Below are 108329 nucleotides of genomic sequence, written 5' to 3' on the forward strand. Positions count from 1 at the left end.
AATAATAATTTTTATTATAATTTTTTTAATCAGAATTCATAATTGTGACAATAACAATTTAAATCAATACAATTAAATAAAATGCTTACAAAGCAATATATTATTCAAAAAATTTATTATCTTATAACATAAAAAGGAATATTTATTAAATAAAACTACAGAATTCTCATTTACCAATACATTTATTTATTATTAAATTGTTTATTATTAAATCATTTATTACTGAATAATGTCAATTCTAAAATAATAATAATCATCAATCATAATGTATTCAATTTGTGGCAATTACATCAATTAAATTAATATAAATTATATAAATAAAAAAATGCATACAAGGCAATAATACATTGTTCATTAAACAGATTATGCTATAACATTAAGTAAGATAATTATTAAATATAATTACATAATTAGCATTAAATAAAAAATTCTTTTATTAATGATTTATGTCAGGGGACGCAGTGGCGCATTAGGTAGTACTGTCGCCTCACAGCAAGAAGGTCGCTGGTTCGAGCCTCGGCTGGGTCAGTTGGCGTTTCTGTGTGGAGTTTGCATGTTCTCCCTGCATTCGCCTGGGTATCCTCCGGGTGCTCAGGTTTCCCCCACAGTCTAAAAACATGTTGTACAGGTGAATTGGGTAAGCTAAATTGTCCGGAGTGTACGAGTGTGAATGAGTGTGTGTGGATGTTTTCCAGAGATGGGTTGCGGCTGGAAGGGTATCCTCTGCGTAAAAACGTGCTAAATAAGTTGGCGGTTCATTCCGCTGTGGCGACCCTGGATTAATAAAGGGACTAAGCCGAAAAGAAAATGTATGAATGATTTATGTTAATAACAAGAAGTAATAATAATATGACAAAAACAATACAACAATTTCCTCTAATTTTGATAAAAATATTTTTGCTTTCAGGCTATAGCAATTTACTCATGTAAATCAGCTGTTTGTGTACGTGTCATTTCAATATTTACCTCGTGGACTGCATTTGCCTCGTGGTCTCTGGGTCCTCAAACACCTTCACAATTGGCTCCGTTTCAGATTGGAGTTGTTTGAGTTGAGCCACTACTGTAGTTCTCTTCTCTCGAAGAGCTGCAAAGAAGACATATAAATAAGTAATAATACTAACAATCTCATAGTCATATCACATTAAGCTTCAATTAAAAGTAAAAACACTTACAGTTGGGTATTTCTTTGTCAGGAAATAAATTCCTGTATACATCCATGGCAAAGTCCACCATGTTGGTGTCACTGAGGAGATCCAGCTTTCCATGGAGGAGCTCGTGCTCATTGTAGATCTAGAAAATGATAATAGAAACAAGATAAGCACATTCACGAAGAATATGAGAATACTTTAATAAGTTTATCAAAAATATTTGACTTTTTCTACTTGTAGGTTTTGACTGGCAGGAAAAATTGATCAACACCTGTTTGTCTACTCATATGTGTGTGTGTGTGTGTGTGTGTGTGTGTGTGTGTGTGTGTGTGTGTGTGTGTGTGTGTCAGTGTGAGAGAAAATTAAACGCATTGCGGGACCTAAAAATGAAAATTCTGTCATCATTAACATAATTTTACTTGTCACAAACCTGTTTTAGCTTCTTCTGAATAAATGTTGGAAACTAGTAACTATTGACATCTATGGTATTTTTTCCTAAAATATAATTATTATTATTTTATATATTATATAGTTTGTGTTCAACAGAAAAAAAAATAACTCAGAGGTTTGGAACCATGTGGTTGTGAGTAAATTTGTATTTTTTGGTGGACTATCTTTTTAATCTGACCTGTACTTTTAAAAATACATATACAATTACGGTCAGAACTATTAGCCCCCCTTTGTTTGATTTCAGCTAGAATAAAAGCAGTTTTTATTTTTAAAAAAACATTTTAAGGTCAAAATTACTAGCCCCTTTAAGCTATATCTTTTTCTAACTACAGAACAATTATTACAGAACTCTTTTTTCTACAGAACAAACCACCATTAAACAATAACCTGCCTAACTATCCTAACATGCCTAGGTAACCTAATTAACCTAGTTAAGCCTTTAAATGTCACTTTAAGCTGTATAGAAGTCTCTTGAAAAATATCTGGTAAAATATTATTTACTGTCATCATGGCAAAGTTAAAATAAATGAGTTATTAAAACTATTATGTTTAGAAATGTTGAAAAAAAAATCTGCTCTTCGTTAAACAAAAATTGGGGAAAAATAAACAGGGGGGGCTAATAATTCTGACTTCAACTGTACATGCAGGCCCGTGCTGGTTCTTTTTTTCTCAAAAAGTGGACATTTTTGCAGTTATTTACCTCATTTTCTATTTAATTATGAGGTTTAAATACTGCATTTAGTGAGATTTTAAGCATATTTTTTGCTGAATGAGCTTGTCGGATGGTCTCACTTTTTTATGTACCAAAAAAAATTTCTAAAGATTTAAAATAAAGAAGTATAAAGAGGCTACTTTATGATATATCACTGGGGGAAATTGTAATAGCCCATTGTAATTTATTAGGCAAATAACAAACTGGCCAACACATTAAACTTTCCTCAGTCACAGAATTTGCCCTTTTGAATAATAAAAATAAATAAACAAACATAATAATAGTAATAACAACAATGCCGGGCAGTCACATTTTTTTAGCTTCTCCTGTAAAAAAAATACTTTGAAAATTTATGGATAACAACAACAGCCTAATTAGTATTAATATGTGCCGCTTTTGGTGCTTTTTATTGGTCATTTTTCCTTTCAAGAATAAGATCCAAGATTTGGAAAATGTTTTCTCTATAACAACACAGTAAAAGTTAAATGATAGAGATCATAAAAAATCTTGGTTTACATATGCATTTTACGCAAATAGCTCTTTGGTGAATGTCTTTTGTAAATGATCGATCTTTTCGGTTAAGCAGAACACATATTATTGTAGTGAAAAGTCTTTTTTGTCTTTTATCCGTTTGTGTGTATAAAAGTTCACTTTATTTCGTTTCATTAAATGCAATAATGTTTTAGGCTGCAACTTATATGTTATTTTGGTCAATATAACATTTAAGGAACTGTGATAGCTTTAAAGTAACACTGTATCTTCACAAACGTACATTTTTCTGAAACAATAGCTTCGAATGTTAGAGTGCTTTCATTTTCAACAAAACATCATCAGTGCTAGCTGGAGTTAGCTGTCAACACTCGATGAACAAAATACCACAAAATCAAACTTACGACGTTCAATTACGTACAACAGACAGCATGCGAGAGTAGTAAACAACCGCAGAGCATGCTAAAGAGTGACAAGCCAAGCCAAAGTGGCATTACAGTCGGTTAGGTGCCCTTAAACAGTCTCTCTCGAAGCTTGCAGTGCTAGGTAGGCAGCTTGCTAGCTTTTTAGCCCACAACTCACAAATAACTAACGTTAACCAACAACTGAAATACGAGTTTGTTATAATCTATTCGTGATGAATGTGACTCGTATTCAGTTTGTTGTGTCTGTAAGCACTTGTTTGTTATTTTAACTGCTTAAATCGTGATTATACCATTTAAACACTGAAGTTACCGGTGCGGCATCACCATTGCGACTCCCGTACCGCGCGCACGTGGTCATAAATGAGTCTCTTTGAACAAACAAAAAGCGCTATAGCACAGTTTCAAACAGCAACGTAAATTACACACGTACCTCTTTAACTGAAAGGAATTCCAGCAGTGGGAAAACGAGATGCCTGTCCAGAAAGTGGGCGATTTTGGTGGTCAGATCGTACTCCGCCATGATGGCAACGGAAAAGGACGCGCTTCAAAACCGGAAAACTTTATTTACAATGCAGCGCTCAACGCGAACGCGCCATCGGCTGGATCTGTGCCTGTGCCAAAAAGCTATACATCATAGTTTTTAAAATTGAAATATATTTACTCTGTGCGAATATGAATGTAATCGAAAATACATAAATAAATGAAAAATATTAATTAAAAAAAAACACAATTTTTCAATTACAATTATTAAATTATTAATTCTAATATATATATATATATATATATATATATATATATATATATATATATATATATATATATATATATATATATATATATATATGTGTGTGTGTGTGTGTGTGTGTGTGTGTGTGTGTGTGTGTGTGTAAGAATAAAAATAAACTTTAAATTAAATTGACTTAACTTTTAAAAAAGTTATCTAAAATAATTAAAATGTTATAAAAACTAATGAAATAAAATAAACACATAAAAGCAATTCAGTTAATCAGTATTGCAAAACAAAGCATTATAAATAAATGTAATGTATAAATGTAAATATTTTTACTTAATTTTGAAAAAAGCATTGAGGTGTTTTTAATTTTAAGTAATATTTCATACTGTTCTACCTCAATACAGCATTAAGTTTACTTTGAATTTTACATATATTATTATCAAATAAAACGTGATTTAAAAATGATTTAAAGATTACATTTAATTTAATTTGAAACTCACTAGAATAGAATAGAATAGAATAGAATAGAATAGAATAGAATAGAATAGAATAGAACAGAAACAGAACAGAATATAATAGAACAGGATATAACATAATAGAATAAAACAGAATAGAATAGATCAGAACACAACAGAATAGAATAGAATAGAACAGAATTTAACAGAACAGGATAGAGTAGAATAGAATAGAACAGAATAGAACAGTACAGAACAGAATAGAAAAAACAAAATAAAATAGAAAATGACATTATAGAATAGATTAGAACAGAATAAAATAGACTAGAACAGAATATAATACAACAGAATAGAATAGAACAAAACAGAATAGAATGGAATAGAATAGAACAAAATAGAACACAACAGAACACAATAGAACACAACAGAATGGAACAAAACAGAACAGGATAGAATAGAATGGAAAAAAATAGAAAGAATAGAATAGAACAGAGTAGAACAGTAAAGAACAGAATAGAATAAAATAGAATAAAACAGAACAGGATAGAATAGAATTGAACAAATTAGAATAGAACAGAGAAGAACAGTACAGAACAGAATAGAATAAACCAGAATATAATAGAACAGAGCAGAGTAGAATGGAACAGAACCCAATAGAACAAAACAGAATATAATAGAATAGAACAGAACAGAACAGGGGGCGAGGCAGTGGTGCAGTAGGTAGTGCTGTCGCCTTACAGCAAGAAGGTCGCTGGGTGGCTGGTTTGAACCTTGGCTAAGTTGGCGTTTCTGTGTGGAGTTTGCATGTTCTCCCTGCCTTTGCATGGGTTTCCTCCGGGTTCGGGTTTCCCCCACAGTGCGTAAAAACTTGCTGGATAATTTGGTGGTTCATTCCGCTGTGGCGACCCCGAATTAATAAAGGGACTAAGCTGACAAGAAGATGAATGAATGAATGAGAACAGAACAGGATATAATATAATATAATATAATATAATATAATATAATATAATATAATATAATATAATATAATATAATATAATATAATATAATATAATATAATATAATATAATATAATATAACATAATAGAACAGAACACAACAGAATAGAATAGAATAGAACGGAACAAACAAAATAGAACAGAATAGATTAGAACAGAACGGTACAGAATAAAATATAACAGAACAGAACAGAATAGAAAAAATAGAACAGATGAGATTAGAATAGAACAGAATAGATCAGTACTGAACAGAATAGAATAGATCAGAATATAATAAAACAGAACAGGATATAAAATAATAGAATAGAAAAGAACACAACAGAACAGAATATAATAGAATAGAAGAGAACATATTAGAATAGAGCAAAATAGAACAGATTAGAATAAAATAGAATAGAATGGATTAGAATAGAACATAATAGAATAGAACAGAGCAGAATAGAATAGAACAGAACATAATAGAACAGAACATAATAGAACAGGATATAATAGAATAGAACAGATAATAATAGAACAGATTAGATTAGAATAGAACAGCACTGAACGGAATATAATAGAACAAAATAGAATAGAACAGAGCGGAATAGAATAAAACAGAACAGAAGAGGATATAAAACAATAGATCAAAACACAACAGAACAGGATATAATAGAATAGAAAAGAACAGATTAGAGTCGAACAGAATAGAACACAATAGAATGTGTTCTGTCTCGCTTAAGGCTTTGTAAAACTCTCTGATATTTATTTGAAAAGTTAATAAGGAGCACAGTTACGCTATAAACCTTTCAAGACTCCACAATTTGACTGCAGAATTGATAAAGTCAAACGTTTTATTAATAAGGATTATATTCTGCCAAGAGAACTTGCTGAATTCTGAAAATCCTGCCGAAATAGTGGAACTGTTCCAGAACCCACTGACATTCCTCCAGCAGACGAGTATCAGCGCGAGTTCAGCGGGCCCAGAGAAAGTGACCTCTCCTTCTGGAACACACAACTACCTTCGCTTTAAGATCAAAACAAACGGGAGGTCCAGCAGGGGGAAAAAAAGCTTACTCAACGACATTACTGTCAAAATAATCCTGCAATATGGGCCTACCTCATATGAGAAATTGAAGACAGGAGCAGAAGAGCATCCAGCGGCTTTTACTCCTCACTTCAGCAGCTGCCTCATAAAGATGCCCATGTGTTGGCCATACACCGCAGAGAAGAGCCAATATCAGCTTCTAAATGGTGCATCTCTAATGGGTTCCACCGGCACTGTGTTTACTTGACAACCACACGGCACTGTCCCAGAGCCCAAAACAATCTCGCTCTTGTAATGTCGAAGACTCGTCTTTTCTAAATGAGTCACAAATGTAAAGTTGTCACTTTTGCCAAATCTGGTACCTCAGGAGTTCTTATATTCTGAAAGCTGGAAGGAAAACAACCTGCGTATAGTTAAAGAGAGCTGTGTTTGAGTATTTATATATCTGTATAAAAGGAACATAGTTTGGCGATATTCCAAGTGTTCAGGGCTGTTTTCTACTCATTACAGATTAGCGGTATATGTGTTGGTTTTGGGTTTAAAAGATGAAAAAGGATCTCTGGAGGCTTTATGAATGTACATTTAAGAATATTTAGGACTATTTGTCAAGACCAAGTGAAAAAAAATGTAGGAAACAAAATATTTCAATATACTACACTGCAAATTAAAGGAACACTCCACATTTTAGGGTGGAAATAGGCTCGTTCTTTTTAAATTGCAAATTAAAATAAAGATAAATAGTAATAATGGTTAAATAGTATAAAGTTAAATAATGGTTCAACTGCAAAACTAATTTAAACAGAAGAAATTCAGAGAATAAAAGAGAATTGTATTACTTAAGTGTTTAGTTAAATAATATATTACATAAGAATGAAGTACTTAGTTTATTGTACTGTTATTACACTCTCTGATATTGGCAAAGTTAATAAGGAGCACAGTTACACTATAAACATTTCAAGTCTCATTAATTTGACTACAGAATTGATAAAGAGAACTCAAACATTTTATTTAAAAGGATTATATTTTGCCAAGTGAACTTTCAAGTGAATATCCTGAATATTCTTAAAGTTGGAAAGTAAACAAAATGTAAAAGAGGGGTTTGTTTGTCTGAAATAAAAGAAACTTAATAGTTTGGCAGTATTTCATGTTTTCAGGATTTTTTATATTTTATTTTTTTTTTACAGATTTCACAGTGCTATGAGTGTTATGTTGCGTTTGAAATGTGAACTGGGGTTTTTGCAGGTTTATCAAAGTACATTTAAAATTTTAAAATCGTTTTTAAAACCAAGTCAATAATAATAATTTGAAGGGAACAAATAAAGCAAAAAAGGCTAATTTTACATCTCCGATAGAGGGTAACTGGTGAGTTTTACCATTTTCAAATTAATTCAGCCAATCTCTGGGTCTAAAAGGGGCTATTTTAGCTTAGTTTAGCTTAGCTTAGCAGAGATCATTGAATTAGTTATTATAATCTCATTAAAACAATTTTGAATTTTATTACAACTTGTGCTAAAACATATGGAAATTGAAAAGTTGCTATTTTCTAGCTTGATATATAACCTAGAACTACGCTCATTCTGGCATAATAATCACTAGACTTTGCTGTTGTACTATGGATGCAGCAGGTGCAATGACATTACGCATTACTGTTAACCAGTAACCTAGCTGGTGACTATTTTAAGGTGCTGCATAATTTCATTACAATGCCTAAAGATGATTCAAGCTCTAAATCGTTTTCCATTTAAAACTTTTTTTAATTGTTTGAGCAAGATGCTAATGGTCTAATCCAATTCAATTTTTCATGACATTCTTGTTATTTTCTTCTTTTTTTCTTTCTTTTTTTTTTTTGAGTTTACAAGGTTAACCAAGATTTCTGCATGTTTTATAAAAGTAAACTTTAAAGCTCTTAAAAACATTTAATTAATGATTTAAAGGGAATATGTTTCTATGTTCTGTAAAGTTCATGTTCTAAATGTAAGCAGAATTAGTTGTAGTAGCGTTACAATACTTCCTACCAATTTCAATCACATTCTGCTTAATTTAGCTAAATAATTAACCACAGTTGTGAATAACTCTACTCCTAAATACTAAAAAATGAAAATAACATTTAACTGTATCCTCTGCTCAAAATTGAGGAAGAATTGACATTTTTTAATCAGTATTTTGGTCTTGTACGTTTGAAACATAATTACAAGAGGTAATTTTAGTTGATTGTATTTTTATTTTGGTACTTTATTTTGGTATGCTTTTTGGCAGATTTTGAATGGCATTCAGTTGCATGACATCTTGTTAGTTTGAGGATAAAGGGTAAATAATGATTTTTATGACATTTTAAAACTAAGTAAAGACAGTGTAATGATTAGTTTGAAGGGAGCACACTGTGTCAATATGTTCTTTTAATATAAACACACAATGAGTTGTATTATAGCATTACAGTATACTTAAAAGTTTGAAAATACATCTTCATGCTGATCTCAGATTTTACATTTAATGAATGTAGCAAAACAGCTTATGGTTTGAGTAACTCCTCTCCTAAACCCTTGAATGTTAAAATAACCAATTCTGTTCACAATCTTCTGTTCACAATGCCAACAACATTAAAAATGTGTTGTTTGCCAGTTGCAAATGTCTAAAAACTCTTTGAAATCATCAAAACGAATCAAGTTTATGACTAAAACAGGGACACATATTTGTCAGTAAGTTCAGAAAACTCAAAGTGATAGTACACCCCAAAATAAACATTTATGTTAACTTGCTTACCTTCACCTTAATGTTCTACTAAAAAAGGGTCAGGAGGATACCCATTGGGTTGCCTATCTAATGTTTAGGCAACCTTCTTCTTCAGTAGAAAATTAAAGAAGATTTTTAAATGAAACGGTGCTCATTGATGATTCAATGATGATTTTTATTGATGAATAAAAAAGAATGTTGTATATAGATATATAAGTTCTGTTTATTTCACAAACAAGTCATCAGTGCATCATCAGGAGCCATATGTAATAAATGGTTTATACTAAAATTATTGTATTAAAAGTAATTAAATAGCTGATTACTTTGAATATGAATAATTTTGGACCACCGTTTTGGCACAAAACAACTAAAAATACTTTATTTCACTGATAAAAAATAACCCTACATGTACCTTTGGGTGGCCTCGTGGTAACTTGACACCAAATTTTGTTTCTGGGTGAACTAAACATCCATTTAACTCAAAATAAATTTTCTTCATTAAGTATATGAAGTAAATTAATCTGAAGATATCTATAGACAGCACAATCGCCTCACAGCAAGAAGGTCGCTGGTTCGAGCCCTTCCTGGGTCAGATGGCATTTCTGTGTGGAGTTTGCATGTTCTCCCTGTGTTCGTGTGGGTTTCCTCCGGGTGCTCCGGTTTCCCTTACAAGTCCAAAGACCTGTGGTATAGGCGAACTGGGTAAGGTAAATTATCCGCAATGTATGTGTGTGAATGAGTGTGTATGGATGTTTCCCAATCAAGAGTTGCATCTTGAAGGACATCCGCTGCGTAAAACATGTACTGGATAAGTTGGTAGTTCATTCCACTGTGGAGACCCCAGATTAATGAAGGGACTAAGCCGATAAGAAAATGAATGAATATCTATAGACATCTGCACTGAAAACCCCAAATAAAATAAAATCATGACCATCTTTTTAAGTACATGCCACATTTAATATGTCTTTATGAATTTAGGACTTTCTGGTACCTTTTTAATACATTAAATGATGGATTTTTAAGACGTTTTAAGACCCACAGAAACCCTGGTTAACATGATTTTCGACTTCTCCCTTTGAAACATGGAAAATCACATCAAAATGTCACACTTGCTTTAGCTACGAGCCAGTTTTCACAGTCTTTATGTGTATGAGGTTTTCTTTGCAAACCAATCGTGTTTTTTTGGCATTTTTTATTTTTTTGCAGACTCACCCAGCATACATTCCAAGAGTTCATGTGAAACTCCTTTTGTCCAAATAATTTAACGTCAATAATGCGTTTCTTGCATGCAAGCATATGCTCTGTGACAGCCTTGGATTTGTTACAAAGGTAAAGTGAGGAGCTCATTTACTTAATACTCTTATTTGGCTTATTTGTTTTAGAATTTTCAATGAGAAAATTTATTTTCCCCATTTCAGCAATTTGGCACGTCAAACCTATCGCTGGCGCGCAGGCTCGGGAAGACATCCATGAAAATTCTTGCGAAATTATTATCCATGGCTTAACATAAGGAAATTACCGACTATTACTAAGTGGTTTGGTTTAACTGTGCAAATAGGCACCATGTCGGGGACTGTAAATGCTTCGGCACTTAAGGTAGAATTATTTTTTCCTCACTGTGCCTATTTATAAAGCACATACTGTATACGTTCCACTGTCTCTTTCATGAATCGGTGCATTTATTTAAAAATTGAGAGCACCATTATGACTAGTTTTTTCTTATGTAAATTTCCATCTCTTTAAATTCCTATTTTAATTAATATGAGAAATGCAGAAATGTGGTTTATTACATATTTCAGAGCAAATGCATACAACATGCTGAAATCAGCAAACAGAATAATCTTGTTTTTTTCTGCTCGTAAACTTGATAAGGCAATGACTTCCAGAAAGAGTCCAATGTTGGCAAAGGTTGTTGGAAAAGGAAGGAGCAATAGGTTAAACGCCGCAACAGAATACTAATTGACATTAGGACTGCTTTTGAAAAATTAATTCTGAGGCCAAATTGCTTTGGTTTCTCCTATTTCAACCAGCCAATCATTTTAATGAAGGAGGCCCTGGAGCACAGCATTGGAAAATCCACGTTTACCCTCTTTACCAAAAAAGACTGCAAGAAAAGTCAGAGATGAGCGAACACGGTGAAAATGTACTTTTTAGTGCTCTTGTTTAATTTGAGCTAACTTTAGGAGAGGAAACAAATTCGTTTAAACTAAATTCACTTAACATATCTACATTTCTACTACCCAATTGTTGGTCAAATATGAACAAATCCAACTGTTTGGTAAAAAAATTGTCATTCAGATTTAACTAAAAAACTTAACTCACTTAATTTGTTCATACTTGACCCAACATTGATTCTGATTATAGCTGATGAATGAAGTTTGCAATTATTTTCAGATAAATGCACAGCTACATTTGTTCCAGGCAGGTCTTAACCACATTACTATGTCAAATAATCTTAGTCATTTTAGTTATAAATCAATTCAATTCAATTCATGTTTATTTCTTTTCCTGTGTAAATTGTGTAAAAGAAGCTTAACATAGAAGATTATAGTGAATCGAAACTGCTTCAGTGTAGTTTTCAGAGTTGAAGTTCAATTTGGTCCAGTTCAGTGTGGTTTAATATTCACTGCTGAAAGTTGAAACACTGAAGAGCAAATCCATTGATGCGCAGCTCCACAATCCCAAACCATGCAAGCCTGTGGCGACACTGGCGAGGAACAAAGCTTTTACCAATTGACAAAAGGGAAGGACAAAAAAAACCTTGAGAGAAACCAGGGTCAGTTGGGCACGACCATTTCTCTTCTGGCCAAACTTCCTGTGCAGAGTTGCAGTCTAGGCACCAGAGGCTGGATAACGCTGGACATCCATCGTGGAGAAGCTGCAGGTGTGAGCAGACAAAACAAAACCAAAAATCAAAGGCACTCTCTCTATAACCACATACATGCATTTGTGTATTGCAAATGGCTCAAATGTTTGTATTTGTCTGTGTTTGCTTCCAATAGTGTTATCTCAGTTACATTCCACACAAAAAAATCTAACTACATTAGTGAAAAGGGGATAAAAGGGGACTGTTTTCACCCAAAACTTAAGATTTACTCACTATATACCAACTCTTCATGAGTTTTAAAACAAACACTATGAAAGTCAATGGCAATCGTTCTCCAGCTGAAACGTGAAGTAAACATTTTTACTTTTGGGTGAACTATGCTTTTAAGAAGACAATGCTTTATTTTTAATACTTTAAACCAGTGACCAATAAAAGTAGATTACATTCTCATACAAAGACCAGGTTAATTTTTACCTGATTTCTGTTTGATTGTTTTTCCAAATTCTTCAGATTCATTTTTAATAATGAATCATGAAACCTTAATATGACTGAATTGGCAATTCTGTTTGAATTTTTGCCATCACAGAAATCTTAGGTCTCTATTAATCCATCTAAACCAGGAATAGCCACACTTTTTCTTATGAAGGGCCAAAAACCAAACTTAATTGAGGGCCGTGGGCCAAAGGTAAATATACCTGCATTACAACGTTACAAAGTAACTGTATTACAAAGTTTCCATGAATGTTTTTCTTGCTTATTTAAAAAATAAATGATAACATTACTTTTATCAGATTAATTAATCCATTATGTATTTTTTTACATTGTATAATGAACATATTATAATGAAAACATAAGAATTCTATTTAGAACACTATGGAGTTTAATGCCGAATACACTAGTCAGGCTGCACCTGCCTTTGCCTTGATTTGTTCATTGAGGACTTCTAAATTGTGCTCTATCTCCTGACCAAAAGCATGTTCATAAAAAAAAACAAAAAACAATGGATTCATTTACAACATTTATTTGAAACATTCAAATCAAGTTAGTTTTTTGTAGCTTAAAATAAAACTAACAAATGAAAGATTACATTAAATTAGAAATGACAATGTGTATAAAAACATCAACCTTCTTCCTTTCTTCTCAGATGGGATGGCACTCCAAATCAAAGGTTACAATAAGCCAACTTTGGCACCTAGTTTGGACATCTCTGATCTAAACTAAACCATTTTCTTTATTTACTGTCTTTTTTATTTACTGTCTTTTAAATGAGTTAAATCTGTCTGTCAAATGTCAACTCACCCCTTATAACCGACAGCCCTGCAATTGCCTTTATATAAATGCGAGTGCATTATCCTTTCAAATGACATATTATATGACCTATAAGTCAAAGTTGGCGTAATAATTCCAGAAGATTGACACATTAACTAACACTCCTGAACATGTAAATCCATTGCTTATTAATATTTGCTTTTACAGCAGTCACCAAAACACATTTAAACAGCAGGCTACAGATTTGTGACGCTGGTGACAATAATTTAGGCAGTGCTAATGCAATGGCACATGCACAAAAAAAGCTAGTCTTGGCTTTGGTACCTCCTTAACAGGTCATTTCAACACAAACAGAGCCATTTATAAAGAGGAACTGTGTTTTACAGTGAATCATACCAAATTGTGGCTTTGTTAATGCACGGGAAACTGTGAGCGCTAAGGTGATTAAACCACTGATGTTCCTTTGAGGGAAACGTACCCAGTGCTCCGGAAAAAACACAGACCTTTCTGCTTTTGCAATTGGACCAAGTTAGCAAACCCAAATCCCTGCGGATCTTTAAAGTCAGTTTCTAACCTAAATTTTTATAACCTCATTTGACTGACGAAGTGTTGAATGAGCTCATAGTTGAAAGAATTTCCCTGCAAAATGCTGCAAATAAATTTGTTGTAAAAACAGACTGGGTTAACATGTTTGCAGTAGTATTTGGACATCAACTGTTTATGTAGATGGAAATGCATGGTTTAGATGTCTGTGGTAGACAGTAAAATGTTTGCAGGAAAAGTTCAGATTGCCCCAGATGTTGTTGCTGTTTTTTTTTTTTTTTTTTTTTACAGCTCTTCTGTCTGGAAAGTACACTATGCAGATGCTCCACAACACGTCGGAGTGAATACTGGACGCCCACGCTCCATCTCCACCCATCCCAACTGAGAAAAGTGGTTGGTATGACCACAAAAATAATAACTTGTACAATTAAGTATTCCAGTCTGAGTGCACACGCATAAATGTACATCTTTCTTCCTTTCACTATCACAAACCTCAAGCCTCAAAATAAAAAAACAGCACTTTACATAAGACTCCCAAGTAAATACCACGCCTGCATTTTGTTTTAAATCTATCACACTTTTACTGTTACTCACAGAGGCTCATAGCTGACCTTGTATGGTCATGTATAAAACCTCTGGTGCTGTGTTCAACCCTGTGAACCTTGAGTGCTGCGTTACATACTGGATTACAAATAAACGTAATAAATGCAATATATAATATGCATCATTCATTCATTCATTCATTCATTCATTCATTCATTCATTCATTCATTCATTCATTCATTCATTCATTTATTAATCATTCAATTTGACAAGTATTGAATAAGTGAGTGAGATTGATTTGACTTGAGTGAGTGACTGACTGAGTGAATAAATTAACAGCATCAATCAATTAATCAATCAATCGATCCATCCATCCATCCATCAACCATTAATTAATTAATTAATTCAATCATTAATTCAATAATTTAATTATTTATTTATTTATTTATTTATTTATTTAACTAATCATTGTGATATGCCAATTCACAATAAACTAATGCATGAATAAATAAAGTAAAATATTGTTTTCACAATTAATGAATAAGTGTATAAGCAACAACTGAGTGAATGAATGAATGAATGAATGAATGAAAAATAAAATAAATTAATTTAGAAATAAATATACAAAATCAATCAACCAACCAATCAATTAATCATGTCATACCACTTCACACTAAATTAATGCATGCATAAATAAAGTAAAATATTGTTTTTACAATGAATTAATTAATGTATAAGCAACAACTGAGTAAGTGAATGAATGAATGAATGAATGAATGAATGAATGAATGAATGAATGAATGAATGAATGAATGAAATGAATTATTGAGTGAGTGAGTGAGTGAGTGAGTGAATAAATGAACAGAATTAAACAATCAATCAAGCATAAATTAAATCAATCACTGTGTTGTACCACTTCACAATCAATGAATTAATGAATTAATAAATAAAGTAAAACCTTGTGTTCACAATGAATGAATGAACAAATCAATCAATCAATCAGCCATTCATTTATCATGTTATACCACTTTACAATGAAGTACTGCATGAATGAATAAAATAGAATATTGTGTTCACAATGAATGAACTACTGAGTGAGTGAGTGAGTGAGTGAGTGAGTGAATGAGTGAGTGAGTGAGTGAGTGAGTGAGTGAGTGAGTGAGTGAGTTAGTGAACCAGTGAGTGAATGAGCAAGTGAGTGAAGTCAATGAATCAAGCAATCAAGCATTAATAAATTAATTAAATTAATCATTGCTATACCACTTCACAATAAATAGATGAATAAACAAACTAATTGATTAATAAAAGGTAAAACTTGTGTACAAATGAAACAAATGAATGAATATTTATTGGGTGAGTGAGTGAATCAATTAAGCAATCAGTGAAGCATTAATAAATTAATTTAATCTATCATTGTTGTGCCCCTTGAAAGTGAATGAATACATGATTGAATACAATTTCAAACGTGTTCAAAGTGAATGACTGAAAGAATAATTATTGAGTGAGTGAGTGAGTGAGTGAATCAGTCAGTCAGACAATTAATCAATAAATTTATTAATTTATTCATTTTCTTTTCGGCTAGGTCCATGTATTAATCAGAAGTCGCCACAGCAGAATGAACTGCCAACTTATCCAGCATGTTTTAAGCAGCAGATGCTCTTCCAGCTGCAACCCATCACTGGGAAACACCCATACACTCTTATTCTCACACATACACTATGGACAATTTAGCTTACCTAATTCACCTATATTGCTTGTCTTTGGACTGCGGGGGGAAACCAGAGCACCCAGAGGAAACCCACGCAAACACGGGGAGAACAAGCAAACTCCACACAGAAATGCCAACTGACCAGGCTGAGGCTTGAACCAGTGACCTTCTTGCTATAAGGCGACAGCGCTAGTACCCACTGTGCCGCCTATCAATAATTAAATTTTAAAAAATGTAAAAGCATTAATAAATTCCTTCAATCAATCACTGTGTTTTACCACTTCACAATAAATAAATATAGAAACGAAATAAATGAACTAAAATCTTTTATGAGAAAAAGAGGGGATAATTGCATAAAGGAAGTGATATAAATATCCCACAAACAAGCCGGGCATCATATCCCCTTCACATGGATCACAAGGCCCCGTAGGAACCTCATTAACCACGGGGAGCTTTTGTTAAAGGCAGTGTTGAGGTGACCCCCTGTTGTTACTTATCTGACTCCATCAGGGGGTGGAGGATTGAAGGTGGTCCCGAGGGCAGCCTCGTCAGGCCAGTTTCTCTGCACCTTTGTGTGGGCTGCAGCTGCCAGGAGCTCTCCAGTCTACCCAACCTGAAAGAGACCAAAGCAATGTTAATGAGGAGCATTGGCTCACACTGCGAATAAGAATGAAGACTGCCAGGACATAGCTTGACTGGATGCCTGCATAAAAATCGACTGTAAACATGCCATTTTTGATTCTCTAAATAGTTAGATGATGGTTAATTAGACCCTCATTGCACTACATTCTATATGTCTGTATATAAATGCAAATTGATTCTATCCGCATATGTATTTCTGCCAAGAAACATTATTCTCCTTTTCTTGCAAGCAAGGATGCATTAACCTCATCAAATGTTATCAGTAAACCATTAAAATATTTTAATTAGAGGCTTTTATTAAGCAGTACTCTTACTAAAAGGGATAGTTTACCCCTACAAAAAGGAATTTCCTTACCATTTACTCACCCTAATGTGGTTTCAAACTTTGAAGAGCCTCTTTCTTTTGTTGTACAAAAATGAAGACATTTTGAAGAATGTTGGAATGTTGGTAGACTTTCAGAATAGCAAAATAACATGGAAGTTGGGCGACATGGTGGCTCAGTGGTTAGAACTGTCGCCTCACAGCAAGAAGGTCGCTGGTTTGAGTCCCGGATGGGCAAGTTGACATTTCTGTGTGGAGTTTGCTTGTTCTCCCCATGTTCATGTTGGTTTGCTCCAATGCCCTGACAATTTATCCTACCCATCAGATTATGCTACCAACACTGTATTTGAATGGTTCTGAAGTTGGGGTTAGGAATTAGGTAGGTTAGGGAGCTTCATATCACACTACTCCATGTTAAAATTTTACACTGGTAGCAAAATCTGATGGGTAGCATATTGCGTCATCAAAATGTGCTACCTACTTTTTGAATGGGAAGTAGGACAATCTGACAAGGTTGAACAAATCGACCGAATCCCACTTAAGTCCAAAGACATGCGGTACAAGTGGACTGAATAAAAACTAAATTGAAAGGCCCTCTGCAAGGGCATCTGTTATGTAAAACATGCTGAATAAGTTGGTGGTTCATTCTGCTGTGGCAACCCCTAATGAACAAAGGGACTAAGCCAAAGAAAAATGAATGAATGAATGAATACTATAGAAGTCAACAGTTACCGATTTCTGGTATTTTTCAATGTTCAACAGAAAAAAAAAGCCTTTACAGATTTGAAACAACGATAGGGTGAGCAAATTAACTATTTTGGGGTCCCTTTAAGGCCTATTTTAAAGAAATGTAAATGAAATAATTTGATAGCATACACATATCTCACATTATATATATATATATATATATATATATATATATATATATATATATATATATATATATATATATATATATATATATATATATAACTATTTAGTATATTATAATGTAATATATTAATGACTTTGGATATTAATAATATATTATATGATATCATGATATTAATATATTACATAAGTAATATATTGTAATATATTATATTATATTATAATATGTAGTATATTAATTTTACGATGGTTTTGTGCAATAAGTCTGCAATCAGTCTTTTGCCCTGAAAGACATCTTCAAGATTTATTTTCATGCTTTAAGGAATTGTGCTCATAACAACGAAAAATTGCTGGTACTTAAGCACATGATAATTCTGCATAATTTATCAACAAATTACTTTAACTTCCTTTCAATTCTCCCAAAAATTCCAACATTAAACAGCACCGGAAGTGTCAGCAATCACTGTTCATTGACGCCCTCACTATAGTATTTGTATACTTGTAAAAATATCATAATGTTTCTTTAAGTAGGCTATTATAGCATAAAATAGTAGCAAGTGATTAAATAAAGATCCACAAAATACCTGAAGTAGCAACTCAACACAAACTGCTTCCCAGTTTGTTTTCAATCGCACACAACCGGAACTATGTGAGTTTGAATCTTATTTGCGGACTTTTAGAAGGACGTGTTCATAAGAGTCGTTTGGCCGCGAACTACGAATCAGACCGCTTATGCGCTTATATGAGAAAGAAAGAAAATGTTTATTTAAAATAGCAATGGTTTACCGCATTCACCTACATCAGGTCTTTTTATAAGGTGCAAGTTATAGATGATCATCGTAAGTGTTTGCAAACACGATGGTTTTGTGGTTAGCACTGTGCCAGTAGGCATTTCCATGTAGAGTTTGCATGTTCTCCCCGTGTTTGCGTGGATTTCCCCCGAGTGCTCTGGTTTCCCCCACAGTCCAAAGACATGCGGTACAGGTGAATTGAATAAACTAAATTGGCCATAGTGAGTGTGTGCAAGAGTGTGTCAGTGTTTCCCAGTGTTGGGTTGCAGCTGGAAGGGCATACTGCGTAAAACGTGCTGAATAAGTTGGCTGTTCATTCCACTGTGGCGAACCCTGATTAATAAAGGGGCTAAGCCAAAAAGAAAATTAATAAAGTTAGTCGTAGTGTATGAGTGTGAATGAGTGTGTGTGTTTCCCAGTACTGGGTTGCAGCTGGAAGGGCATCCACTGTGTAAATCATATGCTGGATAACTTTTCGGTTCATTCCGCCGTGGCAACCCTGCATGAATAGAGACTAAGCCGAAGGAAAATGAATGAATGAATAAGTCCAAATAAACTCCTATCAAGAAGGCAACATCTCAATAAAGTTCATGATGTGCAATGTATGAACTATCTAACAAAATAAGATGACAGTAACACACGGCCAAACATTCCATCAAAAAAAAAAAAAAAAAGATAGATGTCTTTAAGTGGAAGACACTGCCAGACAAGTCATCCAGCTGCTTTTCATTGCAATATCAAATGTATCCAAATCAATTGCTTCTGAAGATAAATGCCTCCATGCGTGATATCACAAAGTCAAAACTTTGCTTTAGGCCTCAGTGCCAGTGATATGAATTCAAATTATTATTCTCCCCCTACTTTTTAGATATGCATCACCTCGGTTTTTGGACATGTCTCTTGATAAATGACCATCCCAGACTCCTTTTCCCGTGCCCGACGCTGATCTCAGAGCTGTTGGATTTGATGCCATTGGACTTGGGTTATCTCTGGAGCCAAGGCTGTGAGCAAACGATGCAAACTCACACAAAACCTCCCAATGCATTGAGCGCAGTGAGACAACATCTGCAGCGCACATGTTAGCCAGAACTGCTCGCTCTGGGAATTCAAGGCAAGACTACGTTTTAAATGTTTTTAATGGTTTAATGGAAATGCTGAATGTCCAATAATGTTTTTCTGGACGTGTGAATGCATTTGAGTGATTGCGAGTAGTTGTAAAAACGTGACTGAAATAATCCTCCACCAATAAATAGTTTACAAAATGATGTGCTAATCTAAAAATAAAGCCTATTTTTTGTTGTTGTTGATTAATTTAAAAAGAAAATTTGCAGTTCTACCTTTGCTGACGGTCTACCATGGTTATTTTCCTCTGTTCACAAAGACGTCCATTAATGGGGGTTGTTCGTATAGTTTGGTTTTGTTTGGCTTGAACATCTTGATAATCAAATGATCTTCCAAACAATATTTGAGCCTGAAATTAGTCAACAAATAATGGAGGGAGGAATTTTTATAGAAAGCATTGTTGACTGATTCAGTGAGGAAAATTGAGTGTTACATACCAGAATAGAGCCAGCCTGAGTGTGTTTGCTGAAACAATGAATATCAGTTATAAAAAGATGTTTGCAAAAACTGTCAATTTAGATTTCATGCCGGTCAAAAATATTGAGTTAGAAGGATTTTTAAGATACTCTCTATATATAAAAGAAGCAATGATGCATCATATTGATCAAAATTGACAGTAAACCATTCAAATGTTACATTCATTCATTTTCCTTCGGCTTAATCCCTTATTCATCAGGGCTCGCCACAGCGGAATGAACCGCCAAGGCGACAACTATTCTGGGATATGTTTTATAGAGTAGATGCCCTTCCAGCCACAACCCAGTACTGGAAAACAGTCATACACTTCTGCTGGACTCAAACCAGTGACCTTCTTGCTGTGAGGTGACAGTGCTAACCACTGAGCCACCATGCCGTCCTCAAATGTAACAAAATATTTTAAATAAAAACAGTTTTTCTGGGCATTTATTAATCCAAAATGTATTATTTCTACAAAAATGTATGAAGCTGCAAACAATATAATAATAAGAAATATTTGTTGAGCACCAAATCAGCATATTATAATTATTATAATTATAATTCCAGAAGGCACTGATATGACACTGAGGACAGGAGTAATAATGCTTGCGTTAGAATATATCATCAGTTCCATGCATGCTCAATAAAAAGGGTCAGGAGATGGTTTTCTTTAAAGTCAAAAATCTTAGTAATTTATTGGATACAAATAAATAATTTGATTCACAGAATTTTGTTATCCTTAATGCAATGCAGGAGTTACATCCAGGAAGTACTTAATAATTTTCATTCCCAGATTCGAGCGGTTATATGCAGCTGATAATAACAGGTGGAGTTTAGTGGAATTTATCACTTGTCAATCATTCTCCAGTCCTCCATTGGCCGCACCCACATACGTCCTCTTTTTCTACGAATTCTCTGCACAACATTAAAAGCATAAAAGTTCTCAGGAGCACACTTTCTGTGTTCAGTTTAAACACATTTCTGCTCACAGGAAGTTTACCTGCAAAGCTCAAATTATTTAGCTTCATCTACTTCTGCAAAAATGCTTCATTAGTATGCAAGGCATTTATTACAAGGCATTGTAATATTTGTTTAATATTTCACCTTAAGCAATACAAATACAACTGTTTAATGAAAAGAAAAAGAGACAAAAATAATAAACATTAATTCCTTTTTCACAACACTTGTATATTTAAAACTTGATTATATTAGGTTTTAAATTTATATCGAAATATAAAACATGAATTTAAAATTGCAATAATTTTTCACAATTTCACAGTTTACTTTACATTTGATTAAATAAATGCAATATTGGTTGAGCAAAAGAGCACAAAAATTGTTTTACAAAGGATAAAAAAAATCTTTTTCTAACTTTTATTAAATGTTTAATGAGTAAGAACTGATATATCAAGGCGGTACTTACACAGTGAAAAAATTGCATTTTGAAAAACTTTCATGACATGACCTCTCACTTGGTACAATTGTCTTGAACCATGCCCAAATGCAGTTGTCACCCCCCCCCCCCCCACACACCCCCCATCCTCCGACAGCCTGCACTCACACTGCATCTTTACCTTTCGAGCCCGAGCACACTTCCGTCAGATGATGCGACTATTCAGTTTAGCAGAAGAGAAGCGCTCTCGCTTCATACAATGGAGATTGCTTTAGTTATTCTGTTTTGTATTATTTTTAGTCTTTGAGATGCAGTGACACGCAGTCAAATATCTTGCTGAACAGATCCACAATTTTTGATGCTCATAAATTATCATAAAGTTCCCATGCTGCACATAATAAGAGGATTGCTGAAGGTGCAGCTGACTTACAGCTGACAGAAACCATGACAGTACGTGTTCATTGAAAAGAATGATTAATAAATCCATATAAAATAGTCCCTCAAAAATAATATCACATCTTCAGTTTCGAGTTCAACAGGACACTCTTCCAACTGGGCCAGTGCCCACCAATTGAACCATGACGGGGCCCGATTCTGAGCACTCACACTTGTCAAACGAAACAGGAAACGCGCCTAGGCACAGTTCGGATAGCCTAGTGTGAGTAAGCTCTAAAAATGCGTGGTTAGCACTGTCGCCTCACAGCAAGAAGGTCACTTGTTCGAGTCCCAGCTGGGTCATTTGGCATTTCTGTGTGGAGTTTGTATGTTCTCCCTGTGTTTGCGTGAGTTTCCTGGCTGCTCAGATTTCGCCCAGTCCAAAGACATGCAGTACAGGGGAAATGAATAAACTAAATTGGCCGTAGTGTATGTGTGTGAATGTGAGAGTGTATGGGTGTTTCCCAGTACTGGGTTGCAGCTGGAAGAGCATCTGCTGTGTAAAAAAATGCTGGATAAGTTGGCGGTACATTCCGCGGTGGCGACCCCTGATGAATAAAGGGACCAAGCAAAAGGAAAATGAATGAAGGATGACATGACTAAAACTGGTTGCATTATGCATGCCCGACCAGTGTGATGTGACTTTTTATGCAGCTATTTTATGAAATCATTTTTTATTCCCCGAGGTTGTGGAATTATTTGCCTTGTACTATTAGGAATGCTCGGTCTTTTGAACATTTTAAGAAATCTCTCAAATATTATTAGTGAAGCATTTAAGTTATAATATTATGCTGTGACCCAATTCACATAGCCTACTTATACTGCACCCCAAAAGTATACTTTTTTTTTAAAGGAAAATAAATAGCCTTCTTTTGAGTGTGTAACAGAAGAGTAGTGGTGATTGCAATTATGGAATAGCAAAGTCTTATTATGTTTCAACCACTGTAGCACCTTGTGTAAGGCGCATTACAAATACAAGTTATTATTATTATTATTATTATTATTATTATTATTATTACTTTATTTATTTATTTATTTATTTATTTATTTATTTATTTATTTATTTATTTTGATTTTATTATTATCATCTTCAAAAAGCTTGAAAATTATTTTTAAAAAATTGCCCCAAAACATGATTGTTATCTAAAATTATCCACCAAAATGCTGTTTACTTGTTTTATTTATTTTTTTAACTTTAGTTGTACATTGTGTGAAAAAAAACTGTTAGGAAATATCATGGCCTACAGAGCAATCCTAATACGGAGAAGAAGACAAGATGAATTTGATTATAAACTCATATGTCCCTGCCTGTGTAAATATCAAAGAAGGGGCAAAATTGAAGTAGCTAAAAATGAAAATGAAATATCGCTCGCTTTGCATTTTTTAATGCACCCAAACCTCAAATGATTGCCGACCCCCTGAGGATGTAGACGTCTTCAATTGCAACAATAGCACCGAAGGGCCAGACCACTTTGGATAGTGCAACTTCGGGAAGAGCCTATTTCGGTGGAGAATCGAGCTACGGTCTTGTGAAATCATTGTGCTTCAGCTGCTCCTCACCGCCAGAGTAAAGTTGAGGAAATTACAGACGTGCTATAAAAACAAGCTGTATTTCCAGCGGTTTCTCGTAATGGTGCTTACTGTTTACAGAACTGGTGACAACAGTCATTCCTTTGTATTGGCGTCGCTACAGTAGGTGTCCTGTATCGTTTCTGATGTGGTTGTGATTTGTAAGCCTCAGATGAGGCATGGAAAGACTCTAAAACATCTTTATAGATGTTAGGGATCAAATCTATGGAGTGACAGTGGGCAAGGGCGAGCTGTGGGTCATGCTCTATTGCCCTCACATATTTGGGGCAACCGAGGCGTGACCCATTCGGCTTCAGGAAGTGTTTTTGTCGAATGAAATGAGTTCCAATTGAGGACAGGGAATGGAATAATGTGCAGTGTCGTGAGCTTAAAAAGTATTTCACAACAGGAAAAAGGTTTCCAGGCTGTCAGCTTAAATGAGGTGCTCTTTGGTTGTGGTTTTACAGCTTTAGAGCACATGTTGGGAGTGTAGAGAGACAATGCAAGGGCTTTTCAGTAAGGCTTTTGTTTTCCGAAATCACATCTCCAGTAAATGTCTCAGTAAGTTTTAGGGGGATGTCATATGAAGCAGGACTACAGAAACATGTTGTCAGATTTCATAGTCACAGTAATTACTTTAAATGTGTTTTAAGAGTTCATCTTACTCACTAATAAAGTGCACATATAATTTTAATTAATCAATTAATTAAATATATTGAATGACTCATTTTTAAGTCTGTGTTTATACTGTATACAATTCTTACATATATATAACAAGAAATTTTTTTGACAATACCATTTGGTCAAATTTTATCTGATCACTTATTCTTTTACATATTTTATGTATGTTTAAAATTGGCATACATATTTTTGATTCATGATGGAGTGAGGGGTGTCACAGCAAATATCTTGCTGAACAGATCCACAATTTTTGATGCTCATAAATTATCATAAAGTTCTCATGCTGCACATATTAGGAGGATTGCTGAAGGTGCAGCTGACGTGCAGCGAGGGGTTTACATCTTTAATAAACCATGACAGTACGTGTTCATTAAAAAGAATGATTAATAAATCCATATAAAATAGTCCCTCAAAAATAATGTCACGTCTTTAGTTTCGGGTTCAACTGGACACTTTTCCAACTGGGCCAATGCCCACCAATTGAACCATGACTGGGCCCGATTGTGAGCACTCACACTTGTCAAACGAAACAGGAAACAGGCCTAGGCACAGTTCGGATAGCCTAGTGTGAGTAAGCCCTAAAAATGCGTCACGGTGGCTCAGTGGTTAGCACTTGTTCGAGTCCCAGCTGGGTCATTTGGCATTATTGTGTGGAGTTTGTATGTTCTCCCTGTGTTTGCATGAGTTTCCTGGCTGCTCAGATTTCCGCCAGTCCAAAGACATGCAGTACAGGGGAAATGAATAAACTAAATTTGCCGTTGTGTATGTGTGTGAAAGTGCACATATAATTTTAATTAATCAATTAATTAAATATATTGAATGACTCATTTTTAAGTCTGTGTTTATACTGTATACAATTCTTACATATATATAACAAGAATTTTTTTTGACAATACCATTTGCTCAAATTTTATCTGATCACTTATTCTTTTACATATTTTGTATAGTATGTATGTTTAAAATTGGCTTAAATATTTTTGAGTCATGATGGAGTGAGGGGTGTCACAGTGGCGCAGTGGGTAGCACAATCGCCTCACAGCAAGAAGGTCGCTTGTTCGGGCCCCGCCTGGGTGAGTTGGCATTTCTGTGTGGAGTTTGCATGAGTGTATATGGGTGTTTCCTAGTGATGGGTTGCAGCTGGAAGGGCATCCGCTGCATAAAACATATGCTGGATAAGTTGGCGGTTCATTCCTCTGTGGCGATCCCTGATTACTAAAGGGACTAAGCCAAAAAGAAAATGAATGAATGATGAAGCGTTATTTCACCCATATTTTGGTGCAAGTTATTTGAAACATTAAATGGAGATGCTTACTCCCATTGCCATTTATATCGAAGTTGTTGTTTAGCTGCAGCATATTGGTGTTTTGTGACATCTAGTTTTTATGAGATGAGTTGTTAGTCCAATGCTCAACCCCCAATCTGGAGGAACAGGACATACACACATACACTATGGACAATTTAGCTTAACCAATTCACCTAAAGCACATGTTTTTAATCTGTCTGGGAAACCAGAGCACCTGGAAGAAACCAACACAAACACGGGGAGAACATGCAAACTCCACACAGAAATGCCAGCTGACCTAGCCGGGTCTCGAACCAGTGATCTTCTTGCTGTGAGGCGGCAGCGATACCCACTGTGCCACCGTATTGCCAAATGGAAATACTCGGTTTTATTTTGATTGATTTTTTATTTTTATTTGTTTTTTTGACAAATACAATATAAAACTACAAACACAACATGAAATGCCTGACACATAACAAAAATGCACACACAGGAATATACATATGGCAATAGCCATAGAGCATTGTGCTGCAAGTAATACAATACGACAGGACCAGTAGAACGTTTGGTGAATACAAATAAATATCTGAAATCTGAAAAAATCACAAATTGAGATCTTTATACTGTCCTGATTGATACTTGCATTTATAATGCTTTCTGTGCATATATAATAATTTCATAAAAAATTGTAAACTGTTAAGCACGTTTTTACGCAGCGGATGCCCTTCCAGTCGCAACCCATCTCTGGGGGAGATCCACACACACTCATTCATAAACTCATACACTACGGACATTTTAGCTTACCCAATTCACTTATACTGCATGTCTTTGGACTGTGAGGGAAAACCGGAGCACCAGGAGGAAACCCACGCGAACGCAGGGACAACATGCAAACTCCACACATAAATACCAACTGACCAGGCGAGGCTCGAATCAGCGACCTTCTTGCTGTGAGGCGACAGTACTACCTACTGCAATATGTCGCCTTGTAAAATTTAATTCATTAATTTTCCTTTAGCTTAGTTTCTATTTCAGGCGTCACCACAGCGGAAATTACCGTCAACTGTTCCAGCATATGTTTTTAGCAGCGGATGCCCTTCCAGCCCCAACCCGATACTGGGAAACACTCGTAAACACTCATTCTCACAAACACCCATACACTACGGCCAATTTTGTTTACCTAATTCACCTATAGTGCTATAGTTGGACTGTGGGAGAAACAGGAGCACCCGGAGGAAACCCACGCTAACACGGGGAGAACCTGCAAACTCTGCATAAAAAATGCCAACTGATCCAGTCAGGACTTGAGCCAGCAACCTTCTTGCCATGAGGCGACAGTGCTAACCACTGAGCAACTGTGCCGCTCATTACTAATGATTTGTTATTTTTAAATCTATGATTATTCTGGACAAAATTCTTATTATATTGATAACAAGAACAATTTTGACAATACTCCGCTTGCTTAAATTTTGTCTATTTTTAGTATATTAAGTACTGTGTGTTTAATTTTGGCATAAATATTTGTAAATAATGATGTAACATTTATTTAAATTTCGTGAACATTTTACTTTGTTTTATTTGTTTTGCTTTTCTTTTTAATTGTTCACAGGTTCTATCGAACTACAGTAGTCTAACGAACAACAACATTTTAAAAGTTTTTTAAAGTTATTATTCCAAAATCTTATTATTTAAAATAGTCACTTTGATCAATATAAAAGTGTTTGTGCTTTAGTCACATGCTTTTGTATGTTCAACAGTTTTATTTACAATGTTGTTAATTTAGTGTCATTTCTGTAAATTTGGTTAGCATTTTTATACTTGTATCCATTCATTTATTCATTTTCCTTCGGCTTAGTCCCTTATTTATCAGAGGTCGCCACAGCAAAATGAACCAGCAACTATTCTGGCATATGCTCCTCCAGCCACAACTCAGTACTGGGAAACTCCCATACACTTTCACATTCACATGCACTCATACTCTACGGCCAATTTAGTTTTATCCATGTCTTTGGACTGTGAGGGAAACTGGAGCACCAGGAGGAACCCTACACATGGGGAGAACATACAAACCCCACACAGAAATGCCAACTGACCCTGCTGGGACTCGAACCAGCGACCTTCTTGCTGTGAGGCATCCACTGGGCCACCTTGTCATCTCTTATATTTGTACCACTTTCTGTAAATTTCTCATTCCTCCTCCATTAAAAACATGAGATGAAGAATTAAACTGCATAAAGGAAAAACATTCAAATAACTTCACAAGTAAATTACACTGAACACCAAGTTTCATGACTGAGTCACACCAGGAAGAAATAACTCCTCAAGGTAACATTTTCACAACGTTGTGTCATTTGAGACCCAGTTTAAATTGACTTTAATGGAAAAAATGACATGCATAAACCCAATCCAGCACCATGCTATGCCGTGCAAGTGTTGACAGACCTTCCACCACAAGCAATTACACTTTTAGACCTGGTTTTATGTCACAGGATCAATGGATAGTTGAATATTATTCTTGGCGCTGGAGCAGGAGGTGTGAAACACGATTGTTAGTGTCTATGTAAATGCACATGCTGAAGCCCTGTGGGGAAATACTTTGATTTGCCACAACGTCCAGGTCTAAAGGTTAAAGGTGCCACGGAAGAAGCTTTATTACAGTCAACCAGGCGCACAGCTGAAGTCATGTATATAACTGAAAGCGATCCTGTCAGCCTAGGGTCCAGATTTGCTTTCAAAGCAAATACTGTTGCAAATTGCATCTGCCTTCATTTTCTGTAATTGGAAGATATTGGTCGAAAAAAAGAAACGCCTGGAAAAGCACGGCGGTTGTTTAAAGCCGCAGAACACCTCAGCCATTGCACCAAATTGCGTCTTCGTAACTGCTTGTGTCAGAGATCAGTAGCCTTGACTACTTTTGTCAGAAATCAAAATAAAATGTCTGAACGGAGTATTTCAGTGAATGCCGTCTTTCTGTGGAAGCAGGGATATGAGGGGAAACACAGGTCTACCTCATGTCACATGCGGTGCTCCAAAGGCACGGAAAACATACGCACACAGTAGTTAAGCAGCACAATTTCGTTTTTCAAATGGCTGCTATTGATCTCTCCTTATGGTGACACTTCTGGCAAGAAGCGGAGCTGCTAAATCAACACAAAACATATGCTACCTTTTTTCTCACTTTTATTTTAAACACATTTGTAGGAACAGTGAACATGAAGTGTCTTCTATATTAACTGCTATGGCAGTAATATTATATTAATATTTAAAACTGTTTAAAATAATTTGTTTTGTATGTTGAATGCTTTAAATTATATTTTATTCCTGTGGTGTCAAAGCTGAATTTGCATTACTAATATTATTCCAGTTTTTAGTATCACGCGATTTAAAAAAAAAATGTTATATGGTGGTTTGGTACTCAAGAAATCTTAATTATTAATGTTGAAAACAACTGTTCTGCTTAATATTCTTCTGGATTATACGATAAATAGAATGTTAAAAAGAAAATAGAGGACCCGTTTAATCAATGTAATACATACTGGCTGAATGAAAACGATTTATTTGTTTGTTTTATTGTTTGTTTGTTTGTTTATGCATTTTTAAAAATTAATTAATTTGTTCATTTATTTATTTATTTGTTTATTTATGTATTAAAATATAAGTAATTCATTAATTAATTGATTGATTTATTTATGCATTTATGTATGTATTTGTGCATGCATTTATTTTTGTATTTTTGTATTTGTTTTTTTTGTTTTTTTACAAATGTAGGCATTTATTTATTGCTTATTTTATGAGAAATTGTTTATTTTATAATGAACTGTTTGTTTATTTATGCATTTATGTGTGTATGTATTTTTGTATTTATGTATTAGTTTATTTATTTATTTACAAATGTAAGCATTTATTTATTGCTCATTTTAGAATGAATTGTTTATTTATTTATGCATCTATGTATGCATTTATTATATTTATTTGTTTGTTTATTTATATATTTATATATGCATTTATTTATGTATTTATTAATTAATTAAATTGTTTATGTATGTATGTATGTATATATGTATGTATGTATGTATATATGTATGTATGTATGTATGTATGTATGTATGTATGTATGTATGTATGTATGTATGTATGTATGTATGCGTTTGTTTATTAGTTCATTAATTAGTTCATTTATTTGTGCATTTACGTATATATGTATGTATTTATTTGTTTATTTATTTATGTATTTGAATATTTATGCATTTGTTAATGTATTAGGTGATTAATGTGTTTATTTATGCATTTATGTGTTTATTTAGTTATGTATGTATTTAATTTTTATTTACGTATTTCTGTATCAATTAATTAATCAATTTATTTATTTTTAATTAATTAATTTATTAATTTTTAATTAATTAATTAATTAATTTATTTATTAATTTATTTGCATTACATTACATTACATTACATTACATTACCTTATTGCCTAAACTTTTGAAATTAGTGTTTTGGTAACCTCCCAACTCCACCAAACAGCATCTCTTGTTTAAAAAATATTTATAATAATGTATGTTGTTAAAGTTTTCCAGCAAAGAGCCTTTGATATCAACTTACAGTATCAAGTGACTGCCATTCAGGAGGACCTGGAAATAACAAAGGCAAAATCCACCCAAATCCACAAGGCTCAAGGAACCGCACAAGAAAGTACAACATTTTCTGGGTTCCCCTTATACACCATTACGCCAGCAGTGTCCTTTAAGAAACAAAACTCTCGGTAAAGCTTCAACAATGCACAAGAGCCACAGAGGGGATGACATCAAGTTTAGGTTGCGCTGCTATAAACAAGCATGTGCTGAGTCCAGTTGGTGAATGCACTGTGTGGTAGAAACAGCAGAGTAAATGCACACGCTGAGCCAGATCCACAGCTCCTCCGAGACCAATTGAGCACATAGAGAGAGAAAATAGACACAGCATATAAAACCACAGTAACCTTTAGAAATGCTACAAACACTCTCTGTGGTCATACAACCAACTTAAGCTCATGAATTTAATCCAAAGATAGAAAAACCGTATCTTTATTTTCAAATTCACTTCATTAAACATTTAATTTGAAGTATTCAATTTTTATTTGACTGACAGATTTTAGTTTTAAAAATGAAATGCTGAATATTATTGTTAATAAAAGTGAAATTCACCCACCCACCCACCCACCCACACACACACACACACACACACACACACACACACACACACAGAGAGAGACGCACACAGCATTGTTGTAGCATATACTGTATGATTAATGTATTATTATAGTATAATTGACTGATATAATATATTTCAATAATTAAGGAGAACAAAAATACAAATTAATTAACCTGTATCTATGTTTAAACAGGGTGGCACGGTGGCTCAGTGGTTAACACTGTCGCCTCACAGCTAGAAGGTTGCTGGTTCGAGTTCCGAGTGGGTCACTTGGGATTTGTTTATGGAGTTTGCATGTTTTCCACGTGTTCTTATACAGTGCATCTGGAAAGTATTCATACAGCTTCACTTTTTCCACATTTTTTTATGTTACAGCCATATTGCAAAATGGATTAAATTAATTTATTTCCTCACAATTCTACACACAATACCCCATAATGACAATGTGAAAAAAGACTTTTTAGAAATTTGTTGCAAATATATTAAAAATAAAAAACCTGAAAAATCCCATGTACATAAATATTCACAGCCTTTGCCGTGAAGCTCTAAATTGAGGTCAGGTACATTCTGTTTCCACTGATCATTCTTGAGATGTTTCAGCAGCTTAATTGGAGTTCACCTGTGGTAAATTCAGTTGATTAGACATGATTTGAAAAGGCATACACCTGTCCATATGAGGTCCCAGGGTTGACAGTGCATGTCAAATCACAAACCAAGCATGAAGACAAGAGAATTGTTTGTAGACCTCCCAGACAAGATTTTATCGAGGCACAAGGCTAGGGAAGGTTACAGAACATTGTTTCTGCTCTGAAAGTTCCAATGAGCACAGTGGCCTCCATCATCCATAAGTGGAAGAAGTTTGGAGACACCAGGACTCTTCCTAGAGCTGGCCGGCCATCTAAGCTGAGTGATCCGGGAAGAACGGTCTGAGCCAGGAAGGTGATGAATAACCTAATGGTCACTCTGTCTGAGCTCCAGCACTCACCTGTGGAGAGAGAAAAATCCTATAGAAGGACAACCAACTGTGCAGCAATCCATCAATCAGGCCTGTATGGTAGAGTGGCCAGACGAAAGCCACTCCTCGTCTGGAATTTTTAAATTCTCTGGTCTGATGAGACAAAAATTTAACTCTTTGGAGTTAATGCCAGGTGTTACGTTTGGAGAAAACCAGGGACAGCTCATCACCAGGCTAATACCATCCTTACAGTGAAGCATGGTGGTGGCAGCATCATGGTGGGGGGATGTTTTTCAGCAGCAGGAACTGGAAGACTAGTCAGGATAGAGGGAAAGATGAATGCAGCAATGTAGAGAGACATTCTGAAAGAAAACCTGCTTCAGAGTGCTCTTGAACAATATCAATGGAGTGGTTTTACAACAACTATGTGAATGTCCTTGAGTGGCTCAGCCAGATCCCAGACCTAAATCCATATGACCATCTCTGAAGAGATCTGAAAATGGCCGTACACCGTCGGTTCTCATCCAACCTGATAGAGTTTGAGAGGTACTGCAAAGAGGAATGGGCAAAAATTCCCAAAGACAGGTGTGCCAAGCTTGTGGCATCAAATTCAAAAAGACTTGAGGCTGTAATTGCTGCCAAAGGTGCATCAACAAAGTTTTGAGCAAAGGCTGTGAATACTTATGTACATGTGATGCTTCAGTTTTTTATTTGTAATAAATGTGCAACAATTGTTTTCCCCTTAAAAATCTCATTTAAATTTCATTTAAACTAGTTTATAGTAATTTATGCAGATGCACTAAATTACTGAATCTGCATACATTTTTATTCTTCTCAAATAAAGTTATTTCATCCATCTGGTGAAATATATTTAATAAAGCAACATTTTTTTTTCCAATTCCTTTTTATTATATTTTAAGTAACATGTACATACACATTTCCATGTGTCAATTCCAACACAAACCAACAAACAAACAAATGAACAACAAACCAAAAACAAAACAAAAGGCTTCTCAGTATTTTACATCAAAATACAATATCACCTCTATTACTAATCTTCTAGTAAAACATTTACAAATCCACCACCTTTTAAAAACAGAGTAAAAGGTCCCCAAACTCTATCAAAAATTATATATCTATTTCTTATCATATAAGTTATTTTTTTTCCATTTTCATGTTTGTCACCATCTCTTTCAGCCAACAACCTATAGTTGGTGCACATGTACTTTTCCGATTTAAAGAAATAAGCCGTTTCGCTTGTAGAATGCATATATTCAAAAACATTTGCCCCATCTTTTTTAACTTGATCTCCTTGGGATATAAATGAAATAAAAAAATTAAAGGAGACATTGGTATAGAAACCTCAAGAATATTTTCTATAATTTCTTTCATACATTTCCAAAAGTTCTGTATTCCTTTACATTCCCATATACAGTGATACAACGTTCATTTTTGGTCCCTACATCTCAAGCAATTATCTGGAATATTTTCATTATATTTATGCAATAAAACTGGAGTTATATAAATCCTCATCAACCATTTATATTGTAACAGTTTTAGACGAGTGTTCATTGTTAGTGATTGAGCATCCAGTCCTCTGTAGAAATATCCTCCTCAAGATCTAATCTCCAAGCTACCAATTTACAATTTGAAGATTCCTTTGATGCTGACACCAGCATCTTGTATAATGCAGAAATTAAACCTTCACTAAAACAGTCTTTTGTTATTACGTTTTCCAAAATAAAGAATGATGGCATATCTAGAGAATTATTTTGTAATTTAAAGATAAAATCTCTCTATCTATTTGTAAATATTTAAAGAAATGTTTTGCAGGAATATTATATTTACTCACAATTTCCTAAAGCAACATTTATTGATGAAACCTGCAAAACAACAAATAAATAAATAATAAAAATATATATAAATTCACAAATTTAGTTATGTCATATTTATTTATTTGCATATTTATTTACTTATTGTTTTATTTATGCAAAAATGTATGGATTTACTTACTCATTTAAATATTTATCTGTGTGTTTATGTATTTATTTATTGTTTTTGCAGTTTTCGTCCTTCATAGGCTCTAGTATACTAATACACATTATAAATGGCTATGTTTTACATAAGCTTTCTTTTAATAATAATGTCCATATTAAAGCTCTTCTTTCTTTCTTTCTTTCTTTCTTTCTTTCTTTCTTTCTTTCTTTCTTTCTTTCTTTCTTTCTTTCTTTCTTTCTTTCTTTCTTTCTTTCTTTCTTTCTTTCTTTCTTTCTTTCTTTATTTCTCAATATAATATACCTGCATGAATAAATAAAAACCTCATTGGGTTTGGCTTTTGCCCTTCAATGACCCTTCTCACAGCGTTGACTGTCAACGTCACTGCCCTCCACCAATCCGTTCACAAGGGGCGGAGCTCAAAAAACATGTCGTCCATATCGGAGCTGTACGATGTCACTTGGGAAGGTAAATGACTTTATTTTCGTTAACAGCGCTTATTACGTGATTTACTTACAATATGTAGTGATTCAATAGTCACCAGAGTTCTAGATTTTGTAAAGGTTATCGCCTAAAGTTTCTTATTTGTTGTGCTTTTCATTAAAGACAAAATGCTAGCCAGTTAGCATATGTAGGCAGAGCTTAGTAACAGAACCTGTGTTTTTACGACTGTCGTTTACAAATATTACAATGTGTTTTGTATTTGAATGTCATGTTGTACATGTATAATGCTAAAAATGATTAATCTGTTGATGTCTGGTCTGTTTTCGGTAAAATGAGGATTTGCAAAGACCAGATATGCAATACTAATGTATCCCAAGTAATATTTGTATGTACAATCAATAAGAATGAGTCAGTTTACTTGATAAGATCCCCATCAGCATCATCATCTCCTGTTGTTTTTGTGATTAACCTGACAAAATCTAATATTTTAATTCAGTTCAATAATCTTCAGATTTAGATAATTTATCTTATTACACATTATCTTATTATACTGATATGATATTATCTATAAAACATGAACCTCTAGATGTGTGATAAAACTTTTGACAATAAGGCATATATAGGTTGATTGTCGTGAAAATAATATATTATCAAAATAAATAATAAATATTAATAAATATTATTAAAAATCAGATATTAGCTTTTCATTCTTACATTTTCCGGTCATGGAAAACTTTAACAAGTAGAAGTATACATTACAATTATTAATAATCAGTAAGTACACAAGATTTTTATGCCACATTTTGTTTGCTTGTTATTTTTTATTTACATGCGTATTTACATTAATTATAATTTATGCTGTTGAGGTAAAGTTGGTTTTATGTTCGCACATTCGTTCCGTGACAACTTCTGACACGCTCCCTATAGTGTTTACTAGGCTTGGATGATAACTGATTTCAAAGTTTACTGCAGTTTGGAAAAGTCAAGGTATTAAAACCGCAAAAATGTTTTGTTAAACTGTTTCTAATGTATACAAAGAGGGGTTTTAAGTGTTTTTAATCTGTTGTAAGGAAATCTGTGTTTTTGCTTATGAAGATAGTACAAATCAATGGTTTAATTGAATTTTGTAGCCTGACATGTTCACTGTTCCAAAATATAAATATTTCCTAAAATGTAATGTATTGTCTTAAATAGGGAAATTTTTTATTTTTTACTAAGACATTTAAAAAAATTATTTTAGAGCAGTAAACACAATACCCCAATACTGTGTGATAGATCCAAACTTACATTGGCCCATGCCTAGTGTTTACTGTTGTACTTTGTATATCCGGTCTGAAATTGCATGTAAGTATGACTTGAAAACAACATTAGCACTATTTATCTGCTTGTGAACAATGTTGTGCTTTGATAGTCATTGGCTGCTAATATGAGAAAGAAAACTTTTCTGAAATTATAATATTATTGAATCAGAATTGTCGTTGACCAGCAGCCAAAGACACATGCAATTTGTAGAATCACTGCAAAGTTTAACCATAATAGAGTGAAAGTTTATTATTTGCATGTGTTTTGAGGAGAGTTTAAAACATTTGGGCACCAGAAATGTATTATGTTTGGAGGTATAACAAAAAAAATACTGTATTTAATTATATGATTTATGCACAAAAGCTTAAAAAATCATTGTTGTCTTGTTTCTATTCAAAATTGCATGTAAGTATGACTTAAAAAAAACACCACTAGCACTAATAATAATTCCTAAAGTTATATCAGGGCTCAACAATAAAGACTGCCCAATGAGAGACTCTCAGGACAAGGTGCTACAATATTGTTCTAAGCAGACAATAAAACAAACAAAACAATTAGGAACATACTGTACATTGTTTACAAAATAATATTTTATAATAGGATGTTTGGGATGTTTGGAATCAGCACTAATATGTATTGCTCTCCTCATGACCGCCTTTTCCCATAGAGTCTGTATGGGCTCGTATTGTTTTATTCCTACGATTTTCATGGCTGTTTTTCAGTAGACAGAATTGTTGTTACCTGCCTGATTAGGCCAGTGCTGCGTTGTCACAAAATTTTAACTTGCCTGTGATTACGAAAATCAAGAACCAATAAACAGGTTGTGCTTTTAAGCCTTTGAATTATACCTTTACTGTGAAGTCATAAACACCATATTGCTTTTCGGTTTCTTTTATCTGATAGGATATTTTGAGCATGTTTATTTTTCCGTAACCTGGTAAAAACCACTAAAGACATAGACGTGTATTTTACAAGCTAAACGTATTATTGCTCTTAATTGGAAAAATATAAATGAACCTTGAATAGGAAAGTGGATTAAAGAAATAGCATCGCATATGTCAATGCAAAAGATCACATACATTTTCAAAAAGAAAGAAAATGTGTTTGTAGATATCTGGAGACCTTTTAATAACCTCCTGAAGTACAATTTAAATGTTGGCGCTTGGCAGTCTGCTACAACAAGAACAAGCTTAGGAATATAGGGAGTAACACGGTCTAAACATAGACACAGGAAACAATCTTTACCTCATTTAAACCTATCCCTTTTTTTTTGCTCTTGTTTATTTATTTATTTATTTTTTTAAAGGGGAATGGGTCAATGGGAGGGAGAATAGGGAGTAACAAGTTTGTTGTATCTTCATGATTGTTATTCTGTAATTGTAAAATCTGTTGTGATATGCAAATTGAAAAAAATAATAAATATATTGTACAAAAAAATAAATAAAATAAAACACTACAGTGAAGAGATGCCAACATCAAATTATCAGGCTAAAAGAAAAAGTTTGTTCCTAACGTCTTGGAAACAGACATTTTAGTGGGTAAAGCACGACAAAAAACAAAAAAAAAACAAATGAAGTGATGTTTTGCACAGCTTGCCGTAAGTTTGGGAAGTCAACCACCTTTTGTTTTGCAATCAAATACCTGTACATTTTCTATACTGTCATTTTTTACTGCTAAATATTTTTACATTTTTTAAATATTTAAATTCTAGATTCACAGACACTATTTTTGACTCATTGTCTAAAATATAAGGCAAAGAAATAGCTAATAATTATTGCTTTTTTTTTTGGTGGGGCCAGTGAAAATTTTGGCAGGGCGCGTAAAAATCAGAACCACTGGTCCAATCAGGCCAGTAGAAAAAATCCTTAGCGTTGAACTCTGTATGTTATTGAGGAGAAAGTCTGAATGTGTGACTATAACACCAACTTTACGTTAATATTTATGCTTTCATATTTTTTTGACACCATTATCAGAATTACTCTGATCATCAAGGTGCTTTATAGATCATATATCACAAGTTTTTTTATGTTGTTTTATTGATTAAGCATGTCAATCTAATACAGCATTATATATATGTTTAAAACAAAGCAGGAAAGTGAATAAAGCACCAGTTAAAATAACAAGTTATTATTGATAAAGAAAATAAATTGCTGCTAATAAATTTCCGCCAATTGCTAATGCATTTCTTTATTGCATTTCAGAGATGCGTGACAAACTCCGTAAGTGGAGGGAAGAGAATTACAGGAACAGTGAGCAGATTGTGGATGTCGGTGAAGAGCTGATTAATGAGCATGCGTCTAAACTGGGAGATGACAGTAAGTACAATTACAGTAAACAAAAGCGTTATATCAAAACAAAGAACATTCTGCCTCTGTAACACTAGAGTGCTTTATATTAATGCATTTCGTAATTGAAGCAGTTCAAGATGATGCCCACCTGACAATTATCGGATGTGTTTTTATGCACACATGGACACTAAGTAGTAGGATAACTGACAGATATTTAATATATAAATAGGCTGTATGGCTATAACTTTTTATTGCATGGAACCATCATAGTGCTCGCAAAACAGCGAGCCCATATTCCCATTACACAAATAATAGGAACATTTCCCACAGCAGTCCAACTGAAGCTTGACAGTAATTGTCCTGAAATTTATTAAAGGTGGTTATTTTGTTATGAAAGCCATGTTTTGATGGCAGCAGCACTAGTGATTTAAAGAGGATGAATTTAGAGTGCTGCTTCTTGGAAAGGGTTTGCTTTGAAAATGAGAGATAAAACATGCTGCGAAGCTGTGTGCCATTAAAAACTTTATTATTATTATTTTTTAAGTAAAAAAATATATCGATAAGCTTCTCCGAGTGACTAGTTTGGGTTTTGTGGGCTTTAAACAGGCTGAGCAATAAAAGTTCAGTGGTGGACGCCATTAACCTTGATTTTCCTTTAGACATTTCTTTTGAAACATTTTAAGGCGAATTTCAACATTTAATTGCCAGATTAATTTTTTGGATTTACTGTGTTCCAATAATTTGTAGATGAATTTACACTCACTGGCCACTTCATTAGGTACACCTGTCCAACTGCTCATTAACACAAATCTCTAATCAGCCAATCACATGTCACCAACTCAATGCATTGCGGCATGTAGACATGGTCAAGATGATCTGTTGCAGTTTAAACCAAGCATCAGAATGGGGAAGAAAGGTAGTTTTAAGTGACTTTGAACGTGGCATGGTTGTTGGTGCCAGACGGACTGGTCTGAGCATTTCAGAAACTGCTGATCTACTGGGATTTTCATACACAACATCTCTAGGGTTTACAGAAAATGGTCAGAAAAAGAGAAAATATCCAGTGAGTGGCAGTTCTGCGGGTGCAAAAGGTAACAGTAGCCGCATTTCCACTATCGGGCCAGTGCGAGCCAGGGCTTTAATTGGGCCGGGCTAGTAGCTCACAGCCCGTCACGCAGACACCGCCCCCAGAACGTCCCCGAATCAAACGTCACACAACCCGCCCACTTCAGCGGGAATGAGGACAGGAAGATAAAGCAGACCATAGAATCATCACGAAACGAAACCATTAAAATGAAGACAACCGAAACAAACAAACGACACGTTACTGTACAGCAGTACATAAAATGTCTATACGCACAGACCTGTGTATTTCCATTCATTACATTTGTTTACTCGCCGACCGACTGTTTATTGTGCATCGAGTGCTCTCGCCACTAACGCAGGGACCCATCACAGTGAGCGCACACATCCATAATATAAAGCCACAGAAATTCTCCTTTATAACTCGATATGGCATGTATTTTATAACATCCTCGTTTTGATAGAAGTCGTGTTTAGTTTTCAGCACAAGAGCGAGTAGCCTAATAAAATATAGCCATATTTGTTGCGCTCGGCAGCTATTCACTAAAGCTCTTCATTGAAAGTTTCATTTATAAATTTAACCACGTCATATAAAAACATAAACAGTTGTTTGAGGATATAGAACACATTTTGTGTTTGGATTTCCCCTCGATGCGTTTAAAGCAGCGAGCGCTGCGCATAGGACTGAGTGACAGAAAAAAAGGTATAGGCTAGATTCTGCTTTCACTCACCCAAATAATGCTCTGTTTGCGCGATTTGATTAATATCATCGTATCCAAATACTTTATAAATATTTACTTATATAAATATTTACTTTATATAAATATTTCAAACCTTCTCCGGTGTTTAGTTTTTAGAAAATATCGAAAATCGTTTTTTTTCAGCCAGGTCTTTGTAAAATGACTGTTAGGCTATATGTGGCTTTAAAACGGTTTGATTTATGTATTGTACATAGGCTACCTAAATTGTTATAGCTAGCTTTTGTTTATTTTATATTGGTTAATTTATTTAATGTGATTTTATATATATCCGATATTTGTAATTCTTTAAATTATATTTCAATATAGCTTAGGCTATTTTATCAAGATATGACAATATATTGTTTAAAGTCTACGAAAGTGGGCACGTAATTTGTTAAGTTTTATGTCTTTCTGTTGTATTTATATTGTGTATTATCTTCAAAATAAATAAAGAAAAAAGCCGCTCGCGGCATCAACAGAGCTGTGAAGGAGCGCTTTTGCCCGGTCTCACACACACATACAGGCATCTAAACGCGCAAAAACAAACAAACTCTCGAAAACCTTTACTGTCTGCTGTGTCTTTAATATGGTGTAAAGATTATTAAGCGGTATTGAAACATAAAGGAGGACGCAGCAAAAAACATCACTATAAATTATAACTACTTTATTATTTTATGCAGCAGCCTTACATTTAAAAGGGAAACATAAGGGTGATCATACGCAAAAAGACCCCAGACTATAAGGCTAGATGTTTTCTTTCCCTTATTTCTTTATTTGTTTGGCGCATGTACTCATGTGCGATCAGAAAACTGCCCGCCTCTCCTTTCACTCCGCCCAAAGCCACAGCTGGCCCTCCTTGGCCCAAGGTATTCGGCGGGCCGAAAAAGGCCGGCCGCTGGCTCCAAGAAAGCCCCGCTTTGGCCCGATTAGGCCCCGGAAGTGACAGTGGAAACCCCACTGGCCTTGGCTCGCCCTGGCTCGCTCGCTTTAGGCGCGATAGTGGAAACGCGGCTAGTAACTCAAATAACCACTTGTTACAACCAACTGCGTGATGCTATCATATCAATGTATAGACCAAAATCTCCAATTATTTCCAGTACTTTGTTGAATCTATGCCACGAAGGATTAAGGCAGTTCTGAAGGCAAAAGGGGGTCCAACCCATTAATAGTAGGGTGTACCTTATAAAGTCGCCAATAAGTGCATATTCAATTGTTTCAAAAGAAAATGTGTATGTATGCATATATAATTACTGTAATTTACATATTGAAATAGGCTTTCATTGTTTGTTTAACTGTGAACTTGCAATGAAAAAACCTTTATGTGATTTTTTTTTTTTTGGTTTAGGTCTTTAAACGTAATGTCCAATGCTTATTCAGTTTATTAACATTCAGTTCGTTACATGAATCCTTTTTAATGTTGTCAAAGTATGCAGTGAAATTGTTCATGTTAGTTAATTCATCTATATTTAACAAATTAGACCTATAATGTTTCGCCTGTAAAAGCATATGGGTAAATCTGTAATTGCTTTTACTTTTTGTGCCCAGTCATTATTTTTTTTTGTGCTTTTCTTTTCTCAGATGGTTCTGTTTTACATTCACAGCATTACAGGCCAAAACATTGTAATATTTTCTGCAAAAAGTGCCTTAGCTGGAAATCAGGATTTCGTTTTGACTGAAATCAAAATGAGTGTATTTATTCATCATTGTGAAATCAAAATGTTTATATTTTTACTTTTATTTGATTTGATTTATATTATTTATAAAAGCTCTTCGTAATTTTTAAAATCTCATTAAATTGTTTGAATATAACTTTTAACTTCTTTAAATGTGTATCAGACCATAAAATTTGTATTACCTCAATTCAGTTCAACTTATTACTTTATTATTTACTTTTGTTTCTTTTCTTTTAATGTAAAATAAAGGAAATGACGTCACTTACACTCACTGATAATATCTGAAGCATGTCTGAAGCGATACACTCACCAGCCACTTTATTTGCTACACCGGTCCTACTGCTCGTTAACACAAATTTCTAATCAGCTAATCACATGGCTGCATCTCAATGCATTTAGGCATGTAGACATGGTCAAGACAATCTGCTGCAGTTCAAACTGAGTATCAGAATAGAGGAAGAAAGGTGATTTAAGTGACTTTGAGGCAGTACTCACACTAGGTACAGTTGCCTCGAACCGGGAATGAGGAGGTCTGCTGAAGGCGCGCAGCTGACGTGCAGTATGGAGTTTGCGCCTTTAATAAACGACGGCAGTTTGCGATCACTGAACAGTAAGAATGATTAATAAATCCATATGAAACAGCCCCTTAAAAGTCATGTATCGATTTCAGTTTCGGGCTTTGGCGCGTTTTGCACTCACACACAAGCGTACCGCGCCAAAGCCCAAGTGATCCGCGCTCAGGTACACCTCTTCCAACCGGGCCAGGGCCGGCCAAGTGAACCGTGCTTGAGCCCGATTCAGCGCACTCACACTTCTCAAACGATCCGGGAAACGGGCCTGGGCACGGTATGGATGGCATAATGTGAGTAAGCCCTGAATGTAACATGGTTTTTGGTGCCAGACGGGCTGGTTTGAATATTTCAGAAACTGCTAATCTACTGGCATTTTCATGCACAACCTCTCTAGTGTTTACAGAGAATGGTCAGAAAAAGAGAAAATATGCATTGAGCAGCAGTTCTGTGGGCGCAAATGCCATGTTGATGCCAGAAGAGAATGGCCAGACTGGTTTGAGCTGATAGAAAGGCAACGGTAACTCAAATAACCACTCATCACAACTGTGGGATACAGAAGGGCATCTCTGAATGCACAACACCTCAAACCTTAAGGCAGATGGGCTACAGCAGCAGAAGACCACACCGGGTGCCACTCCTGTCAGCTAAGTACAGGAAACTGATGCTGCAATTCGCACAGGCTCACCAAATTTGGGCAATAGAAGATCGGAAAAACGTTGCTCTGATGAGTCAGCCACAGTTTGGGCCCATTAGCATCGTTTTAACACCACAGCCTACCTGAGTATTCTTGTTGACCATGTTCATCCCTTTATGACCACAGTGTACTTCTCTTCTTATGGTGACTTCCAGCAGGACAACGCGCCATGTCATAAAGCACAAATCATCTCAGACTGGTTTGTTGAACATGACAATGAGTTCACTGTACTCCAAAGGCCTCACAGTTACCAGAGCTCAATCTAATAGAGCACCTATGGGATCTGGTGGAATGGGAGGTTCGCATCATGGATATGCAGCTGACAAATCTGCCGCAACTGCGTGATGCTAGCATGTAAATATGGACCAAAATCTCTGAGGAATATTTCCAGTAATTTGTTGAATCTATGCCACGAAGGATTAAGGCAGTTCTAAGGGCAAAAGGGGGTCCAAACCAGCACAAGAACAGTGTACCTAATAAAGTGGCCGGTGAGTATATGTGTGCATTCATATACACATATATATATGAGGAAAAAATTTAAATCTAAAAAGTTCTTAAACCAAGACTTATTTTAAACAAATAAACTTCAAAGCTGTTATCATAAGAAACATGAAAATTATAGCTGATCGCACAGCGGGTTGTTTAAAAGTTTTTTGTTATCTTTATTTTATTAGTAACATGGTGCAATTTAAAATGTTAAATTGCCGCAACTCTATTAACAAGGTAGAGAACTATTGATTGTATGTGATAAAACTGGCAACATAGTATAATGTCGCAGTTTACAAATACTACAAGGAAATGTATATAATTTTTTCATTAAAAGTTGAAAAAAAGGCATGTTTTCAATAAGATAATGAAAAGAATTTCTGCTAGTGAGTGAACAGTTTATTTCCTTAACTTTTTTGAATTGCAAAATATCTCCACTTGTATAGTATGAATTTGAATGAACACTGTATTGTTTTTTTTTTTCTCATAAAAATATTGCATGTCGAGTCTGACCTCTTTAATATGACTATAGCAGAAGTTTCTTTTTTCTTTCCCTGTTGCTTGATTTTTCCTCAAGTGTCTGATAGCAACATTCTCTCCACATCAAAATGAGGTTATAGCGGAAACAGCAGAAACATTTCAGATGGCTTGATATTTATTTGCTTTGGTCAGTTCTGGGTTTTTAAGCCAGACAAGCAGATGAAGTCCTGCAATCGTGTTGTCAAACAAGAGCCCGCTAAAGCCAAGACTCTCTTCAGCTAAAATCATTATCTCAGAGGTGATCCAATCCTTCATTCTCGCTCTAAAACTCACTCCTATAGTTGACAATTTTGGTTTACCGATTGGCCAAATTGGGCTCTTTTCTACTCAAATTGAATTTAAACCTTTCTTTCTCTTCATCCATATTGTTATTTTAAAACCACATGTAATCTCAAATAACTATTATTAAAAGCCTTTTGGCTGTTCGTCAGAGAACAACACCACTGTTTTAGGAATCTTAGCAAACAACAATGACACAGCCAAGGATTAAGTCGCCAAACAGCCCTCAAAAACACTTTTTCTGCGATACAAGCAAAAAGAAATGTCATGGCTTTAGAACGTTTTACATCTAATTATGGAAAAATGAAGCAAAGACACAAATAAATAGTACTTGCTGTGCGATAAGCTGCAATTTATTAATGTACAGTGTAAACATTTTTGTTATTGTGATTTATAATTCATTCATAGTCTTTAAAGAGTGGGGTAAATACTTCACACAGCTTGTTTTTATTGAAACCAGCTCTTAAATTGGCTGTGAAACAAGATGGTAATTATCAAAGCAAGACTTGGAATCATAAAAACAGCTTAAAAAAAACTTTGTTTGTTTTGGCATATCAGTTTTTTTTCTTGTTCAGTGGGATTTAACAGTTCTTTCTCAATTAGCACATTTGAAATCATTCAACCGGCAGACTAGGGCATGTTTGTCTGTCATGGAGCATTACTTTCATTAATTGGATCCATTAGCCAAGTCCACTAATCAGTTTCCTTTATTGTAAGTAGAGTAAAGCCCCCGCTTTGTTATGGTTGCCAGTTGAACGTTAAATGTGGCCATCTTGAGAACGACTTAAGCATTTAATTGTTGGAATTTCAAATTCCAGCAATTTGTCAAGGTAACGACGCACTTATTCGGGACAAGACGCCAATTGCTGCACGATTTCAGCACGTAACGCATGTCATGACGAATAGAGGGTGAAATTCGCTCACCCTTTGCGGTCTTTGACTCAACTGATACATAAAACTGATGAATTCGCCAAGGTTTTCTTGTCAAAATTCAGCGTCTTAGTTTTTTTTGGCGGTGCGGCGTGATTTCCTGAGCATTTCCATGAGACCTGCCAGCTCGCCCACACCCGTAGACAAACTGCGTCGCTGACAGATGCTAAAGATGGTCTTTTCTAATGACACAGAAAAAAAAAACGTCTCCATTTGCTCGAACGGAGTTCACATGGGCCGGATGTTCATTTATCATTTTATTTGCTGCTATGTTGATAAAATGGACTTATTAATATGGTGTCATGTTATGTTTGTCTCCTGTGCTCAGTTTGGATAATTTACGAGCAGGTGATGATCGCCGCGCTGGACTGCAGTCGTGATGATCTGGCCTGGGTGAGTTCACTTTAAGTAACACTCCCAAAAATCAGTTTTGACCATTGAAAAATCATCATTTTATAAAGTGGAGCAAATTACAGCATTTGTGATTCAGAAAATGGAACATTTTATTTTATTTCACATTTTACATTTAACATTTTACATAACATTTTATTTCACAATGAACCAATTTAGACTTCTGATAGACATCTTTAGACATCTGATTTTGATGTAATAGGGCACTTCCTATATCTACATAGTTTTTCACTCAACCTAATTTGTTTTGTAGCTGATGTTCATTCTCTCCGTTTGTCATTATTGCTTTATTTTTCTTTCTTTCTTATTTATACAACATATGTCTGCATGCACATATACAGTTGTAATCTGAATTATTAATAATTATTATAATTTCTATTCAATGGAAAAAAAAATTTTTTCAACACATTTTTATACATAAACAATAACTGATTTCTTTTGCCATCTTTGCCATAATGACAGTACATAATATTTTACTAGATATTTTATAAGATACAGGTATTCAGCTTAAAGTAGGGTTGTCACGATACTGGAATTCCGTAATAATTGGTACTCAAATTTTTTAAACGTCCATTTCCTGCAAACATTTGTGTGCTGTTAAGCATATTGTTAAACAGCGCTGATTTGCCATTGTGTTCACATGCTCAACAGAAATGACATTGATCAGCTGATTTGTCTTTAAGAGGACATACAAACCATATGCTGATGAATTGCGGCTTTAAAATGCTCCTGTGTCCCTGTATCTGTAGTTGGACTCCGTAAACAGCGGTGAGTTTGGTGAACTGATGACCTTCATGGCCAATCACAGTCATTTCTGTTAAGCGCTCAAAAGATGTGGGAACGTTTTTAACATTTTTGAATGTTTTAAAAATATCTGTATCGATTGGTACTGGAATCCAGCATTGCAACAACCCTAGCTTAAAGTGCAATTTTTTAGGTTTATTAAGATATTGATAGGTTAATTAGGTTAACCAGGCTAGTTAGGGTAATTAGGCAAATCATATAAAAACGATTTGTTCTGTTGACAATTGAAAAAATATATAGCTTAAAGGGGGTAATAATATTAACCTTAAAATGGTTTTAAAAAATAATAAAAACTGCTTTTATTCTAGCATATATAAAACAAATAAAACTTTCCTTAGAAGAAACAATATAATAGGGTCTGTTAAACATTTCTGCTCTATGTAACTGTGAACGTGATGCTTGGCGTAGACGTATCGTTTGACAATCAGAGGAAGTGTTGTACGGGTGTTCACTCAAGCACACACGGGGTCAGTGGCACACACCAACAACCAGAAGTCAAAAGATGGCAAATTCAACAAGTTCAAAGCGTTTGCTAACTGGAAATGTAAGCACTACTTTCCCCTAAATATCTAAACCATCTGTTTTGTTTTATTTTGCAACTGTAGTAATGATAATATTTATATTCATATTTACACTAAAAATTTTTTTGAAATTGACAATACATTTAAATTCAAGCAAAATATTGCTAAAAAATTTACAAAATGTAATATTTTTCTTTAACATATGCATTTGGATGTACCAGTTTTTGGACCGTTATCATAAGCTATTTTGTTAAATAAGCTCCAGATTTGGCTTTAGTACTGACTAATGTATAATCACATATATAATATTATAGTGTCCTATTAAAATATGAATTTAAAGGATAGATTCATGAGGGGTGTACTTGTATATGCTGGGTGGGCACTGTAACTCAGTTACTAACTCAGTTAATATTTGTGAGAAGTAACTAGTAACTAATTACTCTTTTAAAGGAACTTAAACAACACTAGTGCTTATACGTTTGTATTAAGCTCTGTGATCTCTGACATGTATCTGATGAACACTAATTGAGAAGTAAAAAATTATTTTAAATAAAAGATAAAATATTATTTAGCAATTTACTTTTGGGGAAATAATTGACTTGAGATTGAAATAAAGCATAGTTTCATCAGTTAGGATTTTCCTTGTTGACTTGAGACACCTACAGTAGTAGCAGCAGCTAGGAAAACAGCGGGACAAACCGTCTGTGAGCATGATGGGTCACCCAGGCTAAGCCACAGAGCAAACTTTCCATTCTAACCAGGAAAACATTGGATTTGACACTAACCATTCCATACCAAGTCACTGTGTGAAAAAAAAACACAGGCCTGTTCATTTCAGTGGGAAAGAACTGGTAAAAGTAGCATCCTGCTTCTGCTTTTTATAGTAGCCAGTGTGGAATTGTGGGATTCCGCTGTGCAGTGTTCTGAATTCTCACCCACGTCACTTGCAATTTTTCACGTCTTCCCTCACAGCTGTATGGCCGACCTGTTTATTATGGCACCCATGGACAGGAAAGTTACTGTTTCATTTTATGGTCGGCAGAAACCTTCGCTGGGATATTGTCTTGTCAAACTAGTCACATCACACTTTTTTAGAGTAGATCTATAAAGTTTTTAAATGCTGTGGAGGAAAAAAAATTTAAAGCCCACATTTCATCACCCTTGAGAGTTGTAGAATAGTTTTCAAGTACTCCGTAATCCAGTTGGCTTTGCATAGTCACTAAAATGGGGCAGAAAATAAATGAATTTGTTTTATGTGCAAATAACTCGCTGTAAAAAAAAAAAAGGCTGGGTTCCACACAATTCCTTCGTGTTGTCCCGACACAAATCGATTAAGCTAACTATTTAAGTGGATTGAATATAAAACAATTAAGTTGTTCCCCACAAAATAAAAAGAATTATGTTTTTTTTTTTTTTTTAAACTCATTTTTAGTTAGTTTGAATGAGCAGCAAAATCTTTTTTGGAGTGCTGATTTTTAAGATAATGTCTGGATTTGTTTATGTTGATGCTTTTAAATAAGACATACAGTTGGAGTCAGAATTATTAGAATTATTATTATTATTATTATTTTTAAATATTTCCAAAATAATGTTTTACAGAGCAAGCAAAAACAGTGTAAACTTAAATGTGTGTGTGTGTGTGTGTGTGTGTGTGTGTGTGTGTGTGTGTGTGTGTGTGTGTGTGCGTGTGTGTGTGCGTGTGTGTGTGTGTGCGTGCGTGCGTGCGTGCGTGCGTGCGTGCGTGCGTGCGTGCGTGCTTGCGTGTGTGAGAACTTTATAATGACATAGTTTGACTCATCATTGCAGAAAGGCTTGAATAGGGTATATGGTGAGCTAGTGTTTCTTCCCATACTGATAAACTTCCGCTGATCGGTTATTGTGACTTTTTTACCATTTTGTATGGTTCTTTTTACAGCATCGATGTTGTAAAGTAATTAAAATACAATCAGTTAAATAGACTTTGGCGTTCATTTAGTTTGTCAAGCGTAAAACGAGACAAAAAGCCGTTTACTCACACTCTTTCATAAGGATTTGCAGGCTAGCGCAGAAGCTCTATTGAATATACTGGGGTAAAATAAATGCTCCAATTGTGAAGACATGGCGGAGAAAAATGTAAATGAATGCAGTGCTTCTTGTACAATCTGAGACCCTCTTTATATCACCCAGTCAGTGGTGATCGCTGATTTTTTTAAAAGAAAACAGACCTTAAACATACTAATTTTGCAATGCCATACAGTTTACCGGAAGCGATTAACCCAGGCTACCGGCCAATTAAATGTCCTTTAGGATACTTCTGCATATACCCTATTAACTCCACAACAAATACATCAAATAATCATTAGTAAAGTTCTTACTGTAGTATTTTTTACAAACGTTACATGAGATCTGCTTCCTTCATGTCTGTCACTGTGCTGTTTATCTGATGCAACCGGAGATCGAGGCACACTCTGACAGGCACTTGTAATGGTGGGCGGGAGAACCAGCTCATTTGCATTAAAGCACGGGCAGCAAAAACAGCTACATTGTGTTCAGAGCTGAAAATTCCAATATTCTGAAACGTATAATAAATAATCTGATGGGCGTTTGAGCTGAAACCTTCCAGACACAATCTGGAGATACAAAAGACTTATCTTATATCTTGAAAAACGGGTAAAATAGGGGCCCTATTAAAATAAAACTGGTTATTGATTTGCACTGGTTTTTAATTGCAATAATTTTACTATATTATAGCTTTTATTGTATTTTTGATCAAATACATTCAGCTGGGTTGAGCATGAGACCCCTGTCAAAGAGATTTAAAAATGATTTAGAAAAATGATTTTGAACAGTAGTGTTGAAAGTACATTATCTTTTATATTATATCTAAATATGCAGAGAAAAAAACCTTTTTCGTCTTATTTTATTCACACCAGCAGCTTGAGCTTGAAACAGCACTTTCTTTATGACAAACCAACAGCAGACATGGGAAACGTTTGGAAAACCAGTTTGCGGAGAGCGTTCGGAAAACTTGCATGTTCACATGGTTAACCCCACTGTTGTTGTTGTTTTTGTTTGCGTAGAGTTGCCTACAGGAGCTGAAGAGGCAGTTTCCAGACAGTCACAGAGTGAAGCGATTAGCAGGGATGCGGCTGGAGGCTCTGGAGAGGTAAGACACACACCGCAGCACCGTCTTAACACCACGTCCTTGGATTGGGTGGAGGAGGAGGAGGGCTGTTCTGGGATGGAAGTGGCAGGATACGTGGGAAGGGAGGCTGTTTATTTTGCAAGCCACCGTTCCTTCTGCTAAGTGGAAAAGCAAGAGAGAACGACTCAACCCTCGGTAGTCCTGTGGCTCTTTTGCCTGAGCGAGGAATTTGGAAGGCGGAAGTGGTCTCTCCCGCTATTATTCTGGGGGTCCCTCTAAGCTTTTTTCACCTCTGTCTTTTTATTTGTCTCTCTGGTGTGGAAAACAAGGTCAGCCATACCAGCAAACATAGTACCTATGGTCAGCGTTTCCTCTTTCAAAGGATTTTGTCCTATCTCAATCTTTTTATGGTTGGTCTTAAAGTGTGTGTAAATTTGGTGTACAAATTTTTTGAGCTTGACCACCTCCAAAGTTGGGTTGTGTATCAATTAAATTTTCTACAATAACGATTTATTATATGGTATTGGAGCCAATACATATTATAATAGAACTACAAATTGATCTTGGATGACGTTAAAGAATGTTTTTATTTTTTCATTTTTTCATTCATTCATTTTCTTGTCGGCATAGTCCCTTTATTAATCCAGGGTCGCCACAGCGGAATCAACCGCCAACTCATCCAGCAAGTTTTTATGCAACAGCCGCAACCCATCTCTGGGAAACATCCATACACACATTCACACACACTCATACACTACAGACAATTTAGCCTACCCAATTCACCTGTACCGCATGTCTTTGGACTGTGGGGGAAACCGGAGCACCCGGAGGAAACCCACGCGAAGGCAGGGAGAACATGCAAACTCCACACAGAAGCGCCAACTGAGCTGGAGTTCAAACCAGCGACCTTCTTGCTGTGAGGCGACAGCACTACCTACTGCGCCACTGCCTCGCCCTTTTTTTTATTTTTATTCATAGTTTATATATATATATAGTATATATATATATATATATATATATATATATATATATATATATATATATATATATATATATATATATATATATATATATATATATATATAGTAGTGTTTCGTTATAGTATATTAGTTATAAAATCTTAGTCTGAAGGGCTATATGGATTTACCCCTTCATCTCCAAGCTAAAGAGATTTGGAACACAAGGGGGTTGAGCCTAATTAGTGGGATTAGAAATGATTGTGAGCTGCTCATACATCGGAAAAAAATCAGGCTATGCACGTACAGTTAGCAGGTTTAAAAATAATATTATTCCTAACACTTATATTACTCACTGTTAGACTTTGTCGCAATTTTACAGATATTTACTGCACAAATGCCCAGTAAAATACCAAATACATTTTTTACAGTTCACTACTGTATTATGCACTGCATTTCATTTTAAGATTTTTACAGTAACTTACTGCGTATTAAGAATTTACAGTGTTCTACTGTAATCAAAGTAATCAAGTACTGCTACTGTAGTCAAATACGTTTAATGGAAAAAAAAATTGGCACTTGTTTGGAATTTATTCGATTCAATAGTAAATACTAAAAATAAAGATTTTGTGCTGCTAGCGTAACTACATTACAGTAAAAGTACTGTAAAAATTTTCATACTGTAAAAAAATATATGTGGCATTTTACCATTAAAAAAAAGTTGTGCTAAGTAATAAGTAATAAAGTTTTACTGTAAAATTAAATTGCAAAAGGTTTTGCATTTAAATATTGAGTTACTCGCCAAAAAAGTAACTAGTTGCATTACTGGTAATGGAAAGTAGTGTGTTGCGTTACTTTTGCGTTACTTTTTTTGACCTGGCCGAGGCTTGATCTCTTTGAGAACTTGCAGGTTTTTTTTTTCATCTTTTTCTTTTAATAGACAAGCTCTGCAATTAACAACACACTACCTTCATAATTAATGTAGGATAATGTTATCTTTGCAAAACTTCCGATCCCAAAGCTATACATGCCATATGTACAGATTAATGAAAGTTTAAAGCAATGCGTTTGATACTTTTTTAAAATTTTTATCATATTAAAAATTAAAGTCACTGTCCATTCAGATAATCCTCTTTTCCTTTTCTTCCATGTGTTCAAAATGAAGAGAATGTTTCTGTTGCAGAAACGTAAGGCTCTGTCATCTTTCTTTCTGCCTGTTCCTGCATTATCTCATTGCTTGCAGGTTTCAACGTGACTAAGATCAATTTAATACAGCAATTTATTTTTTAAAAGGGAATTAACTAAACTAAAAAGTAACTCACGTTAAATCTTTGTAAAAAGTGACTCAATTATTATTACTTAATTTTGAAAAGTGATGCGTTACTTTACTCGTTACTTAGAAAAATAATTTTATCACCTAACTCGTCTTACTTGTAATGCCTTACCCTCAACACTGGTGGTTACAGTACAGCCAGTAAGTCTAACAGTGTAGGATACTGTTTTGAATTGTAGCCTCTAGAATTCATTTGAATCCTGTAGTCTACAAAACCCCCAGTGGCCTGATTTGGTTTATTACATACAGGTCATATAGGATTTCTGTACTCCACCCAATTCTAGAGGTTTTCAAAAATGCATGTGGTCAGATTAGTTTCGTACTATAAATGCTCATGCATTAAAACAGCCATAAAAGATCTGAACGTATGTTAATAGCAGGTGAGCAAATAATTAAGAAGGTCGTAAAATTAAGTGAATGTATAGAATTTCAGCAGGATTTCAGCTCTGGTCTGGCCACCATATCTTTGTTGTGTTTATCAGTTATGCCAGGAGTTGCTCGGTAATTGTGAGTGATTGCGCCAGCACGGTCAGATTAAATAAACTGCAAATTTGCGTCTAATTGCCATCAGACGCTCAACTTAAATAAAACTCTCCCCTACTCTGCCACATGGTTCAATCCTACATAAATAGAGTAAGTCAACGCGTCTGGTGCCATGTGAGATGTGCCAGAGAGTGATTGAGCTATAATGTGGATGTGAGAAGAGGAGTGGCATTGGAGCTCTGTGATAATAAGAACCAGAGCTGCTTCTGTTGTTTGTAACAGGTTTGGATCATAAAACCGGCTGTGTTTGCGTTAGCTGTGCAGGTTGTCTCTCATAAAAAACAAAACGCAAGCAGAGAAATTCCAGCATTACCGATGTGACATTTGAAGAAAAATCTCAAAACATAAATTCACGTAGAAAGTATTGCTTCGTGTCAATTCTCATACTTGTAGTACGCCCTAAAAGTATGTACTTTTTTTGTGAAGGAGAAGTATATACTTTTTGAGCGTGTTACAGAAGAGTATGCAAGCTTTGGGACACGCTACTTCCTCGTTAACAGATTGTTATGTTGGTTGCTTAGTCAATCATCCATATTTCTTTCATATTTAATTACCTACCTTATTGGAGAAACAGCAGCAGGATAATCTGTCATCCACGGGTCTTTCATGCAGAGAAATCTCCTCAGGTGTTTGGATAGTTTTTCATACAGAAGAAGACGGAAAATGCGATTTAAAAAAATTCCAGCGGGCTAGATATTAATTAATAGTCATACAAACATTTTTACAGAAGCCTCTATGGTTGGTGGTTGATGGTTGGTGTTATTCGTTTACCTTGTTTGTAGTTTATTTACATTTTTTACCTGCGATTGTAGTTCTAATCAGATTCATGTACAATGCGCAATGTATTATGTGCAATAATTTTTATCGGAAATAGTAAACCATCTGGGAACCTTTGGCATACTCATTTCAACATACTATGATTTGGGACATGCTAATTCTTTTTTCAAATACTATTTAGGGCGGATAGTATGCGAATTAGGACCTAGCATATATGTTAACATTATATTGAAACATTTGTTTGTATTTTCCACAACAACTAACCACAGAATTGTGGGATCATAAAAATATCAATCTGTAAACATTTTTATATTATGAATGAGGAAAATAAACATGCGTTATGGATGTGACAAAAAAAAAATGGCGAGTTTACAATATACAACATACTGTGTAGAAATTGTGTGAATTAATTCCTTACAACCCAAAAGAAAAGATGCTAATCAAAAGGATAAGAGTTGGCTCACTATAGAATAAAAAATGATTGATGTTCTTTTGTTTGAGGAAAAGGTTTCGTTATGGATGTGACACCTTTCTGTTATGGATGTGACAGTTGTGAAATTGCCACATGTGACTTTGATAAATCAAATATAATTGTTTGAAAACATTGACAGAGACATTTTTGAGTATTTTACTGTACTTAAAAAAACAAACCTACACAAAAACTTAGGGTGCTTTCACACTAGCCATTTTGGTCTGCTCCCGGGTTCGTTTGGCATCAGAGTTTGGTACTTTTATCTAGTGTCAATGTGTCTTATTAGGGTGTCCACGGGGTCTTAAAAAGTATTAAAAGTTGATCAATCAATTATGAGAAAATTAAGGCACTTAAAAAGGTATGTAAAAGTCTTAATCACGTTTTTACGAGGTCTTAATTTTTGTTAAAGCGCTGTCAAAAGTGTTTGACTCCAAAAAAGCATAAATATTTTTATTTTCCTCCTAATATTAACAACAGCGTGCTTAATCCACGCGATTGGTTCGGCCAAGCTTCTCCGTCCGGGTAATGTCACGTAATTTGCAACAAACGCAGGAAGGTGATGTGTCCACATATAGCGAAATCATAGAGCAAAACAGACGGCAAAATGGGAAAATGTAAGTTTGCATACTCTTGGTTGTAGAAAGCTGAGTTTAAACAGTGGCTGAAAACAGCCCTGTAATTTATTCTTTCAAGCTTTCTTCCAAGTTTATCTGAGTTCTCTTGCATGGTTGTGCTTCATTGATTTATTTAACTACAACTGTTTATCAACAACTGTTTATTAAGTTAAAGGTTTAATGCTGATTAGAAATTGAAGTTAAAATATTATGAGAAGGTTTTAAAAAGTCTTAAAAAGGTATTAAAATTACCTTTAGGATTCCTGCATATACCCTGCTTCTGAACTCGAGTGCACACTCGTGGTGGTTTGGAGTACGGTTCACGTAAACTCTGGTCTGCTTCACTTCTGGTATAAATGCAGTTATACCAAATAACGGATGTGAATCTCCGACTAACAAACTACCATTTTCATAACGTTCATTCGTGTGTGTTCGTGTGTCTGTGCATCACATACTGTACCTTGGTAACAAGCGGCGCTGAGCCAGGGTAATCACAGTGATAATGTCTGCTTGTCTCCTCCAAAAAAAAAAGCTTCTGTAGACATTCAATCAAACTCGGGTACGGTCCAGACAATTGAACTAAGTGTGAAAGCACCCTTGGAAATGGTTTCGCTATTTTTGTGAGAACTTTTTGATGGAAGGGTTGAAATTTGAAAGGAATTGCTCAGCATTCATTTTTCATTCGACATGAAAAGTAAAGTGCTTGTGTCCTCCCTTTCTTTAGAAAACATTTTATTAAGATTTTATTATACACGTCGTAATTTGTAACACCTTAAAATTTTTTATTTTTGCTGCTTGTTCAAACTACTTATTTTAAATAAGCTGATCCACACAATTCTTGTTTTTTTTTTGTTGTTTTTTTTGTGGACAACCTAATTGTTTTGGGTTCAATCTACTTAAATTTGTGATAACAATTAAGTTAACTTAATCAATTTGAGTCAGTACAACATGAAGGAATTATGTGGAACCCAGGATTTGTAACGGTGTTGGTTCAGGTTAAAGGGCCTGTCTATTTATTTATTTTATTTTGCATCTGTAACTCGTATAAGTCTTGCCTCGGAAGAATGCCTTTAAAGCAAAATGTGTTTCGAAACAATGCCTGATTTGTGGTGGAAGTGCAGGCTGATTTGTTTAGAGGTAAATCAAAGTGCAGGCAATCATGTTTGCGGATTGCGCTCTTTGTGGAGCTAGTAAACCTCGACGCAGCACCGGCTATTTGAGCAGCTACAGTAATGACTGTTTATTTCTGCCACTTGGATACGAAGCCTCTGTCACTATAGAAACAAGCCACTTTATATACAAAAAGTTGGTCACTGTGAACTTCATTTGATAGCTCTTACCGGCTCATTTCACATGACCGGTGTTCCTGTTGATTATCCTAAAACATGATCTCTCTGTTTAAAGGTATGACGATGCCAATAAGCTGTACGACTCAATACTACAGGACGACCCAACTAATACGGTAAGGAAAAATGTGGTTGGAACTTGTTGTTGGTGTCTAGATGTTAGCCGTATATGTGAAACTCTTTCTGTCCTCGCTGACCTCAGCTACTAAAATCACATACAGGCATATGCAGCACGCACAAGTGTGTGAGCTAACAAAGACCATTGATTTATGGACTTCGGTTGCATTAAACATGGCCGGGGCAACCTCAGCAGAAATAAATGCCTTGTCTTCTGAGGATGGGGATTTATCGCTTTTCCTGAGACCGTAGAGAAATCCCAGGGGTGCAAAAAATTATTTATTTTCTATTTGGCTTTGTTTTTTTATCCCTAACCTTTATATAACCTAAAGCAATAGGTCATCTGGAAATTAAAATTCAATCTTTATTTAATCACTCTCATGTCAATTTCTTAAGTGTTGGAGAAATATTTTTTTTATAATTTTTTTATTTTTTTGCTTGGTCTTGTTTTTGTAATGATTCATCCACTTATAGACTGAGTCATTTCTGGAGTTTAAATTTCAGCATGATTCTCCATTATTAAGTGTCACATCACCAATAAGAAATGTTTCAGATGTGCTGAATTTATTGCTTAAGAAAGATGCCCTAGCAGTGCTTAATATTTCTATGAAAAACATTTTTATTAGGATTTTTAAATAACAAAAGGTTTAAATGTGTATAATTTGGCTCATTATTTAAATTGCTCATTTTCAGTAATTAAAAAACATGAAAAAGTAATAGATGTGCTGAATTTGTTGCTTAAGAAGCATTTCATACCAGTGTTTATATATTTAAAGTATTTCTGTGAAAAACAATTGTAAGAAAACTGCAACTTTTGCAGTAAATAGTAACTTTTCGCAGTAAACAGTAACTTTTGCAACAGTAAATGTTTGTACTTTGCCTAACATTTTAACCTATTGCTTTGTTGCTCAATAAACATTTTTGATTTAGTATTAAAAACTTTATAATGAACATTTTAAATTTATTATTAAAATATTAATAAACATTCTTAATTTAGTATTAAAAACTTTATAATGAACATTTTTAATTTATTATTAAAATATTAATAAACATTCATTTATAATTAAAGACTTTATAATAAACATTCTTAATTTATTGTTAAAAATATGAATAAACATTCTTAATTATTATTAACTTTATAATGAACATTTTTAATTTATTATTAAAATATTAATAAACATTCTTAATTTAGTATTAAATACTTTATAATAAACATTCTTAATTTTTTGTTAAAAAATGTATAAACATTCTTAATTTATTATAAAAATTTTATAATAAACATTCTTAATTTATTATTAAAAGCTTTATAATAAACATTCTTATTTTATTATAAAAAATTATAAACATTCCTAATTTATTATAAAAAAAATTATAATAACCATTATTAATTTATTATTAAAAACTTTATAATAAACATTCTTATTTTATTATAAAAATTATAAACATTCTTAATTTATTATTAAAATCTTTATAATAAGCATTCTTAATTTATTGTTAAAATATTAATAAACATTCTATATTTATTATTAAAATATTTATAAACATTCCTTATTTATTATTCAAATCTTTATAATAAACATCCCTTTAAAGTTTAAAATGGATCAGACTTAAGTTTATCATTTAAGAATCTCGTTGGTATTAAAAGCTGAAATGTACAGTTTGCTATTGATTTGTATTGTCCTGACATAACGCATGAAGCCTATTTTCCATTCACTGAATATTAATTGAGTTTCAGTGGAGTTGTTTGGAGTGTCTAAATAGTATCCATCTCCATGTTTTTCAATATTTTTCCACTATTACTTTAAACATATTGTACCTGCACTTCATTCTTACGTAAGGACTGTGTGGCCATGCACAAAAATAAATGTTTTACAGTGTTTTTACAACCTTATTTGTTTTGGCCCTTCCTGGTAGACGCAAAAACTATTTTTTTGCACTGTCTTTCATTGCACATGGTCTTGATCAGATGTTTTAAACATTCTCTCTGGACTGGCAAAGTGTGTGTGCGATAAAGCGGATACTCTTGTTCCTTGGACTTGGTGCGCATATTCCACACCTCACCGTCTGTCTGTTTTGAACACATGGAGGCTTTCCTGGCAAAGTCAATAAACTCTCGTCTCATGTGGACCCCCTCTCCCCTGTTGATCTCTCTCACTCTCTCTCTCTCTCTCTCTCTCTCTCTCTCTCTCTCTCTCTCTCTTCCTCTCTCTATCTCTTCCTCTCTCTCTCTCACTACTTGTTTTCCCACATAAATGGATTTACAGCTAATTGCTTTAATACTCAATTTAATTAGTTGATCAGATCAAATTTTCGGGGCTGTTTACATTATTTAAAAAATGTGGCCAACTGTAAACTGGTTGCACTGAAGTACTGCATGCAGTGCACTGTCATACAGACATGAATAAAAAGGAGACTTTACTAAATTCACCGTTCAGAAACTACAGAAAATCTTTATCTATCTATCTATCTATCTATCTATCTATCTATCTATCTATCTATCTATCTATCTATCTATCTATCTATCTATCTATCTATCTATCATCTATCTATCTATCTATCTATCTATCTATCTATCTATCTATCTATCTATCTATCTATCTATCTATCTATCTATCTATCTATCTATCTATCTATCTATCTATCTATCTATCATCTATCTATCTATCTATCTATCTATCTATCTATCTATCTATCTATCTATCTATCTATCTATCTATCTATCGATCGTCTGTCTGTCTGTCTGTCTGTCTGTCGTTCGATCGTTCTATCCATCTATCGTTCTATCCATCAATCTATCATCTGTCTATGTATCCATCCATCCATCCATCCATCCATCCATCCATCCATCCATCCATCCATCCATCCATCCATCCATCCATCCATCCATCGTTCCATCCATCCATCCATCCATCGTTCCATCCATCCATCCATCCATCCATCCATCCATCCATCCATCCATCGTTCCATCCATCGTTCCATCCATCCATCCATCCATCCATCCATCCATCCATCCATCCATCCATCCATCCATCCATCCATCCATCCATCCATCCATCCATCCATCCATCCATCCATCCATCCTATTACATAGAAAATTTAGTAAAATCCCCCTTTTATTTACATCTGTGTTTTGAAACTACGTGGAAAGGAGCCAGATAGTGAGCTTATTGTTTTATTATAAGCTAACCAATATGACAATCTTTTTCTGTGTTAAGCATTCATAAGCATTTTCATTGTTGAGAAGTCTTGAAACAGGCGCTTTAAACATTTTTACAGTATTGCATTAATGTGAAGCTGAGCTGTGAACCCCACAATTAAAAAAAAAAGTTTGCATACTTATTATGCTGACTACAATAATCTGCAGGCATCAGAAAAATATGACTATTGTAGGGTTTTTCATTGAATTCATGACAAGTCCTTAGCAAGAATTGCCATTTATTCAATCACACAACTCCGCAGACTGTCATTTTTGATTTAAGAAAAATATGTTTTGAAGCATAGATTTTAAGAATTGCATGTAAGAAAAGTCTTGCAGAGTTCCTGGGATTTATCTTGTCTTAACTTGTTTCTTATGATGAGTTTTTGGCACTTGGCCTGTAGTGGATTTAGAAGTATATGCAAGTGGCCTAAATCAGAATCAAAAAGAACCTGATTGCAAGGGGTTTGTGCCGTTCTCCTGGGCAAAGCAAAAATCTGTTTTGTATGACTTTAGCCTTACATTTTTCCAGGGTTACATTTTAATATTTATATGGTCACTCCTTTTATAAAATGATAGAAAAAAAAAACAAATAAACAAAAGTTCTGATTTTGCTTTACTGAAATCTTACTGATATGTCACTTCCATCATAATTTGAAACATGGTGTAAACCTTCCAAGGAGAGCAAGACCTGTGGGCCACTTTTATGACTATAGGGCCACTTTATTGGGCTCTTTATCATCTTGGAGCTTGACAGCTCCAGTTCTGTTTTGTAACTTTAAAAAAAAAAAAAAAAGGAGGCCAGGATATTCTTTAAAAATGCACTTTTTATGTTCCACCGAACAGACAAGCGGTTTTGGAGCGAGTGCATAATTAATGACAGAATTTTCATTTTTTGGTTTTTCATTTTTAAACTATTGCTTTAAGCTATCACCATCTTCATCTTGTGGCCAAAAACACCCTGTCCTCTGTCCTCTCGTCCCTGCATTTGTTATATCATTACCATTTGATATTTATTTAACTATCTGTTACTGTTGGACCGAACTGCTCCCATTCGTCTTTCTCCCTCTGAAAGCGAGAGGGCTGTTCTGTTTGTTTTTTTGTGCATTTCAACCGAGGCACTCTTTCCTATTCCCATGATCAAGGTTAAATTGCAAGCACATTTAACGGCGTGTAAATGGGAAGTTGAGAAGATCGGCATAAAATGGATATCTTCAAACTGGTGCGGTTACATTATTCTTCGCAATCTAGTAATCATATCGCTTTGCCCCTCTGTTAACATCCAAAAGATATGAAACAAATTTCCCCTTGGGGAAATTTGTTTCCCAGTGTCCTACTGTTATCCAAGCCAAACACACTTTGTGAAGGAATGTGGCATTAGCGTGACTTTTGCGAATGTCCCCATCAAACTAGTACATTTTACTTTATCTAGATATATGATAGCATGTTATTAAACAGGGTAGACATCTTTTGAGAAATATAGTATCTACATGGAGTCTAATGCACATACCTTTTTTTTTTAAATCTCATGATAGTAGAAATGTTCATTTTATTTATGTTGTTATTTATAACTGTTATTTAACCCAATTTTAAATACCCTTTTTACGCACAGTTCAGCAGAAAAATCTGTAAGTCAAGTTGTCCATCATTCTGTGTATTTGTCATTCTATCATTCTCTCTTTATTTGATCATTATTTGTTCCAATATTATTATTTTGTTAGATGGTTCTATCTAGTATTCTGTTGTTCTATGTCTGTATATCTATATATCTATTTATCTGTCACAACAATGTGATATCTATCTACCTATTGTACAAGTTACATGTTATTCTTTTTTGTGTCTTTTTCACAAGTCTACTTAGTATCTGTCATTCTATCAATTGTGTTTATTTATTTGTTCGTTTATATGTTCGTTTATTTGGTTTGTCTTTTGTTTGATTTATTATTTCTATCATTCTGTTTTTTAGTACTAATGTCATTGTTTTGTTTTATGGTTCTGTCTATTTTTCTGCTCATTTATCCATCCATTGTTGTATCTGCAGTGTCTATGCATTGTTCCACCAATCCTCAATTTCATCTCTAATAGTATCTAACTGTCCACCCATCTGTCCATCCATTCGTCCATCCATCCGTTCTATCCATTCATCCATCCGTTCTATCCATTTGCCCGCCCTTCCATCCATTCTATCTGTTCGTCCATCTATTTATTTATCCATCCATCCTTTGTTCTATTGATTCATTGTTGTATCTACAGTGTCTAAGAATTGTTTCACCAATCATCAACAGTAGTATCTAATTGTCAATCCTTCCAAGTTGTACATCATTCTTATTTCTATTCATTCATCCAAATTATACATCATTCTTATTTTCATCCGTCCATTCATCCAAGTTGTGCATCATTCTTTTTTTCATTTATTCATTCATCCATCCATCTAAATTGTACATCATTCTTATTTTCATCCATCCTTCCATCCATCCAAGTTGTACATCATCCATCCATCCACCCATCCATCCATCCAAGTTGTAGATCATTCTTATTCCATCCGTCCATCCATCCATGTTGTACATCATTCTAATTTCCATCCATCCATTTAAGTTGGACATCATTCTAATTTCCATCCATCCATTCAGGTTATACACCATTCTTATTTTTATCCATCCATCAGTCCATCCATCCATCCATACATCCATCCAAGTTGTACATCATTCTTATTTCCATTCATCCATCCGTCCATCCATACTTTGCTCTATCGATTCATTGTTGTCTAAGCATTGTTCCACCAACCTTTCATTTAATCTACAGTAATATCTAACTGTCCATCCATCCATCTGTCAGTCTGTCCATCCGTCTGAAGGAATGTGGCATTAGCGTGACTTTTGCGAATGTTCCATTAAACTAATACATATTACTTTATCTAGAAATATGATAGCATATTATTAAAAAGGGTAGACATCATTTGAGAAATATAGTATCTACAGTCTAATGCACATACCTTTTGTTTTTTAATCCCATAATAGTAGAAATGTGCATTGTATTTATGAACTGTTGTTTAACCCAATATTAAATGGCCTATTCACGCACAGTTCAGCAGAAAAATCACTGGAAAATACTGTCCAACCACGTCTCATTACCTCATCAGTCTCTCGTAGAAACCGTCTGCAACCATCATCTCCTAAAAGGAAATGTGCATTTGCGAATGATCACTCAGACAGCCGTCATTTTTGTGTGTGTGTGCACCAGGAAGTCTGGGAAATGAAGTGAAATGGGCTGACAGACTCTAAAAGCTCTGCTTGATAGCTTTGTGAAATGTCATGCTGTGGGATTTTGCGCTCTCAGGACTTATCAGCTTGATTAGGTGGCTCTAGATGTTAAAACAGGCCATCGGTGTAGCCATCAAGGGCATGTTTTTGATGTACAAAAGACTTCCCATGTCTTATCTTTATTCTGAATGGATACTGACAGGACGTGGTAGGCTGGGTAGGAAGCACCCACTTGTGGAAATGTTGAACCACCCTAACACAAGTAGGTTCAGCCCAGATTTTTCTGATGGCCTAGAAGGGGATTTACCCGCTTCTTGATCTACAAACGCAAGTCGCCTCCTGTCAAATCTGGGAAGAAAATGGAGCTGTTGTGCAGTGGCAACCAGACTTGCATTTTCCCACAATTCAATCCCTTTTGGCTGGGTGCAGCAAGGCGGGGGGAACGAGAGGTTGTGGTATGGGAGGGATGACATCATTTAGGTCACCTGTCTATAAACGCGAGGCTTATCTAAACGCTGTGCTTTTTAACATGTTCAGTGGAATGGGATGAGGGCATGATCCAAGAAAATGGCGGAAAATTGGCGACTACTGTGAGGACTTGTGAGGCATCCCAGCATGCGGAGCTGAGATTGGAAACTGAACTGTTGTAATTATAGGCTGTGGAATAGATGTGGTACCCATTAACCAAAATTGTTGAATCAACAAAAATTGCTCAAGGTTTCTCTGCCATGGTGGTGTCCAAAAAATGCTCGAACTCCTAGCCCTTCCATTGCTCATTATGGTCCAATACCTACAGCAATGATTTGGAGAAATTCTTCTTGGCTCTTATCAATCTGTGTGCTTTATCAGTCTGTCTCTACATCTGTCTATCTTTCAATCGATCTTCAGTACATTCAATGGTAGGTCAAATACAGCTAGATCCCAAGCTCAGTCTATGTGTCTTTTTTATCTATCGTTGTATTGTTTTATTTTTCTACTGTTCTATCTATAGTTCTGCTGTTCTCTGTTTTTGTGTCTGGCTGAATGCCAATTTGTTCATCATTCTTTGTATGCATCATTCTGTCATTCTATCATTCTATTATTCTCTCCTTATCATTGTTTCTTCTAATATTATTGTTTTGTTAGTTGTTCTATCTAGTATTTTGCTGTTCTATGTTTATTTATATCATATCAATATAATGGTATCTACCAGTTGTCGTACATTTTACCTGTAATTCTTTTGTGTTTGTCATTCTGTCTATCTACTTAGTAGCTGTCATTCGATCAATTGTGTTTATTAATTTGTTTGTTTGTTCGTTTGTTTGGTCTGTGTTTTGTTCTGTTTATTCTATCATTCTGTTTTTTTTTTTTTAGATCTAATATCATTGTTTTGTTATATGGTTCTGTCCATTTTCTTCTGCTGTTCTATCTGTCTGTCTCTGTTGTTCTGTCATTGTATTTGTCATTCCATCTGTCATTCTATCTCGTTCTGTCTGTAGTTCTATCTCGTTTTGTCGTTCTGTCATTCTATCTGTCATTTTTTCTGTCGATCTGTCGTTCTATCTGTTGTTCTGTCTGCCGTTCTGTCATTCTGTCTGTCATTCATCTGTCGTTTCATCTTGTTCTGTCGTTTCATCTTGTTCTGTTGTTCCATCTCGTTTTGTCATTCTGGCGTTCAATCTCGATTTTGTCATTTTGCCGTTCTATCTCGTTTTGTCGTTCTGTCATTCTATCCCGTTTTGTCATTCTATCTGTTGTTCCATCTTGTTTTGTCGTTCTATCTGTAGTTCTGTCATTCTATCTTGTTTTGTCGTTCTGTCATTCTATCTCGTTTTTTTTTTTCGTTTTATCTGTCTATCTACTGTTGTTCTGTCGTTCTATTTGTCTGTCTGTCTGTCTGTCTGTCTGTCTGTCGTTCTATGTATTGTTCTATGTTCTATTTATTATTCATTTAGTCTTTTTATAATTATATTGATTAGATTTATGTCTAACTGTTGTACCTGTGTCGATCTACATGTTATTATTTTTGTGTGTCTTTGTCTACTGCTTCTGTCATTCTATCATTTCGTGTGTTTGTTCATTCTTTCATTCGTTCGTTCAGTCTCTCTGTTCTATTTTTTTCTTTCTGTAGTTTGTTTTATCTATCTGTCTGTGCCTCTATCTATCATCAGTTTATTCATCTTTGAAGTGGTCTTCCTTTGCTAACACACTGCCTATTTTTTGAACACTTAAAGGTAATGCTAACAAGCTGTTTATTTTAACACAGATTGACACAGCAGGCTTACACAATTCACTGACTTTCAGCACTTTCACCCAGCCTGTAATTCAGCAGGATAAACATGGTTGTGCTTGTGAAAGCAATTGAGGTCAATGAGAATCCTCCTGAGGTTGACCCTTAGAATTACACGCAATTATAGTGCAGAACAAGATGGAGTTTTCAAAGGTCAAACAGATTTGGATGAAGGATGTTTCTTTTTTTATGGAATATAAAAACAAAGATATTATATATTTCTTTTTTTTTTTTTTTTTTTTTGGTTTTCGCGTTTTTTTATTTTAATTGCACAAACAACCACAGTTAAAACCTTCCTTGAAATAATGACACAAGGATAAGTAAATAATGATTGCATGATTATTTTTATCTGAACTTCCTTTTTATACTGTGTCAGAAAATTTGGATGATTTAACATTTTTAGAAAAAAAAAACTTTTTAACTTTTTAGAAAAAGTTTTTTGCAAATGCAGGGTTCAATGCTAAGGATGTTTTCTACTGGCATAATTTTTACTTGCCCTGCTGAAATTGTCACTCACCCCACCAAAAAAAGAATTTAATAGCTATTTCTTAGCTACATATTTTAAATTTTTTTTAAAAGCCTAATGTAATTGTATACAAACAGTGTCAGTGCAGATATGCACAAAACAGTAGGCCTAATACAAAATAATATAAGATTAAAATGTAGAATAAATATCAGATGATAATTTCTGTCAATTTTTTTAACGGACAGCACTGTAATATTTCAGCATGCATTTACTTTTGAATTGAACATGAAATGCACATTTACTGGTAGGTATGACATCCCGCCCTATTATAATCTCTCATATATATATGGCTAATACTTAACCATAATACGCTGTGATATAGCCTGGTTCGTTGGATCATTTTGCTTTTTCACTACAATCAAACCCCTCTAAAGTTTGTTTCAACTGAGCCTAGACCACCTCATTCAGGCGATCTCGGACCGGTTCATTTGGCACGGATCCAAGCACGATTGTGGGATTCACATATGCCAAACAAACCGCGCTAACTGGGCAAACGAGACGGGAGAAAGCACCCTAAGACTTTGTAATTAACAAGCAGTCACAGCCAAATTAAAATTTAGTGACAAGATGGGGCAGTAACGATCCTGTCTACTGTCCCAAGCATCTCACATGCTGACCTCGGCCATCAGGCAGTCCTTATTGTCGAGCCCTGAAATAGCTGTTATTCTTAGCATTTTAACGGATGTTAGAACTGATTGATGAACTATTGATATTTTTGTCTCGTGCTATTCCTGAAACTGCAGATTGGGTCTGCGTATGTTGAAAGCAATAGCTGGTTATACTTATTTAAGGATGAATTTGAAGCCAGGACGTGTCAGTACACCGCAGCACTCAGAGTCAACCCCTCTTCACCCTGTGGGAACGACGGTTGCCTTTGAAATCCCTGGGGGTGGGCTCTCAACGGCAGTCTGAAAGCGGAGCCAGGGGTTGATGGAGGCAGCCAGGTCCTTCACGGTGAGAGCCACTCAGAAATGCTCAAGAAGAAAGAATCACGAAGAGAATGAAAATGAGATGCTGGCCTTTCCTGGATCTCGTCGAAAGAGAGATGGCAGAGGGAGGGAAAGAAATAAAGCATCTGAAATGGTTTGGAATAGCTCATTGTTTAATAAAGTTTCGTAAGACTCTCTGGTCTACCAGCCTCTGTATGTTCGAATCTTTGCCAAGTGCGCAAAGAGGAAACAAAAGACAGATATGGGGGTCGAGTAAATAACCTGCGGTTACATACAGTCTTCCGTCTCGTTCAGTATGGAGTACAAAGAAATTGGCTGGTTGGCAGAAAGCGAACATTAACAATAAAATTTGATAGCCCAAACTATTTGGAATTGCTGTCTGATTCCATTTCATCATTTCTTTAAATACTTTTGGTTGATGAAGTTATATAGCGATACGGAACTGGCGTAGTAATCCAAACAGCTTGAGGTTGTAGCTATAGCCTTATTTCACCTGTCATCTGCAGCCCGGTAATGTGAAACCATGTCTTCCGCTGATCCAGTAAGTACTATCAGACTTGCGTACAGTAGGGGTTTGGCAGTTCATCAACTCCTCCGCTCGAGCAGCCAGTGAAGCAGGTTCGTCTGGCCGCCTGCTTGATGGATAAGTGGATTTGGAGTGGCGGTGGTATCATAGCCGTTCCAGATTTATGGCCTTTCAGACGTGACTCATGCCCGGCTTGATGGAGTTTGGTCCATGCTGTGGTAATAGGGAAGACCCACTCTGTCAAGTGCCAGTTCATAAATAATATCTGGGGCACTTCGAACGGCAAAGCTGCTGCTCTTTGCTCTCCTTTCACCAGCAAATTGGAAAAAAAGAGCCGCTCCTGGAAAAGTCGTCGAACCTGGCGTAATACTTTCTGATTCAGATTGATGGGATTCTAATCCGCCTGAAGGTCACTTTTACATCGGAACAAGGCGGACGTTATTTGTGGCTGATGCAAGTCAGGCTCCGTAAGTTTCTACGAATGCTTATGGCCCACGGCTCTTTGGCAGTGTGTTATTTTCACCACTTGGAATGGCTCTTTGCTTGCTCTTCCTTATGCGAGCGGCATCCTCGCTGAAGCTCGTCTGCCAGAATCCACAAGCCTTATAATCTGATAAAGACATTACTTTTTGCTATCTGCTGCTATTTTACTTACGACTTGTACGCAGTAATAATATGCTTTCAAGGAAACGTCGCATTGGACAATCTGATGGTGCAAAACTGTTTATTATTACACTGCCTCAGGGGAGGAAAGAAAGAATCAGCTGCCACTTCTGCCCAGTAACTGACAGTATTTGATTCACCTCTATGATGATGTATTTCGGAATATTCCAATAAGGTTTCATTAGTTAATGTTAGTTAATGTATTTACTAACATGAACAAATTATGAACAATACTTGTAGAGCATTTATTAATCAAAGTTCAACATTTACTAATACATTATTAACATTCAAATTCATGCTCGCCAACATTAGTAATTGCACTGAGAGTTGAGTGAGTTTTTAATGAACAACTATATTTTCACTAACTAACATAAATACTGTAATAAATGTGGATAATTGTTTTAAGTGTGGCATTGTGGATCTGTTTTAAAAAAAGACATCCGTTTAAAAAAAGGAAGCATCCATATAAAAATGTTCCTTAGTATGTAGACACTTGTGTGTTTAACCTTTTTTCTGGTTGGCTTAATTTTTTGAGTTGTCCGTCTATTCTAAACGTCTAAATTAAAACTGCTTAATTCTACTAAAAGGAAAGTGAAAGTAAAGCCTGGTTTATACTTCTGTGTCGAGTGATTGGCATGACCACTACACATACCTTGCATGTAGCTGTGCAATTATACTTCTGCGTGCTGTTTGTGTTGCTCTGCAATAACACTTCTGAAACTCCAGCTGGCAATAGATTTTTATGTTCCTCCGTGTCGAGTTTCTTTGCTGGTGTTTTTTTTTTTTTTCTGAATACTCTCGTAATGTACAAGTGGCTCAAACTCGCTCATGTTGAGCCAGGAATCGGCGGACATGCAACAACTTTAATAATATGGTAAACACTAAACAAAACTTTTCATCTGGAGCTCATTCACAGGACTCGACACTTGTAAACACTCGCTTCAACAGTTTCGCACGGCAGCGCTAACTATCGACCAATCACAGAGCTTGCACTACAAATCGTTGCCCAGCATATATGAGTACACCCACCACAAATGTCTCATTCAAATTAATATTTTCTATAGGATGCTTTACAATATTATATTTGTGCATATACATTAGTTTAGTCTGTACTGAAGCCAAATCTGGAGCTTATCTAACAAAATAACTGGAGATGATGGTTACAAAATTAGTAGCCCAAATTTATATGTTAGGGAAATATATTGAATAAAGTTTTGAAAAATAACAAAAATCAGTAGAAACAAAAATTTGTACAATTTTGTTGAAATGTGGTAGATTTTTTTTCTTTTGTTTTTTTTTTTGTTTTTGTTTTTTGCAATATTTTGCATGAATTTAAATGTATTATCTTTCCATTTCCAGTTATGTTCTGTTCCTAAAATACTATTTGAATAAATATATCTGTTTATTAAATCTGTTTTTTTCAAATGCACCAATAAATATTACCCATATTCTCTGAGAAATGGACACAAATATTCGTTTTAAAAATGGGGTGTACTCGTATGCTGACCACTGTATGTATTTCATTCACATAGATGATTCTCTGTTAAACCATTAGGTTAGATGCGGGTGCTACCCTCTGTTTGTTTTCTCTAGCGAGCTTAGTTTTAGTGAGGGGTGTGTGATGCCAAAGATGTTTTTTCTTCTATTTTCAGCTTTCTCTTAAGTTATTTAGAGATGGGGGGGGTTTAGTTGTTTAATCTGTTATTTTCTTTGATTTGGCACCGCTTAATTTCCTTTCCTAAGACTTGTTTCTATTTGCTTATTTGTTTCTTTTGCATTTATTTTACGCATTTTTAAATATACTTTGGGTGATTAAAAATTCTTTTTTTTCTTATCTTTGTCATTGTAAATACAGCAAAACACTTTTTGCCACTTCTGTGATCTGTGTCAATTATTAGCAGCTAAAGTCTCAGGGGAATTTAAAAGATATTGGGTTGTTGTCATATATATATATATATATATATATATATATATATATATATATATATATATATATATATATATATATATATATATATATATATATATAATTTAACATTATTATTAATTTATTTAGCATTTTTCATGAATAAATATCCATCCAAGTTGTGTTATGCAAGGCTCAAATGACTGAAAATGACAATAAGTAGTCTCTTTGTGTTACTTGTATGGAATAAAGCAATTCAGTTAATTATGACTAACTATAAGCATTGGCTAAAATCAAACATTTAACAGTTCAATTAAATTATGGTAACGCTTTAGTTTAAGAACCAATTCCCACTATTAACTGCTGGTTTAGTACCTCCCTTTTAAAAAGATGGGTTCACTAGTACTTAGTACCTACTTAGTACTTATTCTACATCCCTAGTTCTGCCCACCCAACTACTGCCTTATTAACTATTAATAAACAAGTTAGTTTGTTGAGCTAAACGTCTTAGTTAATGAAGTGTAAATAGCAATAATTGCACCTTTAAAATAAAGTGTGACTTAAATTACAGTTGTAGTACTGTAAAATAAAAACTGTAGACTCGGGTCTCTTTAGCTTTGGCTGTAGTTCTTCTTCCATCCCGTAGTCTCCAAAGTCCCAGGGGATTGTGGAGATTCCTTCAGCTCTTACAATACTGCGATCATTTACACATCCCTCTTTCTTTTACTCTTTGCTCTTTTCTGTTGCTAACAAACACTTGAAACACTAAAGCCCTAATCCTCTGTTGATGTCCCAACAGGCAGCGAGGAAGCGCAAGATCTGCATCCTCCGAGCGCAGGGCAAAAGCAGCGAGGCCATCCGCGAACTCAACGAATATCTGGAGCAGTGAGTGTTTTACTAGAGGATTTAGACCCCCCTTACTGTTCCCTTCCTCTCCACTTTTTAATTAAAAGGGGTTTTGCATTTGATTGCATTGGCCCCCAAGCCTTTCCCTAACCCCCCTTTTGTCCACAGTGGCCTTTCTGATGAACTAACTACCACTGCTGTGTGTTGCAGGTTTGTGGGAGACCAGGAAGCCTGGCATGAGCTGTCCGAACTCTACATCAATGAGCATGAGTAATTCTTACCCTTTTTCTTTTTCTTTCTTTCTAAACATGCAATTTGATAGAACGGGGGTTAATAAAACTGTCTGGGGTCAGTCTGACCCAATACAAAAGCCACAGATCATAAACCAGTCACTTTTTGAATTTTTTAAAAACTTTTTTATGGCAGAAATGGGAACAGATTTCAGTAAAATCCAGTGTGGTGGCTTTTAGTGAGCTCTGAAGGATTTATTTAAAGAATTAGTATGAAGATGCTATATTCTTTGACAGCCAATGATTGAACTAGGTAATGCACTTCTGGATCAAAACAAATGCAAGTGTAGGTTGTTAGATTGAGGACCAACAGGATCAAGTTTGACGATCGAGTCTAAAGGATGATTTACGACGTGTTGTATATAAAAGCAACTGCATGCGATAGAAGAAATGTTTTCCACATTAAAAGGAATTTCTGTTCCAACCAACGCCTCGAATTGATATATCAAATCAAATCACTTTTATTGTCACATCATCAGCAGCACATGTACTATTCTGAATGCCTGTTTTTAAAGTTCCGCGGTGTTTCATCTGGTCAGCCAAATTGCTTATAATTGCAAATTTCGTCAAGTAGCGTGTTGTTAGGACATGGGGTTACAATGTAACCTGCTCACCTAATGTTTACAGTCATAATATTTATATTACTTGCTACTTAATAACCTGAATATTTTTCAGATAAACAAGAATTTTCACTTGACATGTTTCTTAAATACCTGCAAACATATGATGGTATTTTTATGCTTTAGAAGAGTCAGAAACTTATATACAGCACCTTTAACTAACGCAAACTAAAGCATATAACTACAATGAACAATTTATAGTGACAGTTTATAGAAACTGTTGATAGTTTTAATGTTGTCAAATGCAGCTTTTGGTCTTAAAAAGGAATCAATTTTTGGATTAACATTAAGATGTTTTAATTGTATGTTAACTCATTTAGCTAATTAAATGTTAATTAATGAAACCTTGTTGTTAAGTGTAACAGAAACATTTTTATATTTGTCATGATCAGTTATAAAATAGTAATCTCGCTGAAGAAAACACTTGAATATCTCTGTATTAATGATTTATAATGGTATTGTTCAGTAAAAATATTTAGGGCATAAAATGTCAAAAACAGGGTGTTCACGGGGTCTTAAAGTATTAAAAGTCTATAAATTAATTATGAGATAATTAATGCCCTAAAATATATTAAATAGTCTTAATCATGTTTTTACGAGGTCTTAAATTTAGTTCAAGCATTGTGAAAGTGTTTGACTCCAAAAAAGCATGAATATATATTGTTTCCTTCTAATATTAACAACGACATGCTCGATCCATTAAATTAGTTTGGGCCGGGGTGCATCTGGCCAAGCTCCTCCATCCGGGTGATGTCACAAAATTTTCGAAAAACTCGGGAAAGAGATGTGGTGCTCTCCACATGTAGCAAAACCATAGAGCGAAATTGTAAGTTTGCGTACTCCTGGTTGGAGGAATAAGAGTCTAAAAGTTGCTAAAGCCTGGCGCTGAAAATATACACGTAATTTATTCTTTCAAGCTTTCTTTTTTCTGAGCTTATCTGAGTTGGATAGTTGTGCTCCATTGATCTATTTAACTACAACTGTTTATTAAGTTAAATAAGTTAAGTTATAACTGTGTATTAAGCTAAAGGTTTGATACTGATTAGAACTTGAAGTGGCGACGAGGTCTTAAAATATTCTGAGAAGATCTTTAAAAAGTCTTAAAAGGGTATTCAAATTATCCTTAGGATTCATGCATATACCTTGTAAAAGGTGCCATGTTTTCATCATTTATATTTTTTAGACATTAAAGTATCCCTGTTTCAACTTCAGAAGAGTTAGGAGGTCAGTTCATTCATCTTTAATGTAAAAAAATCATCAGATGCAAAAATCATGCATCTTTCACATAGGACAAATAGGAAAAGCTGTCTATAGTGAAGCTCATCCTTTAAGCTATTATTTTTTCTCATCAGGAAAAAAAGCCCTCTTAAATCGATTTATCAGTCACCAGGGTGTCAGTGAAATTTCCAGAAGTTGTCTGCGCAGAATGCGATGTTTACGAGGGTTATGAGGTCACATTTGCCACCGTCTCACAGGTCATTCTCAGGACCTTCGGTGGGATGTGCGGCGATCACTGCAGAGCTGTGAGACCCTCTGGAGTAAAAGACAGTGAAATGCCAGTCTCAGCCAGGGGCCCTGCTTAAAGCTCAGTGTCTGTTTGTCCCATGGAGTAGGGCCATAATAGGATTTGTTCCTTAAACCCCCTTCTCCAACTCGTGGGATAAGACTGCGCTCCCCTGCTGATATCTCTTTTGCCAGGGGTTACTTTCTGCCAGGCATCAGGATTGTAGGAAACTTACTTTATGTCTCTTCTCCTCCATCCTCCTTTAATTGTTTTTGGTCTTATTGTTCGCGACGGGGTGTTAGTGTGCGTCTGTTTGTGTGTGTGAGAGAGAAAGAAGATGGTTGTCCCGGTCGGAGGAATGCAGGCGCTCGGTGAGAGCACCACTTATTAGATACCTCACGGTTTTTGTGTAAAGGGCTTTATTGCTGTAGCAGACAGAGGAAATCCAGGGGTGAGAGGATTATCTGTCCGCTTAGCCCAACTTTTCTAATATCACGCCATTCTCTGACAACCTCCTATCTATAGGCGTGTCAGTGTCTCTCTATTTCTTTCTTCCCCTTTTTCTTTCTCTTCTTTATTTCTGGTCACAGACTTGCTTTTTCCTTCCCCTCCTCTTCCGGCAAAGCCTGCATTATCACATTTTTCTTCCACACTGTGAAACAATGAGAGAAATGGGGGAAAAAGAAAATTCCCAAGAGAATGAGGTGGCACCCATGCTCCCAACCAACCAAAATAAGATGAAGAGAAACAAACACCACCCAAACAGATGATTGCACAGCCATGACGAGTGACTATCTACATTTAAAGGGAGAGTTTGCCTAATAATTAATATTCTGTCATACTTTACCCACCGCTTTGAGTTCCTTCGTTCTGTTGAACACAATGTGAAATATTTTGAAAACTTCCATAGTATTTGTTATCTTCACGATATCTCATTTGTGTTCAACAGAAAAAAGAAAGTCATAAGGGTTTGGAACCACTTGAGGGTGAGTAAATAGTGAGTACATTTTAATTTCTGACTGAACTACCTCTTTAAGGACCAGATTGACAAAAAGGGGCAAATTAGTGCGAAAGTGCAATCCCATTAAAGAGAGTGAAAAGTTCTGTGAGTGATCAACTGCTCATATGAAAGAACTCGGAGAGAGCAGATTGTTTTCTCAATGACGACACAAAGCTTACACCAGCTCAAATTAGGTAGTATGCTAAATGTAATGTTATATCTACAGCGATCTCATGCAGTGTTAATTTTGTTAATAAATTTTCATGAGGGACAAGTTTCTACTGCTGAAAAACCAAAAAAAAAACTATATAAAAATTAAGTGATGATGATGACAAATATAATAAAAATATACTGACATTTTTGTAACTAATAGTAACAAGACAAGAATGTGATTGAGGGGTGTTTTTTGTAAAATATCCAATCAGAATTAATTTTGGTGTTTGTTCATGACACACACACACACACACACACACACACTTGAAAAGTAACTGGTCCACTGGTTGATTTGGTCGACACAAAATTTTACTTATTACTTATGATCAGGGCTTGACATTAACACCCGCCAACCTGCCAAATGCAGGTAGCTTTTAGCGGTGGCAGGTAAGACAGACACTTCCACTAGCCACGTTGGCTGGTTGAAAATAATTTTTCTGGACAATAATTCTTAAAAGCAAGGTTCGACAATAAGGATGGTCCAATATGCATGCAAAGTCGATCTTAGAATTGAGAAGCATGACTGACAAAAATAATTGTTTGCGCGAGCAATGGAAAGCAGATATACAGAATGAGAGGATGATCACTCGCGAGACTGTTTAAAATGCACGCGCGCTCCCATTTCCTTGCGTGAAGCAACTGTGTCTAGAAACACAATTGATGTGATTGGTTCACTTTCAAATAGACTAGACAAAAAGATGAACATGCACCCACAGTCTTTCAAGATTTCCAGACACTAAGGGTGTCACGATTCTCCAAATTCTCGATTCGATTACATTTTCGATTCTAAAGGCACGATTCGATTTTTGATTATGAATAATTAATTAATTAATGACCAATTCATTATTTGTAGCCTACCGTTTAAACTACCTGACCTGCGTGGTCTTTGTTTTACCCATAAACAAATCATACAGTAAATGAATAAAGGCAAGATACACACATAATTACCACCTGTCAATCACTTTTTCTGCGGGACTCGTGAATAGGCAGTGATCTGTGTCGTTATAATGGCGTTGGTAAAAAAGAGGCACAACCAACAGGAACCAGCCAACAGTATCTGAGGTGTTCGCTAAAATGACTAAGTACAAGTGAGTGAAAGATTGAAGCAGTCTACTGATCCTCTGACTGCCTGGACCTGCTGTCTCGAGCCCATGGCTGTGTGTGCGTCTGTGTGGTCACGTGATGTGCATTTTCAGAGGTAGAGAGGAAGGAGGGCTGCTCAGAAATGCTACACGCCACTGTGTATGTCAAATCGTTGTCGTTCTAAAATGCCATTTAAAAACAAAGACGGTGTAAACAGGGCCTGAGTGTGTACTTTTCGCGAGCGGATTTGCAACGGGGGCGGGCGGAGGATCGCGATGCCGGTGTTGTCTATTGGACGAACCGAACGTAATACGTACATAGCAGAGCTTGCAAAACTGTGTTTTTTTTGTCGACAACACGAACGTTGTCAACATAACTCACTGGAAATCCAAAACGCTTACACACCGGCGACTTCATTGAAAGAGGAGAGTGTTTAATTTCTGTCGACGGGTCTCCTGCTTCTGCAGTTAAACAAACACTTCAACAAGCCTGTTTTTTTCCCGCTTGGCAAGCCAAGCTGACGTGACATGGGGGCGTGGCAGCATCGACGATTCTATTTTTTGATTCGATAATCGAAATTGAGCATAAATTTCGATCGATTTCGATTAAAAATCGAAATCGTGACACCCCTATATCACACGGTATGTTTTTTTTTTACCTGCTTTCTTTTGGGTTAATATGGTTTAATTATCTTTTTTTTTTTTTTACAATAACATTGCTTTAATGGGAGATTAACTGATTAGCTTCCCATTTATGTGTAGTTAACTGGTGATCTGGGACCTTTAGCTAGGACAGATCACTGTGCATATGTTTTGTTAAATAAAAAGTATATACAGCTATATTTAGCTTTTTTTGACACATTTAAAATTTGTGACTAAGAAATAATTAATTGTTTATTAGGTGTGGTCAGTTATATGCATAATTATTGGACATAATTAGTAATTTCATACCAATATTCAGAGGCGATTCATTCAAAACCAGCTGGTTGAAGCTCGATAGAAGAAAGAGGTATCAAACAACATCATTAGTTGACTAGATAGTCGTTGGATGACTAGATGGTCATTCAAACTTATCCCTAGTTTTAGGTTTATAAGTTCATCAGGGGATGAATGTGAAATATTTATTTGAGAATAAACTATTTGTCAGAATTGTAAATTTTCTAAAAAAAATTTATAAAAAAGTGACCGTATTTCACATTGTGCCTTAAACTTACATTCAACTGACATTCTCAAAATGTGACAAGACACAATCTGACTTTATATTTAATGTTTTTTCTGTCTGAAAATGTCACTGTCTCACTTTGTCTCATAATTTGAATATATATTTCACAATTTGCCTTAATATCTCAAAAGATATCTCTCTCTCAATTTGACTTAACCTCAAAATTGGAATTTATATAACTGAATCAACTTTCTCTACTCAAACGTTACAGTTTGACTTTATCTACTCAGTAATTCCCTTTTTTGAACTTTTACTTCACAATTAACCCTAATTGGGAATATAACTTTTTGCACAATTACCATTTAATGTCTTACATGCTTTATAAGTGGAGGACTGATTGAGTTGGCCATGTATGCTGAACGCTCAGGTATTGGGTGTTGAGATCAGCAGTGATGTGGGTTGATGCCTGCCTTTCTTTCCCTATGTGTCTCCATCTGTCTATCGCTCTCTCTCTCTCTCACTCGTTGCATTGCTCTGCTGCAGTTTACGCCATGGCTGAAACACATCTGAAAGTCTTTACAGTGAGGAAATGGTAATTGCAAGCAGCCTTCAACCTTCTGAGTGGCCTGATCTCACTGGCTCACTCCTGCAACCTCTTTGACAGTCTGTGTTGTTCTCTTGCTCTCATTCTCCTTGCTTTGTATTCAAATCCGATCCAACATTTCCTAAACAGCTCGATAGGCTCATCATCTGATGCAGTCAGCAATGCTGTTTTTCTACCTTGTTTGCGTCAATGAGGTTTTTTTTTTCCTGCCAGGCGCTAGCAGTAAGATTAACATCCTCAACTCGATTTGGAAGAGTTCCAGTTCTGTTTCACAATTTGATGTGTTGTGATAAACTGTTATGTGTGCACGAGCACGTACAATGCGGGCCTCTGTGTGGACCTCGCAGGGAAAGCTTGCTAACAGTAGCCTAAAAAGCTGTGCGGTTTTGAGTACTCGAGGCGGTAATGAGCTTTTCAACCCAGTCCACAGATTTTGGACCCATTCGGACACTTTAATTTGTGTGTCTTGTGGCTTTGTCATAATAGACCTGCAGTTCTTTTTGAAATTGTTTAGTTTTTTCGATAAGGAAATGTCTAGGTGACGGTTGAATACTAACAGCGCGGTTAAAAAATAGTGAACACGTCACCCTTTTTGTTAGAAAACATATTTCTAAAGGTACAGTTGACTTGAAATTGTCCCCAGATGTTGGTAACAACCAAAGAAATCCATATATGCAAAGAAAACAAATATATTTAGTTTACAAAATTAAGTTATGCATAATAAATTGAAAAAATATTTAAAAAACACATGAAGAAAGGCAGGCGTAGAAAGGCAGTGAAAACCCAGACAGCAGCTGAAGTCTTGCAGTAGTTCTTCAGCAATCCTCCGCCCTTTGTTATTGTAAATGAATATTAACTGTTTCAGTCCAACATCTACATAGTCAGCATGATGAAGATGAAACCAGGGTAGACATTTCAGCAAGCCAATGATCCAAAACACAGCAAAGGAAACTCTAAAATACTTTCAGAGAAAAAAATCAAGCTGTTGAATGGCCCAGCCAATCACCTGACTTGATTTGATTGACGAGACCCACAAAACCATCAAGATTTTTGCACTCTGTTGAAGTCTATGAAAAAAGAGGTGTCTTTAAGCTACTATCACCAAAAAAGCCTTTTATTTATTTTATTATTTTATTTTTAATACTTTTATTATTTCAGAAAAATGTGATACATACATACTGTATTAGTAATCAAATACCACTCAAAGAACCCTTCCCAACCCATCCCTACACAGTCATAAAAAATAAAATAATAATAATATTATTTTGTAAAAAAAAAAAAACATTAAGACAATGACAGTTCAACACATACATTTCAATGAAAGTAAAAAATGTATTAAAGTTAGTCATAACAAGCACAGTGCACATATTAACACAGTCACATTGTTTGAGATTACTAATTCAATTCAATTCAGCTTTATTTGTATAGCGCTTTTACAATGTAGATTGTGTCAAAGCAGCTTCACATAAATGGTCATAGTAACTGGAACAGTGTGGTTCAGTAACTGGAACAGTGTGGTTCAGGTTTTAGTGTTTAAGTTCAGTTCAGTTCAGTTTAGCTCAGTTCAGTGTGATTTAATCATTACTGAGAGTTCAAACACTGAAGAGCAAATTCATCGATGCGTAGCTCTACCAATCCTGAACCATGCGAGGCAGTGGCGACAGCGGAGAGGGAAAAAAAACTTCACCTGATGGGAGTGAAGAAAAAAAACCTTGAGAGAACCAGACTCAGTTGGGCACGACCATTTTAATTTCTCCGCTGGCCAAAAGTCTTGTGCAGAACTTCATTCGCCGTGGTTTAGATTGGAAGATGGCCTCAGTGAAGACTCATCTGTCCCTGGAGCGTCGCTGGAATCAGACACATGTTCTCCACTCCCCACGACCATCAGCGCAGCAGCAGCTCAGGATATGGCCTGGTCCCGGATATGGAATCCATGGGATCATCACGTCGCTGGTCTTGGATCCAATCAGTGACTCCGCATAATCTGAGGACCTCGGGATGAGTATCCCCAGGTGAAAATAGAGAATAAAGAAAATAATTAGCGTAGCTGCTGTTCATAGTGTATATAAGCAAGATGCTGAAGCCAGTGTGGAACCCGCTAGGTGATGCATTGAGTAAACGGTCAGTCCATTCTTATAAAAAAAAAAATTAGGAAAGAAGTCCCAAATCCTGTAAATTATGTGCATCTTTTTAGTCCGTCTTTCCATTGCTATACAAGAAGACATTTTCTTAATCCAGAGTGATAATGAATACTTTTCCAGTAAATGGCAATCAGCTGCTTCGCATACAATAATAGACACAGGTTTATAAACTTCTGTTCTTGTCTTCAGATATTAGGCAGGTGGAGAAAGACCAAGAAAACAAACTAGTTTTAGAGATTACACCTATTAATTCTTTCCAAAAAGACTGCAAGCGCTCACATTGCCAAACACAATGTAATAGTGTTCCCTTGTAAGTCAAACATTTTTTACAAATATCCAAAATATTTCTATTAAATTTATTTAAAATTCCGATGTTATATATGTATAACATATATAAACGAATCCAATAGGTGTTGGATTCGTTTAAAACAGGTATTGATTGATAATGTTTGCACTTGAACTTTTTTCCATCCATTTTCTGTTACATTCATCTGAAAGTCATCAATTCTAGCCAGTCTTTTAGATTTGTAGATTCTTTGGAAGCATTAAAGAATTTGCTATATAGCGTAGAAATTATGTATTTGGCACTGGGATCTTAACTGCAACTGTCAATTTTGGGCACTGATATGAATGAGTTTTAGATTTCATGAAGTTACGGAAAAAAGCCTTTTATATCAAGTATTTTTTAGATTATTTGTTTTGTTTTATTTGTATGTTTGTATTGTTTGGGTTTTTACCAAAATCTGCTTCAATTCCATGTCAACAGCTCCTTTAGAAATATTATTCCCAGGGAAAAAAACATGACGTGTTTAATACTTATTTTCCCCGCTGTATAAGGAAGAGAGTGTCTGAAACTGTCAATTTAGTGTGAGGTCAGTGGCTCAGCAGTGATCTCATTTGGGAACGGCTCTCTAAAATGACCTCAGGACAGACTGAGATGTCAATGAAGAACCCAGGGACAGATTGGCAGAGCAGACTGTCATTCATCTTTGAATCTAAGGCAGGATTGCCACCTCTGTTGCAATGATTTGTTCATCCCTTGACCAAATGGGCATTTTTACACGGATTTCCATTAACCCTCTGAAAAGCTAATAAACGAGAAACCTCAGACTGTCCCGTCTCCCAACTGTCAACGAGATTGAGCCGCGCTATGCATAATCAGCCACAAAGCTACCAGGAGATGTATTGTTGTATATGTGTGATATCCATTAAAGTTTTTTTCTCTCTCTCTCTTTTCTTGTTTGATTCTCACAGTTATGCAAAAGCAGCTTTTTGTCTTGAAGAGCTGATGATGACAAACCCACACAATCACCTGTATTGCGAACAGTACGCAGAGGTACAGTACATTTTTTTTGTTCATCTTGAAACCATGTTCTCTTTAATTTAATTGTGATAAAATGACAATTAAAAATGAGGAAATTCAAACTCCAAATATACTGATTTCACACGGTCACCATTTAAAAAGCGGAATCGAGGCTGCGGTGGGAAGAAACCTGGAAATATCACCTGAGTCACACAGGAATGTTCAGTACTGGCTGTATATCTTATCAGCGAAGAGAAAGCGACACAAATGTATAATTTCACCTCCTTCCGAGTAACCCGAAGGTCTGTTCTGAATGGAAAGTGAAATAAAAAGGATTTTAGACCTCATTTTTAGCTAAGTTAAGGGAAATGGTACTAGTTAGCTTTCGTTTTCTTTTCTACACAAACGTTTTGGATGCCATTTATCAATCTCAAGTTATTGAACTGTTTTTTTTTTACTAAATTAGACTTGTCATGATTCTGAATTTCGGTACTGAAATTTTAAAAAATCGACACCGCAACACCGCTGATTTGCCATGGTATTCACCAGTGCTCAACAGAAATGACTGTGATTGGCTGTGAAGGTCATCAGTTCACCACACTTCACTGATGTTTACCGAGTGCAAACACAGACGAGCAAACGATGCATCTTTGCAGCTTTAAATGCTCCAGTGTCCGTATATCTGTGTTTGTACTCTGTGAAGAGCAGTGAACTGATGACCTTCACGGCCAATCACAGTCATTTCTGTTGAGGACTGGTGAATACTATGGCAAATCAGTAGTGTTTAAGAAAGCGCCTAGCAGTGCATAAATGTTAGCGGGAAGTGAATGTTTTTAAAACTTCAGTACCGGGACAACACTATTAACAGACAACATGAGGGTGTGCTACAGATGAATGCATTGTTTTATCACTCACCGCATTTCATAGGCTGAAGCAGGGGAGCCCCCTGCGGTAATTACCTGGTGCCATGAAGCCTAGGAGGACACTGTTAAAGAGATTGTGATTTTGTTTGATGCCTAATATGCTTTTAATTGTTTAAATTAAACTGAACTGAATGATATTAAAGTGATGTTTACACCATATCTGCATTTACAAATCTTGGCAACAGCTGGAGGTTTGTAGTCCACAGCATGTACTGTAGTTGCAATTGATCTGACATTGAAAATAATTCATTTTGTTTCCAAAAGTGCAAGTTTTTTTTTCACTGTTCTATAAGAAAGGTTTGTTTCAGGCAATTTGTGTTTTAGTTTCAGTTGTTCAACGTTAATGTTCAATAAATAATCATAGATAGTAGCTAGTGTGTGTTTCCTTCATGTATTTTATAATCAAGTAAAGCACCCTTCATTCAGAAATCTCTCACTTGTAATATGTGAACATATTTACTGTACAAAACCTGTCAGTGAACTATGAGGGCAAAAAAACTAAAATAAGTAAATAAAATAATCGTTTAATAATCACAATCGAGTTAAAAATTTCAATTAATCGTGATTTTAATTTTACACCAAATCGCCCAGCCCTACTCTGTGTTATTTCTCTGTGTTGACATACAGTGAAACAAAATGTTGTGTCTCGTAGGCATTTTAGACCTGTTAATAACTAACATTTTGGAGCGGTAATCTAGTCAAACTAACTAAAAACTATGCACATATTATAAATACTTACAGATAAACTATATAGAGAGATATTTATACTATACAGACAACGTAAGACTATACAAGTACTTTTAAATAAGGCAAAAAAACATTGAACAATATATTGTGCAAAAGAGGTATTTTAAGGTTGAAGAAAGCAAGTAATGCAACAAGATTTGTGTTGCATTTACAGGTAAACATTGTTTCCTTATTGAGACTTTGTAAGCTTCCTACAGGTGGTTTGACAAACCCACTCACTTGTGTGAAGAAAACTTGGAATGAGTGTAAGGAAGTGTGTGGTGCAAACTAGTGCAAGTGTCGGTTAAAGTGTCTGAGAGATGAAAGAGTAAGTTGTCTACAGGTGGTTTGACAAGCCCACTCACCTGTGTGAGGCACACTCAGAATTGCATAATGTTTTCATGTGGTGTGGTGGATAAGGGAGGAGAAATTATGATATAAATTTCATCATGGCCTTACTCTGTGAAGATAATAATAATAATAATATAACTGATAATTTATTTAATCCATATGTAGACTTATCTCTTCTTTTAATGTGGTCAATTATTGGGTTTTTGCGTCCAGAAAACCTAAACTCCCTTCAAGTCTGCACTCTCGGACTTGCTGCATCCATCATGTTACATGCTTGTGTTGGACATTTCCTGTTTATTTAGATCATGTTCTGTTTATTTAGAGCTCATGTCAGCTTCAAGGGTGCCTAAAACACAACATCACCTTTCTGTTTCCTCCGCCGTCTCCCGCAGGTGAAATACACGCAGGGAGGTCTGGAAAACCTCGAGCTGGCCAGGAAGTATTTCGCACAGGCACTGAAGCTTAACAACAGAAACATGAGGGCCTTGTTCGGCCTTTACATGGTGAGCGGCGCTGAAAACAGACATCTTCTCCATTGTTTTTTTTGTTCATGCATGTGAATGAATGCAGAGTTTTAATTGGTTCACACAGGGGCAGTTGGCGTTTCCAGTCTCTGTGTTGGAAAAACATCATTTTTTGCTGTAATGCAACCCGGCGGCCCTTTGAAGGGCATTTCTCTGTTTATGCCAGAGATAAACAAACCGTTGACAATAAAAGAACGGTAGAGCAATGGCAAGCACTCCGTCACACGTGGCTGTGCTGGAGAGGTTCAGGCAATATGTGCACTGAATAAGCCTTTCATCTGTATTTATTTAAACAGGAAGTTGTCTATTAACACCAATGCATCATTTGTAAGTGACTCCTGACATATGAACACAAACAGCCAGCCAGGGGCAGAAGGCCGACAGAGGGAGCGCAGAGAGCCACACACAGGCCCTCTGTTCAAACACACACACACACACACGCTTCAGTAGTTCAAACACACAACCATGACAGTCATCAGCGCACTTTGATGTGAGATTTGCTTGTGAGACAAAGCTGGCAATTGCAGGATGTCGGTCAGTACAACAAAACCAAGAACCTGTTACACTGTTATATGTGTAAAGTGCACCATCTGGCAAAAACTGAGCAATCTTGGTGATATTGATGGTGACCTGAATAGGGTCTTTTTATAACTACTGTTTCAAACATTTTTCTACATGTATTTATTTATAAAAAAATAACTTTTCATATTTAAAAAAAAGTTATTGTTACATTTATTGTTAATTGTTGAATTAAATTATTGTGTAATTAATATTAAAGTATATAACACTAGTAGTGAAGTACTAAATGAAGTAGGAAATACTAAAACTGAAATAAATAATACATAAAGAGGTCTTTAAAACTACTAAAAAAATAAAAATCACAACAAAACGTCTAAAATAAAATTCAAATGGAAAACAGAAAACATATTAAAACTACTTTAAAATATAAAAAAAATACTGTAATAGTTTAAACACTTGATGACCACTTTATTAGGTACACCTGTCCAACTGCTGGTTAATGTAAATTTTCTAATCAGCCTATTACATGGTAGCAATTCGATGCATTTCTGCATGTAGACATGGTCAAGACGATCTGCTGCAGTTCAAACCGAGCATCAGAATGGAGAATAAAGGTGATTTTGAACGTGGCATGGTTGTTGGTGCCAGATGGGCTGGTCTGAGTATTTCAGAAACTGCTGATCTACTGGGATTTCCACGCACAACAATCTCTTGGGTTTAGAGATAATGGTCAGAATCAGAGAAAATATCCAGTGAGCGGCAGTTCTGTGGGCGCAAATGCATTGTTAATTCCAGAGGTCAGAGGAGAATGGCCAGACTGGTTCCAGCTGATAGAAAGGCAACAGTAACTCAAATAACCACTTGTTTCAAACGGGGTATGCAGAAGAGCATCTTTGAATGCACAACACGTCCAACTTTAAGGCAAATGGGCTACAGCAGTAGAAGACCACACCGGGTGCCTCTTCTCTCAGCTTAACTTAGGCTACAATTTGCAGAGCCTCACCCAAATTGGTTAATAGAAGATTGGAAAAAGTTTCCTGGGCTGATAAGTCATGATTTCTGCTGTGACATTAGGATGGTAGGGTCAGAAATTGGTGTCAACAGCACGAAAGCTTGAATCCATCCTGCCTTGTATCAATATTTCAGGCTGGTGGTGGTATTAGTACCAATTGAGCATCATATCAACTCCACAGCCTATCTGAGTATTGTTGCTGTGTCTGGTGGCTACTTCCAGCAGGGTAATGTGCCATGTCATAATGCGCGAATCATCTCAGACTGGATTCTTTAACAGGAAATTAGTTCACTATACTCGAATGGCCTCGACAGTCACCAGACTGAATCCAATAGAGCACCGTAACTGCATGATGGTATCATGTCAATATGGACCAAAATCTCTGAGTAATATTTTCAATACCTTGTTGAATCTATGTCACAAGGATTAAGGCAGTTCTGTAGGCAAAAGGGAGTCCAACCCAGTACTAGTAGAGCATGCCTAATAAAGTGGCCATTGAGTGTACATAATAACACCCGCTTATAGATGTTATGATATTAATGGCTATTTTTGTATGTATGAAAGATACTAAATCAACACTGATTGATACATAAGCTGTGTAAGCTATACATTATTTTTTTATATTTAAAATTTCTCTGTTAGAATTTTGTTTTTATGAGCTAAAACAATATCAGGAAAAAGTTAAAGAAATTAATTAGGAAATACTAACTTGAATTCAAACAGATTTTTTCATATATGTTTTATATAAAATAGTTGTATTAGTAGTTAATATTAATTATAGCTAAAGTGGCTTTGACACCTACAAGTGGATCTAAATTTAAACAATAAATTATTAAATATTTATAAAATTAATGGATATTTTAATCCAAAAACAAAAAGTATGACAAAATCTAAAAAAAAAAAAAAAAAGGTTTTCATGTCAAAATGTACACAGTCTGTGACTCAAGCAAAACCAAACTTTTTCCCTCATGGGCTAACATTTGCCACATCTCACCAACCTTACACACCCCAAAAATCCAGAAGCTGAGGGATTTGCTGCCAGAAGCAGAGATGAGGTTGATTGGTGTGCAGTTAAAGTTTCAGCACATCCATGGGGAAGAGCTTTCATGCTAGCCGACCGGAGTTCTGCGAGCTCTGCTAAAGCGGGTCTAATAGCAATAACGAGGGAAAGATGGAGGATTTGTGGTTGTGGAATGAGATCTTGTAGCGGCTGGAGAGCATGATTCACGTTGCGCTATGCAGTTCACACACCGCCTTTCTGACACTCGCAGACCTGTCAGCAATGTCTATCCTATCTCTGATGCGTTAACACAGTGCCCAGGCTTTTTTTTTCTTCACTACTCAACCTCTCAAAACTCTCACATTTTCCACCCTTTAAAAAAGACCCTTCATCACCAGCAGGGTTTAGCCACCCTTCCATTATATGGGCTTTAAGTGGGAGCCGATGGGTATTTATCTTATGACTCTCTATTGACGCTTCCCAGGAACAGTGATACCCTAATCTTTATGCTTTCCCCAACACTCTGGTGCATCTCACCCTTGTTTGTTGTCTCTTCTCCTGCAGTCGGCAAGTCACATCGCTGCCAGCCCTAAAGTCAGCGCAAAGGTGAAGAAGGACAATGTGAAGTACGCAGCATGGGCCGCCGCTCAGATCAGCCGAGCCTATCAGGTGAGAGGATGGACATTACAGCTGGACATTATACCCCAAATCTAATGCACATACAGTTGAAGTCAGAATCATTAGCCCCCCTGTACATTTTAATCCACAATTTCTGTTTAACACAGAGATTTTTCAACACATTTCTAAACAGAAACTTTTTAATTACTCATTTCTAATAACTGATTTCTTTTATCTTTGTCATGCTGACAGTAATACATTTTTGCTAGATTTGTTTTTGAGATACTAGTATTCAGTGCAATTTAAGTGCTTAACTAGGTTAATTAGGCAAGTTAGGGTAAATAGGCAAACCATTGTATAACGATGCCATCGGAATCTTTTTGGTTGAAGCCTTTCGGTTTCATTCACTTCCATTTATTTTTTATTTTTAATGTTTCTGACTGATAATTTCTAATTAAATTATTATACTTTTTATCTATAGTCATGAACACAATTGTTCGTAAAGCAAATAGTTTGACCATTTTCTGCGGTTTATTATTCCTAGTCATTTCTCCCATAGGAAACTGAATTGGAAATTCGAATACAATCGCCAAAAAAAAAAGAGCAAAATAATGTCAATCGTCAATCGTTATTGGTATTATATCAAAATGGAAGCAAGTGGGAACAACAAAAACTCATCCATGAGTTGGTAGGCCATGTAAAATCATTGTGTATTCTGAGACACACAGTGCACAGATGTTGCCAGTCAGTAACTACAGACAATCTTAATTGGCTTAAGAAACCATAGAATGGGTTTTCATTGCCGAGCAGCTTCATGCAAACCTTCCATCACCAAGGGCAATACAAAGTGTTGTATGCAGTGGTGTCAAGCAAAATTTCACTGTACTCTAGAGCAGTGCTTCCCACTCCACGTACCGGTTTGGGTATCAATTGGTACCGGGCCTCACAAGAATTCATAATGTTTTTAATTTTTATTTATTATCTGAGTCTGAACGATCTTTTATTTTGAAAATTTTTTTTTAATTTCTCAGTTACATCTCAATCAATCAAGTGCCAAAATTTAACCCACAAGCTACCAAAATAAGTAAGAAACAATCATCTTTGGAAAGTGAAGGACACATGAACTGCCAATTAATTTATCCCCAACCCGTTTGTCAACAAATCAGGTGAATTCAGCATGTTTGTGCAAGAAGATCAACTGCTGTAGATTGCAAATGACGGCTGCCGTTCACATATCGAGTCTATTCCGTGTGCAAATTCATTATTTCCTGTGGAGGCTAGACTTATGAGAAACGACCTGGGAGGACATGCTTACACTTTCAGGCGCACCAAGTTAAACATTTCAACTTTTGAATGTTACAGGCGCACCGCAAGTCACGTGACAAGAACTGAGCGATCAGCTTCATACTTTGTATGGAATATATAGATTTCAGTAGAATATATCAGGCAAACACAGAACAGCCAAACACAGAAGTGCTTTTTAATTTAATAAGTAAAACTAGTATCAGAGTTGCTGCAATGTTTTGTCAACTTCTCATCCTCTGAGTAAATGGTTGATGGTTGCTTAGCAATCTATGGGGCTATGATAAAATTGGTAAGCTTTGATAAAACAGTTGGGGACCACTGCTCAACGCAGCGCACAAATCGGACTTCTTGACTGCATTATGGTGTGGGGTTGTTCTTCAGGCATATGGCTTTGCTCCTTAGTTCTAGTGAATGGTACTCTTAATGCTTCAGCATACCAAGGAATTTTGGACAGTTTGACTGCAATGCAAAAAGCAAGGTCTATAAAAAACATGGATGAGCAGGTTTGGTGCAGAGGAATTTAACTGGCCCGCATAGAGTCCTGATCTCAGCTAAAATGAACTGGCTTTGATCAACAATCTGGCTTTACAATTTATTAGTATGTGTTTAAGCGAAATACATTATTGATTTTATTCTGTAAAATGCTGGAGCAATTTCTACCAATTCTAAAATAAAACATTGTCACTGAGAAGAGTTAACAAACCAATATTTGGTGGATTAACTGAACAAATATTTACTTGACTGGAAAAAATTAATACTTTCATATATTTTTTTTTCAGCAAGGTCATAGTAAAATGATCAGTAGTGACAGTAAATACATTTATAATGTTACAGAAGGTTTTGGTTTCAAACAAATGCTATTCTCTCTTCCTTAGATCCACAAAATTGTAAGCAGTCCTGTTTTTCAGCATTTATTATGAGAAATGAGTATATTCAATATTTCATTAGATATATTACCGCATATTTCTGTGACAGAGTTGTAGCTTCTTTGCTATGACTAGAGTACATTAAACATTTAACATAGAAAACAGTATTTATAACAGTATTACTGTTTCTGATTAAATAAATGCATAAATCCTTCATTTAACACACTTTATTGCAACACATGAAGCCATTGTAATAAACATGCATGGCACAAACGCTTATTTTTATATTCTGCGTTGTGCTGTATCTTTTCTTTTAGTGTGGTTAAGCATAATTTCTATCCAGTCGTACCACTCATTCTGTGCGGCTGGCAGTACAGTTTATCTGTCTGGACTCTGCCTTTTGCTCTGTTTTCCTCTGTCCCTCTGTCCCGATCTGATAAACAGACAGTGGAGCACATCCCCAGACAGTGAGCGTATGCCATGCCTTCACGCTGGGTCTGCTGAACACGCGTGCCTGGGCAAAGCTCAGCTAATGTGTTGACTTAAGCCCACAGGCCCTGGCATTGTGTTACGCAGCTGTTTTCTATGTCTGCATGTTAAAGCGCCACTATCCCTATGAAGCATACATGCCGGTGCCAAACATGGGCCTCAGGAGTTAGCAAGGGGAAAATATGCAGCATGCACACCACCACTGCAAACGGAGGCTGTAATGATAGCAGAAGAGAGGAAAAACTGAAGTGCAATGTGCTTGGTATCACTAAAAGAGTTTATGTTGTTGCCATGTTACACAATGTAAATATTATAGATTTATTAGAAATCTCAACTCCAGTCAGGGTAATATATATGTTGCTTATTTAAGGATTGATGGTTTAAAGTGTAATAAACGGGTCCTTAGTCAGCAAAAAGTGCCGTCAGGGGCCATGCACACATAAAAGTGTACATTTGGAATGTTTCCTGTGTGGTTGGAGGACTCTTGTCACACTTTTTAGTTGGAGCCCCCTTCTGCTTTAATGTGTTGGTGGGCAAGAAGAGTTTTTAGAGATACATTCCAAATGTACTGTATGGTGCAAGACTAGAGTCTGAACAGAATAAATGGTTTAGTTTGTGCTGAAAGTTGTCTTTATGTCTTTCCAATCCCATTCGTTTTTCCTTAGAGCTCTAAAAAAACACTTTTTAAAGGTTTTTTTGTTCACCTCAAATTCAATTTACAAAAGTGATACTATTTACATCGAAATCATATTCAATGCAGATTGCTTCTTCAAAGATGCAGTATGTGAGTTTGACACCCAGTTTTTGAATTAGGTATTCAGGGCTCGAAATTAACCTTTTTGCTTGGTAGCACAGTGTTCCTAACTTTAAAAATTTAGTCGCAAACAGCAATTATAAGCACCGTTACTTCAAGTTTTATACAAACATATTTATTGCATTTGAAATCAACACTAATCAAACTAACAAGCAAAAAAAAAAAAAAAAAAAAAAAAAATATATATATATATATATATATATATATATATATATATATATATATATATATATATATATATTTACGCATCCATGAGGAAATTATCACGACAAAATTTCTCAACGAAATCCCGTTGTCACAAGAAAATATATTTTTTTAACATAACTGAGTGACCAAAAAATACACGGACCGCTCACCGGCCCTGCACACACTACTTGACATGAATTAATCTGTTAACAATATAACTATGCTGTTCTCACAGGTGGTGTCTGATATTGCACTTATGCTTTTTTGCAATACTATGCATTACTGATGGTAATGTCTTTTAATGAGTAGCGATGTTAGTTTACTCAAGCACGTTTGCGATGTTGTACGTGGTGTTAAATTTTGCATATAGTTGCTACTTGCACGGCGGAAAGCATCTAGTGATTAAATGAAGGATTAAATAGAAGCTTTCATGCTAGATGTGGCAAACAGTTACCTAAAAATTCTATCCCACAGACTTTTGATAGCGGACTTGAAGCCAATGGAAGTCTTTTATCCACTTTTCGAAAAGTGTAGATGGTGGATTAGCATTCACCACACGATCACTACTAAGATGTGTCATTATTTGTAACTTTAGATGGTTTCTAAAACTAAATCTGTCAGTGTTATTTTCATTCTCATCTTTAGCGCTTTACATTTTCGCGGTTGTAGCTCTCCCTGTCATCCCAAGCCAAAAGGCATTGACTGAGTGATTGACAGCTGATATTAACCAATCTATTTGTGTTCAGTTCTAGAGCAGTGGGCTAATAAGAAGTGCGCGAATGTGGGGCAAGCATTGCAGGCTTTGTTTACTGCAGCAATTTGACAAAAACTGTTTTAAACCATTCCTGAGCACTGCGTTTCACGTTTTAAGTGCAAAGATGCATTTTGCGTGAATGCCTCCCGAATCCGTGCTTGTGGTGAACATTATGCTGTGAAAACTGGTTGCACACAACAGTTCTATGCACTCACACAAATGCTCCCAAATATATTTTGTGGTCTCAGAGATAGAATTTTAGGTGCATATGCAACCAAAATGGTCGCAATTTCGAGCCCTGGTATTGCATGCCTGGTTCAAAATATAAATATCTGCAAACATATTATGTTATTTTTATGCTTTAGAAGAGTCAAAAACTTACATACAGCACCTTTAATTATAAGATTAAAAGGGTTATAATAATGTTCCAACAGCATTCTACAGCACATCCATGCATGTTAAAAATTAAACTCTTTTACTGTACTTATTATTATATAATTTTATATAATATTATATTGACCATACTGTTTTTGTATTATTATGATTATTAATATTTATAGTGATTATTTCATTTTTTCAATAATTATACATATTTTTGTTTTATCACAGAATATAACAAACGTTAAGTCTATTGTGGCCCTGAACTTAAGATTTAACTTAAGAAAAATATATATATTTTTTTATCTTCACAAGGCTGAAATGAATGCAAGTTTTTTTAGGCCAGTTTATGTTAATACATCCATATTTTTTAAATATGCTTTATAGAAATATATTAGAATTAACAGTTTTCCACTCTTTTTAAAAGTAACTTATTGACCTTGTGGTCTGTAACCCTTAGGGTGTTATAAAACTTGGCCAGATTTCTGTTGGAATTTCCAGACCACCCAATACCAGATATTAATGTTCCTTTCATTCCTTCTGTCTTGCTTTATGCAATCATCTTCAGTATCTTGCTAGATTTCTCCATTGACTGATCCATATGCCTCAGGAGACACTTTACTCATGAGAATGTCATTGCTAATGGATGGCAGTCATACTGACACGCTGTCCTAATCAGAGCATCAGCAGCATCATGCGTCAAGACTTTGTGACGCTGCTTGGTTCCTATTTTTTGCTGCATTATAATGGCTAGTAGTCCCTCCTACGGTGAAATCATGCCCCATATAGTTTTATTTTAAACATAAAACTTTTTGATTGATTCGGCTGATTGATAGTCACTTTGTGCTGCTGGAATGGAAAAATCCTTTGAAGCACAAAACTTGACGCATGTTGAGTAGTAAAAGGAATAATTCAGTCATATTTTACATTTCTGTCATTATTTTTCTCAGCCTCATAGATTTCAGGAAAGGTTACATGCATACCAATACACTCAGTTACAAAATCACTCGGTTTGCATGCAAACCAATAATCTAGTAATGCAAATAAATGTATAATTTTTTTTTCCTGGTAGTAACGCTTAATAACTATTATTCAAAACAATAATTTGAGTATACAAATTCAAAGTTATGGCAAACTTATAGCTCAATTATCATCCATTTAAGATGCAATAATTTGATTGTACCACTTCTACATCTGAAAAGAAAAAAAATCGTTCAATCTGATCATCTAAATTTACAATACGATTCTATATAGAGTTCCGTATAATGTTTATATAATAGATGCATTTAAATCAGCATTAAAGACACATTCTTTTCACATATCACACTTGCGCACGTCAGTAAATCGACAGAAGGTAGGTTTATGCATTTACATGCTGGGTGAAATTGAAGTAAGGGGCTGAAATTGACCTGTGATTGGTTTGTTCTTAAGCCATTTCTGTGACCTTACTCTGATAAAGGTTAATGCATTTACATGACCACGTGCATTGGTTGTCTTATTAGGCATAATTGGGGTAAGAACATGCATGTACACACTCTCATTGTGTGGACAAAATCTTTTTTCAGAATATCTTGACTTACACAACGTTACACAACGGTTGGGAACAACATGAGGGTAAAAGGATGACAGTATTTTTATTTATTATTGAAAACTTTAATGTCAAAGATAAAGATATAAGTTTGGCCTGTAACATTGTTTCAACATTACCCAACAGTCTGTTCATTCTGAAAATGTACCCCTATATACATTTCTTAAAATTGCGAATTATGTAGCCAGAAGTATGCATGGCTGCATTTTGACTTTAAACCGAATGCTATGGGGTGGTATGACACCGTTCTTTTTCGCGCCTACCAGCCGACTGCTTATCTCCATATGAACGGCTTTCCCGCTGTTATCAGTTTGTCCAGTTAGCTTGCCATGTATGTTGGCGGACTTTAGACACAGTTGACCTTGACGACGGGGTTCGAGTTCGACTAAGAACAGTTCCAGAAAGCAGGTAAGACAAAAACAGAAGCCTAAAAATAAAATAAGTTAATAACAGGGTGAGATTAAGAGTAAAATCAGGCAAGGGCTTTTCTTATTGCTTTTTAAAAATATCGGTTGGGTTCAGGTAAGTGGCTGGACGCTGGACAGTTGGTGCTTTTGGTAACACTATCGGTTGGTTTTAGAGAAGGGTGGGTCAGTTGATCGATCAGTCAGTTGACAGCGGCCTCTGGTGGATTTACATGAGAACAGGACACGCAAATGGTAAGAGAGAAATTTGAGATCTCAAAAAGCATACACAGCGGCCCCTGGTGGGTTCGAGAAAACAAAAACTGCAAAAAAAAAAAAAAGCTTCTGGGACATATTTGGCGCTCTCCAGAAATGTATATAGAGGTACGTTTTTAGAATGAGCCAGTGTTGTTGATATCGCATTTTGTAAATCTGCAATGTCAAGTTGAGTTTACTATTAACCAAGAACTGCAGTTCAGAACACGTGTGATTTGTGGAGTCATTGCAAAGTTTAATACTAATGGAGTTAAAGATTTTCATTTGGTTGTGGTTTTAATGACTGTCACTGTGTACAACTTCAAGCAAATTAAACGATTTGAGCGCAAGAAATTGTATCATTTGTAGCAAAGTGTAACAAAGATTTATTGCATTTAATTACTTATACAATGAAGACTAGTGTTATAAGCAGCGTTGGGGGTAACGCATTGTAATGCAACTAGTTACTTTTTTGGGAATTAACTCAATATTGTAATGCATTACTTTCAAAAGTAACTTTCCTTAACACTGGTTATGAGTTTCTGTACCTCAAAACCATAAATCAATATCAATATTCAAATAGGATCTTTATTCTGTTGTAATCATCTATGCTTGTGATTTGCTTATTATATTGTTATTAAATGAGATCTGCTCACTTTAAAAAATCATTTTAATTAATAAATAACTATAAATTATTTTGAAATAGTTATTCAAATCTTCTTGTGAAAATATATTCATATTGCAATATCACAGAAAATCGAAATATCGCAATGTCTAGTTTATTTCCCCAGTATTGTGCAGTGCTAATATGAGTTGCAGATGTCTAGTGACAAGATGAGTAAGAGACTTTGAAGTTGGTTTCAGAAAGTGTCTCAGTGCTTGAAATACCATGTGAAAACCATGGTGTGTCCTCCAACGACATAGATATGGTGAATATGCACGTAAGAATTAACCTAAGGCTGTTTAGAATAAGTCATTTATCCTTAACCTTATTCACTGTACCTGAAAGTACTTTAGTTGTACTGAGAGGTCAACATCACCTGTTGTACTCGTTGCTTTGAAGAACTTCTGAGGTCTTTCAAAGAGTATTCGAGTCACCCTTTAGCAGAGTAGCTTTGATTGATGAGGTCCTTTGGAGGTTAACGGTGCCTCTAACCTCTGGTGGTTAGCATACCCTCATTAACTAGTCGAGGCAAGCCACTGGCTATGTATCCATCCAAAAATGTGAACTAAATTTTAGCAAAAAACTGAAATATCACATAAAAGACGTGTGAATAAAGAAATGTTTCCATCCAATGAGTCAAAGAGAACAAAATCGTCACTTCTGATTAACTGGCACCAAATATCAAAAATAAAAATGGAATGTGCTGAAATAGAAGAAGCTGTGTGAATCTTTTCTTTTTTTAAGAAATTATTTGTGCCTCAAAAGACATATGTCGACATGCAGTGCATGCATGGTGGTGTTTGAAGGCATGAGACGTGGAGCACAGACCCTCGTGACTATTCTGGAGGCAATTAGTAATACATTAACACTATTACTGAATTAGTTGGGCAATTTAGAATGACCAAGACTAAATTTCAGCTGTTTTACAATGTGCTCAGCCTGCTGGTTTGTCCATTCACATGCATTTTTATCATCACGTGATCTCTTATAACAAAATCACATTACTTTTTTTTTTTTTACTCGCTTTCTGGAATTTGTTTGGTGAAACCGTTTTCATTGTAGTTTGTGCTCATTTTGTCTTAAAATGAAAAGTATATCCTACTCAGTTATGCGCATATGGTTTTATGCACATTTTCAAGATTTTATGCGCATCTTGGCACTTCCATCAACCATTTTTTATGTGCATATCCAAATTGTGCATACAAATTGGTGGTTTGAAACAGGTATTTTCTAGTAGGGCTGGGCAATATGGAAAAAAATTATATTTCGCCTGTGTTTTTGACCGATTTACTATTTTGATTTAGATTTTTATGTGGTAGGGTGCTTTCACATCTGTGGTTCAGTCCATTTGGTCTGGACCAAGGGCAACATGATAAATTGTAGCATTTTCTGCTGTCTTTGGGTCCTTTTCACACCACACTGATTGCTTTGGTCCGAACCAGTTGAAAAGAACCAAAATGCAGTCATGTGACAAAATCCACATCATTCATTGGCCACATGTTAATAAATGTATTTCCTAAACTGCTTTTCGATTGGTCAGAATTAACGTGCGGGAAAATGCCAATGGAAATAAAAGTAACAGAAATAAAGCATCCGGCAATATGTCCGCTTTTTACTATGGAGGGACGACTGCGCTGGCTGATTGTATCCCTGGTATACTATATAGTTTGTATACATCACTTTAGACAAACTATACATTTCAAGAGTGAAGCGTGGCTGCAAACAGCAAAGGCACATCTTAAGTCACTTTAGGAGGAGGCGTAAATTAATTTTGCTAAACTGCGACATGGTCATCTTCCGGAAATATTACCAACGATCCATCAAGTAATGTTTTTCCCTCTCTCTCTCTTTCTGTTTAAAATTGTTGGTAAAGCGTTGTCGACAAATATTTTTCCTCCACATTCCATAAAGCACAGCGCATCGAACAGCTGGATTAGTTCAAAAAGGCGTTGTAAATTTTTTGTGGTTGGGTCTTTTTTAGTTCGGATCATGTTCTCACCACAATCGAACCGCTCCAGGGTTCGTTTGAAAGTCTGCTTTTTTGGTTCCCTTTTGGTGGGCACTCGAGTATGATTGCTATGTTCACACCTGCCCAAACTAACCAAGAGGGAAAACAAACTCTAGTGCGATTCAACTGAACTAAATAAGGCAGGTGTGAAAGCATCCTAACTAGTCAATTAAAAACAAATTACAACAACATGATCGAAGTAAAATACTCTATAGCTGACTTGAAAACCCATCTGTTGTATGCTTGGTGGGCATGCCAAATAATTGGACAACAAGGTGTCAATAAATGTGAAAAAAACTCTTTTTTTTTTTAATTAAATGAAGTGAATATTCTGCCATTCAATCAAAAGGTCAAGCAAATTCACCACCAGCAAAATTTTTAACTGTAGTAACCTCATGCAAATTTAAAGCATGTTAATAAGTCACATGTGATTGTTCTTTATAATGGATTTTTGTCATGTTTTGTATATGATGAACTTTGTTCGATGTCTGACCTCTTAAATCCGAACGATTTCCACAGAGGAAATGTTACTTCCTTTCTTTCTTTGACACAAGGTCATCCTGACGTCACATGATGTCTCATCATGATGTAAGGCAATATTTACCAGTTACTTTCCTTCACTTGCACGTGAGAGGTTAATGTGGTATAATATAGTCGGACATTAGCTTCTCATTCTGTCATTGGTGTATTTAATATTTTTTTATTAAAAATCATGATTCCACATTAAAAAAAAACATAAATCATTTTAAAATTTTAATCTGAATTAAAAAAAATTAATTTCCGGCCCTACTTTCTAGCTGCGGTTGATGTTTTCAGACGACAGTTTGAATTGAATTTGATGGCACATTCTCTAACTCCACTTACTTTGTTTCTTCTTAGTGCTTTCTGTCTTTGACTTTGAGCATAAATGCATTAACTTCATCCTTCTCTCTCAATATAGAGCTAATAATTCACAGTGGCTGTCAGGCCTGAGTCAGTCCACGTTTCATAATAGTCATACAGACGTATGACTCACCGCACTGAGTGATTAGAGTGAAGCACTGAGATTTTGATGTGTAATGCCATAGCTTTCACTCACAGCTGACTGAGAGACATGAGAGTGATCATCTAACACTTACAATCATAATAATGCACACTCATGCTGTTTAATTTCTTGAGTGAGTAATCACAATTACTCAGTCGTGTGTTGATCAAGATCAGTGCAAACATTGGCATTGATTCAGCATGTTTATGTCTGATTAGGGCTGTGCAATATGACGATATACACTACCTGACAAAAGTTTTGACGCCTATACAAGTTTTAGAATAACAAATAATAGCTTGACTTCTGGTTGATCATTGGGTATCAGAAATGGCTTATATGAACGGCAAAGGCCTCTAGATTACGCTTATTTTACCAAAATAAAATATGATTATGCTTTAATCTTGTCACTTAACAGAAATAATGTACAGTATAGAATTTAAAGTCATAGTGTAGTGGAAAAAGAATTAATAATGGGAGTCATACATATTGTGTATGACTCCCATGATCTCTGCAATGACTCAAACAACTTATTTTAAAATCATCTGGAACGGCAAAGAAAGAGTTCTTGCAGGATTCTTAAGATTCATTCTCTATCCTACCCCAGACATGCTCAATAATGTTCATAAATGGTGACTGGGCTGGCCAATCCTGAAGCACCTTGACCTTTGCTTATAGGAACTTTGATGTGGAGGCTGAAGTATGAGAAGGAGCGCTATTCTGATGAAGAATTCGCCCTCTCCTCTGATTTTTAAGGCAATGAGCAGCACAAATGTCTTTACCTCATCTGTTGATGTTGGCATCCAGTTGCCATTGGTGGTCATACAGAACGTGACCACCAAACCATGATTTTTTTTTCACCAAACTTGACTGATTTCTGTGAGAATCTTGGGTCCATGCGGGTTCCATCAGGTCTTCTGCAGGATTTGTGATGATTGGGATGCAGTTCAACAAATGATTTATCAGAAAATTCTACCTTCTGCCACTTTTCTAAATGATCAACTAGAAGTCATGTTATTATTTGTTACTCTTACAACTGGAATTGACAATAAGACTTTTGTCTTGTATATCATATGGACAAAATAAAAAGTTCATTATGGTCTATCATTGATTTTTTGAGGTCAAAAAATATTTTTCATAATTTATAGGGGTGTGAATCTTGTTGGTCTCACTGTTGGTCTGATTACGATTATCATGTCATTGATTCGGTTCAACAAAACCTTTAATTTTACCTGCTCAAAGAGCATCTCCCTCACCTAAGTATGTCAGGAAACATTAAAACGGTGCTAAATCGTCTTTGTCCGCATCAAACAATACATTTTGACACCCCTAATAATTTATATGAGTGCAATATTACGTGTTATGGTAATACAGGCAGAAATATGAATGAAGTCATTGTGACATTAGGAAGTTGCAGTCTTGAAAGTATGTTTCCATTTTGCATTTTGTTTAGTGATATTTATATGTTGTATTTTTATGTTGGACCTCTAATCAAACAATTTTGTTTTAGATTTTATTAATATTTATTTTATATTTTTACATTTTTTTGATCAAACATTTGCCCTGAGGATCTAAATAAAGTGAGAAAAATGATCACGAATGAATAACTTTTTATTGAATGTGCAGAAATGGCATTATATAGTAATATATATTGTTATCTAGATAAACTGTAAGATTACTTGTGAGATTTGTCATATCGCCCAGCCTCATGTCTGATTGAAATGCATGATATTTGTGGACTTTGACTCGTCCTTTTGTAGATGCCCTTGACTTTTGTCCAAAATGTGATGGAATCCATCGTTCAGGAGAAACCACACAGCACACTTGCACAATAATGTGGGGATTTTGTGAGAATGCTGGGAACGGCAGCCTGGCACTTGGACCACATATCAGCTCTATTAATCTAGCGATGTTTCCCAGTAAGAAAATAACATTTGTCTCTCTGTATATGTACATGTCCAACGGGACTCGTGAATTATAGCAGGGATAAGCACTGCCAAGCCCAGAAACGGCACTGCCATGCTCTCTCAAACATGCTTTGTGAGCTATTTTCTCGTTTTTTTATTATTTGCCTGTTTACCCAATGAGTTCACCAGGATGGCTGGTTCATTTTTTTCTGCTAGAGTCCATTACAGTACAGATGTTTCCTCTGAGGAGGTCTGGAATACCAGGACAAAGCTGTCTTTTAGCATTTCCATTTATCTCAGTGACAGTTGTTAAGGCTCATTCACACTTCTAACTATAACTGTATTTGCTTTCACACTCAAGATTGATCAACATCTGTTTATTGTAAGCATGTGCGCAGCAGTTTCAGAGTAAGGAAAATAGATGTGTATAGGATCTGCTGCTTGTTTGTGTTTAAAAAGGTCGCCAAGTGAAAGGCTAGATTTGATCCTTCAACGATGACTGGAGTTGGTGGGTTTTGTCACTTTTTGTTTATAATTGGCATCAGATTTCAGTTTCTGCTATTGCATTTACATGGTTGTAACCAGTAGATGTTCTAAACAGTGATTTATAGCTGGTGTAATTGAAAATAACAGTGCTTGTAGTGTATTGTAGTCAATGTTGTGTAATAAAAACACAAGTAATTTTTAACACTTCAAATACAGAGGCGCGAGAACGATCTCATCAATCTTAATATTTATTACTGTTAATGTTGCCTGGAAATTTTGCAGAGTGGTGTTACTTATCTACTACTAGCCCTAAAAGATTATCCTGTGTCTCGTCTGATTTTCCCATAATTTTCCAAAGTTGCCTGGCAACAGTGCTCAAATGTATCATCAGCATCAATTTCAATGTGCTAGACAGTTATACTGTATGTCTATGTACAGTACTTTGCAAAAGCTTTAGGCCAACATTGAATCTGTTGTTTTACTGATAGTATAATGGATATATGTGATCCTTTACCACAAAACCAGGCATGATTGTCAATTTGTCCATTTTTTTTTAATTGAGATTTATTCAGGAGTGAATACATGGTCTTTCAGTTGGTGTATGGTTTGTTAGTATATGAGTTAGGTTAGGTTAGAGCTTGAATTATTTTGGTTAATTTGTTAAGACGTGAAAGACAATGTTGTAGGGAGTTTGTTTGTCCTGGTTTGAGCTGCATTTCTACCAGCGTTTATAGCAATATTGTCTGAATTGATGGAATTGTGAATGTTGAAAAGTACAGATAGGTTTTAATCCAATATGTTATTCCTTCTGGAAAGGACTTCAGTGGTAAGAGTTTACATTTTAAGCATGATAATGATCCGCTAATTGTAGTGAAATCCTATTTGGAGTAAGAAAACTGCTGATGAATCCTAGACAGTCATGAAATGGCCTCCACAGAGTCCAGACCTGAACATTATAGAGGCCGCATAAGATCACCTGGACAGAAAAGATCAGACACGACAGTCTAAACCTAAAGGACAACTCTAATATTACACAGCACATTATTTCAGAAAATTTCAGGACAATTAGAACAAAAGAGTTCAACAAATGTTTTGCTGTTGTTATATTTTTGTACATGTTTCCTATATTTTTTGTGTTTGTTTTAATAAAAAGACTGATTGATTATATGTTGTGCAAAAGTCTTAGTCCAACAAAGCAGGTAGGTATAGTGTTCAGGACTATTGTATGTGTGTCTATATATTCATCTCATCATATAAATAGTTTTATTTTAGCACATTTACAGGATATACCAGCTATGGCCACTTATGATAACCAGCCAAACACTGACCTCTTAATTTCCTCCAAAACACCTTGCGTATCTGCAGCTTCTGGTAGAGAGATGCTGTGGTTATCAGGATGCTGTGGTAATCAGGATATGTTGCAGACGTCAGACGTGACTAATGAGGAGAAGCGTAGAGCCCAGGCTTTAATGGATAGTGGATTGGTTTATTATGTCAATTGCTGGAGGGGAGGATAGAGAAGTGAGCTTTGGCCGATATGCTCAATTTGTCCAGTTTGAGCGAGGCAGAGGGACGCTTAGCAGATGAGTCACCGCGGATGCGGCAAGAGCGTGTGAGTAAGTATGCTTGGCCATGGGGGCTGTCGGCTAATGGGTCTTTGTGAGTGAGCGTGTAAGTTGGTGACTCATTAGACTGTAGTATTCCTCCAATCCTTTTACTCCCATAGGGCAAACAAGGAGAGAGGCAAAGAAACCTGCGGCGGCATCTCAATTACTCGTACTCGTACGGGCAATGGCGTCATCGCCATTCAAATTATTTTTGAGGGACATTCTAATTCTGGAGAGCAAGTTTGTAGGCAAAGACTTGTGGATTACAATAAAAGCCATCAATATTAGTATGGTTTTTTCAGAAGAGACAGACAGTATATGGGTTGTTGACTTGATGATGCATTTTAAGTCACATGATAAAAAAAAATCTATGTAATTAGCATTGTCATCATTTAAAATGCTGTAAATGGTTAATAATTTATTTGTCTTTCATAGACCTCTTGTCATAAAAACTGATATATTATTAAATTTCTTTACATTTTTGAGCAAAATTTGAGCGAAATGTGACTGTCTCAAGCATAGTTCAATAAATGACAGTTCTTAAAAATTCAATAGAAAATTATTAAATCATTAATAAATACCTCTAAAATCATAGGACTATTTCTAAAAACATAGGAACTTGATACATTTACTCACTAAAAATCCATGTCCTCTGGTGTGACACTATATGCTCATTTTAAAATGGCATGGACAACTTTAATTTGTTAAAGGAGCCCAATCAAGATCATCTGACCCAAGACCCAAACCCATCATGTGTGCCTGTTCAATTTTTTGTGTCAGATTTTTGTTTTAGAAACACCTTAACCTTTTTATATATTATTGTCCTTTAGTGTGACACGCCTGTTTACTTATAGGGACCTATGATGAAAATCATATTTTTGAAGCTGTTTGGACAGAACTGTGTGTATATATAGTCTGTTCACAGTCATAATTGGGGTGATATAAACACAATAAGTGTCTATTTTTCAATTTCCTGATGTTAAAATAGGATCCAAATCCCTCCCATTTTGAGGCCCACCACAACGTGATGTAAAAGTGCAGTTTACCCTCCCACAGAATTGTTTGACAGCCGTGTAATAACATGTGTCCGAAGTAATGCGAATAATCATATCAATAAGACAGGAAGTGCGCAAAGCAACTGATATTAAAAGATTTGTTTGGCTCGGTGTGATCAATCATCAAATGTGGTCAAGAATGAGTTTTACAATTTTAAAACGTTTTTAAAACAGTGCATGTTTGTAATAAAGTAAGTTAAAGATGGTTAATTTGCTGTAATTCATCACCACAGCTGCATATCAGTACAATTTTAAAAGAAGACGCTTCAAACCCGGTTTGTGGACATAAAGTTAGGTATATTTTCAACATTAACATAACAAATATCCATACAACCGTGAAACAGTTAAACACGTGTGTGTGCATGAATTTTGTAACGACATTGTGTGTGACTCAGCATTGCAGAAAAGCTTGAATTAACTCCACAACAAATACATCAAATAATCATAGGGAAAGTTCTTACTATAGTATTTCTCACAAACGTTACATGAGATCTGCTTCTTTTATGCCTGTCACTGTGCTGTTTATCTGACGCAGCCGAGGCGGAGATTAAGACACACTCTGACAGGCACATGGGAACGGTGGGCGAGGAGAACTAGCATTAAAGTCACAGGCAACAAAAACAGCTACATTTTGTTCAAAGTAGAAGATTTTAATATTCTAAAAGGTATAATGTGGAAGGTGTGTTTTGAGCTGAAACTTTTCAGACACACTCTGGAGACACAAAACCCATATCTTAAATCTTGAAAAAGGGGTAAAATAGGTGCCCTTTAAAATGTCCAACAAGTCATTGTGAAAAAAGAGATTCGTAATTTCATATAAAATAAATAGCATCTTAGGAAAAATAATTAGTCTCATGCTATTTGTATAATATTAATAGTTGTTTTCTTAATTTTTGCTATGTAACAACATAGGACATTTTTATGATACAGTTAAAAAAGTGAGAAAAAACAGTGAAAGAATTGATCAAGTTACTGAACCTTATATTTTCCTAAACATCACACTTCAAATAACATTTACAACTTTTTTTTGTACTTCAAAAATTGTTTTACAAGAAAACTGCCTATAAGTCAACTTCCCATCTGTAGAAATTTATAAAATCAATGTTTACAGGATGATCAGATATTTCAAACATAATTTCTTTGCTTGTAAAGAATGTTGGAGAACTTTACTGTGAGCAAATTGGGGTCCTTTTTAAGGGCCTGAATAGTAGGTGCAGAATATAATATCAGAAAGCCATGTCTGTGTTGTCTATCCTATCACAAAATGTGGCAAATCCTACACGACGGAAATGGTTTTAGGTGTTTACCTGTTTATATTCGGAGAGCAGCATTTACAGCGAATCTTTTAGTAGATAATACTGTAGTGACATAAACGTACAGTAAACTTTGTAACTTAATATTTTTGACAAAGGTATGTCTTTAAAAACTGAAAGAGTACTGCTGATGATACTATCTAACTTTTCCGCTGAAGAAACATAAACAAAGAATATTGATCACACACTTGAGAAAATCTGCAGAAACAGGACAATAAACACAAACTGGAACCGTGTCTTTTTTAAAAGGTGAGGACTGGGAAATCCAGATTTCACCATTACCAGATGCGAAAAGCTCTCGGGTAAAAGATGTCCCTTACAAATGTTTGTAACGTGTTAGCAGACCACTGTAATGCACACGTGGATCCAGCTGCGCTCTCACAATGTGGCGTCTCATTGCCGTCTAAACACTGTAACAGGTAAAACTTCGAAGCTGTCATGCATATTAATGAAATTGCACCTCATACACAATAGAGTGCGCTGATTGATTCTAAATGCTAAAAGCTCAAAGATGTCATGTTGTACTCGCTAGTGAAGACATTCAGTCTCCAAGCAGGAATCTACACAAGGATCTAATCTCCGTGCCATTGCTTCAAAATTTCTTTTCAAACCAGAAGAACAAATTTGCTCAAAAATACACAAAAACAACCAATTTTCACTTTTTTTTATGAAATATAAGTGTCTTAATAGTGTTTTTAGAAGCGTGGGACACACATATGACTGTCAACATCTCAAAAAATGTGTTTTGGTGTTTCATGACCCTTTAAGGTTCAAGGATTTGTAGTTGTGGTCGTTACGTACTCCTCACTCTCTTAGAAACAGTCCGATTAGTTTTATGAATGCAGCTCGTGCAAAGAAGATATGGGAATCAGTCACAAATACTTGTCTTTTAGCGTAAGCATTTTATGGAGTCTGACGCACCACAATGTTTGTGTTAAAACATAATACATCCAAAAACATTGTAAACGGAACGGTGTCCTTTCATCAACCCCTCTCTCTCTCTCATTCTGTTTCTCCTAGATGGCCGGCCGTGGGAAGAAGGAGAACAAATGCTCGGTGAAGGCGGTGGAGGAAATGTTGGAGTCCCTGCAGATCACCATGTCTTAAACCTCAGCTCTGCCTCCCTCCTTCCTCCAACCTCTGTCACCACAACACCATGGCAGCTCTCCCTGCTCACTAGAGTCCACCACTACCACCACCCACAGACCAGACCACCCAACCCAACATTTCAGTATCAGTTCATCCTCCTTTATATTGTTTCGAGTTCTTCTGGTAGGCTTCAGACACCCAAACCATTCCACACTTGAGTTCTTGAGTCAGCCACAAGCACTTCTATATTTATTATTATTATTTAGAGCTTATCAGTGGGTCACTTGGTGGAATCAGATTGGTCTGCGATGGAAAAGTGAGCGTAAAAAGGATAATCCAGCTAATGTTTCTAGATCGAGTTCTAGATGGAGTTTTTGTAGTTTAAAAGGGTTTGGTTAGAGAGTAAATGGAAATGAGATGATGGAAATGTGCTAACTGTACATGCAACAAAAAATCTGATGTCATGGCGTATCTGTTTTTTCTTAGCAAAATAAAGGACTGCATTTTTTGACTAACAATATTAATGGTTTGGTGGGTCTTCCTTGATCTTCTTGTCTTGTTTTCTTAGAATATATGGGCTAGTCTGTTTATTGTAAACCTGCACACATTAGTTTCAAAGCTTTTTTCCGTCTCCCATGTGGAAAATGGGAAATTTCATCCATATCAGGGATCTACAGCAGTTGATCTACAGCAATATGAGTATTGACCCCGTGAAGTAATACAGCATTCACTACAAATTGATCATCCAGCTACAAAAGCAACAACAAATTGGTTTCTGCTTTAGCAAAATAAGCCTTGAGCATTGAATTTTCTTTTGTCTCAGTGTTTTCTAGTGATTATTTGGCTTGTCTTGTCGATCCTCCTGCTGGAAAATCAGCAGTATGTTAGCAAAATAAGGGACTGCCTTTTTTGAGTAACCGTACCAATGTTTTGGTAGGTTTTCATTGATCATCTCATGGATTGGCGTACAACGATCATTTATTTTTCTCATTCTGATTGCTGGGAAGGTTTTGGCTTGTCTTTTTTAATTGCCCAACTTGAGGATCAAATAAGGATCTTGTTTCTTCTCTTGGGGAAAAATTGCAGTTTGTCTAACCATATCAATGTTTTTGGTGGGTCGATCAATTATCTCTTTAGTGCATTTATATCCAAGAGTCGTTTCTTTTTCTTGTCCTGTTTTCTGGGAATGCTTGGGCTTGTTCTTTTTAATCAAGCATCTGGAAGATGAGCTAAGAATCTGGTTCCTTCTTAGCAAAATAGATTCTGGATTTTTTTACTAACTCTATAAATGTCTTAATCAGTTTTCTCTTTTGTAGATCCAAGGACTACAGTGCATCCGAAAAGTATTGATAGATCTTCACTTTTTCCACATTTTTTATGTTACAGCCTTATTTCAAAATGGATTAATTTATTTCCTTAAACTTCTACACACAATACCCCATAATGACAATGTAAAACAAAAAAAGGTTTTTTGAAATTGTTGCAAATTTATTAAAAATTAAAAAACTGAAAAATCACATGTACAGAAGTATTCACAGCCTCTGCTCAATACTTTGTAGATGCACCTTTGGCAGCAAAATACAGCCTCATGTCTTTTTGAATATGATGCCACTAGCTTGGCACACCTGTCTTCGGGAATTATTGCCTATTTTTCTTTGCAGTACCTCTCAAGCTCTATCAGGTGGGATGGGAAGTGATGGTGTACAGCCGTTTTCAGATCTCTCCAGAGATGTTCAATAGGATTTAGGTCAGGACTTTGGCTGGGCCAATGAAGGATATTCATCGAGTTGTTGTGAAGCTACTCCATTGATATTTTGATGGTGTGCTTTGGGTAATTGTCCTGCTGGAAGATGAATCATCGCCTCAGTCAGAGGTCAAGAGCACTCTGAAGCAAGTTTTCATTCAGGATGTCTCTATATATTGCTACATTCATCTTTCCCTGTATCCTGACTAGTCACCAGTTCCTGCTGCTGAAAAACATCCCCACAGCATGATGCTGCCACCACCATGCTTCACTGTTGGGATGGTATTAGCCTGGTGATGAGCTGTGCCTGGTTTTCTCCAATTGTAAAGCCTGGCATTCACTCCACAGAGTTAAATTTTAGTCTCATCAGAGCAGAGAATTTAGAATTTGGTCTGAGAGTCCTTCAGATTGGCAAATTCCAGGCGATGAGTGGCTTCCGTCTGGCCAATCTACCATACAGGCCTGATTGATGGATTGCTGCACAGTTGGTTGTCCTTCTGTAAGGTTCTCTTCTCTCAACAGAAGAATGCTGGAGCTCAGACAGAGTGACCATCAGGTTATTGATCACCTCCCTGACTAAGGCCCTTCTCCATGATCACTCAGCTTAGATGGCCGGCCAGCTCTAGGAAGAGTCCTGGTGGTTCCAAACATCTTCAAATTACGGATGATGGAGGCCACTGTGCTCATTGGAACTTCCAGAGCAGCAAAAAATTTTCTGTAACCTTCCCCAGCCTTGTGCATCGAGACAATCCTGTCTCGGAGGTCTACAGACAATTCCTTTGTCTTCATACTTGGTTTGTGCTTTAACATGCACTGTCAACCCTGGGACCTTATATAGATAGGTGTATGCCTTTTCAAATCATGCCTAATCAACTGAATTTACCAAAGGTAAACTCCAATTAAGCTACTGAAACAGAATGTACCTGAGCGCTATTTAAAGCTTCACAGCAAAGGCTGCAACAATTTCAAAAACTCTTTTTCACGTTGTCATTATGGAGTATTGTGTGTAGAATTTTTGAGGAAATATATTAATCACGTGTGCAGAGTTACTGAAGTTTGTCCTGCGCGCTTGCTGTTTTTTTTAGTTACTTCTTTGGTTTGGTGCGTTAATCTGATCGTTACTATTATTCAAAAGAAGGTAATGATTCGCACTCAATTGCTTCATACTGTTTTTATTTTTACTTTTTCTTACATTTTACGGGTGATAACAGACAAACAGACGTTTCGGCACAAAGCCTTCCCCAGTGTCACAGTGTTCCTCAGTGTCTCAGTGTTCCACAGTGTACACTGAGGAAGGCTTTGTGCCGAAACGTCTGTTTGTCTGTTATCACCCGTAAAATGTAAGAAAAAGTAAAAATAAAAACAGTAGGAAATATATTAATATAATACATTTTGGAATAAGGCTGTAACATAAAAATGTGAAAAAAGTGAAGAGCTATCAATACTTTCAGAATGCACTGTATTTCTTTATTCACGCCCAGCTTTCTGGGAATGTTTTGGCTAATTGTTTACGGTCATTCAGCTGGAAAATCTTTCTCTCGGGGAAAAAAATGCTTATGTTTGGTGGGTCTTAATTGATCATCTGTACATGTCAAGCATTGATGTCCAACGATCATTTCATGTTCTCTTCCCATGTTCTGGAAATGTTTTGGCTTGTCATTTTTAACCGCCCAGTTATAAGATCAGCTACGAATCTGGTCCCTTCTCAGCAAAAAAAAAAAAAAAAAAAAAAACCTTTTGGCTAACCATACCAATGTTTTTGTGGGCCTTTAATGATCAATTATCTGATTCATGCATTGATATCCAAGCACAATTCCTTCTCTCTCTGAGTTTTCTAGGAAAGTTTTGGTTGGTGGTTTTTGTTTGGAAGATAAGCTCATCTCTACGCCCATATTTGGACCACCCTAGGATCACTTAATGATAATAGCAATAAAGACGATAATAATCGCCATTACTATGGTCATATAATGTGCCCTCAGAAGACTCCAAGAACTGACAGATCCCCAGCTTCATGCTACTCCACGGGCCACAGTGGGGATCTGCTGAAACACTTAAGAGCAACAGAAAATCCCATTAAAAGTAGGCCGAGCAGCAGGCAGTCCCTCACTTCTGACGGTCGGACTGGGACCCATGCCCCTCAATTACAGCAAGACCGTCAGGAAAGCTCCGCCGGTAATTAAAACAAAAGCACTTTCAATGCATAAATCTGGGTTTTCCTGAAGAGGGAAAGATTGAGAGATGTTGTGAAAAGGAGGTCTGGTTTCCTACTGCGCTCGTTTGCAACGGTCAGATCGCTTTCGGGACTAAATGAGCGTTATTTTCTCACTCACCCGTGCCGGGTCAGCTGCTACTTCCATCTCTTTTGTTTATTAAGTCGTGGCAATTGTCTCATAATTTCACATGCAGTCCGGTGGAAAAGTTGAGCGTTGACTTTATTGCCTCCCTTTTTTTTCCCCTCATGGACCGACTGACTTGTTAAGGGGCTTGAAAGCCTGAAGTGGGAGCGGTGAAAGTCATTTACTCATCAGTTTTAATACTTTGGTCAGTGGATGTGTCTGCGTTTGATTTAGCATTCCAAGCTTGCAGAACCGACGAAAGCCTGGGGACCGCGGAGGGAGACTGACAGAGCGGTTATTTTTACAGGAACCGCTGCATTGAAGTGTAGCTTTTTGAGGAACCATCAAGGATGGTTCATTTGAGGGAGAATATCATTTACATGTGGATCCTTGTCTCCCAGGCAACACGGAATGGAAGAAGTCAATGGCCTCTCTTGTAAAGGTCATTAAAGGCTTGTAAGTGGTCTGTAAAAGAGCACGTCAATCACTTTGATGTGTGAGTGATGTGCAAGACCCCAAAAAC

General features: G+C 35.6%; 2 protein-coding genes across 2 annotated transcripts in view; one reads left to right on the plus strand and one right to left on the minus strand.

Moving 5' to 3' along the window:
- The window catches only part of eif3ea (eukaryotic translation initiation factor 3, subunit E, a), a 74172-nt gene extending 70412 nt beyond the window's left edge, over positions 1 to 3760 (minus strand). Inside the window, 3 exon segments of the mRNA NM_200839.1 lie at positions 967 to 1084; positions 1173 to 1290; positions 3655 to 3760. Of these exon segments, the coding sequence (NP_957133.1) occupies positions 967 to 1084; positions 1173 to 1290; positions 3655 to 3744 (326 nt within the window). The 5' untranslated portion in view covers positions 3745 to 3760.
- Positions 3761 to 34156: 30396 nt separating this feature from the next.
- Positions 34157 to 104244, plus strand: emc2 (ER membrane protein complex subunit 2). The gene is given in 11 exon segments (NM_213544.1): positions 34157 to 34222; positions 37702 to 37815; positions 45114 to 45178; positions 49581 to 49666; positions 55745 to 55802; positions 69899 to 69984; positions 70156 to 70215; positions 79816 to 79897; positions 82257 to 82367; positions 85484 to 85588; positions 103658 to 104244. Coding segments are annotated over 11 exon segments (894 nt in total). The 5' UTR covers positions 34157 to 34182; the 3' UTR covers positions 103745 to 104244.
- The last annotated feature ends 4085 nt before the right edge of the window (positions 104245 to 108329 follow it).

The sequence above is a fragment of the Danio rerio genome, chromosome 16, assembly GCF_049306965.1.
Source record: "Danio rerio strain Tuebingen ecotype United States chromosome 16, GRCz12tu, whole genome shotgun sequence".
Lineage (NCBI taxonomy): Eukaryota > Metazoa > Chordata > Actinopteri > Cypriniformes > Danionidae > Danio > Danio rerio.